At 40.1% G+C, this 144,179-nt stretch overlaps 10 protein-coding genes across 12 annotated transcripts; 5 read left to right on the forward strand and 5 right to left on the reverse strand.

Annotated features, from left to right (window-relative positions):
- The first annotated feature begins 4,441 nt into the window (after positions 1–4,441).
- LOC100414487 (olfactory receptor 2L8) lies at positions 4,442–7,339 on the forward strand. The gene has a single exon (XM_017966644.4). It carries the CDS (start codon positions 4,584–4,586, stop codon positions 5,520–5,522), a length of 939 nt encoding a protein of 312 aa, XP_017822133.1. The 5' UTR covers positions 4,442–4,583; the 3' UTR covers positions 5,523–7,339.
- Positions 7,340–11,947: 4,608 nt separating this feature from the next.
- Positions 11,948–13,287, reverse strand: OR2L13 (olfactory receptor family 2 subfamily L member 13). Its single transcript, XM_017966645.4, has one exon. The coding sequence runs from the start codon at positions 13,211–13,213 to the stop codon at positions 12,275–12,277; it is 939 nt and encodes a 312-aa protein (XP_017822134.2). The 5' UTR covers positions 13,214–13,287; the 3' UTR covers positions 11,948–12,274.
- Positions 13,288–22,013: 8,726 nt separating this feature from the next.
- Positions 22,014–24,592, reverse strand: LOC100415198 (olfactory receptor 2L8-like). The gene has a single exon (XM_002760782.5). It carries the CDS (start codon positions 23,179–23,181, stop codon positions 22,279–22,281), a length of 903 nt encoding a protein of 300 aa, XP_002760828.1. The 5' UTR covers positions 23,182–24,592; the 3' UTR covers positions 22,014–22,278.
- A 108-nt stretch (positions 24,593–24,700) lies between these two features.
- Positions 24,701–28,210, reverse strand: OR2AJ1 (olfactory receptor family 2 subfamily AJ member 1). Its single transcript, XM_008985636.6, has one exon. It carries the CDS (start codon positions 28,000–28,002, stop codon positions 27,058–27,060), a length of 945 nt encoding a protein of 314 aa, XP_008983884.1. The 5' UTR covers positions 28,003–28,210; the 3' UTR covers positions 24,701–27,057.
- A 24,445-nt stretch (positions 28,211–52,655) lies between these two features.
- TRIM58 (tripartite motif containing 58) lies at positions 52,656–75,162 on the reverse strand. 3 transcript variants are annotated; one of them, XM_035280610.3, is made up of 6 exons: positions 74,697–75,162; positions 72,162–72,257; positions 67,679–67,840; positions 64,365–64,387; positions 64,169–64,269; positions 52,656–57,471 (listed from the first exon to the last, which is right to left on the reverse strand). In XM_035280610.3, exons 1-6 carry the CDS (start codon positions 75,126–75,128, stop codon positions 56,882–56,884), a joined length of 1,404 nt encoding a protein of 467 aa, XP_035136501.1. In that variant the 5' UTR covers positions 75,129–75,162; the 3' UTR covers positions 52,656–56,881. The 3 variants fall into 3 exon arrangements, with proteins under 3 accessions (XP_035136501.1, XP_003735311.2, XP_035136502.1); XM_003735263.6 differs by having other exon boundaries at positions 67,679–67,909; XM_035280611.3 differs by lacking the exon at positions 67,679–67,840.
- On the forward strand, positions 52,862–63,897 carry LOC100415560 (olfactory receptor 2L13). Its single transcript, XM_078356430.1, has 2 exons — positions 52,862–55,355; positions 56,765–63,897. Exon 1 carries the CDS (start codon positions 52,862–52,864, stop codon positions 54,005–54,007), a length of 1,146 nt encoding a protein of 381 aa, XP_078212556.1. The 3' UTR covers positions 54,008–55,355; positions 56,765–63,897.
- An 18,926-nt stretch (positions 75,163–94,088) lies between the features above and the next one.
- OR1C1 (olfactory receptor family 1 subfamily C member 1) lies at positions 94,089–96,455 on the forward strand. The gene is made up of 2 exons (XM_002760784.6): positions 94,089–94,461; positions 94,500–96,455. Exons 1-2 carry the CDS (start codon positions 94,097–94,099, stop codon positions 95,077–95,079), a joined length of 945 nt encoding a protein of 314 aa, XP_002760830.5. The 5' UTR covers positions 94,089–94,096; the 3' UTR covers positions 95,080–96,455.
- Positions 96,456–101,958: 5,503 nt separating this feature from the next.
- On the reverse strand, positions 101,959–104,317 carry LOC100412688 (olfactory receptor 14A16). Its single transcript, XM_002760776.6, has one exon. It carries the CDS (start codon positions 103,803–103,805, stop codon positions 102,876–102,878), a length of 930 nt encoding a protein of 309 aa, XP_002760822.1. The 5' UTR covers positions 103,806–104,317; the 3' UTR covers positions 101,959–102,875.
- Positions 104,318–117,805: 13,488 nt separating this feature from the next.
- On the forward strand, positions 117,806–118,749 carry OR14A2 (olfactory receptor family 14 subfamily A member 2). Its single transcript, XM_035281437.3, is given in 2 exon segments — positions 117,806–117,848; positions 117,851–118,749. Coding segments are annotated over 2 exon segments (942 nt in total).
- A 10,497-nt stretch (positions 118,750–129,246) lies between these two features.
- On the forward strand, positions 129,247–131,024 carry OR6F1 (olfactory receptor family 6 subfamily F member 1). The gene has a single exon (XM_002760786.7). The coding sequence runs from the start codon at positions 129,302–129,304 to the stop codon at positions 130,226–130,228; it is 927 nt and encodes a 308-aa protein (XP_002760832.3). The 5' UTR covers positions 129,247–129,301; the 3' UTR covers positions 130,229–131,024.
- Positions 131,025–144,179: the final 13,155 nt, after the last annotated feature.

A 144,179-nucleotide genomic window follows, 5' to 3' on the forward strand; every position in this document is an offset into this window, starting at 1 on the left:
AGTGTTTCAGCCGAGAGATCTGCTGTGAGTCTGATGGGCTTCCCTTTGTGGGTGACCCGACCTTTCTCTCTGGCTGCCCTTAGTATTCTCTCCTTTATTTCAACCCTGTTGAATCTGACGATTATGTGCCTTGGGGTTGCTCTTCTTGCGGAATATCTTTGTGGTGTTCTCTGTATTTCCTGCAATTGAGTGTTGGCCTGTCTTGCTAGGTGGGGGAAATTTTCCTGGATGATGTCCTGAAGAGTATTTTCCAGCTTGGATTCATTCTCTTCGTCCCCTTCTGGTACACCTATCAAACGTAGATTAGGTCTTTTCACATAGTCCCACATTTCTTGGAGACTTTGTTCATTCCTTTTTGCGCTTTTTCTCTGATCTTGGTTTCTCGTTTTATTTCATTGAGTTGGTCTTCGACTTCAGATATTCTTTCTTCTGCTTGGTCAATTCGGCTATTGAAACTTGTGTTTGCTTCGCGAAGTTCTCGTATTGTGTTTTTCAGCTCCTTTAATTCATTCATATTCCTCTCTAAGTTATCCATTCTTGTTATCATTTCCTCGAATATTTTTTCAAGGTTCTTAGTTTCTTTGCATTGATTTAATACATGATCTTTTAGCTCACAGAAGTTTCTCATTATCCATCTTCTGAAGTCTAATTCCGTCATTTCATCACAGTCATTCTCCGTCCAGCTTTGTTCCCTTGCTGGTGAGGAGTTTTGGTCCTTTCTAGGAGACGAGGTGTTCTGGTTTCGGGTGTTTTCCTCCTTTGCGCTGGTTTCTTCCCATCTTTGTGGATTTGTCCGTTGGTCGTTTGCGTAGTTGCTGACTTTTCGATTGGGTCTCTGAGTGGACACCCTGAATGTTGATGATGAAGTATTTCTGTTGCTTGGTTTTCCTTCTACCAGTCTAGCCCCTTTGCTGTACGACTGCTGAGGTCCGCTCCAGACCCTGCTTGTCTGGGGTGCACCTCTAGCAGCTGTGGCACAGCGAGGGATGCTACCCGTTTCTTTTTCTGCTATCTTTGTCCCAGGATGATGCCTGCCTAATGTCAGTCTTTTGGATATAGAGGGGTCAGGGAGCTACTTGAGGAGACAGTTTGTACTTTATACGGGCTTAATTGCTGAGCTGTTTGCTCTGTTGTTCATTCAGGGCTGTTAGGCTGCTATGTTTGATTCTGCTGCAACAGAGCTCATTAAAAAACCCTTTTTTTTTTTTTTCTCAAGTGCTCTGTGTTGAGGGGTTTGGGCTTTATTTTTGGATGTTCGATGAGGTGTCCTGCCCAGCTAGAAGGCCGACTAGCCACTGTTTGGCTGCCGAGGCTCCGCCCTGCTGTTGTGTGATTCGCCCTGTTCCTGCAGGCTCTGCTGTGGTCTCCGCCACGCCCTGCGGCGGAATCTCTTCGTTGTAGCGCGTTGCCTTAGCAACGGCAGGCTGCGTCAGCAGTGGGCATGTATCTCAGTAGGGACGGGTTGCCTCGGCAACGGCTGGCTGCGTTAGCAGTGGGCGTGTATCTCAGTTGGGGCGGGTTGCCTCGGTAGTGGTGGACGCCCCTCCCCCACAGAGCGTCTCGGACCGTCTGCTCGGGATATAGTTTGAAATAGCGGTTTTGTTCGTCCCACTGGGTATCCCAAACGATCTGTCCCTGCAATCCCCTGGGCTGGGCTACTGTCCAAGTCTCATTCAGTCTCAAGTCCAGCCCTCTCAAGTCTCAGGTTGCCAGTTCAACAGGGCACCCGGACAAGCGCGCCCTGTGGGGATTGCTGGGTAGGGCCGGCCGCCGCCGCCCTGGCTGCCGGCTTCACCAGGCAGACCTACTGCCTGGCGTCCTGTGTCTTTTTATACTTGGGAGTTTCCCCGTTCTGTGGGCAACAAAGATCAGTCTGTAAATGCAGCTCTGACTCACCGTTTGCGGTTCAACGCAAGCTCCAATCCTGGGTTGTTCTCACAGCGCCATCTTGAGTCCTCCCCTTGTTGCAAATCTTAAGAGTAAAAGCTGCCAGTCTTTCATGATGAAGCTGTGGGTTAAATTCTCAACTGTGGCATAATTTTTACATCATTTTAATGTTTTATGCAAGAAATGCACAGACATGTCTCAACAGACCACAAGGTAAAGTGTTAGAAACATAAGAAACTCTTGCTGACCCCAAAGACAAGGACTTCAAGTTATCTTTCCAGTTTCCCCCACGTTTGCCCATGTATTTTTAGACAATACATTCATCTGCTAATACTTGATCTTCTATATCTCAGATACCATTCCTTGACCCATGATACAGGCCCCCATAGATACTGACCTGCTCCCTCCTCCAGCATCACCCCCAGGTTCCTTACCCTTCTCCCATTGTCACAGCAGAATTACATGAGGGCTTGACGGCTCATTTCCTCTTATAGATTTATTGCTACAATACAAAAAATATAAACTATTGTAAAACCTGATTTTTCATAAATATATATATATACACATATGTCCTCTGATATTTATTACTATTATTTCAAAAGCTTTAGAATTTTGTCTTCTAGGTAATATTTAGAATTTTTTAGGGAATTTTTCCAAGGAAATCGAATTTTCATATAGTATTTTTCAGGAAAATATTTCTCACTTATTTTTGTGAATATGCATGCTATTTGAATATGATAGTTAATATTATTTCAGTGCAGAGAAAATAGTTTAAGAATATTAACTTCACTATTATTTTGCTATATACATTTCTAAGAATATCTTTAAGTACATATTGGTCCTCCCATATGAATTCCCCCATTTTTCTATCTGTCCTGAGTAGCAATCTCTTCACATTGTTGCTGCTTTGCTTTACCTGGTTTACCTTCTAATAGAATTTTCTTACTCTGTCTTTTGAGACTTTAACTTCGCATTTTTATCAATTATATTTTTAACTTTGAAAATTCCCTTATGTTTACCTGTCACGTCCTTTTATGTAGCAAAAGATACTTATTTCATGGATTTCTTAACATATCATACATCTCTGAGGACATGAATTTTGATCACAACCATTCTTTCTTCGTTTTTTGATCATTGTAATCTCAGTGTATTCACGTGTATGACGGTGTGTGATTGTGCATATTTGTGTGTTTGCATGCTGTATGTATCTTATTTGTATATGTTATTGTACTTGCTCAAAATTCTGATGATATTTGGCTCGAGACTAAAATTTATGCCTAAAAAACTCCAGTTTTTTTAGGTGTACTGTGCAAAGTTGTTCCCTGATGTCTTCTGCCTGGAGTAGAGTTTCTAACACTCCTCTACCAAGAAGTCTGTCAGGATTCTAGTTTTGTTTTTTGGCGAAAGGACTTTCCTCCAAATTCATTCTTTTGAAGGATCCATAAAGCAAGTACAATGTTACCCTAAGCACTAGAGAAGGAAATGACAAAATATGTAACCTATTTGGTAAGGAGTCTGCTTTAACTAGAGGATTCTGAAATTAGGTGAAGAGGCAAAAGAGAATGGATGACAATGAATATTGAAAACCAAGAGTGTGAATTAACATGACTTTGGTTAAAGGGACATAGCAATAAGGATTCACTCTGGATTTCTAAATAAAAGAACCAAATAACGATAACTGACAAAAGAAGTTTGACTTGCTGTTATTGCACAAACGTTCTTTAAGTTTCTCAAAATGAGAGACAGGCTGCTGCAGTTTAAGAAGTCAGTCTTACAGAATAAACAAGGGTTGGATGGAGTAACTCATGTGTGCACTACCAGCACTTTGCAAGGCCAAGACAGGAGGACTGCTGAGGTCAGGAGTTCAAAACCAGCCTGGGCAACATAGTGAGACTTCACGTCTACAAAAATAAAAAACCAGGTGTGGTGGCATGAGGCTACTCAGGAGGCTGAGGCAGGAGGACTGCATGAGCCCAGAAGTTCAAGGTTGCAATGAGCTATAATCTTGCCACTGCACTCCAGCTTGCGTAAAAGAGAGAGACCTGGTCACTCAAAAAATATGTATGTAAATATGTACATATAATGGATCATCCTATAAAGATGATACTAATGTTTGCAAATATAAATCTAAATGTAGGCATTTAGATTGACTTTCTATGCATATGTATTCAATATAACATCTGACTTGGATTATATCTGAGTTTGTGTCAGGCAGTAAAACATTCATATTCTATTAAAGTTGCAACAGAGATATATTTCTTATAAATATCCCAGAAAAAAAATATGGTCAAAAATGTTGGTCTCTTGATCTCAGCAAATCTCAGTTAATCTCTGGGTAGAAAAATAATATTTCTTTTTTCAAAATAGGTAAAATACAGATTGAAGAAGGCTAAGTACAATAAAATATTTTGAGAGATAAACATAGAGACCATATTCACATAATTTGTATTATAGTATACTATATACTTGTTCTATTTTATAGGTTACTCTTGTTAATCTCTTACTTGACTTATTTAAAATTAAACTTTATCAGAAGTATGTACGGACACAAAATAATAGTGTATATAGGGTTCAGTGTCAACCTCGGTTTCAGGCAACCACTGGGGGTCTTGGAATGCATCCACTGCAGATAATGGCGAATTTCCATACTTCACTTACCCTTGTGTCTCCCTTCAGGAAGGATCTAGGAATGCCCCATGGAAAACTACACTCAAACATCAACTGATTTCATCTTATTGGGGTTGTTCCCACCATCAAGAATTGGCCTTTTCCTCTTCATTCTCATTGTTCTCATTTTCCTAATGGCTCTAATTGGAAACCTAGCCATGATTCTTCTCATCTTCTTGGACGCCCATCTCCACACACCCATGTATTTCCTTCTTAGTCAGCTCTCGTTCATTGACCTAAATTACATCTCCACCATTGTTCCTAAGATGGCATCTGATTTTCTGTATGGAAACAAGTCTATCTCCTTCATTGGGTGTGGGATTCAGAACTTCTTCTTCTTGGCGTTAGGAGGCGCCGAAGCGCTACTTTTGGCCTCTATGGCCTACGATCGTTACATTGCTATTTGCTTTCCTCTCCACTATCTCATCCACATGAGCAAAAGAGTGTGTGTGCTGCTGATAACTGGATCTTGGCTCATAGGCTCTATCAATGCTTGTGCTCACACTGTGTATATATTCCATATCCCTTATTGTCAATCCAGAGCCATCAATCACTTCTTCTGTGATGTCCCAGCCATGGTGACTCTGGCCTGCATGGACACCTGGGTCTATGAGGGCACAGTGTTTTTGAGCGCTGCCATCTTTCTCGTGTTTCCCTTCATTGGTATTGCATGCTCCTATGGCCGGGTTCTCCTTGCTGTCTACCACATGCACTCTGCAGAGGGAAGGAAGAAGGCCTATATGACCTGCAGCTCCCACCTCACTGTAGTAACTTTCTACTATGTGCCTTTTCTCTACACCTATCTACGTCCAAGATCCCTGCGATCTCCAACAGAGGACAAGGCTCTGGCTGTCTTCTACACCATCCTCACTCCAGTGCTCAATCCCATCATCTACAGCCTGAGAAACAAGGAGGTGATGGGGGCCCTGATACGAGCGAATCGGAGAATCTGCTCAGTGAAAATGTAGAAACACTCTTTGCCTAAGTTCGCAGAACTCAGATATGTGTCCATTCAGCAGTATATAGTAATTAAAATATTATTTCACACCTAGAGTACAGGAGTAAAATTAACCAAGGGAAGAACAAAATCACTGATGTCTGCAAAAAAATAGTTTAACAAATATATATACAATTCTAAACAACCTTTCTGCTTCATGACATTTTTTCCATGAATTTTGAAAGCACCTACTTTTACTAATACGCTGTCAATGAGAATGATTGTTTAGTCGTTTTGGTCATGCAGAAATGGAAATGAAATTTGTCTAACTGATGTTAGTACTCAGCATAACAATTTTATTACTGTCACTTTATTTGCCTGTCATTTTAAATTTACTTTTTTGTTTATGTTGAAAACAAAAAAGGTTTCTTGACTTGATGAATCTAATTGAAAGCTGTAAGATGCCTTGTCTTTCTTATATTAGACACGTAATGTACCAGTTACTCTTTCTTTTGATTTAGGGAACTCATTATTACAGGGATTTAGCAGAGGAATCATCAGGGATTCTTAAGTCCTGATACTCCTCTAGATGGCCTGTACCAAGTTTATGTTTTTTAATAAGGGAATGAATCCCAGGAAATAATTTAACATCAGGCGTATTTTAGATCAACAATAAGAATTGAAATATTTCAGCAGTAATAAAAATGATTACATGTAGGTCTTTAACCTGTTTTTGAGTTGATTTTGGTATAGTGTTAGAATTAGCAGTTTACTTTCATTTTTCTGCTGGTAATTATCCAGCTTTCCCAGCACCATATATTGGAGACACAGTCTTTTTCTCAGTGAATGTTCTTGGCACTGTTGTCAAGTATCAGTTGACTCCAGGCACAGAAAGATTTTGCATGTTCTCATCTCCTATGTGAGAGCTAAAATTTTTAAAAATGGAACTAGGGGAAATAGAGAATAGACTGATGGTCACCAGAGGGTGGGAAAGGTATAGGGGATGGTTGATAAAGTGGGGGTGGTTAATATCTGCAAAAACATAATTAGGTAGAATGAATAAGAGCCAGTATTTGGTAGCACAATAGAGTGACTATAGTAAACAATAATTTATTGTATATATTAGAGAATAACTAAAAGTGTGGAATTGGAATGTTCTCAACACAAAGAAATAATACATATTTGAGGTGATGGTTATCCCAGTTACCCTGATTTGATCATCACACACTGTCTGCTTTTCCCAAAACATCACATGGACTCCATAATGATACATTACTATTATGTATCCATAGAAATTAAAAATAAAATAATTAACTCAGCAGGAGATATGTGGATATATTTCTGGGTTCTCTGGCCTGTCTCATTGTTCTCCGTGTCTGTTTTTATTCCAGTGTCATTCTCTTTTAGTTATTACATGTTTGTGGTGTAGTTTGTGGTTTGGTATTGTTATGCCTCCAGCTTTGTCCTTTTCGTTCAGGACTGCTTTGACTATTTGGGTCTCATAGTTCCATACAAATCTTAGAATTATATTTACTATTTATGTGCAGAATGTCATTGGTATTTTGACAGATACTGCATCAAATGAGTAGCTTTATCATTTAAATAATATTAATTCTTCCCATCCACGAGCACTGGATGTCTTTCCATTTGTCCTCTTCATTTTCTTTCACTGTATTTTGTACAAATAAGTTCTAGTGTCCTCTTTCATAACTACAGTTAACAGTAAAGTATTACATAGTTAAAATTCTTTTAATGCTCTTTAAATGTCATTTCTATTTCTAAGTCTGTGGATATTTGTTTTGCAATGTTGTAGCCATTAAGACATAAATTTTGAACTTGTTTTATGAATCAGAGTAAGTACTTTCTGTGCTTTACTGCAATGAGCAGTGTGTACTGTTATTTTCTAATGACTTACTAACGAAGGTTACTGCCTAAGCTGCCTGGCATTTCCTGTCCTGGATTCAGTCAGATACGTCACATTCTATGAATACAACAAGGTTGGGCTCAGGGACAGAGGGAAAATGGGCCTTCTATCACCAGGTACTTGCTGCTGCCAGGGCGAGCACCTCCTTGCTTCCCAGTTAGGGACATTTGTACCTACGGCCACCTGTGCCACTGCTTCTGTCATCACCACCAATCTGAGCCCAGCCGTCCCCCAGACACTTGTTGGAATCCTTTAGTGCTGTGAAGTATTACAAGATGTGTGTGTGTGTGTGTGTGTGTGTGTGTGTGTGTGTGTGTGTATGCATGCATGAGAAAGCCAGTCCAATTGTCCCATGTGGGTATTGCATGAATCCAGTTGTGTAGTCACTGCTATTGGACCAAAACTGCATGCTAACGCTGCCAGCCTCTCCAGCTCATTTGTCACATGCATACTCAGAGATGAAATTGTTAAACATTTTAATGATAACAGCAGAGCATGAAATCATATATGGAGCCCTTTGAGTGTAGAACCCTGTTCATATTTCCATGAGGGCAGTCCAAAGAAGGATGAAAAGATGGAACAAGAAGTGATGACATCATGAAATGTAGTACAGTCACAGGAATATGCAATGGTTTGAGTGTTTGTATCCTCCAAAAATCAATATGCTAAACATTAACCCCCAATGTGATAGTGTTTGGAATTGAGGCATTTTGGGAAGTGATTAGGTCATGAGGGCAGCATTCTCATGAATTAGATTAGTGCCTTTCTAAAGGAAGGTTAAGGGAGCTTGTTTGTCCCTTCTACCATGTGAGGTCACAGCAGATAGTGCCATCTATGATGTCATAGGAGGCATCATCTATGAACCAGAAAGCAAAGCTTCTCCAGACACTGAATCTTCAGGCCCCTCATCTTGGACTTCCCAGCTTCCACAACTCTGAGAAATACATTTCTCTTATTTATAGGTTTCCCAGTTTAAGATACTTTTTCATAGTAGCTTGAATAGACTAAGACACAATGGCTGCTATTTTTTGTTAGTTGTTATTGGAAAGAGCCCGAGGGAGCACTGAATTAAGCATACCATGGCCTTGGGGAAATCATTTCAGTACTGCCTGTATCGGAATAGAAAACAGCCCTTATTACCAGTGGTGACCTAGCTGTATGATTTTCTGTGACATACCATGGCCTTGGGGAAATCATTCCATCTCTTTAAAGTTAGTTTACTGAAAAACAATATGGATGCCTTGTACCTTATCAGGAAATGGCATCACTGAAGTCCCTCCTACTGACATTCCTGTGTAGGCAAATATAATCCTATTTTTCATGCCGATGACTCTGGTAGTGGAGATAAAGAGGTCAACAATGAATACTGAGCATTTCAAGGCTGTCAGAAATGACTTTTAAAAATTCTTTTACCCCAGTAGGCTGTGGCTCAGAAAAGCAATAAGCTCATCCCCTCTGACAAGGTGTCTGCACTCAGAGGCCGCGCCTTTCCCCTTAAGGTCATTAAGAACAACAACATAGAAACAAGTCAAATTATCCAAATCTGCTGCCATTTGCTACATCATTTATGAGAATGCACTCCAGATCATTTTGAAAGTTCAACAATAATTCCTCTTGGTGGGGAAATTAACAAATTATTACCTCACAGAGTCCTTGGCTCACTGTTCATGGTGCCTCATTTTAGCCATTTTCCCTTCCATCCAAATGTTCTGTAGTAGATATTATTTTACACTTCATAGTCATTCTTTAATTATTTCCTGTCCTTAGACTAAAAGATGCAAATTTTATAGCACATGGTATCTCTTTGGATTTCACAACATACATTGTGTGCATTTAGAAATTTCTTATGTATTAAATTAGCAAAGTTTGATTCATGGAAAGGGACATGAGTATTCTACTTGGAGAATGAGTATCTTTCTCATCACAATAAGCTGTGGTTCGAGAGTGAAATAATTAAAGTGAAGGAGTGAATGACATGCAGTCCACAAATATGCTGAGTCAGCATACTTAATAGTTTGAGCTGAAAACCTTGGAAAACTTTCGGTTAACATTGGAGAAAAAGGTTATCTGACCTGTCTTTTTCAGCATGCAGCAAGCTATAAATTTTTCTCCAGGAATCTCTGATACATTCTGATTCTCTTCCGGCACCCTCCCTGTAACAGAATAGAAAATAGCCCTTATCACCAGAGCCTGGGAATTGGAGGAATGCAGTGGACCTGAATAAACACACTTCCAGAATTAACCCTTATTTTCCACTAGCTTTACCACATATACCTCCTATGACTCCCCTAGAATGTATGGCTTCCAGCCAGTTTCTCTTTTTTCTGTAATTTTTTTCTACAATTTGTCATTTTTTTGTCTAAAGGTATAAAAACATCTTCCTTCCACCTTTGAAGATTCCCATGTACATGTAAAATGAATAAAATTTATATGCTTTTTTCTCGTTGATCTATCTTGTCTCAATTTGTTTTCTTGACCTGGGCAAAAAGCTCACATAGGAGAGATAAAGTGGGTGAGGTGGAAGTGGCCTCTCATGTTTCTATACAAGTAATAATTAGCTTCATTTCATAAGATTTACCTCAACTCCACTACTAATTTTTTTTTACCTGACTTTAAAAGCTTGAGAAAAATAGGTAATTACTTTGCAGATAAAATATTTTATCAATCACTGAATACTGAATTCAGCATTTATAGCAATGTAGGAAAATGCAAAGACATATACATGGATCACACAAATTGGATGGAGGCCAATTCGACATCTGAGACTTAATCTCAGCCATTTTGTCTCATTACCACAAATTCAACATAAGATCTTTTTAATATTGTCTGCTAAATATTTTAAAATATATTTGTCTTCCTCAATCCCTGTGATCACTGCCCTTACTATTCATACGGTTTTCTAGTTAAATTTAAGAATGTTTAAATTTAAATTTTTAGTTAATGTTAAGAATTTGATTGTATCAACCAAGATTCTTAATTGAAAGTGAAAGAAAAAAATTATTTTCATTGAGACATAAAGGAAACATCTTTTTAAAAATCTGGTGGCTCATATATCTTCATAAACACAGAAGATTAAAGAGTGTCTGCCCAGCTAAGCTCGGGAAGTCAAAGGTTCAGTGAACAGTGATTGAGCCATTGCACTCCAGATGGGGAAGAGAGTGAGACCTTGTCTCTAAAAAGACAACAGCTATGACCCATGGTGCCTGGCCTAAGTCTTCTAATTTGAGTTCCTTTCTTTCCAGGTCTTTGACCCAAGACAGAATTTTACTTGTTTATTTTGTCTCACAGAGACTCAAAGTGCTCACTAAACATGAAATAAATATCAGAATCATAACGCTGTAGTGAAGGTTAAGTTATATATGTGGGAAATGCATTTAATAATTTAATAATTAATAATAATTATAATGTTTAAATTATTTGGATTATATTTATATATTATAAATATAATTATATATTAAATATTTGATATATATAATTAAGTAACTATGTAATTTAAAACATAATTATTATATAATATAACAATTATATAATATAATAATATAATATAATTATATATTTATGATGCAATATGTAATTATAATCCTAATAATTATAATTTTTTAAATGTTCTATGAGCTTCAATTTAAAATAAGACAGAGACATAGATATGAATATGCTTTAATAAAATGCTATCACAAGTACAACAGGAGTAGAAGTGTGGGGAAAAGAGAAATCAGCTGAGCATAAGAGAAGATGGGATGTAAATTTTGAGTAACGTCTTAATGAATATGTGCAATTCAGGTTGATAGTCATCAGCCATATAAAACAGAACTTTCCAGAAGTGAGGGATGGTCTGTGAAAAGGCTCAGATGTGCAGGGAAATAGAGGGCTACAGAGAAAGGCAGGAGGTCTAGAGTGACTGTGGTACTGAGTGTGAGTGACAAAAACAGGTAAAGAGAGACATAATGTACACTGTGAAAGCATGGGGACATGTGTTTAAGGTTCCAAATTTTTGATAATCCAACAGGAATCACAGATTATAGAATGGCAAGACCAAATCTATGTTCAGAATAATAACTTGAATGGCAATATTCTAAGGAAGAACTGGACACAAGACAAGAAAACACTTAAAGAAGGTAGTCAGAAATTAGAGAAAGATTTTTGGAAGCTTGACTTTAAATGTAAGGGATAAATTAATGCCTCAGATTTTTCCCACAAAAATGAAAACCCTCCATAATTCCAACCATTGATAGACTTGAAGTAACTTAAGTGAATTAGTAAAATTACAGTAGTAAAAATTTTGTTAAACACAACATTCAATATCGTAAGCTAAGATTTCATGTGCAAAGTCATGTTTGCATTTTACAAATCAGAGCTGAAGCCTGACGTCCCAGTTGCTATTTTATATGTTGCATGGTGTCTCTACCCTGTCATTGTCTCCCTGCCTTTATGTAAATAATTTCTTTAAGTAGGAACAACTTTGATAAGGTTATTTATATAACGATTTTATTAATTTGTATGTATACATGAATATGAATTGTTCTTATATTCATATTCATGTTATTTAATCTCAGTATTTTCATGGAAATTAGCAAAATCATAAGTCAGATAAGCTCTCCTTGAATAGTTTTATTAAAGAATGTGAGGATAAAATGGATTCCAGATGTTAACTATAAATACGAATATGCTAAAACTCAGCCAACAGATAAAAAAACACATAAACACTAGTTAAGCATGTGAGTTGTGAGTACTAATTTTACTGCTTTAATGTACCTGCTAGAAAATTGTAAATTATGTTACATGCCTATTGGACAACCCTGCACTCAGGTGTTTGAATCAACTAGAAAAGAGGAAATAAGAAGGGAGTAGGACAGCCATGATTATTCTCTCAGAAAAGAGAATATTGCAAACACTCTTGTCATGGCACCCAGCACTTCCTTATTCCTCAGGCTGTAGATAATGGGATTGAGCATGGGGGTAAGGATGGTGTAGAAGACTGCCAGGATCTTGTCTTCGGATGGTGAGCGGAGATTCCTGGGCCGAAGATAGGTGTAGACAAAAGGTGCATAGTAAAAGATCACTACAGTTAAGTGGGTTGAAATGGTGGTGAAGGCCTTTTTTCTTCCCTCTTTTGAACGCATATGATAGACAGCAACTAGGACTCGGCCATAGGAAGCAGTGATGCCAAGGAAAGGAAAGAGGAGACAGAAGCTTGTACTTACAAAAACCACATATTCATAGACCCAAGTATCCATACAGGCAAGAAGCAGCATGGCTGGGACATCGCAGAAGAAATGGTCAATGGCCCTAGACCTGCAGTAGGAAATATGGAGGGCATAGACTGTGTGTGCCAAGGAGTTGATGGACCCCAGTGTCCAAGAGCCTCCAATCATCTTCGCACACACTCTTCTACTCATGCGGCTGGGATAGTGGAGAGGGTGGCAGATGGCCACATAACGGTCGTAGGCCATGGAGGTCAGGAGTAAGCCCTCAGAACATGCCATTGTCAGGAAGAAGAAGCTTTGCACACCACATCCCAGGAAGGAGATGCCTTTCGGTCCGGAAAGGAAGTTGTACGTCATCTTGGGGACAGTGGTGGAGATGTACATCAGGTCCATGAGGGAGAGCTGGCTGAGAAGAAAGTACATTGGTGTGTGGAGACGGGGATCCATGTGGATGAGGTGAATCATGGCCAAGTTACCCACCGAGGCCAGAAAGAATATGAGGATGATAAGGCACAGGAGTAATATGCCAGTTTGATTTGGGGGAAGCAGACCCAACAAAATGAAATCATTTGACGTGTGATTCCATTTCTCCATGAAAACTTTCTGCTGTAACTGTGTTAAAAGAGATATAGAAGCAAAAGCAAAGCAGAAAACATGAAACACAACAGAAAAACAAAAAGGAACTGACTTTATCAATGTTTGATTGAGTTGTTTCTTCTCTAACTCTGCAGGTTTTTTGGAATCAATTTCTACATCTCAACGGAATGTCACCTTTCCAATTGCTTCTCGTAAGCATCTCAGCAAGTCATAGATACATGTGTGATCTTTCAGTGCAAAGTCTAACTCTACAGGCAGCAAAGATAAAGACGACAACTGAAGCATTTCTTTCTAGAGAACTCCTGGCCGGCAATGTCACTTATGAGTTACCAACAAGTCACAGAAACTGAGGAAGGCAGAAATACCTACATTGCCCAATGTTTTAACTTAATAGGGCATGATTACAATAGAAACTGGGATGTGTGACTCAGAAACTTTCTATATGCTTAAATTATAAGTACTGAATTACCTAGCTCTCTTCTTTATCTTTAAATTCTGGTCTTTCCTCCTCGGCTGACACTACTCCAGCCAGATAAACCTTGATCCTCCCCTTGATACTCTGCGTTTCATGTTCCTGACAGACACTCTGTGCCTTTCCTGAAAATGTGCCCATCATCCAGATCACTCCTTCAACTGTAAGGGTTTTATATGTCCAATAAGATCCACCTTAATTATAAAATGTTATTTAAATACTCTCTTTTCTAATGATGTTTTCATATTTTGAAGACCTAGAGAACTCAAAATCAAATGCACTGAAATTGGCATACAATATTCTTTCCTTCATGTAAGTAAATTACACATAATAAAGGTCACATATTACATAATAGGTTTTTTTTTGAAATTGTATTTGCCACAGTTGCAAGCAATAACTAGTGTCATAGTGGAAATATGAGATAAATAAATATTACAAAACTTATATATGTGTTTGTGTGTATGTTCATATCTACCTATCTATGATCTATCTAAACTATGTATAGAAGTCTTCAAGGTGCCATAAGTTATTTCAACTGCTCTTCACATTATTTATCATACCACTTCCACAACACAAATTCTGTGAATTTAGGTATTAGTACCTTCATTTTTCAAGTATTTAAAGTAGTATTTAGAGATGTAAAAAATAACCTTCTCAAATACTGTCAGTGATGGAATTAGATTTTGATCCTGTGTAGCTGCTTCAAATTTCTAGTCATTTCAATTTTACCCCAAATTTAGTAATTATTTGGTAAATGCCTTCCTGTGTGTACATTATCTCATTCAACTTAAATTGTGTGATTATTACTCTTCTGCAAAAGATCAAGCCTACATCAATTTGCAGACTAGTTTGAAGCATACGGAGGTTAGAGGGGATGTTCACTTTCTGTTCTTGTAGTCTGGTTTTCATCATGGTACATGATGGCAGAGTCAAGCAGACTCTGCAAAGTTATAAAACTGGAAAAGCCAGTGTGAGCAGGAGGACATTTATGATTCATGGATTAAATATGTCTTCATATTAATTAGATTTTTTAAAAAACCTAAATGTCAATAATTGAGAATAAAGAAATCAAACAGCCAAAAATAAGTAATTATCTATTTCTAGAAGGTTCGTCTAGGCCTTTCCTTGGGAATTTTTAAATTTTTATTTATGACTTGACCTTTTATTTATTTATTTATTTTGATGGAGTCTCACTCTGCTGGAGTGCAGTAGCAATCTTGGCTCAATAAGATTTCTGCCTCTGGGGTACCCGAGACTACAGGTGCCTACCACCATGCCCAGCTAATTTTGTATTTTTAGTAGAGACAGGATTTCCCCATATTGGCCAGGTTGGTCTTGAACTCCTGACCTTGTGATCCCCCCGCCTTGGTGTCCCAAAGTGCTGGGATTGCAGGCGTGAGCCACCATGCCCAGCTGGCTCAACCTTTTAGCGTCTCTCTTTTTCTCTATACATCACCTCAAATCTGGCAATTTGTTTTTTACTTCATGCAGTTTCCCAAGTAGACATAAACTGTAATTGTGGCATTTCTTATTTTTTCAACTTTTTCCGTTACCTGGGCTTAGAGTGAGATGTCATGTTTTTGTGTGCTCTTCTGTCTGAGACAGACCCTGATGTCACATCCCGCTCAACATATTTATTTGAGTAGCCATCTTGGCATATTTATTTTTCAACTTTTGCTGTTGAAAAGCAATTGTTTGTTGCATTGATTCACATTTAGTAACTTAAACTCAACTGTTTCTTCATATAACCTTGGGTAGCATGAATGCAATTGTGAAAGACAGCCTGCTACGGAAAAATGAAAATGCATTTCTACAGCTAAGTGACAAATACTATCAGTGAAACGTTGGAAGCATGATGGGTGCACAGTAGCACTGCACATGGGTGCTGGGTGGGGTCAGAGGCATGCTCTGCTTCTTGTAGAGCATTAGAAATAAAAACTGATCGCCGGGCGCGGTGGCTCACGCCTGTAATCCCAGCACTTTGGGAGGCCGAGGTGGGTGGATCACGAGGTCAAGAGATCGAGACCATCCTGGTCAACATGGTGAAACCCCATCTCTACTAAAAATACAAAAAATTCGCTGGGCACGGTGGCACGTGCCTGTAATCCCAGCTACTCAGGAGGCTGAGGCAGGAGAATTGCCTGAACCCAGGAGGCGGAGGTTGCGGTGAGCCGAGATCACGCCATTGCACTCCAGCCTGGGTAACAAGAGTGAAACTCCGTCTCGAAAAAAAAAAGAAAGAAATAAAAACTGATCAGAAAAACACATGAAACCCATGATTATCATAATTCATTTCCTCAAAAAAGTTCACTGAGTTCCTGTTTTACGACAGTGCTGCTGCTACTGCTGTGCTTTTGTGATTAAAACACAAGAGATTTTAGAACATACAATTAAAATTTAGTTGATGATACAAACAATAGACCACCAAACTCAAACATACGGTTTGGTGCTATGTAGCGATTGGTATTCTATAGAAAAATAAAGGAGCAGAGATATCATTGGATTAAACACAGGAATTAAGAAAGTATTCCAAAGACTTTGCCAATTTCCAGGGCACGTATGATAAAGACTGATTTTGGAACTAACCTGGCCAGATTTTACCAGTAAGAACTATCCTATTAAGCTAGTTCCAGGCAAGTATTTGATTCATTTTATCAGATTAATGTGTTGAGAGTCTTTGACGCAGTTGTCACTGTGAGGCGGTAGGGACAGAATGATTCATCAGGTGCTGTCCCATCACCAGGTGGGCGACCAACTGTCCTGACATGCCCAGGTCTTAGGGAATCCCCAAGATGCCCTGAAAACTGGAAAAGCCTTTTGGAGTATGTTCTTAATTCCTTTGTTTAATCCAGGTTTAAGTCCAGAGGAAGAAAAGTGCCAGGAGGACTGCCATGAGGCGTTTCCAATAGCAAGCACTGAACAAGCCGACGTGATGACTTGGCTCTAAGTTTGCGTGTTCCATCTAGGAACTGTTTTGAAGGGAGACATTTTGATTATTTGTTGCATAGACTGCAGCTCAGAGTATCATAAAGGTGGCTTTATGGTAATTACTACAATAATGATTTTGTTTCCAGAAATGGAAAACTGGCGTATTTTTAGGCAATGGAAGGGAATGGTTACGTTTAGGGTCCTGCGAATCTGGGACTTGAATCTTTTAGGTTGTGGGACAGTGGAGTTTGAGTTTAGGATCTTTTTCCATTGTTGTCCAGCAGCTTTCCTTATTAGATAATGCACCAGAATTACATGAAGCATCACTCTGTTGGTTGCATTACAGCTGGGATAATATTGTTCCTGTGGCTACAAGGTGAGTCTAAGATTAGTAAGTGCTGTGGCCACTGGTGTTGACTTAAGGAATTACACCACAGCAAGATTAATACAGAAAGTTTATTCGAACCAAGAGTTAGAGCTGCAGCCCAGAAACACTTCCTTGGGAAGTGCCCTGGAGAATAAGAAGAGACCCAAGCTTTTAAGGAAAAGAAAAGGAGGAATCCGGAGAGAGGACAAATTCTAAAGTTGTTTGTCAGGAATTCTCATTTATTTTCAGAAATAACATTGATTAGTGATTGGTTATACATTATTTAACTACAGGATATGTGGTATAGGGCACTGATAGGTTAAATCTTCACTAGTTGGTACAAGTCAGTCTAGAGCCCACAGAGCAAGCAGCTTCAAGAGGTGAATGCTTAGCTCAAGAACAACGTGACTGCAGTCACATTTCAACGTCTCTCTGGGCCAGATAATTTAAAAGGGATTTGCATTCCTCAGGAAAATTTTCTTTTCTTTCTGATTCTAAAAGATACACTGATAAAGCTTAGAGATTTTTTTTTAAAACACCTCATTGTAGGATCCCGAATTTATTTTGCAGAAGTTACAAGTCATGAACAGTTTTTAACACTCTTATAGGCAATCAGCAGGAGACCAATAGCAAATTGTCACAGACTCAACTACCTCAATCTCAACAACGTACATGACAGGTGTAAACAGAATTCAGAGAGTTCTGTGTGCTCAGCACATAGCAGGTTCTTAGTAAGTGTCACTATCCTTTGCCCATTCACTGTGTTGACTGCTGAGAGCCCTCAGGCCCAGGGAAATGTCTTTATTAATATCACACTGCTTGAGAGCTGCATATAGTGTAACTCTAACACGTTCTTGTTACCTTCTTTTTCATTTTAATTTCAAGCTTGCTTCTCCAATTTGTTACGGAATTATTTCCTATGCAGCAGAGAGTTTTCTTATGACAGGAAAACAACATTTCTAAAATAGCTTTCTAGATTAAAGCCAACCCAAATCAATTCATTTTAATTATATTGCTATGACCCACCTTGTCTGACGTTCTTCAGTTTGTGTGGTGGGAGAAAAAGCAGCTTGATAGTGACACCGTTCTCTGCTAACCTTCCATATAGTTATTTAAAACATGTAAGCATCAAACCATGTTCCGATAGTCTATCAGGCTATCAATAAGATTATGTCACTCATCAACAGGCCCTGCATTAAACCAAAACTCTTTCTGAAAGGAGAATCTCTTCCTTATCTGCCAAAATTCATGAGAAAGAAATTCCACATAACGCTTTATAGTATTAGTTCTGTACAGCTCCTACAGCTAGTCGTTTCCTTTACGGTGAAATGAGAAAACAACTTCACCAGCTCTTGTGAAATGTGTTCCTGTTTGCACATGTAGAGCTTAGATAAAACCTCTTTCTTTCCTATTACCTAGTTTCGCTGAAAACAGAACAAGACATTTTACACCTAATTCCCACAGGTTCTACCGCTGGAAGACAGAAGAGTGAATTGCTTTATTTTATATGTAGAACCTGTGTCACCAACCCTTAGATATTCCTCTTCCTCCCCTAATTGATCTCCAGTGTCCAGGTCCATGGGGGCCAATATCTTGGCCACTTCACTTCACTTTGCTGATCTGAGGATCAACTCAGTTCTGAACTTAAAGCAAATCAACCAACCCAGTCACGTCTGCTGCATTCAGCTGACACCCAGAATCAGACTAAAGAGAGTGTATTTAATATTCCAGAACATGATTTCAGAGCCATAAAATGTGTTAAATCATATTTATGAAAATTCTCTCATTTCGTGAGTTAGAGAAATCAGGATTAAATAAGCGCAGGAACCACGTACATGTGTTCGACTAAGTAATAGCAGAACCAGTCCCAGGGACAGCTTCCTGCCTACTGTCTAGTGAGTTCCCAGGGGGAATGATTGGTGATTTGACTAAATTAACTGATGTTATGATAAAACATTTTCTTCTACGTGTTAGGTGGGAGATAATTGATACGTGAAAATATTTATCCATTCAGCTCTTGTACTAAAGTGAAAGTTGACTCTTAGGGATAGTGTGAGGAAATGAGCATTTAGACTCACAGAGGAGAGTCTAGTCTGACAGGTATGCCACTAATTAAGAAGCGGAGTTGGGAAAAGTACTTGAGATTTCAGCCTCCTACTAATCTTTATAACTGGACTAATTTAAGGGTCATTCTAAGAATTAAATAGAATGATGTCTGCCAAATGTTTAAATAGTATCTGTTGCAGAGGAAGGGCTTAATAAACTTTAGAATCTCTTATCCCCTCTAATCCATACACTGGTTAACTAGAAAAGTGCCCATTTTTTTGGTGTCATATTATTCTTTTTTTATCTTTTAAGACACTAATTGTTCCATATTTTATGTCCTAAATAATAATTGGTACTGTAAAATTAAAGTCTGCATTCTCTGTTTCTTCCTTTAATTTTTTAGAATTATTATGGTTATATATGAATGCATATATTCACGAGGTACAGGTGATGTTTCAGTACAGGCATACAATGTGTAATGAGCAAATCAGGGTTTTGGGGATATCTATTACCTCAAGCATTTATTACTGTTTTTGTGTTAGGAACATGACAAGTCCACTCTTAGTTACTTTGAAATATTCAGTAAGTTATTCCTAACTATAGTCACCCTACTGTGTTACTAAATACTAAACCTTATTCATCCTGACTGTCTTTTGTACCCATTAACCATCTCTACTGTATCCCCTGCTCTGCTCCACTCATCCAAGCCTCTGGTAACAGTCATGCTACTGTATTTACTAACTTGTTTAATTTTTAATTTTAGCTCCCACATATGAGTAAGTACACTCAAAGTTTTTCTCTTTGTGCCTGGCTTATTTCATGTGATATAATGGATACTGAAAATGTAGTAGATGTACAGATTAGAAAACTAGTCAACCAAAAAAACAATGAAATCCTTTCATGTGCAACAACACTAACAGAACTGGAACTTAAGTAATGTTGGATGCCTGTTTCTCAGGCTGTAGATTTTGTCACCCTTTTGTCCTAGGAAAAGACGATGAGATGAGACTCAGTAAATACTGGATGTGAATATGATGCAGTACAAAACTGGACAAGGCTATTCCAATGCTTTAAATATGGACAGAAACACTTTTACCAACACCACTGATTGAATAAAGAATCCTTTCCCCGTTGCTTGTTTTTGTTGGATTTGTCAATGGTCAGAGGATTGCAGAGGTGTGCTGTTATTTCCGAGGCCTCTGTTCTGTTCCATTCGTCTATGGATTTGTCAATGGTCAGAGGATTGTAGGTGGGTGGTGTTATTGCCGAGGCCTCTGTTCTGTTCCATTAGTCTATGTGTCGGATTTGTCAATGGTCAGAAGGTTGTAGGTGGGTGGTGTTATTGCCGAGGCCTCTGTTCTGTTCCATTAGTCTATGTGTCGGATTTGTCAATGGTCAGAAGGTTGTAGGTGGGTGGTGTTTTGCCGAGGCCTCTGTTCTGTTCCATTCGTCTATGTGTCGGATTTGTCAATGGTCAGAGGGTTGTAGGTGGGTGGTGTTTTGCCGAGGCCTCTGTTCTGTTCCATTCGTCTATGTGTCTGTTTTGGTGCCAGTAGGATGTTGTGTTTGTTACTGTAGCCTTGAGTATAGTTTCAAGTCAGGGAGCGTGATGCCTCCAGCTTTGTTCTTTTTGCTTAGGATTGTCTTGGCTATGTGGGCTCTTTTTTGGTTCCATATTAAATTTATGGTAGTTTTTCCAATTCTGTGAAGAAAGTCAATGGTAGCTTGATGGGGATAGCATTTGGGACATAGGCATGGGCAAAGACTTCAGCACTAAAACACCAACAGCAATGGTAACAAGCCAAAATAGACAGATGGGATCTAATTAAACTAAAGAGCTTCTGCACAGCAAAAGAAACTATCATCAGAGCGAAAAGGCAACTATGAAATGCGAGAAAATTCTGCAATCTATCCATCTGAGAAAGGCTACTATCCAGAAACTACAAAGAACTTAAACAAATTTACAAGAAAAAGACAACCCCATATCAAAGGATATGAACAGACCACTTCTCAAAGGAAGACATTTATGCAGCCAACAATCATGTGAAAACAAGGTGATCATCACTGGTCATTAGAGAAATGCAAATCAAAACCACATTGAGATGCCATCTCACGCCAGTTAGAATGGTGATCTTAAAAAGTCAGGAGACAACAGATGCTGGAGAGGATGTGGAGAAATAAGAATGCTTTTATATTGTTGGTGGGAGTGTAAATTAGTTTAACCATTGTGGAAGACAGTGTGGGAATTCCTCAAGGATCTAGAACCAGAAATTCCATTTGACCCAGGAATCCCATTGCTGGACATATAGCCAAAGGATTATAAATTGTTCTACTATAAGGACACATGCACACGAATGTTCACGGCAGTACAGTTTCCAATAGCAAAAACCTGGAACCAACCCAAATGCTCATCGATGATAGACTGGACAGGGAAAACGTGGCACATATACACCATGGAATACTATGCAGCCATAAAAAATGATGAGTTCGCGTCCTTTGTAGGGACATGGATGAAACTGAGAACCATCATTCTCAGCAAACTGATACAAGAACAGAAAATCAAACACACATTGTTGAACAATGAGAACACGTGGACACAGGGAGGGGAGCATCACACACTGGGGTCTGTGGAGGGGGGAACTAGGGAAGGGACAGTTGCGGGTGGGGAGTTGGGGAGGGATAACATGGGGAGAAATGCCAGATATAGGTGATGGGGAGGAAGGCAGCAAACCACATTGCCATGTATATACCTATGCAACAGTCTTGCATGTTCAGCACATGTACCCCAAAACCTAAAATGCAATTAAAAAAACCATATATATATATATATATATATATATATATATAAATAAAATAAGTAAATTTAAATTACTGGAAAATAAATTGACAATAATAAAATTGTTATGCTGAGTGCCAACTTCAGTTAGGTAATTTTCATTTCATTTTTGCATGACCAAACATAAACATTCTCACTGACAACATATTAGCAAAAGTATGTTCTTTTCAAAATTCATGTGGAAAATACCATGAATAATAATGGTTTTTTAGAATTATATATATATATTTGCAAAACAATTTTGCCCAGATATCAGTGATTTTCTTCTTCCCTTGATTACTTTTAGTTCTTGCACTCTAGGCATGAAATAATATTTCAAGTACTATACATTGCTGAATGGACACATATCTGAGTCCTGGGACCTTAGGCGGAAAGTGTTTCTGTATTTTCACCGAGCAGATTCTCTGACTCACTCACTTCAGGGCCCCCATCACCTCCTTGTTTCTCAGGCTGTAGATGATGGGATTGAGCACTGGAGTGAGGATGGTGTAGAAGACAGCCAGAGCTTTGTCCTCTGTTGGAGATCGCAGGGATCTTGGACGTAGATAGGTGTAGAGAAAAGGCACATAGTAGAAGGTTACTATAGTGAGGTGGGAGCTGCAGGTCACATAGGCCTTCTTCCTTCCCTCTGCAGAGTGCATGCGGTAGACAGCAAGGAGAACCCGGCCATAGGAGCATGCAATACCAATGAAGGGAAACACGAGAAAGATGGCAGTGCTCAAAAACACTGTGCCCTCATAGACCCAGGTGTCCATGCAAGCCAGAGTCACCATGGCTGGGACATCACAGAAGAAGTGATTGATGGCCCTGGATCGACAATAAGGGATATGGAATATATACACAGTGTGAGCACAAGCATTGATAGAGCCTATGAGCCAAGATCCAGTTATCAGCAGCACACACACTCTTTTGCTCATGTGGATGAGATAGTGGAGAGGAAAGCAAATAGCAATGTAACGATCGTAGGCCATAGAGGCCAAAAGTAGCGCTTCTGCGCCTCCTAATGCCAAGAAGAAGTCCTGAATCCCACACCCAATGAAGGAGATAGACTTGTTTCCATACAGAAAATCAGATGCCATCTTAGGAACAATGGTGGAGATGTAATTTAGGTCAATGAGAGAGAGCTGACTAAGAAGGAAATACATGGGTGTGTGGAGATGGGTGTCCAAGAAGATGAGAAGAATCATGGATAGGTTTCCAATTAGAGCCATTAGGAAAATGAGAACAATGAGAATGAAGAGGAAAAGGCCAATTCTTGATGGTGGGAACAATCCCAATAAGATGAAATCAGTTGATGTTTGAGTATAGTTTTCCATGGGGCATTCCTACCATTTTTTCCTGAAGGGAGACACAAGGCTAAGTGAAGAGGCTGCCCTTAACCCAAGGCTGTAAATGGGATTCTATTCATTTCTTTAAATGTTTGCTGGGAGTGTTAAGGATCATTTCAACGGAGAAAGATACAAATATATTTATTCAGATTCTCCCAATATTGTTGTGTCTCAAAATTTTATGGAATCCTGTATTTTATACGTTGTTATTCGGTAAGTACATTGTAATACGTGTCTACATATATTAATTTGTTAATTTTCATTTTATTGTCTAGCAACTAAATACATTAAAATGGAATGTGGTGAATTTAAAATACACATATTACCACAAATTCTTATAATATCTTACATATGGGGAACAATTTTTAATTTGCTGTATTATTAATTTTCAAATCTTTCTCATTATGGTCCAAATTGCTATTGAATTATAAAGACATTATTAAATTATAAAATAAGAATTAGAAGAAAAATACAACTTATTTTGCTGGGACATAATTTAGAAAATATTCAATGTCGCATTTTTTATTGCAGGCAATGCCTTGAATGTTCTTTGACTTCCCATGATGTCCAATAATTGAATTTCTCTTGGGACAGGGTCTTACTGGTTCTGTTTAAGAATTTTTCTATGAAATTTTTGTGGCAAAATATACATTACATAAAATTTATCATTATAATTTTGGACTATACCATTCATAACATTAAGAAGGTTCACAGTTTTTCTCCTTTTCAGTATTTTTTATCATGAAGAAAAGGTATAGATTCCCAGTTCTGTGCAACCGTCAACACCTCCACATTTTTTTAAATCACCCCAACTATATCCTCTCATACTGTAAATAATCTGTCCCCATTCTCACCTTCTCCGAGTCCTTCTAACCACTATTCCACTTTAAATATATTTTAATTGCCTCCTCCAAGTTCCTCTTAAAGGTGGAATTGTACAATATTTGGCTTATTTATATGTGGCTTATTTCAATTAAAATAATGTTCTTAAGGTTCTATGTGGTAGCTTATATCAGAATTTCATTCTTTTATGAGGCCAAAAAATATTTTTTTGTATTCATACATCATACTTTTTTCCATTCATCCCCTTTAGACATTTGGGTTATTTACCTTTTGGCTATTGTGAATAATCTTGCTATGAACATTGGTATCCAAATATCTGTTTCAGTGTCTGTTCTCAATTATTCCTTGTATATACCTGGAAGTGGGATCCTTAATATATGTTTTCACAATGTTCTTTAAAAACTTTTTGTACCATATTTCATGAACGCCTACAGTATGTTATGATGTGCAATTCACGAAAACATTGTTAACATAAATAGCATTGTTTTAAAATTTCCAATTGTGAAAGGCAAAATAATGACTTTTCATTTGTTAAAGTTTCATCTATATCTTCATATCTTATGTTAAATATGTAATGATATTTCTCTAGTATAAACAGTTAACATGTTATAATAAAATTAACTTGGACATTTCCTTCATTAAAATGTTTTTCTAGTTTCTGCTATGAATCACACCATTTAGGGGAGAAGCGCTCAGAGCAGCAGCTGAGCCGTGGAGAGGAGGCCCCTAAGCCTGCCCCATACCTGAGCTGCTGATGGGAGAGGAGGCGGCCTGACCGTGGGAACAAGACGGGAGACTGTGAAGACCATCCCCATCCCCACGGGAGCCTCTCCCCAGATACCTTGGTCCAGAACGTGCCCGCTGCCCTTCCGGAGGAGACACCAGTGTGAAGAGCAGAGCCCTATGCTTTGGAGAGGGTCTTCATGTGCTCATTGTGGTCGGCGTCAGGGGAACGGGTCTACCCTGGACCCACAAGCCCGCGCCCACAGCCGAAGACGCCCCCCGGGTCCTGCAGCGGCGTGTCCTCCGGAGCCCGGAAGTGAGCCCTGTGCAGGCGCGGAAGATGCTAAGGAGGCGCCACCTGCTGTGCCGGGTCCGCCATTGGCTCCAGGAGCGGTGAAGGCAGCGGGAACCTGGGCCAAGGCGCCTTCGGCGACGTGGTGAGTGCTTGGGCCCTGCAGGAAGGAAGTCTCGGGTTGCTCTGAAGGTCATCCGCAATGTGGGCGAGTACTGGGAGGCGGAACCACCAGAAATCAACGCTCTCCAGAAAAATAAGGGAGGACTAAGAACCAGCTCCTGTGCGTCTTGGTGTGTGGCTGGTTCACCTTCCAGGCCTCCGAGCGCCTGGGCAGAAGCACCTTGAGCTGCCGAGGAGAATCACTTCCAGCCATTCCCCTATCACATGTCTGGCACGTGGCCTACCCGCTCTGCCACACGCTCGGTTTCTGCGTGAGAACCGGCTGACCCACACGCACATGAAGCCCGAGAACATCCTGCATGTGAATTGTGAGTTTAACACCGTCTACAGCGAGCCCAGGAGCGATGAGGAGTCAGTGAGGAGCAGCAGCGTCCGAATGGCGGCTTCCACGGTGCCACCTCTGACCGTGAGCATCACACCGCCGTGGCGGCCACCGGCACTGTCGCCTGCCTGAAGCAATCCTTGAGCTGCGGTGGACACGCCCCTGCCATGTGGGGCATGGGCTGCATTCTCTTGAAGTACTACCAGGGTTTCCAGACTTATGAAAACCAAAAGCACCCTAGGGCCCATCCCATCAAGCATAATGTGCTGTACCAAGAAGCAGAAATTTTCCTACAAAGGGGGCCTAATTTGGGATGAGAACATCTCTGACGGCTGGTATGCGAAGAACTGTAAACGTCTGAAGAGTGACAGGCTCCAAGATTCTCTGGAGGACGTGTAGCTGTTTGACCTGATGAGGAGGGTGGTAAAATCGGACCCTGCCCAGCACATCACACTGGCTGAGACTCTTCTGCACCCCTTCTCTGCTGGCTTGACCCCTCTGGAATGGTCCTTCCACACAAGCCCCAACCCAAGGAGATGACAGGCACAGGACACCGCATGAGGAAAGCAGCACTGGGCTGCCCAGCCCACATTCTCCAGCCCCACTATCAGATCCCAAAGCCAGAACCACCCAATGGACAGTGCAATGTAAAGCAAGCCAGGAGCCTGCAGGGGGCAGACTTGGTGCCCAGCTGCCAGAAAACACAGATTTGACACAAGCTGTTTATGTTTAGTTACAAAGTGCATCTTATTGTTTGTTTAAAAAATTTTTTTTGATGAATTCTCAATAGAAATATTTATTGTCGTCTTTGAAATAACTTTTAGGATAAATTGCTAGAAGAGTTTGTAAAATATAATCCTATATGTATAAATGAAATCAGACATTTTTTATGATATTCTTATTTAATATTGTATAGTTGCTTCTAGCATAGGATGAGTAATTCAATTTTAACACTACTTATATCTGTATATGTGTGTACGTATATATGTGTGTGCATATATATGTATATATATAAAATTTTACTAAACAAAGGTGTTCACAAACCAAGCAAAGAATAATGGAGATTTCACATCAAATTTGTGAATTTTTGATAAATGATTTTTAGCAACATAATTTTACAAAGTTTTATGAAAATAAACATTATTTTAATAAACAATGGATGTGTGATTGTATTTTTAAAGATATTCTTATCAAGTCTTACAATTTTAGTATTAGGGAGTAGGACGCCTTGGGTAATTTTTGCTTCCTGTAACCGCTGCATGATTATAATTGGTACCACAGAAGGAAGAATACATTTTTAGAGGTATGTGTTTACAACACAAACACGTTATTATCCATTATTAACAAGGTTTCTGAAATATTCACTTCTTTCCATATGGACAAGATAGAAGCCTTGATTGTCTTTCTAGAAAACCTATGATTGTCTTTCTAGAAAACCTATCATGAGTATCCTTCAGGTATTTAATGTAGAAATAGAACACACATTCAGGAATTTTCCTATTTATTTTTCATGCAGAAACTTGCTTTTGAGCATATTTTTCATCGCAGCCAGAACATCTTGATTCCTAAAGCTGTAGATTATAGGATTGAGTGAGGGTGTGAGGATCGTATAGAATATTGCCAGGAACTTATCCTGGCCTGGAGTGTGGTATGATTTAGGTCTCATATACGTAAAAATAAATGGCCCATAGTACATCAGGACCACAATCATGTGGAAAGAACAAGTGGAAAATGACCTTTTCCTTGCCTCTGAGGATTTCATCTGGAGGACAGTAAGAACAATCTGGCCATAAGAAGCAGAGATCAAGGAGAAAGGGATCAGCAGGAAGATCATGCCACTTACGTAAACCCCTTGTTCATAGCGTGTTGTATCTACACAGGATAACTTCAACATGGCAGGGACTTCACAGAAAAAGTGATCGATTGCCCGAGAGCCACAGAAGGGAAACTGCAGTGTGTAAGCTGTGTGGACTGTGGAGTTGAAAGCCCCAACAAGCCAGGAGCCTCCAGCCATGAGAGCACTGGCATACTCCTTCATAAGAATCGGATAGCGCAGCGGGTGACAGATGGCCACATAGCGATCATAGGACATTGCAGCCAGGAGAAGGCACTCACCACCCAGGAGGGTGAGGGACAGAAACACCTGGAACCCACAACCTGCAAGTGAAATCGTTCTGCTGCCTGACAGAAAGTCAGTGACCATTTTGGGAACGATGTTGGAAACATGCAAGATATCCATAACGGAGAGATGGCGGAGCAGAAAATACATTGGAGTGTGGAGTCGTGAGTCACTGCAAATAAGGAGAATCATGAAGGCATTTTCTGTTACACTCATAATGAAAATGACAAATATAAGTGAGTAGAAGACCAGACTTGTTGGGGAAGAAGAGAACAGTCCCAAAAGTGTGAAATCGCTACTGAAGGTGTGATTCGGCCAGCCCATCATGAATTCTCTATTTTTTTTTTTTTACCTAAAAAGAGATAACAGAGGAAAAAATTGTGTAAATCTTAATCTAATAATAGTATACCTGCATAAAAAAATGAGAGTGAGTGATGCCTATTTTGTGATCAACATGGAAGGACTCTTAGCCGGTCCTTGGAGTGGGCATGTTTTACAAGACGGACAGTTATTTGTTCAGACCAATTGATATTCAGAATATTGAGTGGGCCCTTGGCTCCATGGTGAGTCTCCTAATCTTAATTAATTCTGTAATAATTTACTCAAGACTACTCTTTTCTCAAATGTCACCTTCTCAAGGAGGCCTACCTTGCCACACCCTTTAAGAAATGTAAGGATGCCACTTGAACCCAAATTTCCTGGTCCTCCTTGCTGTGCTCCATTTCCCCATGTTTGCATATCACTTTAAACCTTCTAGTCCATTAAATAATAAACACATTGGTTATATTAACTGTTTATTTTCATTCTGTGACAGAATTTTACCTTCACAATGACAGATCCTTGTTCTGTTCACTGGTATAGCCAAATGCCTGGAGCAGTGCCTGGTGCATAGCAGTTGCTCAGTAATGTTTGTGGAATATTTGAATGACATGAATGAATGGTGGAACTTAATTTTCTGTCTAATGCATTTACTATTTAGATTAATTTATAGAAAATAAAATGTATAATTCTAAGACTTTTTCCAAGATAATAAGTAATGAAATATTGTCACAAAACCCAATGTTTGTAATTTGAAACACTATATTTTAAATGTAAAAAATAGAAGTATCATTTAGTCAACATCAACAATGTATCTTTAAGGATATGATTTACATTTTCCTGTTTTGTTAACTTGTAGAAATTGAATTATAATTTATTAATTCTATGTGCAGAATAGTAGGTGTTTACATTATCTATATTTTGATAGTGGTTTTTAAATTGTTACAATATAGTTATTTGTGTACCTCCTGTATGTATATTTCCCTCAGCATAAATACATATATATACACGCACATATTAATATGTAAATTATAACATTTATAAATCTATCAGTCCAGGTTTCTGTCCTTCAGTAAATTTTATAATCACAAAACAATTAACAAACGTTCAAAAATTAGTTTCCATCTTATTAACAACTACTTAAGTTTGAATAAAATGAGCTTCGATTTTCCCTTTTGTAAGATAAAGTCAAACGTAGGTCACCAACAATATACAAATAGATTTTTATTTTAATTTTTGTGAATATTGAGATTCTTCATAAATAAATTACAGACCACTTCGTTCTATTTTAATTCCCTTGAATAACAACAGTGGTGTGTTACGACTTTAAGAGTTAGAAACGATAAGCACCTCAATAAGGTTTACAGATATATGTGTAATTAGTGCTGCCTTTTAATTTTCTTTTGTTGTTTTTGAGACGGAGTCTTGCTCTGTTGCCCAGGCTGAGTGTAGCAGTGTGGTCTCAGCTCACTGCCCCCTCAGGCTCCTGAGTTGAAGCAATTCTCAAGCTGCAGCCTCTGAGTAGCCGGGACTACAGGCACCACTACCACACCCAGCTATGTTAGTAGAGACGGGGTTTCACCATGTTGGTAGGCTGGTCTCAAACTCCTGACTACAAGAGATCCACCCACCTTGTCTTCCCAAAGTGCTGCGATTACAGGCGTGAGCCACCACGCCCAGCCAGTCCTTCCTGTTTTGACTGTTTTGATGCATGGCTTTGTAAAATTTGATGATATGCATAGATTCAGACATAAGGGCAGTGGTACCTTGCATGAGCTGATCATAAATAAATTTGCAAAATCAATAAATATTGCTGACAACTCAAAATCAACATTCCTGTATCCAAAGTTCTTAACTTTCCCCACCCCTGGAGTCATATCATTCTTCTGACTTTACTTGTTTAATTAATGATTTATTTATTGTTGTAGTTCCATGTCTTACTGGATCAACAATTCTTAGACGACTTCCTCACCCATTTTAAGTCTCATTAATTCCTTTTTGTAAGAATGATTTAAATTTTTTAGTGGTCTTTGAGTAAAAACATTTTCAGCTAAACATAAATTCTCCTTCTCTGTATTTCATACAGGCTTTTACATTTTTTAGAGCTCATATCACCTACACAGTAATACCTGTATTTTTTCTTCATAAACTGGAAGCAATCCACAATTTATTTATTATCTACCTCCTTCAGCTTACTTCCAAGACTTACGACAACTATCATGAGGCACCTGAAATTTCTGCAACCTGTCTTTCATGTCTCTTGACCTGAAATATACTCCCATGATGATGGAATGATTAAAGAAAGCCTATCTTCTATGTTGCTCAGGAGTATTCCAATTTTGGGTGAAATCTGCCATTGTATACAAAGAGGAATGCTCTATTACTGAGCTCTATTACAGCATTCTTAATTCCATGTTTGAAAGTGGAGAAAACACATATCACCTATCCTGTAGCTTCTTCCCCACACATGCAACCTTTGCCAAGGTAAAGTTCATTTCTCACCCATCTAGCTCCAAGTATTCCTTGTTAATAATGCTAAATGTAGGCAAAAAACATAAAATACACTCTACATCCATGTCTTTTCTGTAAGCTTGGAGATTAATCAGAGAACGTGCTCTTCTCAGGATTTTGTTTTAACTTTTTCAGTTTTTTAGATCTGTAATTTTCAGGAAATTCTTTCATTGTCCAAATCTGTTCACATCTTTACATATACTTAAAGTTTTATCATTTGGAAGAAGCAGTCAGACAGTCCAGTCTAAAATTTAACCAGTGGTCATTATACTTCACATAAACTGAGCATAAGAAGAGCCACTTTGATTTGAAGAAACACACATCATGATTATGGAGAAAGAAAAAGTGACACCAGCATAAATCGTGTATGTAATTTCATACTAAATTTAACACAAACAAAAGAATAGGCCACAGTTTTTTCCAGATGCATCATACTTTTTTCAAATGACAAGTGTATGTGATTAAATGTGTGTGCGTGGGTGTGAGTGACCGTGGGTATGTGTGTGAGACCTTCCCACATCAAATGTCTTCATTTTACAATCATTTCAGCTCCTTATTTAGCCAATTATTCCAAATAGTTTGTACATGTAGCTAAATTGTTTAATGTTGTCAGTGGACCCACTTCAGAGTCAGCATGTTTCTTCCCATTAGTGAATTAAACTGTTCCTTTCTGGTTACCATGCAAATGTTCCCTTGACTTTACTCCTGCTTGAAAATGACTTTCTATGTACAGACCCCATCATGTCCAGGTCTCCTTTCATTCTCTTCACTCACTGACTCACTACACTCATATCTTTTTGAGCATTTTATATTTATGAAGTTTGGTAAAACACTGCACATTCATTAATTTAGACTTAGTTCAACTAAAACATACTGTTTCATTTATTTGCCACATCTCTCCTTATACTGATAAAGCACACAACATGTTTCTTTAAATTTTTATTTACTGAGAGGTCAATTGTTCACTAAAATTGATATGATTTTACAGTCAAATGTTAAGCAGTTGTTTGCTCCTACATTACTTATTTACATTAAATGTCTGACTGCAAGACAAACACTAGACAAAGAATAAATCATTGAATCTACTTTGTCTGAAAAATACTTATCTTGAAAAGTATATGAAATTGAACTTCTAGGGAATATTAAATATGTTTGCATATTTCTATGTTATATTGTATGAGAATGATATTTTTACCTTTTCAACTTTCTATGAACCCATAATATGAATGTCCTCCTTGCTATTATAACTATAAGCTTTATCATAAAAGCTTCAAATATCAGAGTTGATGAATTAGTGACTGACTAATAAAAAAAAATGGTCACTGGTAATTCACCGAACTACAGTGGAATCTCATAGGAGAGGCAAAAGTCAAATACTAAATTAACCTAAATATGGATGAAATTTAACTATGACTTTTTTTTTTTTTTTTTTTGAGATGGAGTTTCACTCTTGTTACCCAGGCTGGAGTGCAATGGCGTGATCTTGGCTCACTGCAACCTCCGCCTCCTGGGTTCAGGCAATTCTCCTGCCTCAGTCTCCCAAGTAGCTGGGATTACAGGCATGTGCCAGCATGCCCAGCTAATTTTTTTTGCATTTTTAGTAGAGACGGGGTTTCACCATGGTGACCAGGATGGCCCGGATCTCTTGACCTCGTGATCCACCTGCCTCTGCCTCCCAAAGTGCTGGGATTACAGGCTTGAGCCACCGTGCCCAGCCTTTTAACTATGACGTTATATAGAGCAGATACAGGTATAATACAAATATAATGGATGTTACTTAGCTCAGGAATTGGTATGCTACCGACTCATATATTTAATTAATAAAATAATATTATCAATTTCCTAGTGCTTTGAAACAGATAAACAAGAAAATGTAATGCAAATATAATATCCTAAAAATAGAGGAGGACTCAAGATGGCGCTGTGAGAACAACCCAGGATTGAAGCTCTCAGTCAATGCGCGGAGAGGGTGAGTCAGGGCCGCATTTCCAGACGGATCTTTGTTGCCCACAGAACGGGGAAATTCCCAGGTATAAAAGAGACGCGGGACTCCAGGCAGAGGCTTTAGCTGGTGTGGTGGCAGCCGGCGCTGTAGCGCAGCGGCGCTACACAGCACCCCGCACAAACTGCACTGGTCCGGGTGCCCAGTTGAACCGGCAACCTGAGACTTGAGAGGGCTGAACTTGAGACTAAATGGGACTTGAACAGTGAGCCAGCCCAGGATATTCCAGGGACACAGCGTTTGGGGTAGTGCAGTGGGACTAACAAAACGGTGATTCAAAACACTCCCGGTGGAGAGGTTCCCTGAGGGCGCAGCTCCGTGGGGGAGGAGTGTCCGCCATTACCGAAGCAATCACCCCTACTGAGGTACACGCCCATTGCTGACACAGCCTGCCATTGCCGAGGCAACCCGCTACAACAGAGAGCCTGTGCCGCAGGGCGTAGCCTGTGGCAGCAGGGCGGAGACCGCAGCAGAAGGGCAGAGCCTGCAGCAACAGGGCAAACCTCACACCAGCAGGGCGTAGCCTCGGCAGGCAAATAGTGACTAGACTGCCTCCTAGCTGGGCAGAACAGCACAGCGGACACTCAAAAATAAAGCCCAAACCCCCCCAGACAGGGCATCTGAAAAAAAAAACAGAATTTTTTTATGAGTTCTGTTGCAGCAGAATTAAACATAGCAGCCTAACAGCCCTGAATGAACAACAGAGCTCACAGCTCAGCAATTGAGCTCCTATAAAGTACAGACTGTCTCCTCAAGCAGCTCCCTGACCCCTCTATATCCAAAAGACTGACATTTGGCAGGCGTCACTCTGGGACAAAGATAGCAGAAAAAAAAACTGGTAGCATCCCTCACTGTTCCGCAGCTGCTATAGGTGCACCCCAGACAAGCAGGGCCTGGAGTGGACCTCAGCAGTCATACAGCAAAGGGGCTAGACTGGTAGAAGGAAAACCAAGTAACAGAAATACTTCATCATCAACAATCTGGGTGTCCACTCAGAGACCCAATCGAAAAGTCAGCAACTACACAGACGACAGGTGGATAAATCCATAAAGATGGGAAGAAACCAGCGCAAAAAGGAGGAAAACACCCGAAACCAGAACACCTCGCCTCCTAGAAAGGACCAAAACTCCTCACCAGCAAGGGAACAAAGCTGGACAGAGAATGACTGTGACGAAATGATGGAATCAGACTTCAGAAGGTGGATAATGAGAAACTTTTGTGAGCTAAAAAGAACATGTTTTAAATCAATGCAAAGAAACTAAGAACCTGGAAAAAAGATATGAAAAAAGATTCGAGGAAATGATAACAAGAATGGATAACTTAGAGAGGAATATGAATGAATTAAAGGAGCTGAAAAACACAATACGAGAAATTTGCGAAGCAGGCACAAGTTTCAATAGCCGAATTGACCTAGCAGAAGAAAGAATATCAGAAGTCGAAGATCAACTCAATGAAATAAAACGAGAAACCAAGATCAGAGAAAAAGCGCAAAAAGGAATGAACAAAGTCTCCAAGAAATGTGGGACTATGTGAAGAGACCTAACCTACGTTTGATAGGTGTACCAGAATGTGACGAAGAGAATGAATCCAAGCTGGAAAATACTCTTCAGGACATTATCCAGGAAAATTTCCCCCACCTAGCAAGACAGGCCAACACTCAAATGCAGGAAATACAGAGAACACCACAAAGATATTCCGCAAGAAGAGCAACCCCAAGGCACATAATCATCACATTCAACAAGGTTGAAATAAAGGAGAAAATACTAAGGGCAGCTAGAGAGAAAGGTCGGGTCACCCACAAAGGGAAGCCCATCAGACTCACAGCAGATCTCTCGGCAGAAACATTACAAGCCAGAAGAGACTGGGGGCCAATATTCAACATCCTTAAAGAAAAGAAATTTCAACCCAGAATTTCATATCCAGCCAAACTGAGCTTCATAAATGAAGGAAAAATAAAATCCTTTGTGAACAAGCAAGTACTCAGAGATTATGTCACCACCAGGCCTGCTTTACAAGAGCTCCTGAAAGAGGCACTACACATAGAAAGGAACAACCAGTACCAGCCATTCCAAAATCACACTAAATGCTAAAGAGCATCAACATAATGAAGAATCTACAACAACTAACGGGCAAAACAGCCAGCTAGCATCAAAATGGCAGTATCAAATTCATACAGAACAATATTAACCCGAAATGTAAATGGACTAAATGCTCCAATCAAAAGACACAGACTGGCAAATTGGATAAAAATCCAAAACCTGTCAGTGTGCTGTATCCAGGAAACCCATCTCACATGCAAGGATACACAAAGGCTCAAAATAAAGGGATGGAGGAAGATTTACCAAGCAAATGGAGAGCAAAACAAAGCAGGAGTTGCAATTCTCATCTCTGATAAAATAGACTTTAAAGCAACAAAGATCAAAAGAGACAAAGAAGGTCATTACATAATGGTAAAAGTATCGATACAACAAGAAGAGCTAACAATCCTAAACATATATGGACCCAATACAGGAGCACCCAGATACATAAGGCAAGTTCTTAATGACTTACAAAGAGACTTAGACTCCCACACAATAATAGTGGGAGACTTTAACACTCCACTGTCAATATTACACAGATCAACCAGACAGAAAATCAACAAGGATATCCAGGGCTTGAACTCAGACCTGGAGCAAGCAAACCTGATAGACATTTACAGAACTCTCCACCCCAAATCCACAGAATATACATTCTTCTCTGCACCACATCACACCTACTCTAAAATTGACCACATAATTGGAAGTAAAGCACTCCTCAGCAAATGCAAAACAACTGAAACCATAACAAACAGCCTCTCAGACCATAGTGCAATCAAGTTAGAACTCAGAATTCAGAAACCAACCCAGAACCGCACAGCTTCATGGAAACTGAACAACTGGCTCTTGAATGTTGACTAGATAAACAATGAAATGAAGGCAGAAATAAAGAAGTTCTTCAAAACCAATGAGAACGAAGACACAACATGCCAGAATCTCTGGGACACATTTAAAGCAGTCTCTAGAGGAAAGTATATAGCAATAAGTGCCCATATGAGGAGAATGGAGAGATCCAAAATTGACACCCTATCGTCAAAATTGAAAGAGCTAGAGGAGCAAGATCAAAAAAACTCAAAACCCAGCAGAAGACAAGAAATAACTAAGATCAGAGCTGAACTGAAGGAGATTGAGACACGAAAAACCCTTCCAAAAAATCAATAAATCCAAGAGCTGGTTTTTTGAAAAGATCAACAAAATAGACAGACCACTAGCCAGATTGATTAAAAAGAAAAGAGAGAACAACCAAATAGATGCAATAAAAAATGATAAAGGGGAAATCACCACAGATTCCACAGAAATTCAAACCATCATCAGAGAATATTACAAACAACTCTATGCACATAAACTAGTAAACCTGGAAGAAATGGATTAATTCCTGGACTCCTGTGTCCTCCCAAGCCTAAACCAGGAGGAAGCTGAAACTATGAACAAACCAATAACAAGGTCTGAAGTTGAGGCAGCAATTAAGAGCCACACAAAAAAAGCCCAGGTCCAGACGGGTTCACAGCCGAATTCTACCAGACACACAAAGAGGAGCTGGTACCATTCCTTCTGAAACTATTCCAAATAATCCAAAAAGAGGGAATCCTTCCCAAATCATTTTCTGAGACCAATATCATCCTGATACCAAAACCCGGCAGAGACCCAACAAGAAAAGAAAACTTCAGGCCAATATCCATGATGAACATAGATGCAAAAATCTTCAATATAATGTTGGCAAGCTGATTGCAACAGCAAATCAAAAAACTTATTCACCATGATCAAGTAGGATTCCTCCCGGGGATGCAAAGCTGGTTCAACATACGCAAGTCTATAAACGTAATTCACCACATAAACAGAACCAAAAACAAAAACCACATGATTATCTCAATTGACGCAGAGAAGGCATTTGACAAAATTCAACAGCCCTTTATGCTAAAAACCCTCAATAAACTCGGTATCGATGGAACATATCTCAAAGTAATAAAAGCTATTTATGACAAACCAACAGCCAATATCATACTGAACGGGCAAAAACTGGAAGCATTCCCTTTGAAATCTGGCACTAGACAAGGATGCCCTCTCTCACCACTCTTATTCAATATAGTACTGGCCAGAGCAATCAGGCAAGAAAAAGAAATAAAGGGTATTCAAATAGGAAAGGTGGAAGCCAAATTGTCTCTATTTGCAGACGACATGATAGTATACCTAGAAGACCCCATTGCCTCAGCCCAAAAACTCCTGAAACTGATAAGCAACTTCAGCAAAGTCTCAGTATATAAAATCAATGTGCAAAAATCACAAGCAGTCGTCTACACCAATAACAGACTTAAAGAAAGCCAAATCAAGAACGAACTGCCATTTACAATTGCTGCAAAAAGAATAAAATACCTTGGAATACAACTCACAAGGAACGTAAGGGACCTCTTCAAGGAGAACTACAAACCACTGCTCAACGAAATCAGAGAGGACACAAACAGATGGAGAAACATTCCATGTTCATGGTTAAGAAGAATTAACATCATGAAAATGGCTATACTGCCCTAAGTAATTTACAGAATCAATGCTATACCCATCAAGCTACCATTGACTTTCTTCACAGAACTGGAAAAAAACACCATGAACTTCATATGGAACCAAAAGAGAGCCCGCATAGCCAAGTCAATTCTAAGCAAAAAGAACACAGGGTGGGCATCACACTACCGGATTTCAAACTATACTACAAGGCTACAGTTATCAAAACAGCATGGTACTGGTACCAAAACAGAGATATAGACCAATGGAACAGAACAGAGGCATCGGAGGCAACACACCATATCTACAACCTTACAATCTTTGATAAACCTGACAAAAACAACCAATGGGGAAAGGATTCCCTGTTTAACAAATGGTGTTGGGAAAACTGGCTAGCCATGTGCAGAAAGCAGAAACTGGACCCCTTCCTGACACCTTACACTAAAATTAACTCCAGATGGATTAAAGACTTAAAGAAAAGACCTGGCACCATAAAAACCCTAGAAGGAAATCTAGGCAAAACCATCCAGGACATAGGTGTAGGCAACGACTTCATGAACAAAACACCGAAAGCATTGGCAACAAAAGCCAAGATAGACAAATGGGACCTAATGAAACTCCACAGCTTCTGCACGGCAAAAGAAACAGTCACTAGAGTGAATCGGCAACCAACAGAATGGGAAAAAATCTTTGTAGTTTACCCATCTGACAAAGGGCTGATATCCAGAATTTACAAAGAACTCAAACTGATTTACAGGAAAAAAACAAACAAGCCCATTCAAAAGTGGGCAAAGGATATGAACAGACACTTTATGAAAGAAGACATATATGAGGCCAACAATCATATGAAAAAATGCTCATCGTCACTGGTCATCAGAGAGATGCAAATCAAAACCACATTGAGATACCATCTCACGCCAGTTAGAATGGCGATCATTAAAAAATCTGGAGACAACAGATGCTGGAGAGGATGTGGAGAAAAAGGAACACTTTTACACTGCTGGTGGGAGTGTAAATTAGTTCAACCATTGTGGAAGACAGTGTGGCGATTCCTCAAGGCCTTAGAAATAGAAATTCCATTTGACCCAGCAATCCCATTACTGGGTATATATCCAAAGGACATATAAATCGTTCTACTATAAGGACACATGCACACGGATGTTCATTGCAGCACTGTTTACAATAGCAAAGACCTGGAATCAACCCAAATGCCCATCGATGATAGACTGGATTGGGAAAATGTGGCACATATACACCATGGAATATTATGCAGCAATCAGAAATGATGAGTTTGTGTCGTTTGTAGGGACATGGATGAATCTGGAGAACATCGTTCTCAGCAAACTGACACAAGAACAGAAAATGAAATGCCACATATTCTCACTCATAGGCGGGTGATGAAAAATGAGAACACATGGACACAGGGAGGGGGTACTAAACACTGGGGTCTATTGGGGGGAAAAGGGGAGGGCCAGCGGGAGGGGGAGGTGGGGAGGGATAGCCTGGGGAGAAATGCCAAATGTGGGTGAAGGGCAGAAAGGAAGCAAAACACACTGCCATGTGTGTACCTATGCAACTGTCTTGCATGTTCTGCACATGTACCCCAAAACCTAAAAAGCAATAAAAATTTAAAAAAAAAATCCTAAAAATATTTTATTTTGCCTTACTTACATGAAACACCAATCAAATATAAAATTATATATGAAATAAATATCCATTAAATTATATCTGAAATGAGTTTCTGTTCAATGATCATGACAATACCTGCCTGATAAAGTTGTTTTGATATTAAACAAGACTCATTAAATACCCCCACCATACACACACACACACACACACACACACACACACACAAACACACAGATGCACACACAAAATAAATGTTTGAGGTTATTAATATGCTAATTACCCTGATGTGATCATTACATTGTATGTGTCCAAATAGCACTCTGTATCCCATAAATATGTACAAGTATTATGTGACAATCAATTTTTTAATTCTTGTTTTGTGTTTTAAGTCCCTACTTACCAGGTCTGATGACAGAACTGAATTCTCTCTTATTTTGCACTTAATAACTCTTAGTGGTGGCGTTAGAAAAAAGAAAACTATTTTCTTATTATAGTAGAGGTGATTAAAAGCAAAAACTGAGGTGATTTCAAGAAATTAAGGAAATGAATTTTGGGTGGTACTTAGCAAGTTATTTGTTAATTCTGTTACCTCTTCTACAACAGAATGCATGGCAAAGTCCAGCAAGTGTGAGATGAACCAAGCTAGTGTTAGCAGAAATGAGAAAATAAGCTTTGCTGATCAGAGATTTCTCTGTCTGAAATATGAAATAGATTATCACCCAAGTCTCCTATTTAGAAGCCTTGCAGGACTGAAAACAGCCACTGTGGCTGATTGAAAGGAAAGCAGCTGTAAGTAGCAGAGGGGGAGTGTCAGCCTGACAAGGAAATGACTCCAGAGCTCAGACCTCATCATGCGCTTTCCCTTGAGAATGCTGCAAGAAGCAGTGAGTACCTTGCTTGTCACAAGAATCAAGCTAGTTTGTTCCTACTGAAGTCTGTTGAAACTATTCTCAATGCAGTCACATTTAACTCATGTTGGGAGCAAGGAAGACATTAAAAACTCTATCTTAGCAGTAGATTTTGGCTGATACTGATTTCAAATGGAAATGAATGGATGCCAACTCTGTTTCTGAAGCACCCGCACTGCCAAGGGAAACTTAAGTCTGGTTGGCACCACTGTGTGTGTGTGTGTATTGTAGAACTGTAAGAATCTCCTAGACCATTGAGACTGTAGTCTCAATATATACATCATTGTAGAATCTCTAATTTCCCCTACAGATCAAAAAAGCAATAGGATTATGCCCAGGGAAAGAAAATGTAATGCCAAAGGCAATGTCAAGGTCAAAAGAGCACATTGGACAAACACAGTCTTTTTCAGAGGCCAAATGCAGGGGTATATGACAAGTTAACCAACTTGTTTCTCCAATGGCAGCAGAGAAACTCTACCATTCCTGTCCATCAAAGATCTTTGGATCACCGTTTGTTAATGTAGTATATTTCAACAGCATGTAAAACAATTTAGTCAATTATTATCTTGCTTGTTACATGTATATTACCTTTCAGTTTTTAGTAGTAAAAGTAATGTAATAAGTAACATTGAGTATCCAACTTTTTATAGTAAAATCAAAACTAAAATTCTATGTTAAAGATAAGTTTATATTTCTCTTATTTCTAATAGTTTCAAATGGTGTTTTATTTGTCTAAATAAAACTGCGCTATTAAATTTGCTTTATTGAATACATTTGTAAAAATCAAACCTGCTACGGGCCTCTCCTAAAGTTTTATTAAAATTCACTTTACTGCATCAGGTGTGTGCAGATTATTTTAGAATGTTATGCTCTTTGTGACCAGAATTTCCAGCAGAAATACATTGATGAGAAAGAATCACTGAAGAAGGCAAATCAGTCAGTCTATAACAATCATTTGCTGCCCTTAACATATCTATCAAGTTTCATATTGGGGGGCTTCAATCTACTATAATTCCAGTATGCTTTCTCAAAGTATTTAGCACCTGCTCATAGAGGACAGAAACACAAGTAACAATTGAGTTAATTCCGTGCCTCAAATTTTTCCACATATGAATATATTTCAGTCCTAATACTAGGTTCTTCTTTCTGGAACCACTGTTTTGACTCTGCAGATATTCTGCTGGGTCACATTCTCTTAAAGTAAAAAATTCATAAAATTTACCTACGTTTAGTTTACATTTCCGGTGATTCTGAAGCATTTATATTTACACAAATTGAGCCATCTTGCATCTTTTTCATAATTTGGGTTCCTCCTTGCACATAACACTCTTCCCTAGCACTTCTAAGGGCTTCAATTTCTTCCGTTCTCCGAAGATTTTACATGTAAATCTTCCCTCCGTGGAGGCTTCCTTGTTCTCTTAAAGAGGATGACTCTCCCCACCTCAGCACCTGCTCTGTCAGAACCTCACTTTTAATCTACAGTTTAGCTGCTCATGTTTTGGGGAACTGTCTGCTCCTTCCTGATGAGGGGCTGACTGCAGGTGTACCCTAGAGCACCCTGAACATGACCTGTGCCTTCCTATGTGAACTGACCCCTGAAGTCCTCCCAGAGCCCTCATCTTCCACCACATTTGACCTTACCAGGTTCTGCTTGGCACAGGACACTCCAGCCAGGGACACTCACATCCAGCACACTGGGCTCACACCCCTTCCTCCCTCCTGGTGTCCAGCTGCTGTTCATGCTGCTCAGATGTTTCGATGTCACATCCTTGACAGTGACTCAGAGGCATTGGGTGATACTCAGTTCAGCGATTTCCTTCAGATTAGCTGACAGTTTGCAGGGAGAGGGGGATATGTGGTTTGAAAGGAGCAAGGAAGAGGATGAAAGACACCTTCCCATCGGGAAGTACTGTAGGGTGTGGCTTCTGGTAGAGGAAACAGCCCCCATTTAATAGGGCACCAGGAGGAGCCATGTCCCTAGGGGAAGCCTGAGGTAAGAGGGAGGAGAACTTGCAGAAATAGTTTGTGTGAAAGGAGGAAAACCATCTGACAACATCCTGACTCTAGGAGAAGAAAACATGGCTATTTCAAATGAGTGTGCGTGTGTGTATGTGCAGGGTGGGGGGAGGGGGAGGCGCGTGTTCACTGAAACACCATGACAACTAGCCCTTTCCTAGGTAAAAGTTTTTTAAAGGCAGACAACTGGATTCAGTTCTGTATAAAGGTGGACAATGAATTTTGCCCCAATAAGCTTGTGCCCATTTTTTTTTTAAATCAGAATTAAGACTGAGCCAATTCTGGAACTTTATGTTTATAACTAAAAGAATAAAATGAAGGTGAAATATTGAGCAAAATACAGTTGCAAAGTAATAACTTTTATAAGAAGTTATACTCTTTTTATTCTATCTAGGTGAGGGTTAAACCAATTCATTTAATGTGCCTGAAAGAGAATACAGAAGTAGGTTATTTGATGAAATTCCCCTATGAACAAATCATGCCTCTGTTTATGTGAATAGACCAGGTTTAAAGAGTAATAAATTGGCTGAGTTCTGTTAGATACCCTAGAGCACAACCTGCAGGCTCGGGGTAAATGCCTGGACCAGCCTTTCTTCCACAATCCCTGGGTGCCGCCAGTTCCAGAGGACCGCAGGGCCCTGCCAACCTGGATCTCGAAAGCTGGAGCTCCCTGACAGTGTCTGCTCTACATTCCTCTGCTCCTTATTTCAAGGGAAAAAAAGAAAAAGTTATGAAAGAAAAGAATCAGAGTAAAAAAAAAGCAGTCTCTAAGTATATTAAACTATGGAATTACAGTTGACTTTGGAATTTAATTTTTGGTCATGAGAATATATGTGTAATAAATATTTGTAAATAAGTTGATATAGAAATAAATATATGTTTATGTTTATTTCCTTGTTCAAATCAACAGTCTCTTCAAAAGTATGAAATTTCCTGACTGAAAATAAGTATAACTACATAACCATTCACCAGTAAAGGAGTGAAGGACAGGCCACTCCCCAGTGCCAAATTGAAATATTGACTTCTCTGAATTAAAAGCAAAGGAGCAATGGTTGTTTCAGAAAGGGCCAGCTGACCTGTGTCTTACTGCATGCACGAAGCCATACAGATTCCTCGGGAGGTGACCCTCCATGTACCAGCTGAGAAAACAACCCTTACACCAGACACTGGGATCTGGGGCTGCAATGGAGCTGAACAAAGGTAGTTCCCTGAGTAACCCATCTACGAATCTTACACCCTTCATGACCTCCTAGCAACTCACCTAGAAATTTATTGCTATTAGCCACATCCCCTTTGTCCTGTCATTTCTTCTCACATTCATCACTTTTTTTCAGAAAAACATAAAATTGTCTTTCTTTGGCCACTTCTTCAGACTTCATGCTCTTGTGAAGAACCCTCATCTATGTAAAACTAATACAATTTGTGTGCTTTTTACCGGCATCATTCCTCCAATGAAATAAAATATTTCATTACAATCTGTAATAAAAACAAACAGATATCTAGCTTTTAGCAAAATGCAGGAGGTGGAAAAGATGTATTACATAAAAACCCGGTTCAAATAAAATAGCAACAATTGAGGCATTGAATAATAACAGATGTGTCCGAAGATATAATAACCCAATATATGATTTTATTTCCAAAACTCCAGTTAGTCCTATGAATGTCATAGATTGCCTATTAATTAATGACCAAGTTGTGTTCGCTTTGGAAGCATCTACAGACATTTTTTTTTTCAAAATCTGAAGTAGACAGTTTATACCAGTAGGCAATAGACATAAGCTAATGCAAGAGGCCTCAACATCATTAGTTACCAGGAAAATGCAAATTAAGCGCCAACTGAGTTCCTGCTACACTCAGAAGAATTGCTAAAATGCAGAAAACACTGATATCTGGAGCAACTGGAACTTGTGTGCACTGTCAGTGGGCGTATAACAGCCAAGAACCACTTTGAAAACAGTTTATAGAGTTCATCAGACATCTACCAAGAAAAATTAAAACATGATCACAAATAGGGGATTCATAGAAGTTTTAGTCATAAGAGCTTCAAACTGAAAACAGCCCAGATGTGCATCAGCAAATAATGGATAAACAAATGGTGAAACGTTCAGAAAACAGAATATTACTTAGCAGTGAAATAAGAGTAAAGCATCAATGAGGTAAAAATGTGGAGGGATTTTAGAAATATATTAAACCAAAAGAAGGAAACAACATGCAAAGACAATACTACTGGTTTCCTTTGACATGCAATTTTAGAGTAGCCCAAAGTCTCAAATGTGGATAAAAATTAGAGCAGTGCTTGTGTCTTAGTCCTGGGGTATCACTGGAAAGGGCATGCAGGACCTTTCTGAGATAAAGGAAAGTGTCTCTTGCTAATGGCTGAGTTACCAGCATAGATATTCGTGGAATCTGGTTGAAATGGAACACCTTAAATGCAAGGATTCTACTGCACGAAACTATACCTCTATTTTAAACAAATGGCAAAAGTTAACCTTCAAAACTGCTTGTATGGTTAATTCATTCTTTGAACAAAAATTATTGTGGGGTATGGTGTAAAATCATCTTACTGAGGATTACTGATTCATGGCTTTTTAAAAATCCACAGTTTGATTGGATAATGATAGCTCCGTAAATGAACCCAAAGAATGAAGTTTCATCTGCAATTCAAAGACACACACACACCAGATGTAGATATAAAAGTCTAAATTCCTTATCTCTAGGAAATTCCACACAATCACTTTGTAGAATTTTGAACTTTGGGGCAAATATATGTATTCTTATTCATGACTAAGCCACACACTGACTCATACTTGTAGCCGTTAAGTAATTTCTCATCATCCACCATCCCCACCCCTTTGCCCTCTGAGTCTCTACTGTATATCACTCCATACTCTACATTCATGTGTACAGACTATTTCGCTCCCACTTATACGTTAGAACGTGTGGCATTTTTCTTTCTTTGTCTGACCTAACTATATTTTTACATAACATAGGAACAGAAAGAAAACCCTATCTAAGTAAGTTATTTTGTATAATAATGAGAGCAGCCACTTCTACTTCTGCTGTGTGGTAATGGAACCAAGCACAGAGAAGACACCACCACATCTTAGTCGTAGATTTAACTCATACTTGAGCCTGTAGAAAAACACTTTGGAGAGTGTTTTCCCAGCAGGATCACCAGCGAGCCTTTGCCATGTCTATCTACTGTTGTATCAACACAGACATTTTTGGATGATGGTGAATATGAAAAGACCAGGGGCTTCCATGGAAATGAGTGCGTTGCCCATTTGCAGTTCCATAAAAACCTGCCTGCTAATCAGAGACCATGTGCTACAGGATCTCATAGGTAAGGTACTACATATTTCCATGAATAATGGAATAATGGAGGTTCCAGAAATATGCTGTTTCCAGAAAAGCAAATACACAGGCTATGAAATGCAAAGGCTAAAACATGAGGTCATCCTTTCAGATAACATACTTCTGCTCCCATTTGCATAGAAGAGTCCAAGATAATCAGCCTCTCCCCAGGTGGCAGGCTCATTCCCTCACTGAATAATGGGGCATCAGAGACTTACCTTTGGTTTGCCCTAATGGAGGTTGGGTATCAACTAAATTAACCATGGTGAGACCAAGTTCATGTTGTTGAGCCCATGCAGTGACTCCATTAAAGCCACCAGTTATTTTGTAAAGGGGCCCGTGAAGTAAACACCATGGTCTCCGGAGAGAGAAGCTGGCATACCCTGGGAAGAGTCAACGCCTCCTCCAGATTATTGGGGCACTTCATGAAGTGATGCCACCACAGGCACTTTTTGTCCTCTACAGAAGATAAAATAAGCACTTTGCTTTGCATCTTCAAAGCTTTGTGTTTTAATGTGGAAAACCAAGTGTTTAGTCTTCAAAAAAAAAAAGAACACTTTTCTAGTGTCTTGGAATGACAAATTCTATGCACTTTTGAGATAATTTTCTTTGCCAGGGAATTTTAAACATTTTCTATTCAAAACTTTAAAACAGGGTCCACATTACCATTAATTCAATCATGAGAGATGTGTAGACACTGAGAGCATGGAGTCATGACCTGGGATAAATATTGTATGAGTGTGCACTTTGAAAACGATGCATATTGTAGGGAATAATGCTCACCTTTGTTAATAATAATATATATTATTTTGTATGGAATTACCATCAAAATGAGAAAAAAAGATATAATACCTTGTAATAAATCTTTAACAATACTACTCAAACTGTGCTAACACAAAAATGGTGATAAATGCATTCAGTAATATATCTGCCAAATACCCTGATCTGCTCATTACACGTTGCATGCCTGTACTGAAACATCACATGTACCTCATGAATATATGTAACTATTATATAATCGTAATAATTTTTAAAAGTTAAAGGAGAAAAAGAATGTAGACATTTATAGTACCAATTATTTTTAATTTAAGGCACAAAATATAGCACAGTTAGTGTGTAAAAAAAATAAAAAGAACCACATTATACCAAAAATGTACATCACACTTTTCTATGAATTAAAGGGGATAAGAGATTCTAAAGTTTACTAAGCCCTTCCTCTGCAACAGACACTATGCAAACATTTGGCAGACATCATTCTATTTAATTCTTTTTTTTTTTTTTTTTTTTTTTTTTTTTGAGACGGAGTTTTGCTCTTGTTACCCAGGCTGGAGTGCGATGGCGCGACCTCAGCTCACCGCAACCTCCGCCTCCTGGGTTCAGGCAATTCTTCTGCCTCAGCCTCCTGAGTAGCTGGGATTACAGGCACGTGCCACCGTGCCCAGCTAAATTTTTTTTGCATTTTTAGTAAAGAAGGGGTTCACCATGTTGACCAGGATGGTCTCCATCTCTTGACCTCGTGATCCACCCGCCTCAGCCTCCCAAAGTGCTGGGATTACAGGCTTGAGCCACTGCACCCGGCCTCTATTTAATTCTTAGAATGACCCTCAAATTAGTCCAGTTATAAAGATTAGAACGGGCTGAAATCTTAAGTACTTTTCCCAACTCCGCTTCTTAATTAGTGGCATACCTGTCAGACTAGACTCTCCTCTCTGAGTCTAAATGCTCATTTCCTCACACTATCCCTAAGAGTCAACTTTCACTTTAGTACAAGAGCTGAATGGATAAATATTTTCACGTATCAATTATCTCCCCCCACCTAACAAGTAGAAGAAAATGTTTTATCATAACATCAGTTAATTTAGTCAAATCACCAATCATTCCCCTGGGAACTCACTAGACAGTAGGCAGGAAGCTGTCCCTGGGACTGGTTCTGCTATTACTTAGTCGAACACATGTAGTGGTTCCTGCACTTATTTAATCCTGATTTCTCTAACTCACGAAATGAGAGAATTTTCATAAATATGATTTAACACCTTTTATGGCTCTGAAATCATGTTCTGGAATATTAAATACACTCTCTTTAGTCTGATTCTGGGTGTCAGCTGAATGCAGCAGAGCTGACTGGGTTGGTTGATTTGCTTTAAGTTCAGAACTGAGTTGATCCTCAGATCAGCAAAGTGAAGTGAAGTGGCCAAGATATTGGCCCCCATGGACCTGGACACAGGAGATCGATTAGGGGAGGAAGAGGAATATCTAAGGGTTGGTGACACAGGTTCTACATATAAAATAAAGCAATTCACTCTTCTGTCTTCCAGCGGTAGAACCTGTGGGAATTAGGTGTAAAATGTCTTGTTCTGTTTTCAGCGAAACTAGGTAATAGGAAAGAAAGAGGTTTTATCTAAGCTCTACATGTGCAAACAGGAACACATTTCACAAGAGCTGGTGAAGTTGTTTTCTCATTTCACCGTAAAGGAAACGACTAGCTGTAGGAGCTGTACAGAACTAATACTATAAAGCGTTATGTGGAATTTCTTTCTCATGAATTTTGGCAGATAAGGAAGAGATTCTCCTTTCAGAAAGTTTTGGTTTAATGCAGGGCCTGTTGACGAGTGACATAATCTTATTGATAGCCTGATAGACTATCGGAACACGGTTTGATGCTTACATGTTTTAAATAACTATATGGAAGGTTAGCAGAGAACGGTGTCACTATCAAGCTGCTTTTTCTCCCACCACACAAACTGAAGAACGTCAGACAAGGTGGGTCATAGCAATATAATTAAAATGAATTGATTTGGGTTGGTTTTAATCTAGAAAGCTACTTTAGAAATATTGTTTTCCTATCATAAGTAAACTCTGCTTCACAGGGAATAGCCAGTTCTATAACAAATTGGAAAAGCAAGAGTGAACTTAAAATATAAAATGAGGTAATATAAACTTGTTAGAGTTATGCTATATGCAGCTCTCAAACAATGTAACATGAACAAAGACAACTTCTCATGGCCTCAATAGTTAAGATGGGGAATGGGCAAAGGATAGTGACACTTACTAAGAACCTGCTATGTGCTGAGCACACAGAACTCTCTAAATACAGGTGTCCCATGCATTGTTGAGATTGAGGTAGCTGAGTCTATGAGAATTTGCTGCTGGTCTTGTGCTGATTGTCTACAAGAGTTTTTAAAAGTGTTCACTACTCGTAACACTTACAAAATAAATTCAGAGCCCTATACTTGCTACACTTGTATTATTAGTTCCTGTGAAAAAAAGATGAGTTTTTTTAACTCTACCAATTTCAGCCATGTATCTTTTAGAATGGGAGAGAAGTGCTGTAGCTGAAGAATGCAACCCTCCTTTAAATTATTAGGTCCAAAGAGACACTGAAATGTGACTTCAGTCACATCTCACTCTTCCGTGAGCTAGGAAACCATTTGTTGAAGCTGCTTGCTATGTGGGCTCTAGACTGACTTGTGTGAACTACCCGTGAATTAATCTATCAATACCCTATACCACATAGCCTATAGTTAAATAACATATAGCCAATCACTGATCAATGTTGTTTCTGCAACAAGTAAGACTTGCTGACAAAAAACTTTAGAATTTGTTCCCTCTTCTGATTCCTCCTCCTCCTCTTCCTCAAAAACTTGGGTCTCTTGTTCTCCAGGATACTTCCCAACGAAGTGTTTCTGGGCTGCAGATCTCAACCTAGGCCCAAAAAACTTTCCGTATTAATTTTTCTCAGTGTTATTTTTTTAATTAATTTTTTAAAATTTATACTTTACAACATTCTGGGATGCATGTGCAGAACAGGCAAGTTTGTTACATAGGCATACATGTGCCGTGGTGGTTTGCTGCACCCATCAACCCATCATCTGCATAGGGATTTCTCATAAGGCTCTTCCTTCCTTAGCCTCCCAAGCCCTGACAGGCCCTGGTGTGTGATGTTGCCCTCCCTGTGTCCATGTGTTCTCATTGCTCAACTCCCACTTATGAGTGAGAGTATGTGGTGTTTGGTTTTCTGTTCCTGTGTTAGTTTGTTAAGAATTATGGTTTCCAGCTTCATCCACGTCCCTGCAAAAGACATAAACTCATCCTTTCTTATGGCTGTGTAGTACTCCACGGTGTATATGTGCCACATTTTCTTTATCCAGTCTATCATTGATGGGCATTTGGGTTAGTTCCAAGTCTTTGCTATTGTGAACAGTGCTGCAATAAACACATGTGTGGATGTGTTTACAGTAGAATAATTTATAATCCTTTGGGTATATACCCAGTAATGGGTTTGCTGGGTCAAATGGTATTTCTGGCTCTAGATCCTTGAGGAATCACCACACTGTCTTCACAATGGTGGAACAATTTACAGACCCACCAACACTGTAAAAGCATGCCTATTTCCCAACATCCTCTCCAGCATGTGCTGTTTCCTGACTTTTCAATGATCACCATTCTAACTGGGGTGAGATGGCATCTCATTGTGGTTTTGATTTGTGTTTCTCTAATGACCAGTGGTGTTGAGCTTTTTTTCATACGTTTGTTGGCTGCTAAATGTCTTCTTTTGAGAATTGTCTGTTCATATCCTTAGCCCACTTTTTGATGGGGTTTTTTGTTTTCTCTTGTAAATTTGTTCAAGTTCTTCTCAATGTTATACCTTAAATCAAGAATAACCAAGTCAGTTACTAATCTTAGACTCACCTGGTAGCCACAGGAACAGTATTTTCCCAGCTGTAATGTAACCAACAGAGTGATGCTTCATGTAATTCTGGTGCATTAATAAGCTCCCATGCCTAATAAGGAAAGCTGCTGGACAACAATGGAAATAGATCCTAAACTCAAACACCATTGTCCCATGACCTAAAACTTCTAGTCCTAGGTTCACAGGATCCTAAAATATATTATTCTCTTCCATTGCCTAACAATATGCTAGTTTCCATTTTTGGAAACAAAATCGTTATTCTAGTAACTACCATGAAACAATCTTTTTAATACTCTGAGCTGCAGTCTATGCAATAAATAATCAAATTTCTCTCTTCAAAACAATTCCTGGGTGGAACACATAAACTTAGAGCCAGCGAGGCTTGTTCAGTGCTTACTATTTGAAACACTTCATGGGAGTCCAACTGGCATCTTTCTTCCCCTGGATTTAACCTGGATTAAACAAAGGAATTTAAAAAGTACTCCAAAAGGCTTTTCCAATTTCCAGGGCATCTTGGGGATCCCCTAAGACCTGGGCATGTCAGTACAGTTGGTCGCCCACCTGGTGATGGGACAGCACCTGATGAATCATTCTGTCCCTACTGCCTCACAGTGACAACTGCGTCAAAGACTCTCAACACATTAATCTGATAAAATGAATGAAATACTTGCCTGGAACTAAGTTAATAGGACAGTTCTTACTCATAAAACGTAGCCAGATCAGTTCAAAAGTCAATCTTTATCATACGTGCCCTGGAAATTCGAAAAGTCTCTTGGAGTACCTTCTGAATTCCTGTGTTTAATCCGACGATATCTCTGCTCCTTTATTTTTCTTTAGAATACCAATCACTACACAACATCGCACTGTATGGTTGAGTCTGGTGGTCTATTGTTTGTATAATGAACTTATTTTAATTACATATTGTAAAATCTTTTGTGTTTTAATCACAAAAGCACAGCAGTAGCTAGCAGCACGGTCATCAAACAGGAACTCAGTGAACTTTTTTGAGGAAATGAATGTATGATAATGATGGGTTTCATGTGTTTTTCTGATCAGTTTTTATTTCTAATACCTACAAGAAGCAGAGCATGCCTGTGACCCCGCCCGGCACCCATGTGCAGTGCTACTGTGCACCCGTCATGCTCCTGACCTTTCACTGATAGTGTTTACCACTTAGACAGCTGTAGAAATGCATTTTCATTTTTCCATAGCAGGCTGTCTTTCACAAGTGCATTCATGCTACCCAAGGTTATATGAAGAAACAGTTGAGTTTAAGTTACCAAATGTGAATAATTATAACTAACTATTAATTGCTTTTCAGTAGTAAAAGTTGGAAAATAAATAAGCCAAGATGACTACCCAAATCAATATGCTGGGCAGGATGTGACGTCAGCGTCTGCCTCAGACAGAAGAGCACACAAAAACATGACATCTCACTCTAAGCCCAGGTAATGAAAAAAGTCATACAGATGCTGGAAAAATAAGCAATGCCACAATTACAGTTTATGCATACTTGGGAAACTACATGAAGTAAAAAACAAATTGCTGGATTTGAGATGGTGTAAAGAGAAAAAGAGAGACTATAAACAGTTGACTCAGAAATAAAAATTCCAGATGAAAGGCCTAGCATAAAAAGCTAGACAAACCTTCCAGAAAGGGAAAAATGATTTCTTTTGGCTGTTGGATTTCTTTATTCTCAATTATTAACTATTAATTTGAATTTCATTGTTTTACCTAATGAAATAGGGAGACATATTTAATCCATGAATCACAAATGTCCTCCTGCTCACACTGGCTTTTCCAGTTTTATAGCTTTGCAGAGTCTGCTTGACTCTGCCGTCATGTACCATGATGAAAACCAGACTACAAGAACAGAAAGTGAACATCCCCTCTAACCTCCGTATGCTTCAAACTCGTCTGCAAATTGATGTAGGCTTGATCTTTTGCAGAAGAGTAATAATCACACAATTTATTAAGTTGAATGAGATAATGTACACACAGGAAGGCATTTACCAAATAATTACTAAATTTGGGGTAAAATTGAAATGACTAGAAATTTGAAGCAGCTACACAGGATCAAAATCTAATTCCATCACTGACAGTATTTGAGAAGGTTATTCTTTACATCTCTAAATACTACTTTAAATACTTGAAAAATGAAGATAAGATGCCTAAATTCAGTTTGTTTTTGTTTTGTAATAATGTGAGGAACAGCTGAAATAATGTACGGTACATCAAAGACTCCTATATATAGGAGAGAGAGAGAGAGAATAGGTAGATATGTACATACAAACATACACATATATGAAAGGTAACAGATGAATAAATATAAAATTATATATATTAAATATTATAAATTATATAATATATATTATCTATATTTTATATTTATTCATGTTATCTTTCCATTATGACACTAGTAATTGCTTTCAGCAGTGTTAAACATGCTTTTTAAAAAATAAACCTATTATGTAATCTCTGACATTTATTTTGAGTGATTTACTTACATGAAGAAAATAATATTGTATGTGACTGACTATCCGTGCATTTGACTTTGCATTCTGTAGGTCTTCAATATCTGAAAACCTTATTAGGGAAGACAGAATATTTAAATAACACTTTACAGTTAAGGTGGATCTTGGACATACAAAGCCCTTACAGTTCAAGGAGTGACTTGCATTTTCAGAAAAGGCACAGAAGTGCCTGTCTGGAATATGAAAGGCAGAGTATCAAGGTTTATCTGGCTGGAATACTGTCAGCTGGAGAGGAAAGACCAGAAATTACAGATAAAGAAGAGGCCTATGTAAGCATATAGAAAATTTCTGAGTCATACATCAAGTTTCTATTGTGATTATGCCCTATTAGATTAAAACACTGCAGAATGTAGCTATCCCTGCCTTTCTCACATCCTGTGACTTGTTGATAACTCATGGGAGATGTGACTGGCCAGGAGTTCTCTAGAAAAGAAGGTTTTAGTTATATTCTTTTTTTTTTTTTTTTTAATTTTATTTTATTTATTTATTTATTTATTTTTTTAATTTTTTATTGGATTTTAGGTTTGGGGGTACATGTGCAGAACATGCAAAACAATTGCATAGGTACACACATGGCAGTTATATTCTTTATCTTTTCCACCTACAGGGCTAGACTCGGTACTGAAAAACCACACATATATCTATGACTTGCTGAGATGTTTACCAGAAATAATTGGAAAGGTAACATTCTGTTAAGATCTAGAAATCGATTCAACAAAACCTGCAGAGTTAGAGGAGAAACAACTCAATCTAAACAAACATTGATAAAGTCAGTTCCTTTTTGTTTTTCTGTTGTGTTTCATGTTTTCTGCTTTGCTTTTGCTTCTATATCTCTTTTAACACAGTTACAGCAGAAAGTTTTCATGGAGAAATGGAATCACACGTCAAATGATTTCATTTTGTTGGGTCTGCTTCCCCCAAATCAAACTGGCATATTACTCCTGTGCCTTATCATCCTCATATTCTTTCTGGCCTCGGTGGGTAACTTGGCCATGATTCACCTCATCCACGTGGATCCCCATCTCCACACACCGATGTACTTTCTTCTCAGCCAGCTCTCCCTCATGGACCTGATGTACATCTCCACCACCGTCCCCAAGATGACGTACAACTTCCTTTCCGGACAGAAAGGCATCTCCTTCCTGGGATGTGGTGTGCAAAGCTTCTTCTTCCTGACAATGGCATGTTCTGAGGGCTTACTCCTGACCTCCATGGCCTATGACCGTTATGTGGCCATCTGCCACCCTCTCCACTATCCCAGCCGCATGAGTAGAAGAGTGTGTGCGAACATGATTGGAGGCTCTTGGACACTGGGGTCCATCAACTCCTTGGCACACACAGTCTATGCCCTCCATATTTCCTACTGCAGGTCTAGGGCCATTGACCATTTCTTCTGCGATGTCCCAGCCATGCTGCTTCTTGCCTGTATGGATACTTGGGTCTATGAATATGTGGTTTTTGTAAGTACAAGCTTCTTTCTTCTCTTTCCTTTCCTTGGCATCACTGCTTCCTATGGCCGAGTCCTAGTTGCTGTCTATCATATGCGTTCAAAAGAGGGAAGAAAAAAGGCCTTCACCACCATTTCAACCCACTTAACTGTAGTGATCTTTTACTATGCACCTTTTGTCTACACCTATCTTCGGCCCAGGAATCTCCGCTCACCATCCGAAGACAAGATCCTGGCAGTCTTCTACACCATCCTTACCCCCATGCTCAATCCCATTATCTACAGCCTGAGGAATAAGGAAGTGCTGGGTGCCATGACAAGAGTGTTTGCAATATTCTCTTTTCTGAGAGAATAATCATGGCTGTCCTACTCCCTTCTTATTTCCTCTTTTCTAGTTGATTCAAACACCTGAGTGCAGGGTTGTCCAATAGGCATGTAACATAATTTACAATTTTCTAGCAGGTACACTAAAGCAGTACAATTAATTTCAATAAAATATTTAATTCAAAACAATGTTATAATTAATATTAACAATAATTGATATTAATTACATAGCATACATTTTCAATGTTTTATGTGATATTTTGTAGTACACGTTTATACATATGTTACTACTAAGGTAATAATATTTATACTCATATATTGTCATATCATTTCTAAGTCACTATGATGGCAACACATCCTTGGGTGCTAAAAGGATTAGCCCAGCTGCTGTAGAGACAATGGGAGTAGAAGGGCCTAGAGCCCAAGCAGGACCACTGTGAGGAAACGAGTGTCATAATCCAGAGAGGCAGGATGGAGTTCCGACCACAGTTACAGCAGCAGTGCGGCCAGGACAACTGAACCCTAGACACTCCAAAGGCAGGACCAACAGGGCTTGCTGATGGGCTGGACCTGGGCTAGAGAAGTCAAGAGAGGACTCCATCAGACGCCTGGCCTTGGCATCAAAGGAATGGAGTTGCCATCCAGTGACATGAGATGCCTGTGGTGTTTGTTGCTGTTGTTGCTGTAGTCAGTGGGGAGACTTGGGGGAAAATTGGAGTTAAGTTTTAGGAATATTGAGTTTAAAATGTCTATTTTGATGTCAAGTGGAGAGCTGAATGTAAAGACTGGTATTCAGAGGAAAGGACAGAGAAAGCCAGGAAATAGGTACGGATTTAGAGGATCTTGCTGGTCATGAAAGAAAATTCCAGAGGAAACAGTGGAAATCTTTTCGGAGTTGGAGAGGGAAAGAGACAGGTCATCATAGGAGACACGCAAAGCTCTTTGAACTGAATGCAAGAGATGAAGACTCAGTTTGGTTACTGACTGACTTAAACCATAATAAAATGCACAGTGAGACAAGATTCAAGGGAGACAGCTGAGACCAGAATATTCCTGGGACTCTTGTTTCCCCCTATGAAGAGAGTGGAAGGCGTCTCGGTGAATGGGTGGTGCCCATGGAAGGGGCATCTCCAGCCACTGCCGTCATCCCTCCTCGTCCCCATGGGAAGAGCTACTGCTGAGCTGAAGCCCATCTTCTCCACATGGACCTTGTATGAGGGAGGCCTAGGGCAGGCATGGTCTGCGGAACACCAGCAAGAGGGACATACGGATGCATCATTCCCTCTGTTTGCAAAGCTGAGACAGAGAGACGTGTTCGCTCATGATCAGACAATTTAAAAAATCTGGAAAGAAAGCTACATTAGTAATATAACTGGAAGGTAAGTTAAGGATGTCAGTGAAAAAAAAAATCTCCCTGGAAAAGTATCTTGAACTTCAAATTGAGAAGGAAAAGTTAAACCTTCTGCAGATTATTAACAGATAATGTTAAATAATTTGCCATTAATTAATATTTGGTTAGCATTGAAGCATTTATCATTTAAGCATTTTAGCATTTGTGTAGCAACTATTTATAAGATACTGATATAAAGCAGGCAGCAAGGTTAGTCTTCAATAACTTTTAAGAATTTTGTTGGAGAGGTACAGAATCTACTTTAAAAACGTTAAATATTATCAACATTTCATAATCATCATCATAAAGTACTTAAATAGAAAAGCTGAATTCAAACCAGCAATATCAATTATAACCTTAAGTATACACTATAACACTGTGAGGCCAGTGTATCTGTTCCATGTTCAGGAACCATAATAAGCAGCTGAAAGAAAGACAGCTGTGTTGTTTGAAATCTTTTTTTTTTTTTTTTTTTGAGACCGAGTCTCGTACTGTTGCCTGGGCTGGAGTACAGCGGCGTGATCTAGGCTTACTGCAACCTCCGCCTCCCAGGTTCAAGCTATTCTCCTGCCTCAGCCTCCTTAGTAGCTGGATTACAGGCACCTGCCACCCAGCGAATTTTTTCTATATTTTTTTTTAGTAGACATTTTTCACCATGTTGGCCAGGCTGGTCCTGAACTCCTGACCTTGTGATTTGCCCACCTCAGCCTCCCAAAGTACTGGGATTAAAGGCATGAGCCACTGCGCCCAGCCTTGAGGTCTTATAACTAGTAAATGTCTAGGTCAAACAACAAGTTGAATGAAAATTCTGATAAATTCTATTTAGAGTATATCCAAAGAAAAAGGAAAAAGTCTAGGAGTCAGTGATATTAGATTCAGAGGAATGAGCTTCATAATTCTTAAAAATTAGGTCCAGAATAAAAAGGATTTTTAAAGTAATTGAGTAACGTCATAGGCAATGTGAATGTATAAAGGAATGGCTCGAAATATATTAATTTAGAAGGAAACAACAGGTTAAACAATAAGAGGAAAGAAACAAGGAATGAGAGAGACAAAGAGCGAGAGTAACAGAAAGAGGGGGAAGGAGAGAATGAGAAGGAAAGTCAGGAAAAGGAGGAGAAACAGAATTATGGATGTGATACTGGAATAGTGTCAGACCATGCTGAATCCATGTTAATTCTTACATGAAAGATTTGGAATAAAAGGATATTAAAAGGTATAAAAAATGTTAAGGAATGAATAGAAATCCTTATGCAATCCAAGGTCATTAATTTGAAGGAAGTCTCGTCAAGAAAGTGAGATCTAGAAATACAGGCTGAGATTGCTCCATTTTTAAAATCATTATGCTCTATAATCTTCCCATATGCAAATATTTCATAGTCTTTCTTTTGTCCACAGCAACAAGGAATAAAGTGCTGGCCTAAACGGGGTATTTGTTAGTCCTGAGCATGTTGACATCCTTCACCCACTCCAGGAATGTTGGTCAGGCCAGGACTGCATCTTGGGAACAGAATTTTAGAGACGATCATGTCTTACATGAGAAGCAGGATCTAAATGATCCCCGGATGCCCAATTTCCTGACTCTGCCGCCGTCACAGGTGGCAAGGCAACAGGAGTTGCATCACAGATGAAAAAGTAAGGCCGAAGAACACCAGAGAAGAGCTGGTTGAATGTGTAGATATAAGAGCCGTTTGTGACATTGTAAAATGAGACTTCACCGGCTTCATAGTCCAAGAAAACCCCCACGCAGCGAGGACTTTCCAGTCGAAGGAGAGGCACTGATGGGGAGGCAAGGACCATGTACTCATCCCCTTTCAGCAGCCACAGGGCCCAGACCCCGTTCTCGGGAGACGGGGTGGTTTCCCCCTTTCTTGCCAGTGTGTCTTGACAGACCCCTAATCCCCACTCCGCTCTTTCTCCCACCTGCACCTCCCAGTAGTGCCTTCCCGATGAGAAGGACTGCAAACCCAGGACGCAAGGCCACGTGTCAAATCGCTCAGGGTTGCTGGGGACATCCCTCCACAGCTCTCCATCCTGCACACTGCGCAGGTCAGCAGTCAAGAGCAGACTGGGGTGCGCCGTGGCGGGATCCAGCTTTACATCCACTGTGGAAAGAATTTGGTGGAGCAGGTGAAAGGAAAGAAAGGACCGGTAGAAACTTAGGAAGCCGCTGCAAAGAATAGTCTCACAAATCCTCACTTTTCTCTAATAACTCCCAGAGAAAACAAATCAGTATTTCACCTTACAGGTGAAATACTCTTTATTACTTCATCATTCTTTATTCTGTATTACTGCCTGGTGTATTCCACTGTTTCCTCTGCATAACTCAGAACTCATTAACTTCCCCAATGAAAACAATTTGTGATGATCACAAAGCTAGTGCATAATCATTTAGTTTCATTTACATCTAATGCGTGCGTGTGTGTGTGGCGGAGTCTTACTATGTGGCCCAGGCTGGAGCTCAGAGGTATTTAGGGGCATAGCCATGTTACACTACAGCCTCAAACTCCTGCTCTCAAGGGATCCTCCTGTGTCTGCACCTAGAGTCATCTGGGACTCTAGCTGCACAGCACCATGTCTGGCTTACATCCAAAGCATTTGGGTACACATAGGAGGATCCTCTGCATTTAACATAAAATTTATAAACCCCTTAGGGATTTCTTTTTCTTAAAATCTATAGGAGAATTTTATTAACATGAAATCCACTACTTTCAAGATTATATTACTGTGGTAGGCAGAATTCTAAGACGGACCCCACGACCTTCACACCCTGCTGTTAGCCTCACGACTATGTTACATTACATGACAAGAGAGAGATTATCTAGCTGGGTCGAATCTAATCCCACAAGCTCTATAAAATCACAAGGTTTTCTCTGGCTACTGGGTTGGTGGCAGCAGGAAAGGTCAATGAGACATGGATTTGATATCTCTTTGCTGGCTTTGAAGAGAGAAAGGTCACACGAGGAGAAAGGCAAATGAGTTCTAGAGCTGAGAGTGCTCTCCAGAGCTGGAATGGCCCCCAACCAACAGCCAGCAAGAAAACAGGAATCTCAGTGCTGCCTTTGCATGGAATTGCATTATGCCAACAATCTGAATAAGCTCAGGGGTTAAGATTCTTCCCAGACCTACAGAGAAGCCTAGCCTAGCCAACACCCATATTTGGGCCTTGAGGAAACCTAAGCAGAGGAGTCAGCTGATCCCACCTGGATGTGTCTCCAGGACTGTGAGACACTAAATGGTTTGGCTTTAAGCACCTAAGCTTGCAGTGACTTGTTATATAACAATTTAAAAAATTGATACTGTGAAGTCCCAGCCAGACTGATGAGACATCTGACCCATATACATAATAAATAAACATGTCTAGATATGAAACTCAAGGAAGAAGGGAGAATGTAAAAATATTCAGTGGATTTCCTTATAAGCATTCCTCATAAGTAGTAAGTTAATTAATAGCACGGTTTGGATGCGTATCCCCTCGGAATCTCAGGTTGAAATGTGACTCAGCTTGCAAGAGCTGCTTGATTAAGAGGAACCTGGAAGCCCCCCACTTCACTGCTTCCTTTCTTGCCATGTGACATGCTGGCTCCCCCTTTGCTTTCCACCATGACTGGAGGTTTCCTGAGGCCTCGCCAGAAGCAGGTGCCAGCACAATGCTTCCTGTTCAGTCTACAGAACCAGGAGCCAAAATAAACCGCATTTCCCTATATTAACAAAATACCCAGCCTCAGGTATTTCTTTACAGCAATGCAAAAACAGACTGACATGTTACTATAGTTTGATTTTTAACATCAGAACAAATACTGCTTCTACTGCTACTGCTGCTGTCACACGACCACCCACTACTGCCACTGCCGCTACACTTATTTGCCTCTATACACTTCTAGTGAACTTTTTTTTCTTAATTGAGAAAGAACCTCGCTCTGTTGCCCAGTCTGGAGTGCAGTGGTGCAATCATGGCTCACTGCAGACTCCACCTCCCAGACTCAAGCAATCCCCCCACCTCAGCCTTCTGAGCAGCTGGGACTACAGGCATGCACCACCTTGCTCAGGTGGTTTTTGGTATTTTTTGTACAGATGGGGTTTTGCCATGTTGCCCAGGCTGGTTTGAAACTCCTGACCTCAGGTGATACGCCCATCTTAGCCTCCCAGTGTTCTGGGATTACCGGCGTGAGCCACCACGGCCAGCCTAGTAAACTCTTGCTGATATCCAACTTGAGTGGTCACATAACTGCTCACTGCATTATTTATATTAACTCATGCAACCACCCTGAGGGTCACCACGGTCATCCCTGCATTACACAAGAGTAGAGTCGGAGTCAAAGAATTGATGTGGTTTTCCAGACTCTAGAGGTGAATAACAGAGACTGGGAGGCAGGCCTCCACGGCATGTACATTTAACGTAGGTCGTGTGTCCCCACACCATTCCTGCTCCAGCACACCTGTCTGCTTCATTTCTAACAGAAGAGAAACGTGAAATGGCTTTTGACGTGGTCTATACCCCAGTCGTCTCCCTGCCCTTTCTCTCCTAAACTCAATTCTTCATCATAATATGACCATACTCTACCCAACTGCTCATGTCCATCCTCCCAGGGGCCTCCACACTGATGAATAGTTATTTGTCAGAGTTCATCTTAAATGATTTTTCTGTAGCTCACAACACTACTGAGAATCCATGTGCCCAAAAAAATCTCCCGTTTCCAAAGACAACACTCATCCGTGTCTCCCCTTCCTCTCTGCCCGCTACTCCTTGGCCGTTAGCTGGTCTCCTCCCCTCGTCCACCACCACTGGAGAAACCTGTGGTCCCAAGACTTGGACCTCGTCCTTCTCTCTCAGCTCACCCCCTATCTACCCCAGGCTTGGCTGGCTCATTGCTCTGATGAAGTTCCATTCATAGGCTGACTGATTCTCAATGCAGGTCCTTGGGTTTGACCTTACCCTGAAACTCCGTATCGTACATTCCTCTGTTTACCTGACATCAATATGTGGATATTTAGCACTCACCGCAATATCCACGTGTCCAAAACCCAACCTCCTCCTGCTTCAGCGGCAGCTTTCCTCATCAATCTAAGTGACAACCACATTTGCCAGTTTGCAAGCTCCAAAACCTTGGAATCATTCCTGGCTGTTGTTTTTTATGGCGCATCATATGTAATCCAACAGCAGATCTTACCAACTCTGCCTTCAGCGTGTAACAACGATCTGTCCATCTTGCGGCACCTTCAGTAACAACATCTGTTCCAACGTAATCATCTCTCACCAAATTACTCCAAAGACCCTTATCTGTTTTTCCCATGTCAATCTTCTCCTTTCTGTAAATTACTTACAAGAAAGCATATAGAGTGATCCTCACAGAACATTAGTCCAAACTATTTTTTTTTTTTTTTTTTTTTTTTTTAGACAGAGCCTCAATCTTGTCGCCCAGACTGGAGAGCAGTGGCACGATCTCAGCTCACTGCAACCTCCATCTCCTGGGTTCAAGCAATTCTCCTGCCTCAGCCTCCCAAGTAGTTGGGTGTGGGCTAATTTTTATATTTTTAATAGAGACAGATTTTCACCATGTTGGCCAGGCTGGTCTCAAACTCCTGACCTCAGGTGATCTGCCCACCTTGGCCTCCCAAAGGGCTGAGATTACAGGCATGAGCCATCGTGCCTGGCCCAATCATCTTTCAGTGATGTCCTATTTCACTCAGGGATAAAGTATCATACTCAGAGTGGCTTGCCTACCTAGCCCTTCCTTGGTCTCTCCAACCCTCCTGTCATTTACTCTGCCAGAGAGTCCTCACACTGACATCCTCATGGCTCATGGAACACACCTGCCATCCTCCATGTCAGGCCTTAGTGCTCATTTCTACTGCCTAAATGCTTTCTTCCAGATCACATGCTTGCTGGGTTTTCCGCTACAGGCCAAGGTCTTCCCTGGTCACCTTATTCAAAACTAGAACTTCTTGTTACGCTTTTCACACTCCTTTTTATTTTCCTCAATATCCTGTATCATCTGCTTACAGTCTGTGTATTTTGATTAAGTAAGTATCTGCACACAAAGCTATGGATTGTAGTGGATTTTGTTGCTGTTGTTGAATGATAGATTCCAACGTTTAAAGAATGGATGAGATAAAATGAATAACACATTTTGAATTGATTATTTCATTCAATAGCAATACATATTGACATGAGGTTACCGTGACTGATGGTGCCATAACTTTAATCAAGTCAGGCATTTAGTACATATTCATCTGACCACGAGAACGTGGGTAGTATGGTGAGGAGATGGGTTTTCTCATTAAGGGGACATTACAGTCTTTCTCTGTAAGTAGTGAAGTCACCATTCAGACATAGTCTATTTTCATTACTTGAGATAAATTAGATTTTAAAATGAAATTTTAAAAAATACTGAATCTATACTGTCTGAAAAAATAACACAATCAGACTGAACAAACTAAATTTTTGTGACACTGCTTATTCCTACGTAAAAATAATTGACAATATTTTTGGCTTTATTGACTGATTCAAGCGAATCGTCAAATTCTCAGCCAGTAAATTAAACCAAACTTCTTGTTAATTAATAACTGCAATGCTTTCATATTGATGACTTTCAGGAGGTGGGGTGCTTTCAAGTGTTTCATTTTGTCCTCCAAACAATTTTTTTTAGCATTTTATAAACAAGGAAAAATGGAAATTTACTGGGCCTAACATTGCTCATATCACAGCAGATAGGAGATAAGCTACAATTTTGCACCCATTCTTCCAACCAAATATAGACTCTATGGGTGGCCGTGACTCTGATGTTGTTCATGAATACACCGATCCTCATTATTCCGGCATCTGCACTCTCCCACTGAAGGAGGCCAGGGAATTTCACCCTAAAATACGGCACCCTGGTAAACCCATTATTTTAAAGTGAAGGTCCTTGGAGACCAGCACACACTGGAGGAAGCTTTATTCCAAAAGTGATTTATCTGCCTGAAGTCCCTGTGCTCTTAAATAATGTAGCTCATACTGCAGGAAGACAGACTTAGTCTGTGAACACACCTGGACAAACTTCAGTCACAAACCACTGTCGACTTTTCAACAGACTTTGTCCCAAGCCACTGTATGTACACCAAGCCCAAAGAATCCTCGAAAAAAATCATTTACTATCCCCCTAAAATCACCCACACCTCCCCATCTTCCTTTCCTCTGATAAAGAAGGTATGTAACCATCCGTACCCCACTGAGTTACTGGGTAATTACTCTCCTGCAGTTCCACTGTGCTATGAATGTTAAAAACTTTTCTATGCCTGTGTTCCTATTTGTCTTTGGTCAGCTGATTTTCAGCAAACATTCCCAGGGAAAGGGGAAAGTTCTGCCTTGCCCTCTATACTTCTCCTCTACAGACTGGCATAGCCATGAGATCTCAGGAAGGCCACATGCCCCCATTCAGCGTGGGCGCCTTTAAGGGCAGTGCATGAGTCATCACACCATTGATACTGTGAAGGGTATATTTGGTCTACATCCTGTTTACTGACATACAGTTCTTAAAATCCTTGGAATTTCCAGAAAGACGAGTGTCTTTTGTATGCTAGTGGGATGACTTAGAGTTGGTGACCCCCAGACGGCCCCCCACTGGGTGTGGGTTACCAGGGGTCCCAGCCACGTGATTACAGGCTGGAAACTTTCAGTCCTGTGTGCCATGCCCCCACCCACCTCTGAATAAGAGAAGGGTGGGTTGATAAACCAATGGCCTATGACTTAATCAATCATGTCTACATAGTGCTTCCATAAAAAGTCAAAGAGGCCAGGTGCGGTGGCTCATGCCTGTAATCCCAGCATTTTGGAAGGCTGAGGCGGTGGATCACGAGGTCAAGAGATTGAGGCCATCCTGGCTAGTGAAACCCCATCTCTACTAAAAATACAAAAATTAGCTGGGCATGGAGGCATGCGCCTGTAGTCTCAGCTACTCTGGAGGCTGAGGTAGAATTGCTTGAACCTGGAAGGCAGAGGTTGCAGTGAGCCAAGATTGCACCACTCCACTCCAGTGAGACTCCATCTCAAAACAGAAACAAAAACAAGCAAAAGAACTGAGTCCAAGGAGTTCCAGGGAGCTGAACGCATGGCGGTTCTGAAGGCGGCACGCCTGGAGGGTGTGAAGCTCCGTACCGCTTCTCACAAACCTCGCCCTGTGAATCTCTCCCAGCTGTTCACTTGTATCCTCTGTAACACCCATTATAATGAGTGAGTAAATATGTGTCCCTCAGTTCTGTGAGCTGTTTCAGGAAATTAGGTGAACTCAGGAGGTCATGGGAACCCCAATTTACGGTCAGTTGGTCAGATTCACAGGCCACAACCTGTGCTTGTGACCAGCATCTGAAGTGGGGTCAGTCTGTAGGACTAAACCCTCAACCTGTGGGACCTGATGCCATCTCCAGGTAGATAGTGTCAAAATCAAATGGCAGGGAAGGACTTCTGGCTGGAGCGTCTGCTGGAGAACGGACTGGCTGTTTGCAGGAGAAATCCCCACGTTTTGGTGACCAGAAGTGATATGCTGTATTGGTGCTGTAAAGAGAACTTCTTCCCCCATCCCTTTAATAACCTGGCCCTTGCCTATGGCTCCCAGCACCAGCAGGGAGGTGGAGCTCTGTCAGCATGGGTCCCAGAGTGAGGAGAGGTCCCACAGAAGGCCCCACACCCAGAAACAAACCAACAGCACACTCTCAAAATAAATCTCCCTGATGTGGGCCACTGAGACTTCAGGTTCTGTCGGTCACTGCGGCTGACTGGCAAACCCCAGGTACTGAATTGCCAATCCCCAAACTGCAAACTACCTTGGAACTTCCTCAGCATTTCCCTCCTCCCGGGGATGCGACATGCTGTCCTTAGTTCCATGGGGATGTTCTCTGCTTCCAGCCTTGTCACAGTCTTACTTCTGAGAAGAGCACAGAAACCACAGAAGTCAGCAGTGTTATCCACCAGCTCCTCTGCCTCTCCCAATCCCGTCACCAATTCAGAAAGCAGACATACCTGCTCAGGACTCCTCTTACACCCTGAAAAGGAAAGAAAAACACAAACAGCATGAGCTGAACCTCCAAATTGCTTTTCACAGTCAGACTAGGGACACCATGAAAATTTCCTTAGAAATTAATGGAAAACATTAACAATTAAGATAAAATTATAGGGCATAATAAAACTCTTTTCTCTTCTTTTTTTTTTTTTTGAGATGGAGTTTCACTCTTGTTGCCCAGGCTGGAGTGCAACGGCGCAATCTTGGCTCACTGCAACCTCTGCCTCCTGGGTTCAAGCAATTCTCCTGCCTCAGCCTCCCAAGTAGCTGGGATTACAGATGCCCACTACACGCCTGGCCAAAATTTTTTTGTATTTTTAGTAGAGATGGGTTTCACCATGTTGACCAGGAGGGTCTCGAACTCCTGATCTCAGGTGATCCACCCACCTCAGCCTCCCAAAGTACTGGGATTACAGGCATGAGTCCCGTGCCTGGCCAAATCTCTTTCCTTTAAAGCCACACAAAATTTAGGTTAATTCCTGTAATATCTATCAATTTATCTTCTGAATTAATAATTCTGGCACTTGGATATTGCAGCAATTCAGACGGAATAGGATAAAATAGATCCTAAGAACTTGTTGAATTTATTTGAGGGGCAGGGATAGGTTCCTCAAATAAAGACACAAAATGTTTCCCTAAATGTCTTTATAAGAATTACAAATTCCTAATCCTTTGAACCAACAGACCAGAGCCATTCATATGGAGTAGGTTACCTCAGTATATTAAAAAAGGAAGCCTTGAATAACTGGCAAGTTTTTCTCAAAGTAGATTATTAAATAAATATAACTGTGATACATTTATTATATTAATAATTGTATTTGGGATACATTTCCCCTCCCCCCTCAGAAAGAGTCACCAGTCAGATAAGTCCTGATGGCATAAAAACAGGGAAAAAGTTTGCTTTACCCTGTATGGGAATGTCAGGCCTTGGTCCTGGCCTTTGGGGATAAAATGTAGCTCATTAGTACCAGGGAAGAAAGGGAAAGGGAAGTGTAAAAATATATAGCCTGGGCAACACGACCAAGCCTCATGTCTACTAAAACTTTTTAAAAAATTATCTGGGCATGGTGGTGCCTCCTGTAGTCCCAGCTACTCGGGAAGCTGAGGCACAAGGATTGCCTGATCCTAGGAGACTGAGGCTGCAGTGAGCTATGATCATGCCACTGCACTGCAGCCTGAGTGACACAACGAGATCCTGCCTTTAAAAAAAACAGATACATTATTCAAGAATTTATCCTCCCTATAATTTGTTTAGATACATTATTCAAGAATTTATCCTCCCTATAATTTGTTTTATAACATCTATTTGGTGGTAAACTGCTAAATTTAAATAGGTTGTTACATGAGACATGGTGAGTTAAGGCAATAAATGTTATTGTTGAAACTGTCAAGCCGGACACGGGGGCTCATGCCTGTAATCCTAGCACTTTGGGAGGCCAAGGTGGGTGGATCACCTAAGGTCAGGAACTCAAGACCAGCCTGACCAACATGGCAAAACCCTGTCTCTACTAAAAATACAACAACAACAACAAAAATTAGCCAGGTGCAGTGGCACATGCCTGTAATCCCAGCTACTCAGGAGGCGGAGGCAGGAGAATTGCTTGAGCCCATGAGGTAGAGGTTGCAGTGAGCCAAGATCACACCACTGTACTCCAGGCTGGGCAACAGAGTGAGACTCTGTCTCAAAAAAAAAAGAAAGAAAGAAAGAAAGAAACTGTCAAAGTTCTTGTGTTTATTTGCTATCTGCTATTTAGAAAATCAACTCCTTTCTGACTCTAGTTTACTAACAAGGAAATGAACATACAATAATAGCAAAATGTATATATATGCATATATATATATAAAAGGTAAAGAGACAAATTAAACTGCTTTATAAATTCATTCATTTAATGCTCCCCTGCCACATAACCAGTACTGTTTAGTCACTGTACTTGCAAATATTACACAATTAATATGATTATGTCTATTCATGGTCTTTCAGTGTCTAGAACTAAGTCTGAAAAGGTAGAATCTGTGGGTCGGCTGTTAAATGAGAGCAGGAATCACTTAGTTTAGAACTCCCTGAATGAGTCATTGGGGAGGAGACAGAAGTCGGCCCAGACAGGCTGGGTGCAGTGGCCCACATCTGTAATCCCAGCACTTTGCGGGGCTGAGGCAGGCAGATCACCTGAGGTTGGGAGTTCAAGACCAGCCTGACCAAGATGGAGAAACTCCGTCTCTACTAAAAATACAAAAAATTAGCCTCGCTGGTGGCACATGCCTGTAATCCCAGCTACTAAGAAGACTGAGGAAGGAGAACTGCTTGAACCCAAGAGGCGGAGGCTGTGGTGAGCTGAGATCATTTCATTACTACACTCCAGCCTGGGCAACAAGAGCAAAACTCCATCACCAAAAAAGGAAGTCACCCAGATAAATTTCTGTTGCCATTGATTCTATCAAGAAAACACAGATTCATCAAGAACTTTGGCTTTCGCTGTTCACTGGGATAGGATGTCTTCACAGAGGATTAAAAGCAAAGATTTCCTTTCACTGTTACTTGTCTTTCTGTTTTCTAATCCCAAACAGATTGGGAGCAAACTGCACGGGAGTCCACATAACCCCTCCTCACCATGCCTGGAATGGGCATGCAACGTGGGCCAGGAAACAAGTGTTTGCTTTACAATCCAGTGTAACAGTTTCGAGCTGGACAATTTAACCCTTATTCACCCTTCTGGCTGTGACACTGAAATGTGTCATGCAGACTTTCTGGGTGAGCCATCACTGAAAAACTGCAGTGCCATCGTGACAACCTGACTGTGAGGCTGCAAGAAGCACTTCTCAGCCAGCAGAGGGCAGCCTGTCCTCCTCGCTGTCCACATTCTCAGAAGTCATTAAATTAATTTTAATTGTAAAAATTCTTTCGTCCTTAATATGAACTATATGCTGTTTGTTTGTTTTTTGAGAGAGGGTCTTGCTGTGTTGCCCAGGCTGGTCTCAATTTCCTTGGACCAAGCAATCCTCCTGTCTCAGCTTCCGTAGTAGCTGGAACTGCTGGCATGTGCCACCATGCCAGATTCAAACTATATGATTCTCTAGAATCTCACGATTCTGAGTAAATTCTAGGGTGTTAAAGCTGCCTTCTGAGAAATTCTAGGGTGTTGAAGCTGCCTTCTGAGAAATTCTAGGGTGCCCGTTTCCTAAAGAACATAAATGCCGAAGTGTGTCTCTGAAAGCCACTGTCCTTGTCTCCCTCGTCAGTCTCACATCTGCCTGCTTTTCTGGCACCCGGCCTCACCTCCAGCAGACCCAGGGCTGGGCGCTGGCACCTCTCCTCCAGCTCATCTGCCAGCTCCTTCAGGGCCTTGTTCTGCTGGGCCAGCCGGCCCCTGCTCTCACGCAGTCTCTGCAGGGTCACTCGCTCCTCCTCCTCCAGCCGCCGCAGCTGCAGTTGCTCCTCCTGTGCCAGAAAGCCACGATGCTTCTCAAACTCCAAGCGGAAGCGCTGCCTCTGCATTTCCACTTTCTCCTGAGGTGACACAGTGGGTCACGTCATCACACTTGGCCTCCTGCAGCTGTGTACAGGACGATGCTGGGGAAGGCAACGTCCAGCGTTTCCTGAGCCCCGTAACTCTGTGGACTGACTGGCTGCATTCCAACAACATGGGCAGACTGCAGTCCATTCAGATAAGAAGCAGCCCAGTAGAGTTTTCTTTTTTTCTGAGACAGAGTCCCACTCTGTGACCCAGGCCGGAGTGCAGTGGCACGATCTTAGCTCACTGCAACCTCCACCTCCCGAGTGCCAGTGATTCTCCTGCCTCAGCCTCCCAAGTAGCTGGGACTACAGGTGTGCACCACCACGCCCAGGTGATTTTTTTTTTTTTGTACTTTCAGTAGAGACGGGGTTTCATCATGTTGGCCAGGCTGGTCTCAAACTCCTGACCTCGTGATCCACCAGCCTCAGCCTCCCAAAGTGCTAGGATTACAGGCACGACCCACTGTGCCCGGCCAAATTTTCAAACTAAGGTTTAAAAAATACTGTTGGACTGGGGTTCCCATTTTGCCATAGGCTTTGGGGTGAGGCACTGGGGTGAGGTATTCAAGTTTCAGTACCATATACAAAATGTGAGATTTCAGGGAAGTTGAGGCAGGAGGATTGCTTGAGGCCAGGAGTTCAAGATCAGCCTGGGTAACAAAGCAAGACACAACCCCATCTCTAAAAAAATTAAAATCAACTAGCTGGGCACGGTGGTAAGCTCTGTAGTTCCAGCTACCCACAAGGCTGAGGTGGGAGGATCACTTGAGCCTAACAGCTCGAGGCTGCAGCAAGCGATGACTGCACCACTGCACTTCAGCCTGCACAACAGAGCAAGGCTCCATCTCTTTAAAAATGTGGGGAAAAGAAGAATATGTGGATTACAGTTAAATAGCTGTTAAACTGCAAGAACAGTGATTAGCACAGAGCAGTCACACAACAGAAGTTACTATTTACCAGTAGATTACTCACTCTATAGAACCACTCGAAACAACTGAATTTTGAAGAAATATTAGAGACCTAGAATAGTTTGAATAAGAAAGGCCTAGAGATGAGAAAATATGAATGCTGTTTCATAATGGTAATAGTGCACAACCATAAGCCTAACGTTCTCTACAAAGCCAAGAAAGAACCAAGCGATGCTCAGGCCACGGACGGTTCCAGAGTTCCCGTCAGGGAATTACTCCTGACTGCTACCCAACTCTCACGTCTACGGTTTCTGAATAGACCCAAGGAACATACTTTGTCACAGGCTTATTTGGTAGATTTTCTTCTCTCAAGGTGAGTATATAAGAAACTAACTTTAAACTGAGTTTGAGAGGCAAATCATTCCCTCAAAGTACCTAAACCTCGGATTCTCTTTCCTGTTATATTGATTGCATTTTTTGTATATATTCATGGAGTACAAATGCAGTTTTATTACATTGTTATATTGCTTCGTAGGTGAAGTCATTTGCCTGTTTTTAAACGTGGTTAACTTCTTCCTTTGACTAAAAGGCAGAAGCTATCGCCTTTTAAACTCTAAACACCCCCGAAGACTTAACTCCTTCCTTCCATTTCCCATCTCTACTTCCTTCTACCATTTTTTTTTTTTAAGATGGAGTCTGTCACCCAGGCTGGAGTGCAGTGGTACAATCTTGGCTCACTGCAAGCTGTACCTCCCAGGTTCAAGCGATTCTCCTGTCTCAGCCTCCTGAATAGCTGGGATTACAGGCACCTGCCACTATGCCCAACTAATTTTTGTATTTTTAGTAAAGACAGGGTTTCACCATGTTGATCAGGCTGGTCTCAAACTCCCAATCTCAGGTGATCCTCCTACCTCAGCCTTCCAAAGTGCTGGGATTACAGGCATGAGCCACCATGCCTAGCCCCTTCTACAATTTTCTAGATCACTAGATTCAGAAGACTTCACCTTGTTTCTGAAATCAGTCAACTCTGAATTCCACGTGGTGATTCCTGAAAGATGTAACTCATGTAAATACGAGAAGCTCTCTTCATATCAGAGGCTGTGCCGTTGTGGGGTGGGGCAAGTAACCCAGCCGCTAGAAAAGAGTAGAGTCATACCTGGGGCGTGAGGGAGGGTGTGGTGGGAAGCGATTTGCCTGCAATTCATCTTCCTTTCACACCACCCTCTTGAGCACAACTATATCTGCAGACAGAGAAAGAGGAAAGGTTGTTCTGTGGTATTTAGGGTACCTTTTTACCAAACATGTGCTTGCTCCACTTGGCTCACACAGATACATTCCTGATGGTAATAATCACGAAAGTTTACCTGGCTTAGAACAGGGATCTTAGTATCACCCCTACTTAAGAATAATGCACAGAGGGTTTAAAGCTTGCAGAAACTCAGACCTCCGAATATGGGGATTCTGATTTTATAGATCTGTGGTCAGGCCAGGGTTGAAAACAATGGACTTGTATTTAAGCCTGAAAAGAACAAACATTATTAATCAATATTACAATATTAAATAATGTACATCCTATCACTAGGTACATGATATGTCAATAATGTACATTATTTAATATTGTAAAGATTTGTTCTTACTCTTTTTATCTCTACTGCCACTACCCAATCCAAACTATGCTTTACTAGCTTGCCCTTACTGTAAAACACACTGTCATGTCCCTATCACCTAGAATTGCTTCTTATACTGTCACTACTAGTTTAAAAATAGTTGTCAATAATATTGATAAACAAGATTGTCAGTATTAACATTAGTAAGTTTTACTATTTCTTCACACTTCTGAGTAACGTTACGTACTGATGTTATTAACATCAATATTATTTAATATTGATAACTTTTATCCGTTCCTACCACTATGCACATTATTTACCTATAATGTTCATTTTCTTCTGGGATAAGTGTTACCTTTTCCTATCACTATGTATATATATTATATCTAGTAATGTAGCAAATGTAGAAAAATGTAGTTAAAAAATAGTCTTTATGGCCAGGCATGGTGATTCACACCTGTAATCCCAGAACTCTGGGAGGCCGAGGCAGGTGGATCACAAGATCAAGAGTTCAAGACCAGCCTGACCACAATAGTGAAACCCCGTCTTTACTTAAAAAAAATACAAAAATTAGCCAGGCACAGTGGCAGGTGCCTGTAATCCCAGCTACTCAAGAGGCTGAAGCAGGAGAATCACTTGAACCCAGGCAGCAGAGGTTGCAGTGAGCCAAGATCACACCACTGCACTTCAGCCTGGGCGACAGAGTGAAACTCCATCTCAAAAAAAAAAAAAAAAAGTCGTTATGTAGTATCTCTGTAAACATGGAATATAAGACTAAATTTTCAAAGAAAAGAAGGAAAGAATTAGAAATATATAGAGTGATCAGAAAAGAAGGGTTATTTGGAAAAGGAGAAAGAATAGGAATGAATATTCTGTCAAGTATAAACTCTTATATATATCGTATTATATAATACACTATATGAATATATAGAACTACACACACAGTTTCTACATAGAGTTTCTCAATCTTGACACTATAGCCATCTTGAACAGATGGGTTTTTCTTGTAAGTTATGGGGACTGTCCTGTGGACTACAGGGTGTTAAACTGCATTCCTGCCTGCACTAGATGATAGGTGTACGGCACCCACCCTTCCTCAGCTGTGACAACCAAAAATATCTCCAGATATTGCAAAATGTATCTAAGGTGGGGGGGTCACCCCAGATTGAGAATAACTGTGTGTATGTGAATCACTGTGTGTGTGTATACACGAGTGCATACGCATGTGCATAAACAAAACATTAAGGGAATAAAAAGAGCTGTTGAGGTGTAAAAAAGATGGAATATGTGTATATACAGATGACCAAAAAAAGGCTACATGTTCAGATTATTCCCTGTATATACGATGATCATCTTGTGCTGTACAAAGTTGTGAAATCTTCATTATTTCATTCGCCTAACAAATATTTTCAAACTAAGTGACAGTAATGACAGTATAAGATGTTATTCTATGTGACAGGGATACAGCAGTGAGTTTCACAGTAAGATCAAGCTAGTAAAGCTACGAGTTACAATTTGGATTGGGTGATGGCAATAGAGACCAAAACAACACAAATGAACCATATCATTTGAGGGGACAGGGATGATCCAGGACGGCCCCAAGATGTGCTTCTTGAGCATCTACAGAGATGGAACCAAAGTGCTGGAGAATGGATGATGCTGGAAGACGTACTGATCCAAATCTGGATCCTTCAAACACACAAGCCTCCTAAGGCCCCAACATGCTCTTACCTTCCAAACGACAGTCTTTTTCCCCAGGTCGGCCTCCAGAGCCAAGGCCTCCTCCATCTCTTTCCTCACAAGTTCCAGAGCCATCTGGAGCTGTACCTGTTTGGGAAGATACTCCAAAGCTGTTACAGATGCCTGACGTCAGTCAGTACCTTACGTCACTCAGATGTGTGAGGAAATACAAAGATCAACTTCAACAGTCCCCAGAAAGTACATAAAAATGTTCAATATCATTAAAAACTAAACGAATGGATTTTAGTTTTAGAGTCAGGGTCTCGCTCTGTCACTCAGGTTGTTATGCAGTGCTGCGATCATGGCTCACTGCAGCCTCCAACTCCTGGGCTCAAGTGACCCTCCCACCTCAGCCTCCCAAGTAGCTAGGACTCCAGGCACACATCCTTATACCCAGTTAATTTTGTTTTCTGTAGAGATGGGGTCTCACTATGTTGTCCAGGCTGACGTCAAACTGCTGGCCTCCAGAGAATGCCCCATTTTGGTCTCAATGTGCTGGGATTACAGGCATGAGCCACGATGCCTACCTCCCTAAATGTATTTTAATGCCAGATACAATCAAATATTTATCTAAAAGTATGCTCACTGCATCACTATATATGATAGAATGACTAAAATGTTAAAAATAGGGGAGAAAAAAACTTACATTAATAGCATAGAATTAAAATAAGACATTACAGAATGTTTCATGACAAGAAATAAAATGATAACATCAATAGATAAGAATATTTTACAAAACAACATTAATTTAAAAAAAGTGCTTGTAATGGATATATTGAAACTGGGCTGATGTAAATGACAATGATATTAGATGAAATGCCATCTATTGGTGTTTCGATGAAGAGTGATGCTATTGTATCTCCCTATATTTCGACTTCTTGAAGTTATTACTTTATGATAAAACAAGGGTTTATTATTGTATTATTAGTAGTACTATTAGGTGAAAAGAAACTTGGTAGGTTAACACATTTCATATGAAAACATACAATATATTTTAAATCTTACGATAGGTAAAAATACAATGGGAACCAAATCTCCCTTTAATGATAGGGCCCTCGCTAGAGGTAAATGTGTGTATTTTATTTACAGAAAATACCCACAAAGATACATATAAAAAGAGGCTTTTAATTTAAAAATTCTATTCTCAAAATTACTCAATAAATCCTACATACACATCAATTGTTTTTAAAAGGAGCATATTATAATTGTTATACATAAAATACAGTAGAATTCATGATATCATTTGACCCAGTCGGGGAAGTAGCATTTGTTTTGGTGTTTACAAAGAACGGAGCACTTTGACACTTGTAGATAGAGAAAAGCTCCCTGAGGCCAAACAAACTGTCAGCAACAGCAAGCAGATGTGGCACAGTTAGGACAACAGTGATTCGGCTGAATTTGTTGGGTCTCCTGGTTAGTTAAGACAGGAGCCATAGAAAAATAACTCACGGCCCTAGAAAGCTTTCACTGACAGGCTCAGGAGTTTAGATAATATGTATTTGGTATTTCACTGAATCACTACTGAAAATACAGAGAACACCTTTAGCAATATTACACTAGAGGCCCGGGGCGGTGGCTTACTCCTGTTATCCCAGCACTTTGGGAAGTGGAGGTGGGCGGACCAGGAGATCAAGAGTTCAAGACCAGTCTGGTTAACATGGTGAAACCCCGTCTCTACTAAAAATACAAAAATTAGCTGGGCGTGGTGGTGTGTGGCTGTAATCCCTGCTACTCGGGAGGCTGAGGAAGGAGAACTGCTTGAAACCGGACCGGGAGGCGAAGGTTGCAGTCAGCGGAGATCACCCCACTGCATTCCAGTCTGGGCTACAGAGCACGACTCCGTCTCTCCGTCTCAAGAAAAAGAAAGAAAAGAAGAAGAAAGAAGAAAGAAGGAGGAGGAGGGGGAGGAGGAGGAGGAGGCGGTGGGGGAGGAGGAGGAGAAGGAGGAAGAAAAGAAATGTTACACTAGCAATCTTCTGTACGGTGTTTTCTGGATTTAAAAAAAAGCCAAGAACATACCGCAAAAGTCTAGCTAGAAATTAGTACCTAAATCTCTCAAATGACCAAAATCAAGAAGAAATAACGGGAGACATTGGTAGATGCAGAGAGAAGGGGAAAATATTCTAAACCTTAATTTAAAACAATCAAACGAAATAAATAAAAATGTTAAGAAAGCTAGTATTTCAGTGCATTACAGCGTTGACAGCCCTGTGGTGAAATATGTCAGCAGATTAAAGACGACTTAGAACAAGCCCAATCAGAAGACGAGGGGGCTTGCCGGACAGGCGGCCAGTCTCAAACCGTGGGCGTGCGCGCTGCAGAACAGGGGTCGCAAAGCGGGTCCCCACAGCAGAGGCCAGGGAGCCTGAGCTGCGCGTGCGCCGCGGGGGCCGGTGGCGGGCGCCGGGCGGGTACAGGGCTGTGGGAGCCGCTGGAGCCCGGGGCGGCCCCGACGGCTGCGCACTGGACGGCCACCCGCGTCTCCCGCTCCCGGCGCTCGCTGACCCCGCCGGGGGGCGCCCTCACCTGGTAGCGGCCGGCGGCGTCCTGCAGCGGCGCGGTGGGGTGCGTGGCGTGCTCCGGGCTGGCGTCGCACACCCAGCACAGCGCCGCGCCGTCCTCCTCGCAGAAGCGGCTGAGGTCCTCGTCGTGCCGCGCGCACCTCCGCGCCCCCGCGGGCCCCACGGACCCCGCGCCCAGCCCCAGCCGCCGCACGCTCTCCACCAGGCCCGCCAGCTGGCGGTTGGGCCGGAAGCCCGCGGGCCGGAAGGGGCCCCGGCACTGCGGACACGCGTAGACGCCGCCCTGCGCGCTGTCCGACCTCTCGCAGAACTCGGAGATGCACCCGAGGCAGAAGCTGTGGCCGCAGTCCACGCTGACCGGCTCCTGCAGGAAGTCCAGGCACACGGGGCACCGGGCCTCGTCGCGCAGCCGCTCCGCGGGCGGCCCCGCGGCCATGACCGGCCTCCGCGACCGCCTGGGGCTGCCCTCCTCCCTGCGGCCGCGCTATCTCCGCTCGGGCTCGGGCTCGGGCGCGGCAGGGAGGAGCCCCACGCCGCGGGACCAGCAGGCGCGGGTGGGCGGTGGCCGCTGGCTCCAGTTAAAGCTGAGACGAGCCACTCCGGTGAAAGCTGCTGCCCAGGCCCTCCCCACGGCGACGATAAAACTAACCGTCTGGGTCACATCCCGCCTCGCTCCCCAGGACACTGAGCGCTTCTAACTGGAATCCCTCGTGCTGCACCTTCACTGTCTGTAGATTTGGAGAATCACTAAACTCTTCCTTCCATCTTTTTTTTGAGAAGGAGTCTTGCTCTGTTGCCCAGGCTGGAGTGCAGTGGCGCGATCTCGGCTCACCACAGCCTCCACCTCCCTCAAGCAATTCTCCTGCCTCAGTCTCCCAAGTAGCTGGGATTACAGCTGTGCACAACCATACAGGGCTAATTTTTGGATTTTTAGTAGAGATGGGGGTTTCATCACGTTGGCCAGGCTGGTCTTGAACTCCTGACCTCAGGTCATCCGCCTCCCTCGGCCTCCCAAAATGCTGGGATTAAGGCATGGGCTACCGCGCCTGGCCTCCATCATTATTAAACAGATTCTGTACAGATTTCTGGGGTACCAGTGCAGTATTTTTACTTGGATACATTGCATAAAGTCTAGGCTTTAGTGCAGCGGTGGCTCTAATCCTGTACATTGTTCTTATTAAATGATCTCCTCCTCACCCACCTTCCACCCTCCGAGTCCCTTTCATTGTTACTGAGCTAGTGGTCCTCTCATGCCTTTCATTTCTAAAAGCCTTTTCCCCTTTATATGGCATAATCACTCTTCAAAATGTTTTCTTTCAAACTTCATTTTTTCTCTTACACTAATTACCTCTTGATAAAGACATGACACCGCTTGACCCGGGAAGAGGCCTGCCTCGTGTGTATAATCACAGGTTTGTAGGCCAGCAGAAAACAATTCTAAATATTTCAATAAATATCTGGCCTTGTTCAACGAGGGTCCCATAAGGAATACACATGTGTTTTAGGATTGTTGCAAAGCCAGTCTTGGAGATGACAAAGCTGTAGAGATTATCGGAAGGAATAATTCAAGCTTAACGTCTCAGTGACAGGAGCAAAATGATTTCACAGAGAGTATGTTACTTCATCCAATGGTAGGACTAAAGTCTCTAATGTCCAGAAAGGAGACAAGTCTGGGGCAGTGTCTGCATCTGTGCAAAATAACTTCAGTATGGCTGAGTTTAAAGTGATGGTGGGTATGCCTCTGGCAAATCAATCCGTCCCTGAGCACACATTGCGTTTGTTTGTGGCCAGGAGCCTCAGACATTGCTCCAGGTACTGAAAGCACACATGTTAAGGAAAAGAGGTAGGACTCCATTTCTCAAGGAGCCTTAAGATCAACTAGAAGAGGTGGATATGAAGTCATGCAAACATACAATGATGAACTAATAACTTCAAGGAAGGCCACTCACCAGTCCTGCAGGAATAGAACAGAGGACTCTGAACTAGGCTGCAGGGTCCGGGGCAGACTCCTGAGGCCTCTGAGCTAACCTTTGACAGGTGAACACAAGCTGGAAAGCCGGAAGTGGGACTCCACAAGGCCATGCACCCAGAAGGCATGAAGGGCACAGGATAAATGTCAGCAGGAGGGAGCAAGGCATACCCAGATGACACAAGAAGGCCAGGCAGGCTGGCAGGTGGGGCCAGACTGGTGGCAGCAGATAAGGCTGCAGTGAGAGGCCCGGCCAGATGACTCATGTTCTTGGGGATCCTGTGGGTTTATGGGTCTTTATTATAAGGACAAAGTCTTGGCCTGGATCTCTGGTGGCAGCCAGAGCAAAGGATTTTGAGGCCTTCTGCCTAAAGTTTAAGTGCATAATTTATTTTTTATTTTTTGAGACAGAGTCTCCCTCTCTTGCCAGGCTGGAATGCAGTGGCATAATCTCAGCTCACTGCAACTTCTGCCTCCCAGGTTCAAGCAATTCTCCTGTCTCAGCCTCCCACGTAGCTGGGATTACAGGTGCATACCACCAATGCCCGCTAATTGTTGTACTTTTAGCAGAGACAGGGTTTCACTATGTTGGCCAGGCTGGTCTTGAACTCCTGACCTCAGGTGATCCACCCGCCTCGGCCTCCCCAAGTGCTAGGATTACAGGCACCTGGCCAAGTGCATAATTAAAATGAATAGTTTCTTGGAGAACACACACAGATCTGTGTTAGCAGAACATCAAAGATGTGACATTAAAGATAAAAGCTCAAGAGCAGAAGGCTTAACAAAGAAAAATAGACTCTGGCTCTAAATTGAAGGCTGCGTCCCTTGCTAAGAAGATCGAGGCAAGCTGTGCCACATTTCCATGCTGCATCATTTCTTCCTCTCCTTTTTGGAGAGTGTTTCATTCGTGTTGCCCAGGCTGGAGTGCAGTGCATGATCTCAGCTCTTGGCTCACTGCAACCTCCACCTCCCAGGTTCAAGTGATTCTCCTGCCTTAACCTCCTGAGTAGCCAGGATTATAGGCATGTGCCACCACGCCCAGCTAATTTTTTTTTACTTTTAGTAGAGACGGCGTTTCTCCATGTTGGTCAGGCTGGTCTCGAACTCCCGACCTCAGGTGATCCACCCATCTCAGCCTCGCAAAGTGCTGGGATTACAGCCACCGCCCCCAGCTGCTACATTTCTTCTGACACTTAACATAGAGGTATTAGTGTCACTCTTAGAAGGCCGTTCAGAGTATTAAATGAGCTAATAGATAATACATGCTTAGTATAGGTCCTGGCATATATCTGTATGTATATATGTCTATATATTGAGACAGGGTCTTCCTGTGCTGTCCAGGCTGTAGTGCAGTTGCACAGAGTGACTCATTGCAGCCTCTACCTTTCAGGCTTAAATGCTCCTCTCACCTCAGCCTCCCAAGTATCTGGAACTACAGGCATGCGCCACCACACCCAGCTAATTTTTGTATTTTTTGTAGAGACGGGGTTTTGCCATGTTGGCCAGGCTGGTCTCAAACTCCTGGGTTCAAGCAGTCTGCCCATCTTGGCCTCCCAAAGTGCTGGGATTACAAGTGTGAGCCACCTCGCCTGGGCATGTATTAAATATATTTAATTGAAGAAAAGGAAATGAAATAGCAAAATCAGTGGAAGGATGGTGAGTCAAAAGGTAAGCTGCATTAGGTAGGGAGATTTTTTTCAACTTCGTTCACTGCTCTGTTTATCCCCAGGACCTTGAAGAGTAACTGGCACATATGGACACTCAACAAATAGTAAACAAGTTAATAAGTGAATGAACAGAATTAGCACAGTTTATCATAGAAGCTACTGAAAGAGGGAATTTAAAAGATGATTATGTCAAAAGTAAAATCCATGTTTTTCTGCATTTTATGTATATGATCTCGCTCTGCTTCTATGTAACTCTGGCAGATGCTGGAACATTTTTCTCTTTTCAGGCATAATGAGACACAGCAAAACAATATATTTGCTCAAATATATGGGCGAATTGATAACCAGGCTCACTTCAATTCAGATTTCCTAGTGCCTTGGATCCTAAGGAAAGGCACTGCCTTCTGATGTTGAGGTTCACTATAGTTTTGAGGAGGGTGTGATGGAGTGGGTCAGCTCGCTTCTTCCCCTGCTGGTTCTAGAGTTGCTGAGCTTAAGCTGTTTTGTCTCTGACACTGGCTGACAGAATGTCATCTGTAGCACTGTTCTCAGAAACACATTTCCCTTACAGCACATCCATGCATTGAAGTGGTGAACTGGATTGTATGTAGATGTCATTGTATTTACAAATGCTATGTGGAGTGCCTCGCCAGGCAGTTTCTGGTATAATAGGAGTAATCTAACTTAAATTTGTATATTCTCCTGAGAATTCTTTTGAGTTGAATAAAGCATCTCTTTGTTTTTGTCAATATGACCAAATTTTAATCCACTCCCTCACTGATTTGTCGCATAAATCCATCCTCTGACTTATTTAAAAGTTGCAGAGTTGCAGTTCTTTTAGCTAATACCACCCTTAACCATCCTCCTTCTCTAATACTCCTCTCCAATTGTGTCCTGCCTTCTGTGACATCATTAAAACGTAAAATTTGGCCGGGCGCGGTGGCTCAAGCCTGTAATCCCAGCACTTTGGGAGGCCAAGGCGGGTGGATCACAAGGTCAAGAGATTGAGACCATTCTGGTCAACATGGTGAAACCCCGTCTCTACTAAAAATACAAAAAATTAGCTGGGCACGGTGGCACGTGCCTGTAATCCCAGCTACTCAGGAGGCTGAGGCAGGAGAATTCCCTGAACCCAGGAGGCAGAGGTTGCGGTGAGCGGAGATCGCGCCATTGCACTCCAGCCTGGGTAACAAGAGCGAAACTCCAACTCAAAAAAACCAAAAACAAAAAAAAAATGGAATCTACAGTCATCTGACCATATTCCTCCCTGCTCTGTGACATCATTAAAACATGAAATCTACAGTCATCTAACCATTATTCCTCCCTGCTCTGTCACATCATTAAATATGAAATCTGCAGTCATCTGACCATATACCTCCCTGCTCTGTGACATCATTAAAATATGGAATCTGCAGGTATCTGACCATATTCCTCCCTGCTGTGTGACATCATTAAAACATGGAATCTGCAGTCATCTGACCATATTCCTCCCTCTGTGACATCATTAAACATGGAATCTGCAGTCATCTGACCATATTCCTCCCTGCTCTGCGACATCATTAAAACATGGAATCTGCATGTTTTATCACAGAGGGATATGGTAAGTCATCTGACCATATTCCTCCCTACTGTGACATCATTAAACATGGAATCTGCAGGCATCTGACCATATTCCTCCCTGCTCTGTGACATCATTAAACAAGGAACCTGCAGTCATCTGACCATATTCCTCCCTGCTCTGTGACATCATTAAACAAGGAACCTGCAGTCATCTGACCATATTCCTCCCTCTGTGATATCATTAAACATGGAATCTGCAGTCAAAAGACCATATTCCTCCCTGCTGTGACATCATTAAACATGGAATCTGCAGTAATCTGACCATATTCCTCCCTGCTCTGTGACATCATTAAACATGGAATCTGCAGTCATCTGACCATATTCCTCCCTGCTGTGACATCATTAAAACATGGAATCTGCAGGCATCTGACCATATTCCTCCCTGCTCTGTGACATCATTAAAACATGGAATCTGCAGTCATCTGACCATATTCCTCCCTGCTGTGACATCATTAAAACATGGAATCTGCAGTCATCTGACCATATTCCTCCCTGCTGTGACATCATTAAACATGGAATCTGCAGTCATCTGACCATATTCCTCCCTGCTCTGTGACATCATTAAACATGGAATCTGCAGTCAAAAGACCATATTCCTTCCTCTGTGACATCATTAACACATGGAATCTGCAGTCATCTGACCATATTCCTCCCTGCTGTGACATCATTAAAACATGGAATCTGCAGTCAAAAGACCATATTCCTCCCTGCTGTGACATCATTAAACATGGAATCTGCAGTCATCTGAACATATTCCTCTCTGCTCTGTGGCATCATTAAACATGGAATCTGCAGTCATCTGACCATATTCCTCCCTGCTGTGACATCATTAAACATGGAATCTGCAGGCATCTGACCATATTCCTCCCTGCTCTGTGACATCATTAAACAAGGAACCTGCAGTCATCTGACCATATTCCTCTCTGCTCTGTGACATCATTAAACATGGAATCTGCAGTCATCTGACCACATTCCTCCCTACTGTGACATCATTAAACGTGGAACCTGCAGTCATCTGACCATATTCCTCCCTGCTGTGAAATCATTAAACATGGAACCTGCAGGCATCTGACCATATTCCTCCCTGCTCTGTGACATCATTAAAACATGGAATCTGCAGGCATCTGACCATATTCCTCCCTGCTGTGACATCATTAAAACATGGAATCTGCAGGCATCTGACCATATTCCTCCCTGCTGTGACATCATTAAAACATGGAATCTGCAGGCATCTGACCATATTCCTCCCTGCTCTGTGACATCATTAAAACATGAAATCTGCAGTCATCTGACTATATTCCTCCCTGCTGTGACATCATTAAAACATGGAATCTGCAGGCATCTGACCATATTCCTCCCTGCTGTGACATCATTAAAACATGGAATCTGCAGTCATCTGACCATATTCCTCCCTGCTCTGTGACATCATTAAAACATGGAATCTGCAGGCATCTGACCATATTCCTCCCTGCTCTGTGACATCATTAAAACATGGAATCTGCAGGCATCTGACCATATTCCTCCCTGCTGTGACATCATTAAAACATGGAATCTGCAGTCATCTGACCATGTTCCTCCCCCGTGACATCATTAAACATGGAATCTGCAGTCATCTGATCATATTCCTCCCTGCTCTGTGACATCATTAAACATGGAATCTGCAGGCATCTGACAATTATTCCTCCCTGCTGTGTGACATCATTAAACATGGAATCTGCAGTCATCTGACCATATTCCTCCCTGCTCTGTGACATCATTAAACATGGAATCTGCAGGCATCTGACAATTATTCCTCCCTGCTGTGTGACATCATTAAACATGGAATCTGCAGTCATCTGACCATATTCCTCCCTGCTCTGTGACATCATGAAAACATGGAATCTGCAGTCTTCTGACCATTATTCCTCCCTGCTCTTTTTGTAACTTCTTTGGCGTCATGGCTTTGGGCTCCTGAAACCATTTCTTCAGGACTACAGTGTTTTCTTCCTTACTTTGAGCCTTTCACGGAGGCTCTCAGATCTCCTTGGCCAAACTCTTTGCTTCAGCTTTAAGGATTCACAATCTCCCAGCTCCATAGCTCCCAAAGCAGCCCAATTTGTTACCAAACCAGGAGTTCGGTCTAGGTCCTGCTGCTCACCACACAGAAAGCCAATCACTGATACAACAATTATTGCCAAACAAGAAGCTCTTCATCAGGTGCTGCAGCAGAGGAAATAGGAGCTCAGCTTCAGATCCATCTCCCTGTCTGACTAAAATTAGGGGTTTATGTAGCAGCAGGGAAGAAATGTAACACTGTGTGGGAAAATAGGAACTATGGAGAAGGTAAGGAAGCAATCATGTTGAATAAGGGACTAGACTGGCATCTCATTATCTGGTTGAGATGATCTAGGGTGATTTGGAGGCCTGGGTGTCCTTTCCTGAGGAAGGAACTCAGATGAAACAGAAGTAAGTTTCAAGCTCTAAGACAAGAAGTGTCAAATTCCATGTTTAGAGAGAAAGAAAAAAACTGTCTATGGGACTATTGGGTTGACAAATTCACAATGGCCCCCGCACCCCCCAAAAAAAGCACAGCCCTCAAGTGTAGCAGCTGCTGAGTCAACATTTCCTCCCTGCTTCTGGCTTTTAAAAGTACCTCATTCGTTTTCATTCAAGCAACTTCACCCTGAATTTTTCTTCTGTTTTTTTGTCGTTGTTTGTTTGAGACAGAGTCTTGCTCTGTCACCCAGGCTGGAGTGCAATGGCACAGTCTCAGCTCACTGCAACCTTTGCCTCCTGGGTTCAAGCAATTCTTCTGCCTCAGCTTCCCAAGTAGCTGGGATCACAGACACCCACCACCAGTCTGGCTGATTTTGTATTTTTATTAGAGACGGGGTTTCACCATATTGGCCAGGCTGGTCTTGAACTCCTGACCTCAGGTGATCGAGAAGTCAAAAGGCCATTTAATTTACTCTGGCAACTAAACTAAAGTTTACTCTGGCAACTTTAGTTCTCAAGAAGTCAAAAGGCCATTTAGTTTACTCTGGGCAAAACTGCATTTAAGAACAACATTATTGTTATCATTATTTTGAGACGGAGTCTCACTCTTGTTGCCCAGGTTGGAGTGCAGTGGCGTGATCTCAGCTCACTGCAACCTCTGCCTCCCAGGTTCAAGCGATTCTCCTGCCTCAGCCTCCTGAGTAGCTGGGATTACAGGCATGTGCCACCATACCCGGCTAATTTTGTATTTTTAGTAGAGACTAAAATAGGGGTTTCACTCTAATGATTGTTTCTTTTGCTGTGTAGAAACTCTTGTTTAATTAAACTCTTAAGTTTAATTAAGTGTAAACATCAGCAAATGTTGAGGTTTAAATACCTCAAAAGTTATTCTTTGACTAATTATATTCCTTTTTTGACATCACTTTTTCTATTTGTATTCAGTGAAAGTTTTTACATTTCAAGTAAATGAGCCTTCATTAAGGAAAAACAAATATATATGAAAAATTAAAGTACCTTCCAGTTCTAGCTTGCTTAAGTTTCTTCTGCAAAAGTACAAAAATAAACCTATTGCGAATAAATAGGTCAGGGCCATAAAAAGGGCAGAATGGCTGCCATGTTAAGATTTTGCTTACCTTACAGTGATGGCATATTTTAGGTAATAAATGTTCTCTGTTATCTAGCACTTAAAATGAACATTTTCTTACAAAGTTTATTTGTAAGAAACTGATTTTTTTTAATTAGCAAACACACCAAGAGGTATCTGTTGATCTAAAATTCTTTAAATCCAGATAAATGTTTCTTAAAATTTATTTCACACTAATTATATTCTAATACATTTGTGCATACTTCATATAGAATCACAGAGTTGAAAGGTTTTTTTTTTTCCTGAATTTGAAACATATAAACTCAACAAAGTAATATACACAATAGAGGCCATCTGTAATCCTGACTATTGCTTTAACCACTCTAAGACAGATCTCCCACCAGCACATTGATAAACTAGTGAATGTAGTACTGTATCACTGTCACCACTGCCAATTACTATGTATAATATTTATTTAGACATATTAAAAATAACTTGTAAATAAATACATTTTGTGTTATGAATGTAAATAATAGGACTTAACATAGCCACCCTTCCACATTCATAGTTTCAGTTCCCTAATTCATTCTCTGCAAGGCAGAGATTACTCAAGTTTGGGGATGATTCTGAAACGTTCTGTCATTTAAGCTTCCTCCTCTTGAGCAAGCTCTGTCCTTTGGCCAAGGCGTCTTTCAGTGCATGTCGTGGCTTCATTCTGCAGACTGAAGATGAAGGGATTCAGGAAGGGGGTGATGACGCTGGACAGGATAAAGAGGATCTTGTTGACATGCAGGCTGCTCTTCTGTGTGGGTAAACATAGACGAAGATGGAGATCCCATAGCCCATGGAGACCACCGTGAAGTGAGGTACAGGTAGCAAAAGCTTTGCATTGACCTTGGCCTGAGGGTATCTTCAGAACGGTGGAGATGATGTAAACATAGGAGACCACTGTGAGTGAGAGAGAGATGATGAGCAGGACCAGCGGGCTGAGGAAGTCCAACAGCTCAACGGCATGAATGTCAGCACAGACCAGGTGGAGGAGAGGGGTGCGGGCACAGAAAAAGTGATCAATCACGTTGGGACCACAGTATGGCAGTCCTGCCTTAAGGATGGTAGATGGGAGGATGAGGAGAAAGCCACCCACCCAGGAAAGGATGATGAGGCGGGCACTGAGTGAGCTGGTCATAATTGCAGAGTACTGAAGAGGACTGCAAATGGCCACATAGCAGTCATAGGACACAGCAGCAAAAAGAATAAACTCAGTGTATCCAGTAAGAAAACAGAAATACGATTGAGCAAAGCATCTACCAAATGAGATGGTCTTTCTTCCTGGCAAGAAGCATGCTAGCATTGTAGAAACAGCACAGGTTATGATTAACATTTCACTGAAAGATTGCTGAGGAAGAAATACACGGGTGAGTGCAGCCTGTAATCCACAAGAATCAGAGTAATAATAAGGGTGTTTCCAAGGACTGTCACCAAATAGGCTGATAAAAATATCACAAAGAGAAGACCCCCAACGACTCCAGTTGTTGGTATCCCCCCAAGAATAAATTCAGTTAATGTCCAATTTTTCTTTCCATGCTTCATATCTTGTTTTACTGTAAAGAGAGTTATAGCAGAAACAAGGTAATTCATTCATCAAATTATAAAATTCAGGATAAATCGAAAAGACATAGTTTTAGTCCTTTTTGTTTCTAACAAAATTGAGCAACATGGTTGAAATTATGGTTGGGCCAGCCAAGTACAGAAAGCTGAAACTGGACCCCTTCCTTACACCTTACACTAAAATTAACTCCAGATGGATTAAAGATTTAAACATAAGACCTAACACCATTCAAACCATAGAAGAAAACCTAGGCAATACCATTCAGGACACAGGCATAGGCAAGGACTTCATAACTAAAACACCAAAAGCAGTAGCAACGAAAGCCAAAATAGACAAATGGGATCTAATTAAACTTAACAGCTTCTGCACAACAGAAGAAACTATCATTAGAGTGAACTGGCAACCAACAGAATGGGCAAAAATTCTTGCAATCTACCCATCTCAGAATCTACAAAGAACTAAAGCAGATTTACATGAAACAAACCCATTCAAAAGTGAATGAAGGGTATGAACAGACACTTTTCTAAAGAGGACATTTATGCAGCCATCAAACATACAGAAAAATGCTTATCATCACTGGTCATTAGAGAAATTGAAGGGTATGAACAGACACTTTTCTAAAGAAGACATTTATGCAGCCATCAAACATACAAAAACATGCTTATCATCACTGGTCATTAGAGAAATGCAAATCAAAACCACATTGAGATACCATCTCACCCCAGAGAGAATGGCGATCATTAAAAAATCAGGAGACAACAGATGCTGGAGAGGATGTGGAGGAAGAAGAATGCTTTTATACTGTTGGTGAGAATGGCAATCATTAAAAAATCAGGAGACAACAGATGCTGGAGAGGATATGGAGAAATAAGAATACTTTTATACTGTTGGTGGGAGTGTAAATTAGTTCAATCATTGTGGAAGACAATGTGGCAATTCCTCAAGGATCTAGAACTAGAAATACCATTTGACCCAGCAATCCCATTACTGGGTATATACCCAAAGGATTATAAATCATTCTATTATAAAGACACATGCACAGGTATGCTCATTGTGGCATTGTTTACAATAGAAAAGACCTGGAACCAACCCAAATGCCCATCAATGATAGACTGGATAAAGAAAATGTGGCACATGTACACCATGGAATACTGTGCAGCCATAAAAAAAGAATGAGTTCATGTCCTTTGCAGGGACATGGATGAATATACAAACCATCATTCTCAGCAAACTGACACAAGGGCAGAAAACCAAACACCGCATGTTCTCACTCATAAGTGAGTGTTGAACAATGAGAACACAAGGGCACAGAGAGGGAAATATCACACACTGGGGCCTGTTGGGGGATAGAAGAGCTAAGGGAGGGAAAGCAGAGGGTGGGGTAAATGGGGAGGGATAACATTAGGAGAATTACCTAATGTAGGTGATGGGGGGAATAAATGCTCCAAACCACCATGGCATGTGTATACCTATGTAACAATCCTAGATGATCTGCACATGTACCCCAGAACTTACAGCATGTATATTAAAAAAAAACCTCCCTACTCTTTTCCATAATGGTTCCAGCAATTTATATTCCTACTGACAATGTGCAACGCTCCCTTTTGTGCACATCATCGCCAGCATTTACTATCACTTGACATTTTAATAGCCCTCCCATCGGGTGTGAAATAACACCTCATAATAGTTTTGATTTGCATTTCCTTGATTATTAATGATGTTTAGCACCTTTACATATATTTGTTGGTCATTTTTATGTCTTCTTTGAAACAGTTAAAAAGCATGGAAAAGCTTGGCAATGATTTTTTTTAGATATCACACCCACAGCTCAGGCCAAAAAGCAAAAATAAATAAATGAGACATATCAAACTAAAAAGTTTTGCACAGCGCAGAAAACAATCAACAAAATGAACTGACAGCCTACGGACTGGGGAAACAAATGTAAGCCATGTATTTGATAAGGGGTTAATATCCAAATTAACTGAAAAACTGGGAGTCTTATGTGTTACGGGCATTTTGACATTATTTTTTCTGATCCATGAGTCTTTTCTTATCCAAGATAAATATCTTTCCATTTATTTGTGTCTTCTTCAGTTTCTTTAATCCATGTTTTATACTTTTCCGTGTCTCTTCAAGTACTTTGCCCACTTTATAACTGGTTTATTTGTTTTCTGCTATTGAATGTCATGGGTTCTGTAAACATTTTGGATATTAACACCTTATCAAATACATGGCTTACATTTGTTTTGCCAGTCCATAGGCTATGAGTCCATTTTGTTGATTGTTTTCTGTGCTGTGAAAAACTATTTCATTTGATGATGTAGTCCCATGTATTTATTTTTCCTTTTTGGCCTGAGCTGTGGGTGTGATATCCAAAAAAAAAAAAATCATTGCCAAGGCCAAAGTCCAGGAACTTTTTCCCTATAGTATTTTCTTGTGATTATAGTTTAAGTCTTACATCTAGGACTTTTAACCATTTTCAGTTGACTTGTGTATGGTGTAAGGGTCTAATTTATTCTTTTACATGGGAAATCCACTTGTCTCAGTACTGTTTTTATTTAATATTTTTTTCACTTCTGTTTTAGAAATAGGAGGTATACATACAGGTTTGTTACAAAGTATATTGCGTGATGCTGGGGTTTGGAGTATGAATGAATCTGTCACCAAGACAGTGAGTATGGTACCCAATAAGTAGTTTTATCAACCCTTCACTCTTCCCCTGTCGTAAGTCAGAATATATGATATTTTGTTCTCTGTTTCTGTGTTAGTTTGCTTGGGATTATTGTTATCAGCTATATCTATGTTGCTGTGAAGGACATGATTTCTTGTGTTTTGTGTGGGGGGGGGGGTGGGCTACATAGTATTCCATGGTGTAGTCATTCCAAATTTTCTTTCCCCAAACCACTGTTGATGGATACCTGGGTCAATTCCGTGTCTTTTCTCTTGTTAACAGTGCTGTGATAAATATATGGGCCCAGAACCATTTATCGAAGAGATTATTCTTTCCTCTGTTGTGTGCTCTTCTTTTTCAAAGATTAGTTGACCATATATGCTTGCATTAACCCCCTGGGATCTCTCCTCTGTTCAACTGGTGTATGTGTCTGTTTTTATGCCATATGTTTTAATTACTATAGCTTTGTAATATATATTTTTTTCTTTCGAGACGGAGTTTCGCTCTTGTTACCCAGGCTGGAGTGCAATGGCGCGATCTCGGCTCACCGCAACCTCCGCCTCCTGGGTTCAGGCAATTCTCCTGCCTCAGCCTCCTGAGTAGCTGGGACTACAGGCACGCACCACCATGCCCAGCTAATTTTTTGTACTTTTAGTAGAGACGGGGTTTCACCATGTTGACCAGGATGGTCTCGATCTGTTGACCTCGTGATCCACCCGCCTCGGCCTCCCAAAGTGCTGGGATTACAGGCTTGAGCCACCGCGCCCGGCCTAGCTTTGTAATATAATTTTAAATCAAAAGTATGTACCCCTTAGGTTTTTTTTTTTTTTTTATGTTTTGCCTCAAAATTGTTTGAAGTATCCAGGGTCCTCTGTGGTTCTACACAGATTATAAGGTTATTTTATCTTTTCCTATCAAGAATGGCATTGAGTTATTAATAGGATTGCATTAAATCTGCATATTGATTTTGTTATGAGCATTTTGATAGTATTCTGATCCATGAACCTTTTCTGATCTAAGATGGATATCTTGCCATTTACTTGTGTCTTCTTTAGTTTCTTTAATCAAGTTTTTATAGTTTTCAGTGTACAGATCTTTCACTCCTTTAATTTTTTGCTAAGGTTTTTTAATGTTATCATAAATGGGATTGTTTTTCTTAATTTTTTTGACAACTAGGTTATTATTTATGTATAAAATACTGATATTTGTTAGTTGATTTTGTATACCATAACTTTACTGAATTTGTCTATTATTATGGTATAATTTTATATAGTATATGTGTGTTATTCCAACATCCTTACTGCAGTGCCTGTGGACAGATCATGGCTACTCCAGGTGTTCCCCAATCATAAACGGTTTTTAATTGTGATGCCCTATCACCAGACCCACATAACATTGTCTATTTCAACCCCCCTCTGACCTTTCCCATTATACACACACATACACACACACACACACACACACACACATTGGATAGAAATGAGCAAAAACTGGAGTTTTGTTTGCATATATCATATTGTTAACATGAAGTTTACCATTCACCCCATCTCTTCATAGGCATGAGTTAAGGTAAATCAAATTTTGTTTTGCAGAGACACAAATATATTTTGTCTTCTTGAATATAAGCAACTATTACATGGGTGTTTTTTAAAAGATTTATCATGTACAAATAGACAGAACATGCAAACACAGACCATATTCAGGGTTCCTCCATTCTTACATACTTCTTACACGCTTCTTAACTTCTCTAAGTGTTGTTTCTTTCTCTCTAAAAGGAAAATTAATTGTCTCAAAGCTGTTTTAGGTATTACCTAAGAGGATGCATTGCCACTTCATAGTGCACCACACATGATAATTATTAACAGATCATCCCTGTTTTGCTCCTTTCCAGATTTCTAAATCTAAAGTGTTTTTGGTAGCTCATGGATCTTCTGCAAGAGTCTAATACTTAACACTTATGTTATAAAAGAATTTTACAAAAGCTGTTAAGTTATCCACATTGTATGAAATTTGAAACATACATTATCACTAAACATCAATGTAAATGAATCTCCATTCTTTTCTTTTCTTTCAATTGATAATATAGAGGTCTTCCCCATATTAGAAAAAAAAGTATAAATGTATTTGTAAATATAAATGTACACTTATACACACATACACAAATTGTATATGTATATAATATGCCATGTATACCTTGCATTATATATGTGTGTGTGTCCACATACATACATATGTCTATATACATGTATAGCATACATTAAGGTTATTTGAATGTTTGTAATTGTAGACGCTTCCTATATTTACCTAACTACATTAAACCAAAACCTATGTGTTTAATAAAATATCAGTTTCAATAAAGAAGAATAAATACATCTTTGGATTCAGCTAAATGGGCATATGTTTCAAATGTTTTGAAATAATATTGGTTGGTTTAGCTGTAGTCTTTGAACTAAGTTATATAGCCCTGTGGAGTAACAATGTAGCTCATGGTATGATTTAAGACTATCTATCTGTTTGTCTATCTATCTGTCTATCCACAATCACCCACACACATAATCTTTACCTAATGTACAGTGAAAAATCTCATTTCCAAAGAGATTCTCTGTTGATTTTCATTCTTGTTTGCAAATATTTGATTATCTCAGCCATTAATTCATTAGATGACCAGAGGCTTCAGGATAACCTCTGGGTCTATGAACAATACTAGGTTTTTATATACAGATTATAGTGTTTTTATAGCAACTAAGAGATTAGTAGTATTTATATTTTTATAGATGAAAAAACTAAAGTATACAAAATATAATGCCTTGTGCAAGATCAAGCAACTATTAATTAATTTACAAATTAAGATTTGAACTGAAATGTGTCTTACTCCAAAAGTGTATCTCTATATCTCTCTTTAGCACTGGGAAGACACGATACGCTTTAAGTTTTATTGAGATGGCATTGATATGTTTGTAAAATTGTGGCTTCAGTCTTCCATCTTTTTGTATCTTTCATTCACCCAAGCACCCAGTAAAGAAAACAAGAATGTATCTTGGAAACTTCATGAGCTTTCATGCTTTCTTCCTATAAACAATATTTTACCCTGTGTTTGTCTTCTCTTCAAAATAAGAGAAAAAGTAATTTGTAAACTAAATAAAAGTCATTAGAAGCTAAATTCAGAACTTCATGAAGCCTCTTGGGTGCTCAACTAAAGGGATAAAATTGTACCATGTTAAAGCCCTGCCCCTTTGTATTATAAAAATAAATCGATCTCAGCAAATATTCCCCTTGCGACATACTGTTATTCTTTGTTGAGAGAAATACACTTGTCTGTAGCTCATTCTTCTCTTTTTCACTCTTGACTAGAAATCTGAATCAATGCATAGGTCCATCTGTTTTTGTGACTGGATATTCAGGATGGAGAAAAATCATATATGGCAAAAGGTCTCAGGAAAGGGTATGTATTCACACATTTTTTTCTTGGTTTTAGTGAAGACAAACCTAATGTATAATCCTCTGAGTTGTAATGTATGAAAGTCTTTTAATGAAGCTGTTAAGCATTTCAGTGGTGGACTAACTTTTTCAAATCCTAGTTGAGAACATTTTGAAGTTAAGAAGATATGCTGCAAATAAGAATACAGAATTTAAAAATACCTTCTGAAATTCATGTATGCATTGTATATTCAAATGGCTTCTCCAGAACGTTATTTCCATGAGCACTCTTTCACACCAACTCCATGCAAAACTGCATGCCTAAATGTGTTAGAACCTAAGAATTCAATATAATAAATAACAATTATTTCCTTAACATTTCACTGATTACAATGAAATAGACCAAGAAAAAGGGGAATTGTTATGCTTGTCATGAAAGGAATATTGTACAGAGTATGAGATTAATAAAAATAATATAACTGATAGTGCCTACAGGAGAAGGAAACTGTCTTTGAAACAGTGCTTCTCCCTCAAAGGCATGCAAGTACAAGAGTGTGTAGTTTCTTCTCAGTACATTTTTATCCTGACATGCTTCAAGCTGGGCAAGAGAAGATGCACGGAATTTAAGTTGACAGCAACCAGAGGAAGATGAATGTAACCATTAGTGTTAGAGACGTTTCTGATTAAGTTGGAATTCAAAATATTGTAATAGAAGCAAACATACTGGCCGGGTGCGGTGGCTCAAGCCTGTAATCCCAGCACTTTGGGAGGCTGAGGAGGGTGGAGCATCAAGAGATGGTCCAGAGATCGAGGTCAAGAGATCGAGACCATCCTGGTCAACATGGTGAAACTCCGTCTCTACTAAAAAATACCAAAAAAAATTAGCTGGGCGTGGTGGCGCATGCCTGTAATTCTAGCTACTCACGAGTCTGAGGCAGGACAATTGCGGTGAGCCGAGATCGTGCGATTGCACTCCAGCCTAGGTAACAAGAGCGAAACTCCGTCTCAAAAAAAAAAAAAAAAACCAGAACATGTATATTTTGCAGTGCTACATTATATTATTTTATGGCAGGAATGATGGGTAAAAAAAGAAAATGAGGCATCTTGAGTAGCCTCCATTAGGCATTGATCCTACAACCCTGTTCTGAGCATGCGTGTATGACTATGTCTTGAAGGAGATGTTTTCTTTACTAATATATAATAATACATCTGGTGGGATACAATAATTTAGTAATGCTTAAGTAAATAATTCTAAACAAATAAGTAACACATATATTATCAATTTGGGATAATCTCGAAATATAAAAAAAGTTTTCTAATAAATATATATAACACAAGTTCTATAGAGAAATATTTTTTAAATTATGTTCATTAGGATCCTTGTCATAAAAATCAGTAACATAGAAGTCCTAGAAAAACTCTTGGAACACTGTGAGAAAATAATGATACTTGGACTAAAAATCTCAAATCCCTTCCCATTTCTACACCATGCCCTTTACTTCACAGCATATGGCTTAAAACAACACAAACTGAAATAATATAGGTTTGAAAAAACCAGAAAGGCCTCAGATGTCAAAGAGAATGTTTCGGACGATATCACAAATTTAGCTTCAGTCAGAAAAATACCTTGGTCCTAAATAAGTTGTGCCCAGCACCTGGATCATAGAATTTGCTCAATAAACGTTTGCTGAAGGGGTTACATAAATGATGTATGTTTGCGTGCTTTTTGTTGTAAAACAATCTGTGTAATTTGATAATTTTTATAATTAAAATGAAGGTATAAACTGGATTGATGCAGAAGTGAGAATTTGAAGAGTACAGTGTGGGATGTCAAGAAGCAAGACATTCTATAAAAAATGTTGATAGGTATGGGAGGATACTGGTATCTTCTAGATAACGAGGTACACCCAAGATGCTATAAGGAAGGGTCCTGAAAGCACAGACCACAAGCACTGGGCTCTCGATGACTTACTACACAAGTCAGAGGCTCCACCAAACGACGAGCAGAGACCAAAACAGCAACAGTGTATTCAAGGAACAGAGGTAAGCTGGCAGTTATCAGTGACCAAATACATTACAAGGAAAGAAAGCTAACATGAGGATATCCTCCATCACAAGTATAAGCATCAGATTGAAAGGAAAATTATTTGTTAAAGGTACATATTTCTACTGGATAAGAGTAAATAGCTTGACTACTAAAAAATGACAACTGGTCTGGCACAATAGCTCACACCTATAATCCCAGCACTTAGGGAGATGGAGGCGGGCAGATCATGAGGTCAGGAGATAGAGACCATCCTGGCCATGGTGAAACCCCATCTCTACTAAAATGCAAAAAATTACCTGGCATGGTGGTGTGCACCTGTAGTAACAGCTACTCGGGAGGCTGAGGCAGGAGAATTGCTTGAACCCAGGAGGCAGAGGTTGCAGTGAGCCGAGATCTCACCACTGCACTCCAGCCTGGGCAACAGGGTTAGACTCCATCAAAAAAAACAAAAAACGCCAAAAGAAAAAAACAATCTTATATATAAAGTCGATATGAATTATGTGATTACTATAGACAAAACAAAATAATTAACCCAAATAAAAATTGTTATTATTCATATAATCTGCACTTTCTTTTGGGGGAAGAAATCAATCTTGAAAGAAGTTGATACTGACATGTCCACCATATCTATGTGACTATGCAGACAGAATACCATAAACACAAGATGTAACTGGCAAGCGTTCAAGCAAGCAAGAGTTTGGATTGTACTAACCTGCATGCGCTCTCTCTCTCTCTCTCTCTCTCTCTCTCTCTCTCTCTCTCTCTCTCTTTCTCTCTCGAATTAGGGACTTGACACTTCTGGCTTTTACAATTTAATAATTTCTTTTTCTAGATTTGTTGGGAACATGGAAGAAAGAAATCTAACCGTCATCAGGGAATTTGTCCTTCTGGGACTCCCCAGCTCAGCGGAGCAGCAGCACCTCCTGTCTGCGCTCTTTCTCTGCATGTACCTGCTCGCCACCTTGGGGAACATGTTCATCATCATGACGACGGGCTTTGACTCTCACCTCCATTCCCCTATGTATTTCTTCCTCAGTAACTTGGCCTTCGTTGACATCTGCTTAACATCGACTACTGTCCCCCGAATGGTAGTGAGTATCTTGACTGGCACCAAGACTATCTCTTTTGCAGGCTGCCTCACCCAGCTCTTCTTCTTCGTTTCTTTTGTGAATATGGACAGCCTCCTTCTGTGTGTGATGGCGTATGATAGGTATGTGGCCTCCTTCTGTGTGTGATGGCGTATGATAGGTATGTGGCAATTTGCCACCCCTTACGTTACACTGCCACAATGAACCTGCGCCTTTGTGTCCAGCTAGTGGCTGGACTGTGGCTTGTTACTTACCTCCATGCCCTCCTGCATACTTCCCTAATAGCACATCTGTCCTTCTGTGCCTTCAATATCATCCATCATTTCTTCTGTGATCTCAACCCTCTACTACAGCTCTCTTGCTCTGCCGTCTCCTTCAACGTAATGATCATTTTTGCAGTAGGAGGTCTATTGGCTCTCACGCCCCTTGTCTGTATCCTCGTATTTTATGGACTTATCTTCTCCACTGTTCTGAAGATCACCTCTACTCAGGGGAAACAGAGAGCTGCTTCCACCTGCGGCTGCCACCTGTCAGTAGTGGTGCTGTTTTATGGCACAGCCATTGCCGTCTACTTTAGCCCCTCATCCTCCCATACGCCTGAGAGTGACACTCTCTCGACCGTCATGTATTCAGTGGTGGCCCCGATGCTGAATCCCTTCATCTACACCCTAAGGAATAAGGATATGAAGAGAGGACTTCAGAAAGTACTTTTCAGGTGTACAGTCTTTCAACAGCAATAATGACCTCAGGGACTGAATTAAATAGTACTAACCTGGTGATAAGAAAATGTGACTAGATGCTCATAATAATGGTGATAAGAGAAAACAACTGCTATTAAATGTCTCCCTTATGCTGGAAATTGTGTTAAGTACTTTACACCAATTACCACATTAAATCCTCTGAGTAAATATATAAAAACGACATAGCATTCTTTATACAGAAAGTGAATCATAGGGAGGGTTAAATAGTCTGCATACAATTCACAGCTGATAAATAGTTTCTGACTCCAGTACACACATACCTTAGTGATGAAAATCTCTTGATATAGTCCCCAAATGCTACCAGTCAAGACACATTTTCCTAAACTTCTTGTTTGTGAGTTCACATTTAGAATTAAAGGGACATAAACTCGAATGTTAATTCCACAATGTGGTAGAATATCAAGGTCCTCACTTTTTAAATAATGTCATCTTAAAAATCACTCAAATAATTTAGTCAAGCTTTAAAGTATGTATGCTTTCCTCCAATCCCCCCTCACTTCAAACAGTCAATGATTTTATTCATTGACTCATGTCTTTGTCATGTGTGTCCCTAATTGATCTCAGGCATGGAGGAACTCAGAATATTCCAGCATCTTTATAGGGCAGAGCTTAGCTGATATCCCCAACTACTAGGAGTGCTTTGGGTATACAACATTTTTAAGGAAGAGATCAGGTTCTCAGTTGTGTTTTTCATGTGGGGAATACATTAACTTCCTTCAAAACAAAGCCTCATGCCCAATCCCTTGCGTTTTATTTTATCTTGATTTCCTAACAAAAATGAATGTACAATATGCAAAAATAATTATATTTTAGGTCATTCAATTAAACAGACTCCAAGTAAGATATTAACCATCCAATCCAATCTAGTTGTGTATTCAACCTATTCTAGTTCCTTTCTACAATTTCACATCTAAGAATGAGTTAAGATCATTTCTGCCTGTCCTTTTCTAGAATTAAAATGTCTGCTCTTAGACCTCTGTAAATAATGCTTGAATGAACACATGTACAATACTTTTAGAACCTTTTAAACACACACATACACCCTTTTTTCAAGGAAGAACAAATACATGCATACATAAGAAAATTTAAATCCATTCAGGGAAAAAAATGTTTCTTCAAAAAAGCAAGAATGTTGACATAGACATTTTAGCTCTTCTAACATGTCTACCTAATTTATAATACCAAATGGGATCAAAATATTACCTATTAGTTACTATGCTTATTACATGGGGGAAGAAATCATCTGTATACCAAACTCCTGTGACACACAATTTACCTGCACAAACCTGCACATGTACGCCTGAACCTAAAATAACAGTTTAAAAATGTAGATTCTCAGAATATAAATAAATGCATTGGTGAAGCAAATTGTAACTTCAGTTTTTTCCAATAAAAATGGATATTTGTTTCATGTGTCTGTAGTGAAAAGATTATGTCACAAAAGTGAATTCAATCCGTCACTAGAGTACAGGTGTAGAAAACTGTTTAAGATGACAAATTTTGGTATAGGACATTGCTAGGGTTTGGAGACCATCCATGTTAGGCTTTCAAATATCCCACAGGTCAGTCCCAGATTGGGCAGCCCTACTACCCATGATATGAAATATTATATTAACAATGGTAATTTCATCTGGTAAGGATAATATTATCCACTTCATTCTTACCATCTTTCCTGTCTTACCTGAGTTAGTCTACTTCTCTACATTAATTTGCATTTTCTTTTATCAGTTTTAAACCCTTAAAGCTGCATTACAGAATCATAGTAAAGCCCGAATCGCGTCGTAACTTTCAAGAATGAAAACAGTGATACAAGCCTAATTGTTTGACTCCTTTCTTCTCTAAATAGCCAGATTAGCACAATTATGTAACAGGGGAAATACTATATCCTCCTCTCAATAATATTTTCTAAAATTTCACCTGCTTGGTCATGATAAACATGAGCAAAAACATGGAACAATGGAAGACCATAGGATCTCAGATTCCACTGTTCGCTTAACAGCAAAGTAGAGGATGCTGCTCCTAAATGTCCTGCTTCTGGCTTAAATGTTTTATTTTTAAATTTAAGTTTAGAAGAGAAAGGAAGAGAAGAAATGAAAGGAGACATGTGTGGGCAATAAGGAAGGAAGAAGTATACTGAGTGCCGGCAGTCCCCAGCATACTGTTTTCCATAAAGGCTATACTCATCTACATTCCCACCAGTAGCGAACATTCCTTTTTCTCTATATCCTCATCACATTTTTTTATCTTTTGACTTTTTATAGTAGCCATTCAGACAGTATGAGGTGATTCTCACTGTGGTTTTCATAGGCATTTCCCTGATGATTAATGATTTTGAGCATTTTTTTCATACATCTGTTGGCAATTTGGATGTCTTCTTGTTAGAAATGTCTATTCAAGTGCCTTGCTCATTTTAAAAATCAAGTTATTTGGCAATTTTTTGCTGCTGCGTTATTGAAATTTCTTATATACTTTGAATATTAACTTCTTGTCAGATGAATGGTTTTCATTCATTTCCTCCCATTTTGTAGATAATCTCTTCATTCTTTTGGTTGCTACCTTGCTGTAAACAGATGTTTAGTTTAGTTTAGTTTAGTTTAGTAGCACTTGTTAATTTTAGCTTTTGTTAAATATGACTGTGTTGCGGGAGTCATATCTAAAGGATGATTGTGCAGACCAGTCATGGAGCTTTTCCTCTGCTTTCTTCTATTAGTTTTATAGTTTCTGGTCTTATGTTTATGTGTTTACTATATTTTGAGTTAATTTTTGTATATGGTGTGAGATAAGGGTACAATTCTATTCATCTTTTTGATTTTTGTATATGGTGTGAGATAAGGGTACAATTCTATTCATCTTCATGTGGATATCCAACACCATTTATTGAAGAGATGGTCCATTCCACATTGTGAGTCCTTGGCACTTTTGTCAAAGATCAGTTGACCATGAGTGTATCAGTTTACTTCTATGCGTCTACCTTTATGCCAGTACCATGCCATTTTTGATTACTGTATCTTTGTATTGCATTTAAAATTTTATTTTATTTTTAAAATTGATGTAAAATAACTGTACATATTTATGGAGTACACAGTGGTGTTCTGATATATGTAATATATAGGTATCAGATCATGATAATTGACATATCCATCATCTCAAACATTTATTACTTATTTTTGTTGAGAATATCATCCTTCCATCTATTTGAAACTACATATTATTAAATATAGATATTCAACAGTGCTATAGAACATTAGAACTTAGGGACTGGCACAGTGGCTCCAGCCTGTAATCCCAGCACTTTGGGAGGCTGAGGCAGATGGATCACCTGAGGTCAAAAGTTTGAGACCAGCCTGGCTGATATGGTGAAACCCTATCTCTACTAAGAATGAAAGAAAAAAAAAATTAGCCAGGCCTGGTGGCCCATGAGTGGTGGCACCCATCTATAATCCCAGGTACTCAGGAAGCTGATGGAAGAAGAATTGCTTGAACCCGGGAGGCAGGGTTGCAGTGAGCTGAGATTGTACCACTGTATTCCAGTTTGAGTGACTGAGACTCCGTTTCAAGAAAAAAACAAAACAAACACCCAACACTTATTCCTCCTGTCTAGCTGTAATTTTGTATTATCAAAACTCTTCTTGAGTTTTGCAATTGTTTATCAAAATCCTCTCCCTACCCTTCTCAGCCTCTATTATACTCGGTTCTACTTTTTTTATTTCTATGAAATTAACTTATTTTTAGCTTTCACATATGAGTAAGAACACACAGTGTTTATTTTTCTGTCCCTTGCTTATTTCACTTAACACAGTTTCCTCCAGTGCCATCCATGTTGCTATGAATAACAGGATTTCCTTCCTTTCTGATGGTTGATCAGTATTCCATTGTATAGATAGTCTACAGTTTCTTCATCCAGTCATCTGTTGTTGGGCACCTAGGTTGATTCCATAGTTTGGCTGCGTGAATAGGGCTGCAATAAACATGGGATTGCAGATGCCTCTTCAATGTATACTGATCATGGGATTGCAGATGCCTCTTCAGTGTATACTGATCATGGGATTGCAGGTGCCTCTTCAGTGTATACTGATCATGGGATTGCAGGTGCCTCTTCAGTGTATACTGATCACGGGACTGCAGGTGCCTCTTCAGTGTATACTGATCACGGGATTGCAGGTGCCTCTTCAGTGTATACTGATCACGGGACTGCAGGTGCCTCTTCAGTGTATACTGATCACGGGACTGCAGGTGCCTCTTCAGTGTATACTGATCACGGGACTGCAGGTGCCTCTTCAGTGTATACTGATCACGGGATTGCAGGTGCCTCTTCAGTGTATACTGATCACGGGATTGCAGGTGCCTCTTCACTGTATACTGATCACGGGATTGCAGGTGCCTCTTCACTGTTTACTGATCACGGGATTGCAGGTGCCTCTTCAGTGTATACTGATCACGGGATTGCAGGTGCCTCTTCACTGTTTACTGATCACGGGACTGCAGGTGCCTCTTCAGTGTATACTGATAACGGGACTGCAGGTGCCTCTTCAGTGTATACTGATCACGGGACTGCAGGTGCCTCTTCACTGTTTACTGATCACGGGACTGCAGGTGCCTCTTCACTGTATACTGATCACGGGACTGCAGGTGCCTCTTCAGTGTATACTGATCACGGGACTGCAGGTGCCTCTTCACTGTATACTGATCACGGGACTGCAGGTGCCTCTTCAGTGTATACTGATCACGGGACTGCAGGTGCCTCTTCAGTGTATACTGATCACGGGACTGCAGGTGCCTCTTCAGTGTATACTGATCACGGGACTGCAGGTGCCTCTTCAGTGTATACTGATCACGGGACTGCAGGTGCCTCTTCAGTGTATACTGATCACGGGACTGCAGGTGCCTCTTCACTGTATACTGATCACGGGACTGCAGGTGCCTCTTCACTGTATACTGATCACGGGACTGCAGGTGCCTCTTCACTGTATACTGATCACGGGACTGCAGGTGCCTCTTCACTGTATACTGATCACGGGATTGCAGGTGCCTCTTCAGTGTATACTGATCACGGGACTGCAGGTGCCTCTTCAGTGTATACTGATCACGGGACTGCAGGTGCCTCTTCAGTGTATACTGATCATGGGATTGCAGATGCCTCCTCAGTGTATACTGATCTATCCTTTCCTGTGGATATGCCCTGTAGTGGGATTGCTGGATCATATGGTAGCTCTATCTGTACTTTTTTGAAAAACTTTTGCTCTGTTTTCCTTACTGGCTGTACTAGTTTACATTGTCACCAACAGTGTATGAGAGTTCTCTTTTCTCTGCATCCTTATCAGCATATGTTATTTCTTGTCTTCTTGATAGTAGCCATCCTAACTAAAGTAAGATTATACCTCAATGTGTTTTTAACTTGCATTTCTCTGATGATCAGTAATGAACTTTTTCATATATTTGTTTGCCGTTTGTATGCCTTGTTTTGAAAAATGTCTGTTCTAGCCAGAGCAATGAGGAAAAAGAAAGAAATAAAGGGTATCCTAATTGTAAAACAGGAAGTCAAATTGACACGTTTACAGATAGTAGCAAGATCTTATGTAGAAAATCCTAAAGACTTTACCAAAAAACTCTTAGAATTGATAAACAAATTCAATAAAGCTGTAGGATACAAAACCAACATATGAAAACTGGTAATGTTTCTATACACAATGAACTATTGGAAAAAAATCAAGAAGGCCTTCCCATTTACAATAGCTACAAAAATAAAATAAAATACCTAGGAATAAATTTAACTGAGGAGGTGAAGGATCTCTACAAGAAACACTACAAAACACTGATAAAAGAAATTGAAGAGGATACAAACAACTGGAAAGATTATTTAAATTTATTTTATATTCATTTGTTAGGATTGCCACACTACCCAAAGTAACCTACATATTCAGTGCAGTCTCTAGCAAAATACCAATGACATTCTTCACAGAAATAGAAAAATCTTAAAATTTGTATAGAATCATGAAAGGCCCCAAGTCCAATGCAATCTTGGACAAAAATAACAAAGCTGGAGGCATCCCACTACCAAACTTCAAAATATAGAATAACAGATATCAAGGCCTACTTGAGGGGTGGGGGGAAGGAATGTGAGAATCAAAAAACTACCTATGGAGTATCATGCCTAGTACCTGAGTAGCAAAGTAATCTATACACCAAACCCCCATGACATACAATTTACCTATATAATAAACCTACACATGTACTCCTAAACCTAAAAGTTAAAAACAATATAAGTATAAAACTATTGTAACCAAAACAGCATAGTACTGGCATAAAAACAGAAAAAGACAAATGGAACAGAATACAAAAACCCGTAAATTAATTCATGTGTCTACAGTCAACTGGTTTTTGACAAAGGCACCAAGAGCACTTACTTCTCGTTCCCTGTCTTGTGGTGGAAATTCCACGTGATCGGTATGCTCAGCCCGTTTCTGCAGGATTCCACGGAAGCCATAGGCAGGCCTGCAACACAAGCCACCAGGGGCTCGGGCAAGGCTTCAGCAGGGTTTTGCAGGCCTCCTACAGAAGCCACTGCCATGGCACTTGTGCTTGCCTAGATCCTCGCCATGGAGGCAGCAGTACAAACTCGGACCTTTTCCTTATTGCCACGCTCTGCACCCTGTAGTTTGGTCACGAGGGCCACTTCCCCAGGGCCACTTCCACCACAGACCCGCGTGTTCCAGCCGCATGGCCTCGACACATGATGGGCGCCGGCTCAGGACCCACCCCAGGGGGTCTGGTGGCCTCTCCCCTTTCCCCTCCCCACCCCCGTGCCTCTCTCTTTTTCCCTCCCCTTTTCCATCCCTCCTGTACCTCCTCCACCTCCTGCTCCCCATCCTCCATAGCCATGGCTGCCACCTTGACATCTATGGCCACAAAGAGCGCCCTCCCTGGTCCACGTTCTCCCAGGCAGAACCTGGCAACAGCGCAGACGCTGTGCTGCCCCACGCATCACTCTAAGTCGGGATGGCCTTGAGCTCCCAGGGGTCATGGGGCTTCCAAGGTCAGTCAGCCACAGTGGCCTAAAACTTTGTAAGGATAGAGACAGTAACAAAGGTTTCTGGCAACAGAGAAAGATGTGGGTAGCTCCCAGGTGTTAACCGCTTGGTAAACATCCACTGTAGGCCACATATGAAGCCATATGCTAAAGACATTTCCTATGCTAGGAAATGTTAGTACATTTGGGAAAGAAAACAGGAAAAGAGATTGGTCCGGTTTTAGTTTTGTTTTGTCTTACTGGTCGTGAAATTCACATAACATAAAATCAGCCATTGTCGCTTGTACAATTCAGTTGCATTTAGCACATTCACAAGGTTGTGCTACTATTACCTCTACCTAGTCCCTTTAATTTGAGAATTAATTTTATGTGTCATCTCACATAACATTTCAGGTATTATCTTTGTTAAGAATGACCATACATTTGGTTTCCTGGGAGTGTCCAAGTTTATCTCCAATGTCCCAGCATCCTGTCCAGTCGTCAGAAAAAAGGAGTTCCCACCAGGGTGACACATACAAGGCAAACATCTTCCCAGTGTCTACAACTGGAACACTACTGGCCTCCCCACACACTCGATCTGGGTCTAAGGGCGCCTCTCAGTAGCACTCCAATGAGTGCCACCACATTTTTCATGAGAACTCTTATTCCAGGTGTCCAATATTATCGCTAGCTTATGTAACCATATGGTTCAGATGATTATGAAAAATTAATGCTATATTTGAGAATAACTCTTCTAACTTGAAAGATGCTATCTACTCATTTGCAGTTCTTGGAATGCCATCTTCATATCCTTATTTCTTAGGCTATAGATGAAGGGATTCATGGTAGGTGGCATCACAGTGTAGAATAATGGAACCAGCAAATCCAAGGGTGATGGAGATTTAGGCAGAGGGCGTAAATAGGCAAAAAACCCAGAGGAGAGAAATAAAGCCACAACAATGAGATGAGGCAGGCATGTGGAGAAAGCTTTGGACCTGCCTTCTTTGGAGGGCATCCTCAGCACCACGGAGAGTATGTGAACGTAGGAAATGTCAATAAACACAAAGCAGCCAAGGTCCAACACGAGGCTGAGCCCAGTGATTACTAATTCGCCAATGTTATCAGAACAGGAGAGGGAGAGGAGTTGTGGGACATCACAAAAGAACTGATGAATTTCAGGAGGCCGGCACATAGGTGCAGAGAAGGTACAAGCTGTGTGCAGGATTGCGTTGAGACCTCCACTGACCCATGAAGACACAGCCATCTGCACACAGGCATCGTGACTCATCATGGCCTCATATCTGAGTGGGTGGCAGATGGCAACATAGCGGTCATAGGACATCACCGTGAGAAGAGCTACTTCTGTAGTGGCTAAGAGAAAGAGGAAAAAAACCTGACCAACACATCCAAGGAATGAAATGGTGTTGCGATTCATCAGGGAGTTTGTGATGGACTTGGGAACAGTGATGGAAATGAGACACACATCCAGGAAAGATAAGTTCTTTAGGAAAAAGTACATGGGGGTGTGGAGCCGATGATCCTTGATGATGAGGGTGATGATGAGAAGATTCCCCAGCAGCGCTGTCAAGTAAATTAGCAAAAAGAGCACAGAATGTAGGATCTGGGTCTCCCGAGTATCAGAGAACCCCACAAGGAAGAATGTTCTCCCAAAGGTAAAGTTGTTCATTTCTTTGAACATTTTACCAGTTACTGTAAAATATAAAGTAAGCAGTTTTAGACTTGGACAAAAGAGTTTACTGTTTTATTTTCTTCACTTCTCTTTCTCCCACTCACATGTGCATCTGCCAGAAAATTCAAGATAACATCAGACAATACCAAAGAACAAGGAGGACTTTCACAAATAGCATTTTCTCTGCTTATCCAATCTTCATTCTTATGCTACAGTCAGGAAAAATTTTGAAACACTTTGAAATAAGAAAATTCCAGCACTTTGGGAGGCTGAGGTGGGCATCCTGATGAGGTCAAGAGATTGAGACCATCATGGCCAACATGGTAAAACCCCGTCTCTACTAAAAAAACACAAAAATTAGCTGGGCGTGGTGGCACACGTCTGTAGTCCCAGCTACTTGGGAGGCTGAGGCAGCAGAATTGCTTGAACCTGGGAGGCAAAGGTTGCAGTGAGCTGAGATTGTGCCACTGCACTCCAGCCTGGCATCTGGCAACAGAGAAAGACTCTATCTCAAAAGAAAAAAAAAGGAAATAAGGAAGGAAGGAAGGAAGGGAGGGAGGGAGGGAGAGAGGGAGGGAGGGAGGGAGGGAGGAAGGAAGGAAGGGGGGAAGAAAATAACAATACAAAATACTAACTGTCCTATCTAGTTGTGTTTTACTATCTTTGAGCTACTTTACAATTCTGGAAGTTGTAGGATGCAGTTAATATGCAAATTATTCTTGTTCACAAAAATATAAATTTGCTATATTCTGATGTAATAAATATAATTGATTGTTCTGTAGGAAGACCTATTTTACATCTATCTGTAAATTTATTTCAGCTTTCTTTATCTGCCCTTCTATGTGTGGCATTTTGATTTCTCTTCTGAACCAGTTGGAATATCTTGCAAATTCCCCCTACTAATTATTGAATTAAATAAAATCTTCGACCTGTGTTTGTTTTATATTCATATGAGACTCATGATTTTATTCTAAAAAATACCCTTTAGCATCTGCCATAGATAGTGATTGCTGATGTGGTCAAATTTTATGAAAAAACTTGTGACATCTTAGAAAAATAATTCTAATTTATAGGGATACACAGAAAAAATGTCAGACATTTTTCATTTCTGTTGTTGTATTACATTTTCTTCGATGGAAACTACTTGTCTTTCAGTAGAACTGAAATATCTGAATTGTGCAACGTAATATTCACATTCATTTCTTATATGTTAAAGTCTTTACCTTCTACCAGATTTCTCCACTAGTGCTGCCACCTCTCAGCAATGCTCCACGTGGTTTTAGTCAAGGCTCCTATTTAGTTAGCTGGGAAAACAAGCTCTCCTTTTGGTTCACAGCTTCCGGGCGGGTTTCCCTTTTCTTTTGTTGTTCTTCCTGCCCTGAGATTTCACCACTGTCCATATTCCTTCCACCCTCCGTGGGTTACCTCATCATCTGCATGGCTGAGAATCACAAATTAAACCTGTATTTCTCTGCCAAGGTGATTTCTTCTCATTTTGCCATTCCTTCTTCCTTGTCTCGGAGAAAAAATGATTTCCTCCTTTATAAGGTTGCAGTGTGATATCTAACATTGGGAACTCTCAGTGTCATTTAATAAGCCATGTTTAATGTACCTATTCATAAGCATTGTTGAGAGGAGGTAACCTCTGCAGGATCCCATTATGAGGCTACATTAAGTAGATTCAGTATTTTGGATTCCTAATCTAATAACCATTTGCTCAGTTTGTTTTTCCTGAACAGTGTTATTAATTTTTACAACTAAGTTTTTTGCCTAGATGTTGATAAAACTTCTGCATCTGAGAATTTGCTCCTTACTGGTTTCTCCTCTCTGACCTGCATTTGTAACTCCATTATTCAGGTAATCATGTAAGAGTCAAGAAAAGTGCTGGCGTTGGTTTTAAGCGTACACACTCAATGGGAAAAAAAACACTAGAGGCATGTATTCTACAAGTGATCATTAGATATAATTACGCAACAATGAAAATAGGGTAGAATTCACTGTTTGGCCTGAGCAAATTCACACTTTGGAAAATAAGTAAAAAATAGCTTTTCAAAGTCAGTTACAGGTGAGACAGTATGCAGCAGAGTTCTCTTATCTCAAAAAGTATTTTCTCATAATCTATTTATCTGGGTCTCATTGTAATTTCTGCCACTTTAAACTTCATATTTTCTAAAAGGTTGCTTTGTGCAGGCTGCCTGTTCACGGTGGGAGAAATCAGAAATTACAGACCTAAACCCATCTGATATGCCCTATAGTGAAACCAGCTAAGCAATCAATCAGACAACAAACAAACACAAAATAAAATATTTTGTTACCCATGATCAACTGAGTCAATTCTTCTTTTTTTTTCTCTCTATTCTCTTATTGGAATTTACAACAAACATCTGTTGATATTTATTACAATCTTCTTCACAGGCCTGACTGGTTCTCAAGGTGTAGTCCTTGGCTCAGCTATGTCAGTGTCACTGAGGAACTTGCTAGAAAGACAGTCTCGAGTCCCTACCTCAAATCTACTGAATCAGAAACTATGGGAGTAGGGCTCAGTGAGAGGTGTTCTAACCATCCCTTTAAATATTCAGTATACATGCTAGAGCTTGAGAACCACTGCATTAGAGTGTCCTGATTCATAAAATTTCTTTCTGGAAGACTTTTGCATTCTTTTTTTCTCTCAGAAGTGGTTGTCCCTACCCACAAATAGCCTTTGCTTTTCTTCTTTTCTATTTGCTAAGCGTACTTTGGGGAGTCCAGCAATCAAAATTAATTTAACATCAATCTCAAATTTTCTCTGGTGATCCAGTTACTTATGATTATTTGCTACTCTGATTATACATTTTAGTTTCTCAACAATTGGTATTTTCCTTCCTTACAACTGTAATAAGCATGTACGATGATGTCTGTTGGACCAGATAAGAGAAGGCACTAAGTACTTCAGAAGTTCAAGAAAATCAAGGTAGATTTGATGTAGAAATGTTGAAAATTAAATAACTAACTTTTGGAAAGTGATACTATTTAGGAAAAGAAAAGGGAACAGAGGGGTTTTCTTAAGCCACTGTTCCTTTACAGGAACAGTGTGAACATAGCAGGACCTCACATCCTGAGCGATGTGTAGGCAGAATGCTTTGCAGCAAAGCTTTGTGCATGGTGTGGGCTAGGAGGGCGAGGGATTTGGAGAGGATGAGCGATGGGCTGAGAGGTTTAGCTTCTACCTGCTGACAGCAAAGGGGACTTCAGTGGTTAAGCGGGAGGTGGCATAGTGAAAGTGGCATTTTCTGTAACTTAATTTTCTTTATGTATGGTCGCTTTTGCAAGGAAGATATTTTTGAGGCAGAGAAACAAGTGAGGATATTACTTAATAGTAAACCAATGAGTTATTAAAAGGTTTGAAATAAGCGGTCATCATAGGAAAGGGAAAGAAAAAACACAAACTGACTTGAGAAAGAAGATGCATGGGAGGTTTGAATGTTTTCTTGAATAAAGTAAAGTGAAATCAAGGTAAGAGCAAAATACTAGATACAGAGAAGTGAATATAAATTTTTCCACCTTTGCTTTGAAACTAGGAAGGCGGTAGAAGTGGTCGCTCCCAGAAAGTCTCCTGTCTCTGTCTGCTTCCCCCTGTGGCTCTTCTTATTCATATCTCCTTGTGCCCGAGACCCCAGTGCTATAGAAAGCTCTTCCATTAATTAAAAGCTTGAGAGAGGGCCTGCAAGAGTGTGTTCTTACCTCAGTGAGGACGATCACCACAATTTATGTCTTGACATAAACTTTTTATAGATATCTTTATTAATTATGAAATACAAATAAAAAACTTGTCACTAGTGTTTAAAAAGTCATTGCATTAGCAATGCATGGTTAGAAGTGTTTATATGGGGGAAAGGATGCCCTTGCCCCTTAAAATACTAGCAGACTTCCCATAGGCTGATTCACCTTGGCTTTGATGGCGAGGCTCAGCAGGGAAGCAGCGTTTGTCTCTCTTCCCTTCCTTGGGGCTGCTATAGGAAGGAATATCCCAACTGCATATGTCAAAACAGTGGTAACCTCTTAAGCATCGTAGACCAAGGCAACCTATTAGAAAAGGTTTGTAAAAGTATATTGATTCAGATAAACAAATGAACTCAAGCCTCAGTTGAAATCAAATTAAAGCTTATATTTTGGTAAGCCTCTGAAAATATTTCTAGGCTTGCAAATAAATTTGATGCAAACTGTCCATATTTTTTGGTTTAAGTATCTAAGAGATCAGATCCATGGATTATGTGTAGGAGGATATACCAAGTTTATACAGATCATCCTCCCACACTCTAATCCTTCAGTAACCACGAGTTGTTTTATTTTCTTCAGAATAAGGGGACTTGAGAAGGCGTGCATTTTGCCAGGATGGTCAGAGGCAGGAATGATTCATGGTCTGAGAAATGTGCTCTTGGGAATGTGAGCTCTAGAGCACTTACCTGCACCAGTCATATTCTAAGATGCTTCCAAATATTACTGAATATAACTTACATCAATGCTCAAAACAAACCTTTATATGCCTATTATATGGAGAAACTGGACCTGCAGGGAGCTTAAGCAATTAGTCTCTGGTCACACAAGAGTGGGTGCTGGATTTGAACACAGGTGGCTTCATCCCATAGGCCTCTGTGCTAGAATGTCCTGTACAAGGTTAAGAATGCAGGCTTACTCAGCTGTATCCCAGGATGGCATCGTACAAGGCTTCTGAAGAGGTGATAACCCTCCTCCTTAGCATGGTGCTCTTTATGAAAACCAATTTCACATCTCCATTTTTCTGTATTCCCCTACTGGATACCATCCATCAAAGTCCAGTGGATTCCAGGAAGATGGTATTGGGAGGTCTCCCACTTTCTATGGCTCTTGTGGGCTTCCAGCTAATGTCACTAACGGCTAGTGCCCTAACTCTCTTACTCTGTCCATGGTACTCATGTTGCCTCTGCTGAGCTTCAAAGTACACCAATTATTCACAATCTAAAGACAAAAAAATGAATACTTACAGAGGTTAAGACATCCAACTAAGTTGCAAAGAAAAGTAAAGGTTCAAAAAAGATAATGACACAAGTTTCATTGGATTCTTTTAGCTGCAGAGTTGATCATGTAAACAATCTCACCCAGACAGGACAAGAACGATGAACTGCTGTGCCCATGGTTTTTCCCTGTTTTAAGGTGATTCTCTTGATGGGTTAATAATTATCCTGGGAGTAGAACGAAATTAACCAGCATCCTGCCCTTGAAAAGAACAAGACTTTATAGGAGCTGCCTCATTTTACTCCCAGAGATGCAAGGAAGTCTCAAAAGACAGATTATTTCAACTTTTCAATCCAGGTCCATCCTTCCTTAAAATGAGAGGAGAAATAAATGCCTTCTTGTTCTGATGTGCATATATTTGTCAGGCAGTCTGTACAAATTTTACAAAGTAATGAGCCATTTGTTTTAATTTTGTATCTGGTGTCTTTTTATAACTTTTCCCTATGTTATTAATTTTTATTGCTTTGCTTAAGTTTTCTATATTAGAAAATTTAGGTCCTGTAGGTCTAATGCTTCTTAAATACAAAAAAAAAATTAGAACTGCTTTCTAAAACTCTTTGTGATTACATTTTGCCCATGTGATTTTATTCAATCAGTTAAATCTACTGATCTTTTCCTTTAAGGCTTCTGGTTTTGGGGTTTTGCTTAGGTAAGATTTTTTTCCCTCCTTTAGTATACATCAGTTTATACTATTACAGAAATAGCCAAAAGACATCTTTCTATTTTTTTTCCAAACTACCATCCCTTTTTTTTTAACCCTTCACTCAGCAGGAGCATTTTATTTTATTTTATTTTATTTTATTTTATTTAGTTATTTTTTTACTTTGACTTCCAGGAATGTTTAGTCCTCTCTCTCTCTCTCTCTCTCTGTGTGTGTGTGTGTGTGTGTGTGTGTGTGCGCGCGTGTGCGTGTGTGTTTGTGTGTGTGTGTAACTGCATTTTGGGTTCTGGGGTACATGTAAAGAACATGCAGGATTGTTGCATAGGTACATACATGGCAATGCGGTTTGCTGCCTCCATCCCTATCACCTATATCTGGCATTTCTCCCCAGGCTATCCCTCCCCAAATCCCTACCCCCCACTGTCCCTCCCCTGGTCACCACCCACAGACCTCAGGGTGTGATGTTCCGCTCCCTGTGTCCATGTGTTCTCATTGTTCAACACCTGCCTATGAGTGAGAACATGCAGTGCTTGATTCTCTGTTTCTGTGTCAGTTTGCTGAGAGTGATGGTTTTCAGGTTCATTCATGTCCCTACAAAGGACACAAACTCATCATTTTTTATGACTTCATAGTATTCCATGGTGTATATGTGCCACATTTTCCCTGTCCAGTCTATCATCAGTGGGCATTTGGGTTGGTTCCAAGTCTTTGCTATTGTAAACAGTGCTGCAATGAACATACGTGTGTATGTGTCCTTATAATACAATGATTTATAATCCTTTGGATATATACCCAGTAATGGGATTGCTGGGTCAAATGGATTTCTATTTCTAGGTCCTTGAGGAATCACCACACTGTCTTCCACAATGGTTGAACTAATTTACACTCTCACCAGCAATGTAAAAGTGTCCCTATTCCTCCACATTTTCTCCAGCATCTGTTGTCTCCAAATTTTTTTTTTTTTTTTTTTGAGACGGAGTTTCGCTCTTGTGACCCAGGCTGGAGTGCAATGGCACAATGTCGGCTCACCACAATCTCCGCCTCCTGGGTTCAGGCAATTCTCCTGCCTCAGCCTCCCGAGTAGCTGGGATTACAGGCACGCGCCACCATGCCCAGCTAATTTTTTGTATCTTTAGTAGAGACGGGGTCTCACCATGTTGACCAGGATGGTCTCGATCTCTTGACCTCATGATCCACCCACCTCGGCCTCCCAAAGTGCTGGGATTACAGGCATGAGCCACTGCACCCTATGCAACAAAATCCCCCTCCAGATTTTGTTGCATAGGTTAGAATGCTTGCCATTCTAACTGGAGTGAGATGATATCTCAATGTAGTTTTGATTTGCATTTCTCTAATGACCAGTGATGATGAGCATTTTTTTATATGTTTATTGGCCTCATATATGTCTTCTTTTGAAGAGTGTCTGTTCATATCCTTTGCCCACTTTTGAATGGGTTTGTTTGTTTTTTTTCTTGTAAATCTGTTTTAGTCCTTTTTAGATTTTGGATATAAGTCCTTTGTCAGATGGGTAGACTGCAAAAATTTTTTCCCATTTTGTTGGTTGCCAGTTCACTCTAATGACTGTTTCTTTTGCTGTGCAGAAGCTGTGGAGTTTAATTAAATCCCATTTGTCTATTTTGGCTTTTGTTGCCAATGCTTTTGGTGTTTTAGTCATGAAGTCCTTGCCTATGCCTATGTCCTGAATGGTTTTGCCTAGGTTTTCTTCTAGGGTTTTTATGGTGTTAAGTCTTATGTTTAATACTTTAATCCATCTGGAGTTAATTTTAGTGTAAGGTGTCAGGAAGGGGTCCAGTTTCTGCTTTCTGCACATGGCCAGCCAGTTTTTCCAACACCATTTATTAAACATGAATCCTTTCCCATTGCTTGTTTTTGTCAGTTTTGTCAAAGATCAGATGGTTGTAGATGCATGGCATTGCCTCTGTGGCCTCTGTTCTGTTCTATTGGCCTATATCTCTGTTTTGATACCAGTACCATGCTGTTTTGATTACTGTAGAATTGTAGAATAGTTTGAAGTCAGGTAGCGTGACGCCTCCTGCTGTGTTCTTTTTGCTTAAGATCGTCTTGGCTGTGCAGGCTTTCTTTTGGTTCCATATGAAGTTTAAGGTAGTTTTTTCTAGTTCTGTGAAGAGGATCATAGGTAGCTTGATAGGGATAGCATTGAATCTGTAAATTGCATTGGGCAGTATGGCCATTTTCATATTGATTCTTCCTAACCATGAGCATGGAACATTTCTCCATCTGTTTGTGTCCTCTCTTATTTCATTGAGCAGTGGTTTGTAGTTCTCCTTGAAGAGGTCCATTACATCCTTTGTTAGTTATATTCCTAGGTATTTTATTGTCTTTGTAGCAATTGTAAATGGCAGTTCATTCTTGATTTGGCTCTGTTTAAGTCTGTTATTGGTGTATAGGAATGCTTGTGATTTTTGCACATTGATTTTTGTATCCTGAGACTTTGCTGAAGTTGTTTATCAGTTTCAGGAGATTTTGGGATGAGACAATGGGGTCTTCTAGATATACAATCATGTCATCTGCAAATAGAGACAATTTGACTTCCTCCTTTCCTATTTGAATACCCTTTATTTCTTTTTCTTGCCTGACTGCTGTGGCTAGGACCTCCAATACTATACAGAATAGGAGTGGTGAGAGAGGGCATCCTTGTCTAGTGCCAGATATCAAAGGGAATGCTTCCAGTTTTTGTCCATTCAGTATGATATTGGCTATGGTTCTGTCGTAAATAGCTTTTATTATTTTGAGATACATTCCATCAATACCTAGTTTATTGAGAAATTTTAGCATAAAGTCCTGTTGAATTTTGTCAAAGGCCTTCTCTGCATCAATTGAGATAATCATGTGGTTTTTGCCTTTGGTTCTGTTTATGTGGTAAATTAGGTTTATAGACTTGTGGATGTTGAACCAGCCTTGCATCCCTGGGATGAAGCCTACTTGATCATGGTGGATAAGCTTTTTGATGTGCTGTTGCAATCGGTTTGCCAGTATGTAATTGAAGATTTTTGCATCTATGTTCATCATGGATATTGGCCTGAAGTTTTCTTTTCTTGTTGAGTCACTGCTGGGTTTTGGTATCAGGATGATGTTGGTCTCATAAAAAGATTTGGAGAGGAGTCCCTCTTTTTGGATTGTTTGAAATAATTTCAGGAGTGGTACCAGCTCCTCTTTGCATGTCTGGTAGAATTCGACTGTGAACCCATCTGGACCTGGGCTTTTTTTGATTGGTAAGCTATTAATTGCTTCCTCAATGTCAGCCCTTGTTATTGGTCTATTCAGGGTTTCAACTTCTTCCTGGTTTAGGCTTGGGAGGGTGTAAGTGTCCAGGAATTTATCCATTTCTTCCAGGTTTACTGGTTTATGTGCATAGAGCTGTTTGTAGTAATCTCTGATGGTGGTTTGTATTTCTGTGAAATCTATGGTGATATCCCCTTTATCATTTTTTATTGCATCTATTTGATTATTCTTTTATTTTTTTATTAATCCGGCTAGTGGTCTGTCTATTTTGTTGATCTTTTCAAAAAACCAGCTCCTGGATTTATTGATTTTTTGAAGGGTTTTTTGTGTCTCTGTCTCCTTCAGTTCTGCTCTGATCTTAGTTATTTCTTGTCTTCTGCTAGCTTTTGAGTTTTCTAATCTTGCTCCTCTAGCTCTTTCAATTTTGACAATAGGGTGTCTATTTTAGATCTTTCCTCACTTCTCATGTGGGCATTTATTGCTACATATTTTCCTCTAGAGACTGCTTTAAATGTGTCCCAGAGATTCTGGTATATTGTGTCTTCATTCTCGTTGCTTTCAAAAAACATCTTTATTTCTGCCTTCATTTTATTGTGTATCCAGTCAATATTCAAGAGCCAGTTGTTCAGTTTCCATGAAGTTGTGCAGTTCTGAGTTAATTTCTGAATTCTGAGTTCTAATTTGATTGCACTGTGGTTTGAGAGAATGTTATGATTTCTGTTCTTTTGCATTTGCTGAGGATTGATTTACCTCCAATTATGTGGTCAATTTTAGAGTAGGTGTGATGTGCTGAGAAGAATGTATATTCTATGGATTTCAGGTGGAAAGTTCTGTAAATGTCTATTAGGTTTGCTTGGTCCAGGTCTGAGTTCCAGTCCTGGATATCCTCTTTAATTTCCCGTCTCATTAATCTGTCTAATATTGACAGTATGGTGTTAAAGTCTCCCATTATTATTGTGTGGGAGTCCAGGTCTCTTTGCAGGTCATTAAGAACTTGCTTTATGTATTCTGTGTGCTCCTGTGTTGGGCACATACATATTTAGGATCATTAGCTCTTCTTGTTGCATTGATCCTTTTACCATTATGTAATGCCCTTCTTTCTCTCTTTGGATCTTTGTTGCTTTAAAATCTATTTTATCAGAGACTAGGATATCAACTCTTGCTTTTTTTTGCTCTCCATTTTTTTTGGTTCCATCCCTTTATTTTGAGCCTATGTGTATCCTTTCATTTGAGATAGGCTTCCTGGATACAGCACACTGATGCATTTTGACTGTTTCTCCAATTTGCCAGTCTGTGTCTTTTGAATGGAGCATTTAGCCTGTTTACATTTAAAGTTAATATGGTTATGTGTGAATTTGATCCTTCCATTTTAATGCTATGTGGTTGTTTTGCCCATTAGTTGATGCAGTTTCTTCATTGTGTCTTTGCTCTTTACCATTTGGTACATTTTTGGAGTGGCTGGTACTAGTTGTTCCTTTCTATGTTTAGTGCTTTTTTCAGGAGTTCTTGTAAAGCAAGCCTGGTGGTGATAAAATCTCTGAGCAATTGCTTGTTCATAAAGGATTTTATTTCTCCTTCACTTATGAAGCTTAGTTTGGCTTGATATGAAATTCTAGGTTGAAAGTTCTTGTCTTTAAGGATGTTGTATATTGGCCCCCACTCCCTTCTAGCTTGCAGGGTTTCTGCTGACAGATACACTGTGCGTCTGATGGGCTTCCCTTTGTGGGTAACCCGACCTTTCTCTCTTGCTGCCCCTAGCATTTTCTCCTTCATTTCAACCCTGGTGAATCTGATGATTATGTGCCTTGGGGGTTGCTCTTCTTGAGGAATATCTTTGTGGTGTTTGCTGTATTTCCTGGACTTGAATGCTGGACTGCCTTGCTAGGTTGGGGAAGTTCACCTTGGTAATACCCTGAAGAGTGTTTTCCAGCTTAGATTCATTCTCTCCATCATGTTCAGGTACACCTATCAAACATAGATTAGGTCTTTTCACATAATCCCATATTTCTTGGAGGCTTTGTTCATTTCTTTTTACTCTTTTATCTCTAATCTTGCCTTCTCATTTTATTTCATTGAGTTGATCCTCAGTTTCTAATATCCTTTCTTCTGCTTGGTCGATTTGGCTGTTGCAACTTGTGTATGCTTCGCGAAGTTCTCATGTTGTGTTTTTCAGCTCCATCAATTCACTTATATTCCTCTCTAAATTTTTTTATTCTCATTAGCATTTCATCAAATCTTTTTTCAAGGTTCTTAGTTTCTTTGCATTGGGTTAGAACATGTTCTTTTAGCTCACAGAAGTTTCTTATTACCCACCTTCTGAAGCCTGATTCTGTCAATTCGTCACGCTCATTCTCCATCCAGCCTTGTTCCCTTGCTGGTGAGGAGTTGTGATCCCTTGTAGGAGGAGAGGTGTTCTGCTTTTGGGTGTTTTCATCCTTTTTGAGCTGGTTTCTTCCCATCTTTATGGATTTATCTGCCTGTCGTCCTTGTAGTTGTTGACTTTCAGACTGGGTCTCTGAGTAAATGTCCTGTTTGTTGATGATGAAGTTATTTCTTTCTGTTTCTTAGTTTTCCTTCTAACAGTCAGGCCCCTTTGCTGTAGGACTGCTGAGGTCCACTCCAGGCCCTGCTTGCCTGGGGATCACCTGCAATGGCTGAAGAACAATAAGGGTTGCTTCCAGTTTCTTCTTCTGCTACCTTTTCCCAGAAGGATACATGCCAGATGTCAGTCTGAGCTCTCCTTTATGAGATGACTCCTATATGGACATTGGGGGGTCAGGGAGCTGCTTGAGGAGACAGTCTGTCCTTTATAGGAGCTCAATTGCTGAGCTGTGAGCTCCGATGTTCATTCAGAGCTGCTGGGCAAGTATGTTTAAGTCTGCTGCAGCAGAACTCATAAACCCCCCTTTTTTTCCCCAGGTGCTCTGTCCCTGGGAGTTAGCGCTTTATTTGTGAGTTTCTGTTGTGCTGCTGCCTTTTTTCAGGGCTGCCCTGCCCAGCGAGGAGGCAGCCTAGTCACTGTCTGCGTGCAGAGGCTTTGCAGAGCTGCTGTGGGCTCCACCCAGCTGCCATGTGAACTTCCCTGCAGTCCTGTTTATATGGGTATAGTTAGAACTGCCTCAGCTATGGCGGCCCACCTCTATAATGGCAGACTCTCTCTGTAATGGCAGGCTGCCTCAGCACTAGCAGGCTGGCTTAGCAATGGCAAACTACCTCTGTAGTGGTGGACTGCCTCAGTAATGGCAGACACCCCTCCCCACAGAGCTGGACCATCCTGGGTTCAGCTGTGCTTGCTGTGAAACTCTCAATCCAGAGCATTTCTGATTGCTGTTTTTTTGTGGACATGGGACCAGCTGAGCCTGATCACCTGGAACCCTGCTTCAGAGCCCCCCTCTTTTTTTTAAGTTGAATGGTTGACTCTCTCTCCCAGGTGTTCCAGTTGCCTGTTAAAAAGGCGCTGGGATCTGTGTGATTTCCCATGCAGTGACCAACTGTGCTGGCTGAAACAGCCACACTGAGATTCGTGGTGCTTTTTTGCCTAGGAATCTCCTGGCCTGGCTCCCTGCTTCAGTCCCCTTTTCTTATCAGTTGAATGAGCTCTCCCAGGAGCTCCAATCACCAGCTAAAAAGGCACCTGGATCCATGTATTTTGTACAGAGAACCACTGTGCCAGGGTGCTGGCCAAAACAGGCATGCCAGCCAAAATAGGCGCACCAGCCAAAACAGCCACGCTGGCGACCCATGGGGCTCCTCCACCTGGGAATCTCCTGGTCTGTGTGCAATAAAAATACGTCTGAAAATGCAGCATCCACTCACCCTCCGTGCTTTTGCTGTGAGCTGCAATCCTGAGCTGCTCCTAATCAGCCATCTTGGATCCATCCTATTTTCAAGTTGTTCATTTTTTAAATCTCTACCATCTAGTTTGATGTCTGATATATGAGAAACATTTTTCAATTTTTTCAATAAAGAATAAATAAACTCTACATCAGTAACTAATAATCAGACTTATTAGTTATTCAATAAAGAACAAATAAATAACTCTACATCAAGTTATTCAATAAAGAATAAATAACTACATCAGTAACTAATGATGTAGTTATTTATTCAACAACTAAATATTGAATAATTTTTATTTAGTTATTGATATAACAAATCAATAATATTGATTAATAATCAAGGGAAATATTGTGAACACCAAAAGAAGATATTGGATAGTTTTATGAAGTAAATTATGGACAACTTATCATGATCAAGAAATATTATTCAGTTAGGATAGGAAAGCCATTTTATCATGGTGCCCTGTCAAAATTCCTTTATAAACAAATCAGCCACCCTTATAATGACGTAGCTTTAGTACACATTCAAAGAACATAAGATTTTCCTAAATAATTTATTTTTATTTCTACACTAAATAAGAGGTTCGTTATGTTAGAATTGCAGGATCTCATGATAATACAAACATTAAACAACAAATCCTTGTTTATTTTCCCTTGCTTACTTTCATTAGAATAGAGAAAGTTATTTACCTATGTTAGATTATTTAATATATTTGTGTGACTTTATGTTTGTACTATCACATGAGCATTGACATTTTGCACATGTATAGAATATTATGAATACTAACAATATCTAAAGACATCAGCCTTTGGACTGCTTTTCTGAAAGCATAGAATTTATCATGAAGCATGGCATAATAATAATTTGATGCAAATTCCCAGTGGGTTGGAAAAATTTCTGTGTTTAGTCAAGTTATATCTGTCTTGTAACAAATTAAAGTTAAGACTATAGAATTAGGTAAAACTCTTATAAAGTTTAATTCACTTTACACATTACTCATGAAGTTTATCTTGAAAAAATGAACAACAAAGTTTTAAGTAAATGCAGAGCCACTTTAGGTAGGTACATGACTCCTGTCCACTAAATATTTTTGTATATCAATATGACTATTACTACTAGACTGCATAAATTAATTTTTTTCTCTTTCTTTTTTCTTTTTCTTTTTTTTTTTTTTTGCGTATTTCCTCACCTTGACAGGCATTAAAGAGAATCTAGTATGGCCAATGTCACCTTGGTGACAGGATTTCTTCTTATGGGGTTTCTAATGTCCAGAAGATGCAGATTTTATATGGTGTGCTCTGCGTCCTGATTTACCTGGCAGCCTTCATGAGTAACCTTCTCGTCATTACTGTCATTACCCTAGATGTAAAGCTCCAAACACTCATGTACTTCTTCCTGAAGAACTTATCCTTTTTGGATATCTTTCTGTTGTCTGTTCCAATTCCAAAATTCATTGTCAACAACCTGACCCACAACAATTCCATTTCCATTCTAGGATGTGCCTTCCAGCTACTTTTAATGACTTCCTTCTGAGCAAGTGAGATATTTGTCCTCATTGCCATGTCTTATGACCACTACGTAGCCATCTGCTGTCCCTTGCACTACGAGGTAATCATGAATAGTGATGTCTGTGCGTTAATGGCAAGTGTTTCCTGGGCCATTGGAGGGCTCTTTGGTGCTTTGTACACAGCTGGCACATTTTCCATGCCTTTCTGTGGCTCCAGTGTGATCCTATAGTTTTTCTGTGATGTTCCTTCATTACTTAGGATTTCCTGCTCTGAAGCACTCATGGTAATGTATCCAGGTATTGGAGTTGGTACATATTTAAGCATTTCTTGTTTCATCTGTATTGTGATCTCTTACATTTCTATCTTCTCCACCGTGCTGAAGATTCCTACCACTAAAGGTCAGTCAAAAGCTTTTTCCACATGCCTTCCCCATCTCATTATTTTCACAGCTTTTATCATAACTGCGTTTTTTGTTTATTTGAAGCCACCCTCAAATACACCATCTGTTACTGACAGGCTGCTTTCTGTGATCTATACTGTGATATCTCCAGTATTTAACCCTGTAATCTACAACCTGCGGAACAAAGACATGAAACATGCTCTAATAAGGTTGTTGCAAAAAATATATAGTCAGGAAGCTTACTTCATTTAACACTTTCAAGTTCTGTCAATGAGACAGTGCCTTACAGATTACAAGAAACTTTCCTTATTTTTAACTTGGGAAAGACCAGAGAAAAGAAAGCAACATACTCACATTTTTTTTCCCTGAAGAAAAACTCAAGAGCCTAACTATTTCTAAGGTCAGTTAATTGTATTATATCAGAATAACACATAATGTTATAATAATTATTTGGTGTTCTTTTGCGACAAAGCACTTCTGCCTTTGTATTATACCTTTCTGAAAGATTCGGTTCTGTTTAACATGATGCTTTCATCTTTGGTCTCTTAATAACCCATTTTTCTTTATTTTATTTACTAAGAACCAATAAAAAATGCTGAGGTGATTCAATGAGTACAGTATAATGCATTTGCACTACCCAGATAAAATTCGCACATGACTTTTTTGAGAATTTAGCTGGTGCTGAGCAAGAACAATAGTAGGCAAAAATAACACAGTACGCTAAGGCCATTTTAGAGGTGTTCCCATACCTGTAAACAGTCCTCAGGACACCTAAAGCAGAAGTAAAAGGACATGTTTGAGCCAAGCTCTCCAAGACAAATAGTGGTCACCCAGGTAAACAGTACTTCCAGACAAAGACCAGGCAGAGTTCTGAAAGTCTAAGAGCTGTGTGTGTCTCTGTGTCTATATTTCAGAAAAGCCTTTACCTCTCCCTGTATGTGCTTTAAATTTGATTCTGAAAAGAAGCTTGGAAATGCATTAAAAGTTTTGCACAAGTCATTCAGTTGTGATAGACTTTCTTTGGTTTAACCACTAGTGTCTACAAATGTGAAATCTTTTTCTTTACCTTCTATATAATCTACCTAGAGAATCTGTGTCTTATTAGAATAACTTTCGGAGTTTTATATTGACTTTGTTCTTATTTATCTAAGAAAAATATACAAAGGTTCCTAAGATTGTTTTCAATCATATTATGCTCCTTTTTAAATCATGTTGCTAATGCTTTATTGTTCCTTGAATTAACTAGATGACCAGGTATTAATTCTTTTTCTTTTCTTTTCTTTTTTTTTTTTTTTTCTGAGACGGAGTTTTGCTTGCTACCCAGGCTGGAGTGCAATGGTGCGATCTCGGCTCACTGCAACATCTGCTTCCTGAGTTCAAACAATTCTTCTGCCTCAGCCTCCCGAGTAGCTGGGACTACAGGCACGCACCAGCATGCCCAGCTAATTTTTTTTGTATTTTTAGTAGAGACGGGTTTCACCATGTTGACCAGGATGGTCTTGATCTCTTGACCTTGTGATCCACCCGCCTGGGTCTCCCAAAGTGCTGGGATTACAGGCTTGAGCCACCGCGCCCGGCCCCAGGTATTAATTCTTAATCACATGTTATCTTATTTAATCATGTCCCCAAATATCCTCTGGCAACTATGTTGATTTTTACCATACCATAACAAGATTCTAAAAATATAAATGAGGCTAAATTAAGCTTTCATGATATCTCTTACACATAAAATTTTCTTTAAGTTTTCCCAAAGTGAAAATCACACAATTATTTGTTTTTTCCCTTTAAAGAAAAAAATATATGCTAAACATAAATATATTACTTTGATGTGTGCATCTACCTATTGTCAAGGTTGAGTGGGCACAGTTGTAAAAGAGAGAAGACTGTAACCCTACCCTCAGTTAAATTCATATTGGCGAAATGTTTTTGGTTTAAATATTTAAGAAATTACATATATTTTGGAAAATCTCTTGAGATTTTTTAGTGCCCTCCCTTTTGTTTTTTAGTAGCATCTGATATTTTATAATTATAGTTCTCTTTTTCTTATATTTTATTAGTTTTATTGCTACCTAATGATTGTATATATTTATAGGGCACATGTAATATATTGATATTGATACAGACATATAGTGTATAATAATCGAACTGTAATATTTTTGTTTTTCTTTGCCTAAATTATTTCAACTGACTTGTCTTCAAGTTCAAAATTTATTTTTTTACTTGATCCAGTTTTTTGTTGAAGCTCTCAATTACATTTTTATTCCATTTATTAAATTCTTTAAGAATTTCTATTTGTTCTTTTTTATGATATATGTTGAATTTCTAATTCAGATCATGATGTTTTTTCTTAATTTTTTGTATTGTTTATGTGTGTTCTTTTGTATCTTACTCAGGTTCTTTCAGAGCATTCTTTTGAATTCTTTTTCAGGCATTTTATATATTTTCTTTTCTTTGGGGTCTTTTACTGCAGAATTATTGTCTTCCTTTGTAGGTGTCATGTTTCCTTGCTTTTTTTGTGTGTTTCCTTTATCCCTATGTTGGTACCTGTGCATTTCATTTAACAGACACTTCTTCTATTTTGTGAAGTAGCTTCTGTAGGGAAATACTTTTTCTTATTATACGTGTGTCTTCAATTTTGCTTGGGTAGGTTGCTTTGGCTTTGGTTCTTGGTATGCACCATACTGTGGCCACTGTATGATTTCTTCTGCTATTATCAGTGTCAGTATTTTCTGTGAGTTCCTTAGTGGCTTAGGCTGCAGTTGTTTGCAGATGCTGTGACCAGCCTTTGCTCAACATGGGAACACAAGGCTGACTGGTGCTTCAGCCTTTTGGTGGTGTGTGCAAGTGCTAGCAGCAGTGGCAGTGAACCCTCAGTAGGCCAGTCTTTGGGCCTCTGAGTAGGGCACACAGATGCTGGCTGTAGAAGCAGCATGCTAGGCAGGCTGGCCCTCAGGCTCCTGGGTGAGGTGTGTAGGTTGCGGTGGGCTGGACATACCACTCCTCAGCCTCTGGACAGTGTGTGCAGGTGCCTACGTGTGTATTTATGTGGATCTCTCATTTACCTTTTACCCACATGAGAAGGGAAGTACTTCCTGGCTTCTAGCCCATGCAACTGGCTGCTTTACTTCCTTTTCCATGCTGCCATCTTTAGTTTCCATACCTCAAAGGGTTCCTTTCACTTCCCTCCTAGACATGGTTCTGGGTCAACCAGAACCAGCATTGAATACAACCAGCATTCTCTCCTAGACAGTGTAGACAACATTTGGTTATTTACTTACTATTTCAATCCTTCTTTGTAGAATAGGTGAGTGCTGGGCACTTCTAGTTAGCCATCTTAATGACAGCTGTCCAAATTACATCAGTGCCCTATTTTTCTATAATATATTTTAATTACCAAGGAAAAACTAATCAAAAACCAGTTTGTTTAGAAGACTGGCAGCTAGTAAATGTTTAAGAAATAATAGAATTAGAAAATTCACTATATTAACCATCTATATTGGAATTGATTCAGGCAAGAATCAGCCATGGATGATAAAACCACTGGAAGAAGAGTTGTAAGAAAATGAGATATCTTCATAATGACAAGATTTTAACTTCAAATTATCTATTCTGTATTTACAATAAAATGAATTGATGGTAGCCTCCCTAATCTAACTGATTAAAATTGGTATCAATAATAGTAAAATAAGTTATGTGCCTCCTGATATCTTGCAATATGTAGATTACATCATCCTTGAAATATTCTCTTAAAAATATTTAAACTGGAGTTTAATCAAGCCTCAGAGCTAACTTCCAATTTTCAGAAAAGCAGAAGATAGAAGAACAAATAATACCACATGAAAAAATACTGAACAAACAAATAATATGAGACATTCTATAAGAGACTGAAGAGACTGCTCAAAAAGTCAAAGTTCGGGGGCAAAATGACCAAGAGAGAGACCTAGATTAAAAGAAACTAAAAATGTATTACATAGTAACAAGAACATTGAAAAGCATATGGTATCCAAGAACAACTCTCATCAAAGGGGAAAAATAACTTTTGGAGAATATAATTTTTTAAGTTACTTAAGGGTATAAACAAAATGAAAGTAGTTGGACTATATACTGTGTACAGAGATGAGAAGACTCAATAAAGGTGTTGATTCTCTATAAGTAACTATTAACGTTTTATTTGAAGCCTTAAAATAGTTCAAAATGGAACTTAAGTTTTTAAAAAATTCATATATACAACTGAACAGCCACAAAAATTAAAACAATTTTTAAGACGAAAAAGTAAGTAGAGTAATTGCTTTTGAGACAGAAACATGTCTATAACATTATAGTCATTGAAAGAGTAGGGCTGTTTGGAGATAGAACATGGACCAAAGGAAGAAAACTTAATCCATGAATGATGACCAAAATATGACAGACGATAAATCACACATCCCTAGAAAAGAAAGGACAAGAAAGGAAAATGATGTAGAAAAAATAGAATTAAGTATTTTTAAAACCCACCTTACACTGCACATACAAAAAATAAAATTCAAATGAATTACAAACCTAAATATGCCAAAGTTCACATCCTCACTGACAAACGTTTAACTTTTATCTTTTCCATAGTAGCCATTCTAACAGGTATGAGGTGATATCTCATTGTGGTTTTAATTTGCATTTCCCTGATCTTTAGGGATGCTGAGCAGTTTTTCATATATTTGTTGACCATATGCCTTCTTTTAAGAAGTAGCTATTCAGGTCCTTTGCTCATTTTTAAATTAGGCTATTTGTTTTCTTGCTATTGAGTTTAGTGTCATATATTTTGGATATTAACTCTGTATCAGACATATGGTTTGCAAAACTTTTCCCCTAATTCAGTTTGTCCCTTCACTTGTGAATTATTTCTTTTGCTGGGCAGAAGCTTTTTAGTTTGGTGCAATCCCATTTGTCTATGCTTTTGTTGCCAATGTTTTGGGGTTCCTATCCAAGAAATCATTGCCGAGACCAAAGTCATGGAACTTTAATTCATTTTGCATTGATCTTTGTATATTGTGTAAGAAAGTGTCCAGTTTCATTCTTCTGCATATAGTTATCCAGTTTTCCCAAAGTACTCAGCATGCCACACTGTCATACTTTGAGGTACCATTTTCTGAGCCCAAACATAAGCATTACTGGTGTTATTGTAGAAGATATTTTTAGATTTTTCACATGAGCAAATAAACTAAACATATTAGATATAAACAGCAGAGAGAAATTCTATTACTTCTTTTCTATCTCTTAAATTGTTTTGCACAGTCATTCATTTCTCAGTGATTTTCTAAAAAACTCCTTATTAATATGTTGGGACTTAGAATACAACTCCAAAATATGACTGCAGGAGATCAGAACATGTGACCTCAAAGTATACTTCTTGGTCAAATTTCTAGCAGGTTACTTTGAGAAACTGCACACACAGCTACTTTTTTATTGTTTTAAAAAAGTATATCTATAGAGAAAATCTATGTTAGTAAAAGTATCTGTATCAGGAAGAAGGCTGCTCAAAGGCAACTTTCATTATCTGATATACTTTTTATCTACATAACAAAACAAGGTATATGCACAACACATTGTCTCCCCTCATGCTACCGTAACCTGTCAATGCTGCTCCAGAGATCCTACCCACTAATCTAACGTATAGCTAAGCATGCTACATAATCCACAATCATATGGCCCTTCTTTGAATCTCATATTTTGTGGGGCTCCTGTGTATATGAACATTATTAAATATGGTTTTTCTCCTGTTAATCTGTCTTGTGGGAATTTAATTTGTAGCCCTGTCAAACAACCTAGAAGGTGAAGGAAAGCTATTATCCCTCCCCTACAAGTACATAGATAGTAATATACCATAAATTAAAATATAGCGGTATAGAACAATTACAAGTTTGCAAGTAAATTTTCTAGAATTCAGGAAATATTTCTATAGAAATGATCTCAATCAGCCTAAGTCTTCTAGAAGCATTTTTATAGTCCAGCAGTCAGATTTATTGACTCATGGACATGAAGGAGGATGCAAACCACAAGGATCACAGGGTGTCTCATTAAATAATGTAAAAGACAATTATTTTAAATTTGGGAAAGGGTAAAGTTAAGGTGAAATTTAAAAGAAGGAGTGATTTTTCAGGCTGAAAACAAAGAAAGCTGCTTACGAAGGGTCAACATCTGATCTGGACTCAAATGTTCTTTTTCCTTAAAAACTATAAAATTAAGATACATGAGAAATTTTGTGTTCAGAAAGTTTTTATCTGAAGCTCTGCTCCTGGAATAGAATGTGAGGTTGTATGTCGCTGTCATCGTGAATTAGGTACTCCCAGAAAGGGTGCCATATTTTATTCTTAGCCATATAATTAAAAACAACAAATTTTCTGATACTGAAGATTTTAAATAAGAAAGTTTCTCACTCAGTGAGAAAACAGTTCTCACTCAAAGAAGGGAGTCATGACAATTTACAACTGCAACATGTCCTTGGGTATAATCATTTTCTGATATATTTATAACTGGCTTTTTGTTCCCTTGCTATTTTAGTCTGATGAACAGTCAGGCAGATTTTTTTTTATTCAGAGATAATTTTAAACTTCTAGTTATATCATGCTTCATATTACTTAATTATATTTTTAGTTAAGGTCATTTCTCCAATTTTATTCTATTTTTAGTTAAGGTAATTTCTCCAATTTTATGCTGTTTGATTTATTTTAAAGAGTTTTTCACAAATTTGTTGAACTTATTAAATAGGTGTATTTGCTAAAAGCTCTCCACAAGACAAAATACTCAGATTAGCATATGTAAAGCCTAAAGAAATATCCTTTTCCTATTCTAGTAACTTTACAATTTAGTGCTTTAAATCAAATAACTGAAAAGATTCAGAGGTCATCCACTTGGAAAGATTTAGTACAACCGTTTTGAACTAGCCCTAGGTACCTGAGAGAGACTTCATCTCCCAGAAGATTCATCCATACATAAGCAATTATTTAAAAGCAAGTAGTTTCCAGTGTGGAGCCAATTATGATGAAAAGAGGTAGAAAAAACATAAAACACCAAAAGGGAAGTGGAATAAAGCTAGGACAGAATGGGATCAGAGTATAAGAAAAAAGGGAAACAGAGAAAGACTGAGCTCAAGCTTCAAAGACTACGAAAGTGTGAGTTAATAAAAGTAACAGATGTCAACAGAAGGAAGCACACTATTAAGTTGCAAGATAATCAAAGAAAAACAGAGATAGAGGGAATAATTGCAATCAAAATATATTATTTTTAAATACAGAAAATCATGGAATAAAAAAATGAGTAAAAGTAAGGTCAAGAGACAAAGCTTTTGGTGCTTATGGCACAAAGACTTGCAACTGGGTAAGTAGAAAGGGTGATTATGCTTTCGACATGGTCTGTCCAGTGTTTCATCAATGGGTAATTTTTTTTTTTTTAGACAGGGTCTCACTCGGTCGCCCAGGTGGAGTACAGTGGCGTGATCCTGGCTCACTGCAACCTCTGCCTCCTGGGTTCAAATGATTATCCTGTCTCAGGCTCCCAAGTAGCTGGGACTACAGGCGTGCACCACCACACCTGGCTAATTTTTGTTTTTGTAGTAGACATGAGGTTTCACCATATCTGCCAGGCTGGTCTTAAATCCCTGACCTCAAGTGATCCTACTGCCCTGGCCTCCCAAAGTGCTAGGATTAGAGGTGTGAGCCACCATGCCCTCCCGATGGGTAAATTTGTAATCACAAATTTGTGGTATATGATTAATCTGTTATAGCATTCAATCAATACTGGAAACCTCATGAAATTAAGAAACAATTTTAATATAGGCTTTTTTTAAATAAAATATTGCAATTTCTATAAAAATAATTGTTATGCATTTAGAATCACTTTTCAGATTAAGAAATTAAAATTACTTATACTCATAAAATTATTAAAAGCTCAATTTACTTATATAAGAAAGATTACTCTGTTAATTAATTTGAAAAATTAAAAGGTCATTTATTTGAACCTAATAAATCAAAGTTTTTCTCTGATTTTTCTTTTAAGCTCTTGTTAAGTCACATCGACAAATTTCACTTAGGCTATCACAGAAGTAAAACTAAAAACACTCAAGTCTAGAGCAATATATACAGGTTTTTAAATGTGGGGCATAATCATGTGATCCAAGTAAATATTAAGTCATGGTATCTGACAAATTCAGCAGCATAATTGAAAGTAAAATTTGAAAATGTCATTATATAATTTGGTTCTGGATATTTATTTTCTAATTTTTAGTTATCCAAAATGATTTTTGAATTTTGAATATAGAAAATTAGGAGTATAATTGCCTTATTCACATTAACCATAAAGTTAAGAGTTAAGATAGCATTATTTTGTACTAGATTTTCAAAATAGCTTTGCCCAGTGATTTCTACCTGAACATAAATTAAAATATTTTTAAAATCTGCTAATCAGATACCAGAGGAACCTATAAAAAATATCTGAAAGCCTCAAGTTCAAAGTGCTTTGGCTCTAGAATGACACATCTGGGATTGATAGTTATGGCTCCACTTTGAATAAATTCTTCAGTTTCTTTGTGTTTCTGTTTTCTCTTTGTAAAACAAGTAGGATAAAAGCAAGCTGATAGGATTTACAAAGATCATGTTAGCTTATAATCTAGTGACTGGCAATTTACCATCCACTATGTTAGTTACTTTTTGCTACTTTTACAATGCTCCTTGATGACCTTTAAGAAAAAACTGGATTATACCAAAAGACATTAACAATTGACCTTGGCACTTGAATTTGAAAACAGTTATTACATATACTGGTTGGCCATTAATAACATATATGTTGCAATATATTAGCTTTAAGAAATTTGCCAATTTATTATTTAGTACTCATTGTTAAAGAGCATCTTACTTTTCTGTCTCACCCATCAGTATTGAGGGCATTTTCTCCTGTATTAGGGGAATGAACATGTAGTCTAGGCTCCTTTACTAGTGTAGAGGGGAAAGTATTTTTCTTTTTCCCATCTTAGATTCAGTGGATGGAGTCCTGCAATTTAGAATGACAAAAGACATAAGCAAGAAAAGAGCAGAACTTTATTAACAAGCGCATCACATATACACACGAGAGAACTCAGGGACAAGTAACTCAAAGAAGTGGTTAGAACTTGGGCTTATACAGTATTTTAACAAAAATACAATAGATTTGCAGAGAAGTGACAAGACAAAGGAAGGGGGTTCTTAGTGGTACAAATAGATATATGAGGAGATTAATGGAAGGCAGATATATGAGGAGATTAATGGAAGATATGGGTTATTTAAGCAAGGTCTGTTGAGCAGATTCCTCTTTTGCCTTCTCCAGGATAATAAGACCCTAGAGTTTTTCTTGTGCCTCTCTATTGATTTTTCTTTTTGTTTTTGTTATTTTACAATTGTCTTCAGCTCAAAATAATCCAATGCCAGAGGAGCACATTTTGTGGTGGCATACTCTGAACTTTTCATTACCCAATCAAGCAAACCTTTGGATTTATAATTTTTTATATATAAAATGAGAAAGATGCTTGTTTCTCAGTGTATGGTCCTGGCCAGTGACATCTGGAAACATGTTAAATAAAAAATCACAGGCAATATCCCAAGGGTGCGTTAATCAGAATTTGCATTTTGGCAATACCCTTAGGTGATTCATGTGCCCATTAGAGCTTAAGAAGCACTGCTTGGAAGCCCCTTCTACCATAAATGAGGTAAACCCAATGTATGTACCCATTTACTTTGTAGACGCATTTTATAGTCTAAATGTGCTTAGTGACATTGGATACATGCAATAAATTTGAATTTATGCGGGAAACAACATTTGGCATTGGTGAATACAGGGTATGACACATGACAATGGAGAGGGAACATTCCTATTCATAAGGGAATTCCTAGAGTGAAGCCACCAAAGTCTTCACTGTCTTTCTTCAAAACTCTCTCTTAAATATAGGTTTCGGTCACCTGTACGTTTGACAGGAATAACTTCCCAATTGATCTTTTAATTTATAAACTCGATTCTCAAAAGTAGAACTTATAAATAACTGAGAATTTTTTTAAAATGTTTTTGAAATGATTTTTTTTGCCCCTCACGGGCTTTCAGTGGCCTCATTTGCAAATGGGCATCAGGACTTCCTAGATTGTTACCTTCAGTACATTGTTCGATATGAAAATATATTTTTTGATAAGAATTATCTATCATATAATGTTTAACATGACTTCATTAAGGGAAGACAAAACTCATTTTGAAACTAATTTTAAAGGTGCCTTGGATGACTTTTAAACATTATTTTTGAAGATGAATCTTATGAATTGATCAATTTAGAAGTTACAACAGTTAAATATGGATGTGACTAGAATCTAGGTTTAATGGGCCAATTTCTAAACAAAGACAAAATAACATGTTTCAGTCAGGGGCCATGCAGAGCTAGTTAAAAAGTAGTAAATTGAGTCAGACCTTTGTGGGTTTAGATGTAATCGGGGACTAAGCTGGAGCACTGCTCAGAGTGAGATGAAGGCAGCAAGACTGGAATTGAATTTTCGGAGCTGAAGTGTGGCTGTTTCTGCAGTCTTTCTAGAATTGCTCACATTCTTTGCACGCTCATTTTTCTAAACTGAAAATTGGTTATAATAATACATATCTCACTGTCTCATTAAAATTACTGACATTAACTACACCTTCAAGCCCAGCGCAGGCATTTAATTATTGGAGCACTTTCACGAATCCGGTTCTTTTTATCTTTCTAGGACTGTGTAACTGGGTTAAAGGGCTCAATGCAGGGACTCTGTTTTCTGGTTTAAGTGCCACAATGGACACAAGCAACAAAACCCTGACCCACGACTTTCTCCTACTGGGCTTTCCTGGTTCTCAAACTCTTCAGCTGTCTCTCTTCATGCTTTTTCTGGTGATGTACATCCTCACAGTTGGTGGTAATGTGGCTATCTTGATGTTAGTGAGCACCTCCCATCAGTTGCATACCCCCATGTACTTCTTCCTGAGCAACCTCTCTTTCCTGGAGATTTGGTATACCACAGCTGCAGTCCCCAAGGCACTGGCCATCCTACTGGGGAGAAGTCAGACCATATCATTTACAAGCTGTCTTTTGCAGATGTACCTTGTTTTCTCATTAGGCTGCACAGAGTATTTCCTCCTGGCAGCCATGGCTTATGACCGGTATCTCGCCATCTGCTATCCTCTACACTACAGAGCCATCATGAGTAGCCTGCTCTCAGCGCAGCTGGCCCTGGGTTCCTGGGTGTGTGGTTTCATGGCCATTGCAGTGCTCACAGCCCTCATCAGTGGCCTTTCCTTCTGTGGCCCCCATGCCATCAACCACTTCTTCTGTGACATTGCACCCTGGATTGCCCTGGCCTGCACCAGCACACAGGCAGTTGAGCTTGTGGCCTTTGTGATTGCTTCTGTGGTCATCCTGAGCTCATGCCTCATCACCCTTGTCTCCTACGTCTACATCATCAGGTCCATCCTCAGGATCCCCTCTGCCAGTGGCCGGAGCAAAGCCTTCTCCACATGCTCCTCGCATCTCACTGTGGTGCTCATTTGGTACGGGTCCACAATTTTCCTTCACGTCCGCACCTCTATCAAAGACGCCTTGGATCTAACCAAAGCTGTCCATGTCCTGAACACTGTGGTGACTCCAGTTTTAAACCCCTTCATCTACACGCTTCGTAATAAGGAAGTAAGAGAAAGTCTAGTGAGGAAATGGAAGGGAAAATAACTCTCCTCCATCACAACAGATGTCCTGTAAATGGTCTCTGCATCCATACAGAGGTTCCAAGTAAGAATGCGGAGAAACAGGGCAAATCTTTCTTGGTACACACACAGAGAAAAAAGAAACAAACAAAACAAGTCATACTATATATTCTACACATTATCATGTATGATTTTAAAAGACAGGAGTTTTTAACATAATCAAACTGGGTTTGTTTTTTTTTTTTTTTTTTTTTGAGACAGAGTTTCACTCTTGTTACCCAGGCTGGAGTGCAATGTCGCCATCTCTGCTCACCACAACCTCCTCCTCCAGGGTTCAGGCAATTCTGCCTCAGTCTCCTGAGGAGCTGGGATTATAGGCACATGCCACCATGCCCAGCCAATTTTCTGTACCTTTAGTAGAGATGGGGTTTCACCCTGCTGACCAGGATGGTCTCGATCTCTCGACCTCATGATCCACCCACCTCGGCCTCCCAAAGTTCTAGGATTACTGGTGTGAGCCACCACACCCGGCCAAACTGGACTTTTAAGCAAAAATAAATGTACACTGAATTAGGTTTGCTCTAGATTTTGGCTTATAAATTGGAGAACCTGCAATAAAAAGGGTGGTTTCATATATCAACTCTAAATTCTTGTTTCTTTTTAAAGTTTACCAAAATTGTCTAAGTATAAAATTTTGAGAACCATATTTTTGAAACACGAGGGATGAGAAATATGCAAAGGTTAAATGAATTAAAACATGTAACCGAAATTAGAGTGTGTGCAGTTAATGCAGCATAGTATTTTTTGATAAGGCATAGTAAAATAGACCGATATGGAATTCTAACTTGATAATTACAAGGTGCCACATTTGTCTCACAAGGACAGTGAAAAAAGCAATCTAAAAAGTGGTTGATGAACATAGATAAACAGAACTGCAGGAGGGTTTGAACAAAGCAATAGATGTTCCTTGCATAGCAATATATTGATCTCAGGAAAGGAAAAATACTAAAGATTCTATGGGCAAGTCAGCAAGGACAGAACATCCAGTGGTTTCAGGGAAAAATAATAATTATAATAACGATTTGATTTTCCTCCAAAGTACGGCATTCTGTTCAAAGCAAAATACTTTCCTTTTCAATCATCATCACTTGATAGGTCCCTTCTCCTCCCTCTCCTCATTATTGTATGGCTGTGAAAGGTGGGGCTCCAGCAGGCTAATGGAACAGACTGCAGGGATATTCTGCTTGTCTTAGTCATATTGGCTGACATATGTACAAAGTAGTCTGCTTCTCAAAGAAATGCCTAAGGGGCTGAACAGAAGCTACTCTTCAGACCTTGCTTGTTTGTATGATTTGAAACCCCTCCTGGTTTCAAAAGCAAAGTGGTATGAAATAGAACAAGAAAGCTATATGTCTGAAGAAAATAGGGGACGATGTCTCATTGTGAGAATGATGCATATTAATTTTCAGAAGTTATATCCATGTTGAAAGACTATGTGTGATGGTTAGTACTGAGTGTCAACTTGACTGAATTGAAGGATACAAAGTATGAATCCTGAGTGTGTCTGTGAGGTGCCGCCAAAAGAGATTAACATGAGAGTCAGTGGGCTGGGGAAGGTAGGTCCTCCCCTTAATCTGGTAGGCACAATCGAATCAGCTGCCAGCAAATATAAAGCAGGCAGAAAACTGTGAAAAGGAGAGATTGGCCTAGCCTCCCAGCCTACATCCTATATCCTACAAATAATCGGACCCCAAGAAGTCAGGGGCCAAGCAGTGGCACTCAACTATAAAAGGCAGGGTGGGCATAGCTACCTTGAAGGGGAGGCTGCTCCCTTGAGGAGGGACCCCACTACATTACTGACAATTTACGCAGTGAATCTTTGTCCCACCCTTACAGAGACCTCTAGCCTTTCACCAGGGTAACTGAACGCTGGGGAAAGGGAAATGATCGAACATTTTGGAAACTACTGGACACTGGCTGTGAGCTGACATTGGTTCCAGGGACCCAACATATCATTGTGGTCCTCCAGTTAAAGGAAGGGCTTATTGGAGGTCAGGTAATTAATGGAGTTTTACCTCAGTCTGACTTACAGTGGATCCAGTGGGTCTCTGGACTCATCCTGTGGTCATTTCCCCAGTGTCAGAGTGCATAATTGGCACAGACATACTTAGCAGCTGGCAGAAACCCGACACTGGCTCCCTGACTGTAGGGTGAGGGCTCTGATGGTGTGAAAGGCCAAATGGAAGCCATTAGAGCTGCCTCGAACTAGAAAAATAGTAAATTGAAAAACACCAAAAGTATTGGCAACAAAAGCCAAAATAGACAAATGGGACCTAATCAAACTCCACAGCTTCTGCACGGCAAAAGAAACAATCACTAGAGTGAACCGGCAACCAACAGAATGGGAAAAAAATTTTTGCAATCTACCCATCTGAAAAAGGGCTGATATCCAGAATTTACAAATAACTAAAACAGATTTACAAGAAAAAAACAAACCCCATTCAAAAGTGGGTGAAGGATATGAACAGACACTTTACAAAAGAAGACATATATGAGGCCAACAAACATATGAAAAAATGCTCATCATCACTGGTCATTAGAGAAATGCAAATCAAAACTACACTGAGATACCATCTCACACCAGTTAGAATGGCGATCATTAAAAAATCTGGAGACAGGCCGGGCGCAGTGGCTCAAGCCTGTAATCCCAGCAGTTTGGGAGGCCGAGGCGGGTGGATCACGAGGTCAAGAGATCGAGACCATCTTGGTCAACAAGGTGAAACCCCGTCTCTACTAAAAATACAAAAAATTAGCTGGGTGTGGTGGCGCGTGCCTGTAATCCCAGCTACTCAGGAGGCTGAGGCAGAAGAATTGCCTGAACCCAGGAGGCGGAGGTTGCGGTGAGCCGAGATTGCGCCATTGCACTCCAGCCTGGGTAACAAGAGTGATATTCTGTCTCAAAAAAAAAAAAAAAAAATCTGGAGACAACAGATGCTGAGAGGATGCAGAGAAATGGGAACACTTTTACACTGCTGGTGGGAGTGTAAGTTAGTTAAACCACTGTGGAAGACAGTGTGGTGATTCCTCAAGGACCTAGAAATAGAAATTCCATTTGACCCAGCAACCCCATTACTTGGTATATATCCAAAGAATTATAAATCGTTCTACTATAAGAACACATGCACACGAATGTTCATTGCAGCACTGTTTACAATAACAAAGACCTGGAACCAACCCAAGTGCCCAACGATGATAGACTGGACAAGGAAAATGCAGCACATATACACCATGGAATATTATGCAGCCATCAAAAACGATAAGTTCGTGTCCTTTGTAGGGACATGGATGAACCTGGAAACCATCCTTCTCAGCAAACTGACACAAGAACAGAAAATCAAATGCCGCATGTTCTCACTCATAGGTGGGTGTTGAACAATGAGAACACATGGACACAGGGAGGCGAGCATAACACACTGGGGTCTATTGGGGGGAAATAGAGGAGGGACAGCGGGGGCTGGGGAGTTGGGGAGAGATAGCATGGAGAGAAATGCCAGATATAGGTGAAGTGGAGGAAGGCAGTAAATCACACTGCCATGTGTGTACCTATGCAACAATCTTGCATGTTCTTCACATGTACCCCAAAACCTAAAATGAAAAAGAAAAGAAAAATAGTAAATTGAAAACAATATTTCATCCCTGGAGAGATTATAGAGATTAGTGCCACCATCAAGGACTTGAAAGATGCAGGAATGATGATTCCCACCACATCCCCGTTCAACTCTCCATTCTGGCCTGTGCAGAAGACAGATGGATCTTGGAGAATGACAATGGATTATCATAAGCTTAACCAAGGGCGACTCCAATTGCAGCTGCTGTACCAGATGTGGTCTCATTGCTTGAGCAAATGAACACATCTCCTGGTACCTGATATGGAGCCATTGACTTGGCAAATGCCTTTTCCTCCATTCCTGTCCATAAGGCCCACCAGAAGCAATGTGCCTTGAGCTGGCAAGGCCTGCAATACACCTTTACTGTCCTACCTTGGGGTATAACCTCTTTCCAGCTTTGTGTTATAATCTTATTCTGAGAGACTTTAATTGCTTTTCACTTCCACAAGATAGCACACTGGTCCATTACATTGATGACATTATGCTGATTGGATCCAAAGAGCAAGAAGTAGCAAACACAGTGGATTTATTGGTGAATTTGCATGCCAAAGGATGGGATTGGAAATAAATCTGACTAAAATTCAGGAACCTTCTACCTGAGTAAAATTTCCAGGGTCCAGCAGTGTGGAGCCTGTTGAGATATTCCTTCTATCTAAGGTAAAGGATAAGTTGCTGCGTTTGGCCCCTCCTACAACCAGAAAGAGGCACAACGCCTAGTAGGTCTACTTGGATTTTGGTGGCAAGACATTTCTCATTTGGATGTGTTTACTCCAGCCCATTTATCAATGACCCAAAAGGCTGCTAGTTTTGAGTGGGGTCCAGAATAGGAGAAGGCTCTGCCACAAGTCCAGGCTGCTGTGCCAGCTTCTCTGCCACTTAGGCCATATGACTCACCAGATTCCATGGTGCTTGAAGTGTTTGTGGCAGATAAGGATACTGTTTGGAGCCTTTGGCAGGGCCCCCATAGGTGAGTCAAGTGGAGACCTCCAGGATTTTGAAGCAAGGCCCTGCCATCTTCTGCAGATAACTACTCTCCTTTTGAGAGAGAGCTCTTGGCCTGTTACTGGGCTTTGCTGGAAACTGAACGTTTGACTATGTCAGCAAGTAACCATGCAATGTGAACTGCCTATAATGAACTGGGTGCTTTCTGACCCATCTAGCCATAAAGTGGGTTACGGGTCCAGCAGCATTCCATCATCAAATGGAAGTGGTATATACATGATCGAGCTTGAGCAGGTCTTGAAGGCACGAGTAAGTTATAAGAGGAAGTGGCTCGAATGCCCATGGTCCTCACTCCTATCACCCTGTCTTCTCTCCCCCAGCCTGCACCAACGGCCTCATGGGGAGTTCCTATGGTCAGTTGACAGAGGGAGAGAAGACTAGGGCCTAGTTCATAGATGGCTTTGCACCATATGCAGGCACCACCCGAAAGTGATCAGTTGCAGGACTGCAGCCCCTTTCTAGAACATCCCTGAAGTGCAACAGTGAAGGGAGATATCCCAGTGGGTAAAACTTCAAACAGTGCATCTGGTTGTGCACCTTGCATGGAAGGAGAAATGGCCAGATGTGCGCTTATATACTGATTCTGGGCTGCACCCAATGGTTTGTCTGGATGGTCAGGAACTTGGAAGAAGCATGATTGGAAAACTGGTGACAAAGAAATCTGGGGAAGACATATGTGGATGGACCTCTCTGAGGGGTCAAAATCCATGAAGATATTTGTATCCCATGTGATTTCTCAGCAAAGGGTGACCTCAGCAGAGGAAGATTTTAATAATCTAGTGGATAGGATGACCCATCCTGTGGACACCACTCAGCCTCTTTCCCCAGCCACCCGTCATCACCCAATGAGCCCATAAGCAAAGTGGCCATGGTGGCAGGGATCAAGGTTATGCACGGGTTCAGCAACATAGACTTCCACTCACCAAGGCTGACCTTGCTATGGCCTCTGCTGAGTGCCCCATTCCCCAGCAGCAGAGACCAACACTGAGCCCTCAATATGGCACCATTCCTCCGGGTGATACCTGCTTGTTGAGGGTTGATTATAATGGACCTCTTCCATCTCAGAAAGTGCAGAGGTTTGTCCTCACTGGGACAGACACTTACTCTGGACATAGGTTTGCTATCCTGCATTCAAGGCTTCTGCCAAGACTACCACCTGTGAACTCACAGAATGTCTTATCCACTGGCATGATATTCCACACAGTGTTGCCTCTGACCAAGGCATTCATTTACAGCTAAAGAAGTGCAGCAGTGGGCTTATACTCACGGAATTTACTGGTCTTACCATGTTCACCATTATCCTGAAGCAGCTGGATTGAGAAAACGATGGAATGGCTTTTGAAATCACAGTTACAGTGTCAACTAGGTGAGAGTACTTTCCAGGGCTGGGGCAAAGTTCTCTAGAAGGCTCTGAATCATTGTCCAATATATGATACTGTTTCTACCATAGCCAGGATTCGCAGGTCTGGGAACCAAGGGGTGGAAGTGGAATCATTCACCATCACCCCTAATGATCCACTAATAAAATTTTTGCTTCCTGTTCCCACAACATTATGGTTCTGCTGGGCTAGAGGTCTTAGTTCCAGAGGGAGGAATCTGCCACCAGGACACACAACAACGATCCCATTAAACTGGAAGTCAAGATTGCCACCTGCCCACTTTGGGCTCCTTCTACCTTTAAGTCAATACACTAAGAAGGGAGTTACATTGTTAGCTGGGGTGATTGGCCCAGACTATCAAGGTGAAATCAGCCTATTACTCCACAGCGGAGGTGTAGGAGAGTATCATGAAATACAGGTGATCCACGTGGGCATCTCTTAGTATTACCATGCCCTGTGATTAACGTCAATGGGAAAATACAACAGCACAATTCAGGCAGGACTACAAGTGGCCCAGACCCTTCAAGAATGAAAGTTTGGGTCACTCTACCAGGAAAAAAACCATGATGTTCTGGGGTGCTTGTTGAAGGCAAAGGGAATACAGAATGCGTAGAAGAAGAAGATAGTCATCAAAACTAGCTACGACCACGTGACCAGCTGCAGAAATGGGGACCGAAATTGTCATAAGTATTTCCTCCTTCTTTTGTTAAAAACATGTTTGTGCATGTATACACTTTTACTAAGAAAATATCTTTTTTGTAAAGTATTACTATCTTTATTGTGGTATAGAGTTTTATACATTAGCTCATTTTACAGTAAAAACATTTATGTACAACTGTAGAGAAACCACTGCACAGATAGCTCCAACTTAAATTAGAAAATATTCTCTGTAGAAAATAGTAAAAATTGTAACATTTGCCAAGCTAGCCCAACAAGTTCAGTTAAACCAAGTAGTAACAAAATACATTATACATTTATAAATACAGGCTGAATTCTGGGATCCAGGAGAAACTTTAGTTCCATTTATTAAAACAGCCATGTTTTAAGTTATGTGAAGTGAAATTTCTCCCTTTTAATCTATACCTGATTATTTTTCTTTATGCTAAATCCATAATCCACAACATGGTTTTAGCTGTTCTTTTCTAAAGGATGGGTACCATATCCTTTTAATCAGCTTGATAACATACCCAAGCCTATCCAGATAAGGAAATAATTCGGTTGTTGTTTTTTTATTATGTGACATATACTTGATTGACTTCATATCAGGATTTAAATATTGTTAACTTTATGTCATAGTATTTGGGTTGGGGATTGGGGTGTTTCCAATTGCACAAAGGGTGGTTATATTATGTTAGCTGTGATTATGACCTCATTATTGTCTTTATTTGAAAATTAGATATGATTTCAGGAGATGTGGATGGGTTCAAGTTGACAAAGGGTGGACTTGTGAGAGTTAATACTGAGTGTCAACTTGAATGTGTGTCTGTGAGGGTGTTACCAAGAGATTAACATTTGAGTCAGTGGGCTGGAGAAGGTAGATCAGCCCTTAATCTAATGGCCACAATCTAATCAGCTACCAGTGAATATGAAACAAGCAGAAAAACGTAAAAAAGAGAGATCTAGCCTCTCTGCCTACATCTTTCTCCTGTGCTGGATTCTTCCTGCCCTTGAACATAGGACTCCAAGTTCTTCAGTTTTGGGAGTTGGACTAGCTCTCCTTGCTCTTCAGCTTGCAGAGACCCCATTATGGGACCTTGTGATCATGTAAGTTAACATTTAATAAACTCCCCGTGTATGTATATATGTACACATATATCATATTAGTTCTGTCTCTCTAGAGAACCCTGACTCACACATTTCCCAAATAAAATACTGCGTACCTGATCTGCTTCCTTCATTTATTCATTCTGAGAATTCGTTTAGATCCATGGAATTCCTAAGCATACTTTTTGGAGATTTCTAAAAATCAAAATTTCTAATACAAATCAGATTGCTAACCTCTGAGGATGAGTAGCATTCCTGCTTCCATAGGTTAGGCCTCAATTTCCAAAACCCCAAAAGCAGTGCTTTCTATCTATCTATCTATCTCAGTGAAAGTTATCTTCAATACCTCTCTATTTCTGCTACTCACCTCAGTACTGAAAAGAAGAATGTAGTATTCCATTTTTAAAGTGAATGAATCAGATTGACATGGAATTGTATCTAAAAATTAAAGTTAAGTGAAGGAATATCAAAAGTTACAGAATACTTTCACTGACTCAGGTTTTTTCTTTCTATGTTGATTAAAAAATACACCCCACTTAAGCATAATTTGCATGATCAATTTTCAAGCAAATATATTTGACCACTAGAATTCTGATTCACTTTTCTTTCTTATTTTTTTTAAGCTATAACTTACGAAAATACACTTGTAGATAATACATTATTGTTCAGAGTTATCTCCCAGTGGCAAATTACTAGCAGTGGAAAGTAATGGACGCCTCGTCAAGGAATAGAGAAATTGGAAAAATAGGGTTAACGATACTCAATTTCCTTTATACAACAAATACAGCACTGAAGGAATAAAACAATCAATCTAAACATCACATCTATGCACACATAATTTTTTGTACAATGGTGAGGGCAAAATTGAATTCTATTTAGTCACACATACACATACACTCTCTCTCTCTCTCTCTCTCTCTCTCTCTCTCTCTCTCTCTCTCTCTCTCTCTCTTCCTCTCTCTCTCGCTGTCTCTTTTACCCAGCCCTGGAATGAATCACCTCTCCAAGGAGTTCTGGTTCCTTTTAGTGACACCCAGTATTAGAGACAAAGATCTTGACATCGCTTGTGTTCACTGTTTTTAGCACTTTGAGCAGGCAGAGCTAGGGAGTATGTGCATGTTTTTACACACAAATGCAAATACATGCAATGATAAATAAAACATGAATAGACATATGCACAGGCATGCCTTATATGTACGTATTTTAAAAACCATGAGTTTGAAATTTTTTATTATATCTCATTCTCACATAATTTTCCACGTCTTCCCCAATTAAATTTTGTCTGTTGTTTCATGACAACCCTGAATCTCAACAATATCAATACATTTATGTATTTGCTTTAGTGTTCCCACACCATTAAAAATAAATGTCATTAATACAACAATTGTGGAAGACAGTGTGGTGATCCCTCAAAAGACCTAAGGACAGAAATACCATTTGAAACAGCAATTCCATTACTGAGTATCTACCAAATAAATAAATCATCATATTAAAGAGACACATGCACACATATGTTCACTGCAACACTATTCACAATAGCAATGGCATAGAATTAACCTAAATATCCAGCACTGATAGACTGGATAAAGAAAATGTGGTACGGTGAGGACGCAAGATGGCGCTGTGAGAACAACCCAGGATTGGAGCTCTTGTTGAGTCCACGGAGAGGTGACTCAGAGCTGCATTTCCAGACTGATCTTTGTTGCCCACAGAATGGGGAAATTCCCAAGTGAAGAGGAGACGCGGGACGCCAGGCAGAACCTCTACCTGGTGAAGCCGGCAGCCGGGGTGGCAGCAGCCAGCCCGGCCCAGCGCTCCCCACAGGGCGCGCTTGTCCAGGTGCCCTGTTGAACCGGCAACTGGAGACGTGAGAGGGCTGGACTTGAGACTGAGTGAGACTTGGACAGTGGGCCAGCCCAGGGGATTGTAGGGACAGAGCGTTTGGGGTGGCCCAGTGGGACAAACAAACCGCGATTTCAAACAATCCCCGTGCAGACGGCCGGAGACGCTCTGTGGGGGAGGGGCATCCACCATTACCGAGGCAACCCGCCCCAACTGAGATACACGCCCATTGCTGACGCACCCAGCCGTTGCCGAGGCAACCCGTCCCTACTGAGACACACGCCCACTGCTGACGCAGCCTGCCGTTGCCGAGGCAACCCGCTACAACAGAGAGACTCTGCCACAGGGCATGGCGGAGAACACAGCAGAACCACAGAGCCTGCACAACAGGGCGAACCACACAACAGCAGGGTGGAGTCTCGGCAGGCAAACACTGGCTAGTCTGCCTCCTAGCTGGGTAGGACCTCAACAGTCATCCAAAAATAAAGCCCAAACCCCTCAACACAGAGCATTTGAGAAAAAAAAGGGATTTTTTAATGAGCTGTGTTGCAGCAGAATCAAACATAGCAGCCTAACAGCCCTGAATGAACAACAGAGCTCACAGCTCAGCAATTGAGCTCCTATAAAGTACAGACTGTCTCCTCAAGCAGCTCCCTGACCCCTCTATATCCAAAAGACTGACATTTGGCAGGCATCATCCTGGGACAAAGATAGCAGAAAAAGAAACTGGTAGCATCCCTCACTGTGCCACAGCTGCTAGAGGTGCACACCAGACAAGCAGGGCCTGGAGCAGACCTCAGCAGTTGTACAGCGAAGGGGCTAGACTGGTAGAAGGAAAACCAAGCTACAGAAATACTTCATTATCAACATTCTGGGTGTCCACTCAGAGACCCAATCAAAAAGTCAGCAACTACGCAGACGACAAGCGGCTAAATCCACAAAGATGGGAAGAAACCAGCACAAAAAGGAGGAAAACACCCGAAACCAGAACACCTCGCCTCCTAGAAAGGACCAAAACTCCTTACCAGCAAGGGAACAAAGCTGGACGGAGAATGACTGTGACAAAATGATGGAATTAGACTTCAGAAGATGGATAATGAGAAACTTTTGTGAGCTAAAAGAACATGTATTAAATCAATGCAAAGAAACTAAGAAACTTGAAAAAAGATATGAGGAAATGATAATAAGAATGGATAACTTAGAGAGGAATATGAATGAATTAAAAGAGCTGAAAAACGCAATGTGAGAACTTCGCGAAGCATGCACAAGTTTCAACAGCCGAATTGACCAAGCAGAAGAAAGAATATCTGAAGTTGAAGACCAACTCAATGAAATAAAACGAGAAACCAGATTAGAGAAAAAAGCGCAAAAAGGAATGAACAAAGTCTCCAAGAAAGGTGGGACTATGTGAAAAGACCTAACCTACGTTTGATAGGTGTACCAGAAGGGGACGAAGAGAATGAATCCAAGCTGGAAAATACTCTTCAGGACATCATCCAGGAAAATTTTCCCCACCTAGCAAGACAGGCCAACACTCAAATGCAGGAAATACAGAGAACACCACAAAGATATTCCGCAAGAAGAGCAACCCCAAGGCACATAATCGTCAGATTCAACAAGGTTGAAATAAAGGAGAAAATACTAAGGGCAGCCACGGAGAAAGGTCGGGTCACCCACAAAGGGAAGCCCATCAGACTCACAGCAGATCTCTCAGCAGAAACACTACAAGCCAGAAGAGAGTGGGGGCCAATATTCAACGTTCTTAAAGAAAAGAACTTTCAACCCAGAATTTCATATCCAGCCAAACTGAGCTTCAGAAGTGAAGGAAAAATAAAATCCTTTGCGAACAAGCAAGTACTCACAGATTTTGTCACCACCAGGCCTGCTTTACAAGAGCTCCTAAAAGAAGCACTACACATAGAAAGGATCAACCAGTACCAGCCATTCCAAAATCACACTGAATGCTAAAGAGCATCAACATAATGAAGAATCTACAACAACTAACAGGCAAAACAGCCACTTAGCATCAAAATGGCAGTATCAAATTCACACATAGCAATATTACCCCTAAATGTAAATGGACTAAATGCACCAATCAAAAGACACAGACTGGAAAATTGGATAAAAATCCAAAACCTGTCAGTGTGCTGTATCCAGGAAACCCATCTCACATGCAAGGATACACAAAGGCTCAAAATAAAGGGATGGAGAAAGATTTACCAAGCAAATGAAGAGCAAAAAAAAGCAGGAGTTGCAATTCTCATCTCTGATAAAATAGACTTTAAAGCAACAAAGATCAAAAAAGACAAAGAAGGCCATTACAGAATGGTAAAAGGATCAATAAAACAAGAAGACCTAACGATCCTAAACATATATGGACACAATGCAGGAGCACCCAGATACATAAGGCAAGTTCTTAATGACTTACAAAGAGACTTAGACTCCCACACAATAATAGTGGGAGACTTTAACACTCCACTGTCAATATTAGACAGATCAACCAGACAGAAAATCAACAAGGATATCCAGGGCTTGAACTCAGACCTGGAGCAAGCAAACCTGATAGACATTTACAGAACTCTCCACCCCAAATCCACAGAATACACATTCTTCTCAGCACCACATCACACCTACTCTAAAATTGACCACATAATTGGAAGTAAAGCACTGCTCAACAAATGCAAATCAACTGAAATCATAACAAACAGCCTCTCAGACCATAGTGCAATCAAGTTAGAACTCAGAATACAGAAACCGACCCAGAACCACACAGCTTCATGGAAACTGAACAACTGGTTCTTGAATGTTGACTGGGTAAACAATGAAATGAAGGCAGAAATAAAGAAGTTCTTCGAAACCAATGAGAACGAAGACACAACTTGCCAGAACCTCTGGGACACATTTAAAGCAGTCTCTAGAGGAAAGTATATAGCAGTAAGTGCCCATATGAGGAGAATGGAGAGATCCAAAATTGACACCCTATCGTCAAAATTGAAAGAGCTAGAGGAGCAAGATCAAAAAAACTCAAAACCCAGCAGAAGACAAGAAATAACTAAGATCAGAGCTGAACTGAAGGAGATTGAGACAAGAAAAACCCTTCAAAAAAATCAATAAATCCAAGAGCTGGTTTTTTGAAAAGATCAACAAAATAGACAGACCACTAGCCAGATCGATTAAAAATAAAAGAGAGAACAACCAAATAGATGCAATAAAAAATGATAAAGGGGAAATCACCACAGATTCCACAGAAATTCAAACCATCATCAGAGAATATTACAAACAACTCTATGTGCATAAACTAGTAAACCTGGAAGAAATGGATAAATTCCTGGACTCCTGTGTCCTCCCAAGCCTAAACCAGGAGGAAGCTGAAACTATGAATAGACCAATAACAAGGTCAGAAGTCGAGGCAGCAATTAAGAGCCTACCACACACAAAAAGCCCAGGTCCAGACGGGTTCACAGCCGAATTCTACCAGACACACAAGGAGGAGCTGGTACCATTCCTTCTAAAACTATTTCAAACAATCCAAAAAGAGGGAATCCTTCCCAAATCATTTTATGAGACCAATATAATTCTGATACCAAAACCCGGCAGAGACCCAACAAGAAAAGAAAACTTCAGGCCAATATCCATGATGAACATAGATGCAAAAATCTTCAATAAAATATTGGCAAGCCGATTGCAACAGCAAATCAAAAAACTTATTCATCATGATCAAGTAGGATTCATCCCAGGGATGCAAGGCTGGTTCAACATACGCAAGTCTATCAACGTAATTCACCACATAAACAGAACCAAAAACAAAAACCACATGATTATCTCAATTGACGCAGAGAAGGCCTTTGACAAAATTCAACAGCCCTTTATGCTAAAAACCCTCAATAAACTCGGTATCGATGGAACGTATCTCAAAGTAATAAAAGCTATTTATGACAAACCAACAGCCAATATCATACTGAATGGGCAAAAACTGGAAGCATTCCCTTTGAAATCTGGCACTAGACAAATCTTTCACCACTCCTATTCAATATAGTACTGGAAGTTCTAGCAGAGCAATCAGGCAAGAAAAAGAAATAAAGGGTATTCAAATAGGAAAGGTGGAAGCCAAATTGTCTCTATTTGCAGACGACATGATAGTATACCTAGAAGACCCCATTGCCTCAACCCAAAAACTCCTGAAACTAATAAGCAACTTCAGCAAAGTCTCAGGATATAAAATCAATGTGCAAAAATCACAAGCAGTCATCTACACCAATAACAGACTTAAAGAAAGCCAAATCAAAAACGAACTGCCATTCGCAATTGCTACAAAAAGAAT

The sequence above is a fragment of the Callithrix jacchus genome, chromosome 19 (assembly GCF_049354715.1).
Source record: "Callithrix jacchus isolate 240 chromosome 19, calJac240_pri, whole genome shotgun sequence".
In the NCBI taxonomy this organism is placed as follows: Eukaryota; Metazoa; Chordata; class Mammalia; order Primates; family Cebidae; genus Callithrix; species Callithrix jacchus.

What these genes read in the sequence shown, in the direction of transcription:
- LOC100414487 (XM_017966644.4), top strand. Translation starts at nt 4,584, where the DNA reads ATGGAAAACTACACTCAAACATCAACTGATTTCATCTTATTGGGGTTG.
- OR2L13 (XM_017966645.4), bottom strand. Translation starts at nt 13,213, where the DNA reads ATGGAGAAATGGAATCACACGTCAAATGATTTCATTTTGTTGGGTCTG.
- LOC100415198 (XM_002760782.5), bottom strand. Translation starts at nt 23,181, where the DNA reads ATGGAAAACTATACTCAAACATCAACTGATTTCATCTTATTGGGATTG.
- OR2AJ1 (XM_008985636.6), bottom strand. Translation starts at nt 28,002, where the DNA reads ATGATGGGCTGGCCGAATCACACCTTCAGTAGCGATTTCACACTTTTG.
- LOC100415560 (XM_078356430.1), top strand. Translation starts at nt 52,862, where the DNA reads ATGTTTACCAGAAATAATTGGAAAGGTAACATTCTGTTAAGATCTAGA.
- TRIM58 (XM_003735263.6), bottom strand. Translation starts at nt 75,128, where the DNA reads ATGGCCGCGGGGCCGCCCGCGGAGCGGCTGCGCGACGAGGCCCGGTGC. An exon ending in ACGCCGCCGGCCGCTACCAG is followed by an intron (nt 72,258 to 74,696) that starts GTGAGGGCGCCC and finishes CTTCCCAAACAG; the next exon opens with GTACAGCTCCAGATGGCTCT. An exon ending in AATGCTGAGGAAGTTCCAAG is followed by an intron (nt 57,472 to 64,168) that starts GTAGTTTGCAGT and finishes TTCTTTCCACAG; the next exon opens with TGGATGTAAAGCTGGATCCC.
- OR1C1 (XM_002760784.6), top strand. Translation starts at nt 94,097, where the DNA reads ATGGAAGAAAGAAATCTAACCGTCATCAGGGAATTTGTCCTTCTGGGA. An exon ending in TGTGTGATGGCGTATGATAG is followed by an intron (nt 94,462 to 94,499) that starts GTATGTGGCCTC and finishes GGCGTATGATAG; the next exon opens with GTATGTGGCAATTTGCCACC.
- LOC100412688 (XM_002760776.6), bottom strand. Translation starts at nt 103,805, where the DNA reads ATGTTCAAAGAAATGAACAACTTTACCTTTGGGAGAACATTCTTCCTT.
- OR6F1 (XM_002760786.7), top strand. Translation starts at nt 129,302, where the DNA reads ATGGACACAAGCAACAAAACCCTGACCCACGACTTTCTCCTACTGGGC.